Raw genomic sequence first — 134,171 nt, 5'->3', positions numbered from 1 at the left:
ACTTCCACCCGGTCTCTGCCGGGCTCCATAGCCAGCATGGAATCCCCACTTGGGAAACTCCCACTGAAACTGCATCTGCTTAGCTGGAGTCTGCAGGAAATCTGTGCCAATGACACCAGAGAAGAGTGTGCACTCTTCCCAGCCTCCAGACGCCTTGACTCCGTCTCCATCCGCCCACTCCATTTCCCCGGCACCAGCACCCCAGCCCATTGGTTCCCAGGGATGTCTGTGCCCCAGTGGCTGAGTGGGCTGAGCCTTGGAGGCACGTGGTGACCGGCTGCCCACAGGCTGGGCTGGGAGGCCATAGGGTCGACCCCTGGATTTGACGCCCTAGAGGCCTCTGGGGACGAGAGTGGCTGTGGAGGACTGGGGCAGATCTCAATGAATAACTAAGAAGAAAACAAAGTGACAGGCTTCAGATCAAGCTCCCAGGAGAGGGCTGTATCTCAGAACACAGGCAAAGCTTCCAGATTTTTGGTTAACGCCTTCCTGAGAATTCAGTAGAGGTCTTGGCTGAGCATCACAGCGCTCAGGGATCCAGCCTGGGGCAGACACAGGAGCATCAGGGCCTCAGGCAAAGGTGGGTCCAGTCAGGGTGAGCCAGGCTGCAGGAGCCTGTGCTGACCCACCAGGCCCCAGCTGGACATGGGCAGGTCCCAGAGCTTGGTTCAGGGCAAGAAGGTGGGGGGAGGGTGGCCCGGCACTTGCTCAGGAGGGCCGGGGGAGGTCCCAGGCACTGGGCTGGTCCACCCTGTGGCAACCCACTGTGGGCAGACCCAAGGTTGTACAGCATGACCAGGACCCAGGACCTCGGGCTGGGGACAGAGTGACCTTCTGGCTTGAACCGTCGTGCCCTGAGCTTGCAGTGGCCAGCAGGTGCCTGGGCCCTTGGGCCAGGCTGGGGGAGCCGGGAGGAGTGGGAGAAAAGGTAGCTGGAAGAGGGTGCAGCAGGCTCCCCGCTCTGTGCAGCACTGAATCACAGTGGTGTCACCCGCCTCGTCTGGCAGCATGGCAGGAGGGTGCGGCCTGGGCAGGGAGCACTCGGCCCTAGAATCAAGGTCCAGAGGCAAAGGCAGCAGGTGGGTCCAGGGCGCTCTAGGGACTGCAGCCCCCGCCCCCGGGCCCCCAGCCCAGCCCCTCCATCCCCGCCCGGCCCCCAGCTCCGTCCTTGCCCTGCCTCCCATTGGCCTGGAGGCTCACTGGCCTTCCCGCCGGGGTGGAAACGGGTGTCTGCTACTGGGGTTCGCGTAGAGCAGGAAGGGGGAAGGCAACGCGGTGGAAAAGCCACCGCTGGGCGCCCGAGGTGGCGGAGCTGGTGGGAGGGGCCTCCGCCGATCCTGCTGAATCTCAAACTCTAGGCCCTGGGGACGCCCCACCCTTCCCGCCGGGGAGACTGGGTTTTCCTCCCAAGGTTCTCCAAGCAAAGCCTGTCTGTGTTCCAGGGTGGTGATGACTAGAGGAGGCAAAGCGAAAATTAGCCCCAGAACCTCCTTCAATCAGTGGAGGCGCCAGCGGGCCTCCCCTCAGCCGGCCGGGGGGTCACGGGCCCCTCCCACCTCCCGGTCAAGACCCCGACATTGCGGAGGGTCAGGAGGGGTGAGCAAGGACCCTGGGCCTGGCATCCCGGGTGGGGCACCGTCCCCAGGGAGGGCTGGGCAGGCGCCCCCACCCTCCACACACCCTCCACCCACCCCGCCGGTGCGGGCGCCGCAGTGGCCAAGGATCCAGGAGCGACGCCCGCGCTGCGCGGAGAACCCGGAAGTGGAGGAGCCCGGAAGTGGAGGGGCCCGGAAGTGGAGGGGCCCGGAAGTGGAGGGGCCCGGAAGTGGAGGAGCCGCGGGCCGCCCTGATCCTGTGTCCCTTGCAGAGACGGGCCCCAGTCCTGAGTCCGAGGCTCTTGGGCCCTCCCCTTCCTCCCAGCACCGTCCCAGGGGGAAGGTAGCCCCTGGCGCAGGTGGGACCCTCCGCAGTCTGGCCCAAGAAACGGGGACCCCGTGGCTTCCTGTGGCCTCCGGTGGCTGGTGCCATCAGGAAGTAGCCCAGAGCCAGAGCACAAAAGGGCCTTTGTCCTGCCTGCCCCGCCCAGCGAGACCTTGGGCCCCGCCAGGGCTGGGGGCTGGGGGCTGGGTCCCCTCTGGCCGGCTCTGCCATCAGCCGCCAGCCTAGGGGCAGTTTCTGCTGCCCTCCTGGGTGGGGCCTCCCTGGTCCCTGGAGAGCCACACCCCCTCCCCTCCACTGTCCCCACCCAGTGCCCCCCGCCTGGCTGCCATGACAACATCCTACCCAGCAGGTGGGCCAGGCCGGAACCTTTGGCAGCCACCGGTTCCTGGTGATTCCGACCCCAAGTGCAGCCACTGTGAGGGGTCAGCTGTGGAGTGGTCCCACACTGACCAGCTCACGCCAGCTGGCAGAGCCACCGGGCCCTCTCCATGGAGGAGCAGAGAGGCCTCAGGCGCCACCCGCCGTGCCCCAGGGCCACTCACTTCCTTGGTGGGTGAGGGATGCCGGCCTGGGCCTCCCGAGACTTGAGCCCTGCCCCTGCCCTTGTCCCCAGAGAGACCTGTGCCAGCGAGCGTCACAGGCCTCCCCTCCCTGAGCCTTGCACCCAGGCGGTGCAGGGGCCCTGCTGCACCCCAGAGCGGGCATCAGCCCTCAGCCACTCCGTTAGCTGTCCCCCCCAGCTCAGGGCCTCAGAACCGGCCATCCACGGGCTCAGAGGCACCCGAGGGTCCTGGGGCCTAGGTGGGGACTGGCTGGCTCGAGGTCGTCCAGCAGCCATACCCAGGTTCATCCAGGATGAGCAGAGCAGTGTGAACCAGTGATTGGTTCAGAAGCAGGTGAGGGGCCAGGCGTGGTGGTTCATGCCTGTAATCCTAGCACTTTTGGAGGCCAAGGCAGGCGGATCACCTGAGGTCAGGAGTTCGATACTAGCCTGGCCAACACGGTAAAACTCCTGTCTCTACTAAAAATAGAAAAATTAGCCGGGCATGGTGGTGCACACCTGTAGTCCCAGCTACTCGGATGGCTGAGGCAGGAGAATTGCTTGAACCTGGGAGGTGGTGGCTGCAGTGAGCCAAGATTGCACCACTGCACTCCAGCCTGGGCGACAGAGCCAGACTCCGTCTGAAAGAAAAAGCAGGTGAGGAAGTGTGAGCAAGTCTGGCCCGTGCTGCCAAGCTCCCGCTTCTCCGAGCGGCTCCACACGAGAAGCAGCGGCAGCTCCAGTTCCACAGCCAGACACCGGTCATTTTCCCTCTACTAGGGAATTAGGCAGGATGGTGTGGGGCCTGAGTGTCACCATGAGACCAGGAAGCAGGTGTTCAGCCAGACGCAAATATTCCTCCTCAAAGCCAGGGGAGCGGCCACAGTGGATTTTATTACGGGGCTACGGGGGCACGCCCAGCGCCCCGCTGCTCTCCACGTCCACAGCAGCGAGGGTGGAGGGCCCTGTGCTGTGCAGGGCACAGCTCGGCTGCACCTGGGCCAGGACACAGCTGCCCAAGTGGGAGGAGCTGTGGACGGGGCTGGGGCCTTCCTCCTCCCAGGGCCGGTGAGTCACTCGTTCACTGTTTCACGTTCCAGGTAGAGACAGTTTATTAATCTGCAGAAAACTCTGGGGCCTTTTATCTTTGTGTTTTCTTTTTTGAGACAGGGTCTGACTCTGTGGCCCAGGCTGGAGTGCGGTGGTGCGATCAAGGTTCACTGCAGCCTCCACTTCCCAGGCCCACAAGTGTGCACCACCACAGCCGGTTAAGTTTTAAATTTTTTGCAGAGATGGGATCTCACCATGTTGCCCAGGCTGGTCTCAAACTCCTGGGCTCAAGTGATCTGCCCGCCTCAGCCTCCCAAAGTGCTGGGATTACAGGCGTGAGCCACCGCGCCTGGATGGTGTTTTACCGTTGAGGTCAGAGGGCAGACGTTGCACCAGGTGTTTCGTCTGCGCGTGGAGCTTTGGAACCGATGGAGAAGGCAGAGTCCTGATCAGAGCACGGGGACAGGGGAGATGAGCAGGGAGGAGGGAGGGGAAGGAAGGAGGCGCCAGGCTCTCCGCTCAGTGGAGGTCAGTGGAGTTTGCTTCCTGCTCACACTGGGCCTGATCAGGTCAGAGGGCACGCGGGGGCCACTGTCTGTCCTCCGTGGGGCCTTGGCCTGTGTCCGAGGGGGGCAGACGGTACAGGGACGCACGGCTCTGCGAGGTGTTCCCTGGCTTGACCTCACCCGTGTTCTCTCTCCCTGTCTCAGTCAGAGCTGCCCCCAGGCTCCTGCAAACCAAGAGGGGGTCCAGGAAGAACTGCTCCTGGGGCCTGGACAGAACGGAGGACGTGTGCATGAGGCAGCGTGGACCAGAGGGCCACCTGCTCCATCCAACCGGGCCCCAGTCCTGCCAGACTCACCTGAGGATGCCCGTGGGTCCCAGCGACACCCCTGCCCCTAATTGAGACAAGGGTGGGGGTGGGGCTGTGTGCCTGCGTCCTGGCCCTCCCAGGGCCACCCTCAGGAGTGGCTGCACAGGCTCTGGCCGGTCGGAGCAGCCCACGGAGCCAGGCCCATCCCGGGGGGCTCAGGGCTGCAGCCCATGGACTCATGAGGGGGGCTTCTGGGGTCTAAGGCCAGCGGTCCCCTTTCTTCTCGCTGAGGCACCCCACGTCAGAGGCCCCAAGCTCCCACCAGGACTCCCCAGGCAGCAGGTTTCCCTCCACAGCTGGGAAGAGCCCCACCTTCACCACCCCCCACCAGCCAATTCCAAGACCACCGAAGCCCCCAGACCCGGCCCTCGGCCCCTCCTGCCCCCCGCCTCTCCCTGCTGCTCAGAGCCTCGGCCAGCACCTAGGGACCCATGTCCACGTCCGAAGCGGCCCCTTCCCTCCACGATTCTCTGTGGCCCTTGGAGAAAAGAGCAGCCTCTCCCGAAGCTCTGCCCTCGGCCCTCCCTCCCCGGAGCCTTTGCCCAGACGTCCCGTCCCATCCTGTCCCGTCCAAGGGGCTGTCACTCTTCTGCCCACCTCTTGCCCATTCCCGGACAGCCACAGCCGTGGGAACCATGCAGCCTGTGGACACAGCCCCAGCGCAGCTCGACTCTGCCTGGTCCCCACGGCTTCCAGTGGCTCACCAGCCGCCCCGTCGCTCCATGAAATCTGACCACACCTGTCCCGACACTCGACCAGCTCCCAGGCAGGTCCCGCCGCGCAGGGGGCCAAGGGCCACGTCTGGGACCAGTGAGTGAGGCGGCGTGTGGGCAGCCGGGGTGTGAGCCCGAGACGGGGGTCCGGGCTTCTCCCACTCGGACGCCAACCGCAGACTCTGGATTTGGAGGTGTGGGCAGTGCCTCATTCTCCCCAGAAGACAAGAGCCCCCCGGCCGGGTGTGTGCTGACCCCACCCCCACCTGTCCACACAGACACCTGAGTGGGCATCAGAGTGGGCCGGGCCCTGACTGTCCGAGGAAGGGTCTGTTGGGGCGAGGGCAGTGGGTCAGAGGTCACCGGTGCCCCCGGGGCCCGCTTCCAAAGCCCTGCCAGGAAGTGGCTCAGACCCCACGCCAGGGCCAGAGGCCAGCGCCAGTGAGCCTCCGGCCGTCCCAGCCCCCGGCCCCGCCCAGGCACAGGGCAGTCGCCTGAGCTTCCCCAAGCCCCAACCCCTGGGGCAGAGTGAGAACAGTGCCAGGAGCGCCCGGCACAGGCCCTCGGTGACGAGGCTCCCAGCGGAGCTCCCAGAGCTTGTTATGGAAAATCGTGGTGTCCGCCGGGACCTCTCTGCCGGTCGGGCTAATTACGGACTGTTTGTGATTTCACTATGGGCCCTTCCACTGGGAACCACGAGAAGCAAACACGTTGCCATGGGAGGGGCGCTTCCCGGATAGGGCGGGGGCCCTGCCCTCCCCACCCCCAGACTCCTGGTCCCCCAGGCCTTCCAAGCTCCCAGAAGAAAACTTGTACCCCAGTCCAGGGGCTCCAAAGTGACCTCCAGAGCCCAAAGAGGGGTGTTCCAGGGGCTACTGGGGCTTCAGCTCTCCCTGAAGGCTCAGGAAGGCACCCACACCCCTCCCTCATTCAACCAGCTGTGGGTCTGTGGGGTCTCGGAGCCTCCTGCCCATTGGGGTGGGACTGGGAGCACATAGCTCCTGCGAGGCCCTGGCGAGGAGACGGATCTTGAGACCCACATAGGCCTGCAGGGGTCCCTTCATTGCTCCAAAATTAGGGGCTGGCTGGGGGCCTGGAGCTAAGACCAGCAGGTCTGGCCCCTGCCCTCTGTCCACGAGAGGCCTTGGCCCCATGGGACAGGGCACCAGCACTGCAGGGAGGTGGCAGGCAGGTTGGACCCACCCTGGGGCCACCCCACCCGCTTCTAAGGCAGCCTGGGAAGGAGCCCTGCGGAGCTGGGGGCGGGGAGGCGGGGGTGGAGGGGTGAGAGTTGCCCGCGGCCTCCCCTGTCCCTGCCCTGTCGCCCACGCTCCACGCAGGCCCCACAGAAGCCTTCCCATCCTGACTTTTGTTCAACCTCAGTGGGCGGCAAGGTGGGGGCAGGACGGGTGTGCGGGGCCTGGGCCTGCGTCAGCGTCACCAGCCCGCCTCCCGCCCGGCCTATGGGAGCCCAGGGGACACACCTGTCGGGGGCCAGGAGCAGAGATTGGCCAGCGGGAGCTCGCACCTGTGTGGGGCGGGGAGCAGCACTCCTTGTAAGGCGAGCCCGGCCGAGCCGGCTCTTCCCTCCCGAGGCCCCCACCTCGCCACCACCTCCCATTGTCCCGTCGCCCTCGAAACTCTCCCAGAGACGGGCGAGTTATCCAGCTGTGCAGGTCTGAACTGACTTTTCCTGTGCCAGGGCTTCGCCTGAGCAGAAGCAGGAAGCTCACCTTTGCAGGGCAGCGGGCAGGTCTCCCCGCGCCAATGGACGCCCCGTGCCGACAGACGCCCTGAGGCCTGACCCTGGCTGAGGCCAAATGCCCAGCTCTGTGGACCCGGACGGACAGGGGCTTGGGTCCCCCCCATTCCTTCCGAAGCCGGTTCACACCCACCCGGGCCTGGCACACGGGAGGCGCTGGCTGCAGGGTTGGGGCGGGAGCAGCGGTGGAACCTGTCGGGGCAGGTAAGAGTGGGGGGGCAGGTGAGGGCGGGCAGCGGGGAGGCCGAGGCGCGGGGTTGGTGGGGGAGGCCACTTCCTGCAGGGGAGGCCTCGCCAGCCCCTCCGTGGCCGACGCGGGGCAGGGGCGCAGGTGACAGATGGGCCGTCGCCAGCCCGGCCAGCATCCAGGGGAGCTCCAGTCACTGCAGACACAGGCCGGAGCGGGTCCTTCCCTCCCAGGGAAAGGTGGGCCCCGGCGCGGACGCGGCTGGGTTTCGGGTGCGGAGCCATCTTGGGCCCACAGGCTGCATCTTCCAGGCACGGGCACAGTGTGTGGGCTCCAGACATGGGGTGCCCTCAGGCCATCAGTGCCGGGGCAGGGCCTGGGCAGAGGGCAGCCTCCGAGAGGGGTCATGTTCTTGCCGCCTACCTGATAGCAGACCTTCTAGAAAGTTCTCTCCAGAAGCAACCACTGCCGTCCTGAGGCACTTTGTGCGGAGAGGGGAAGCCATCGCCTCAGAGGTGGGTGCGGAGAAGGGTTTGGCCCGGTTTGAGGATACCGGCGTCTCCCTTGGGCTCTGGAGTCTGCGTTGGGAAGGGCTCGGTCTCCGCACCCTCTGCTCAGAGGCCTGCCGAGCCCGGGGACAGTGAGGTTGGCGCCTGGGGCCATGGCTGGTCTGGTACAGGTGGGGCTCAGCCCGAAGAAGGTGGAGCGGGTTCCCAGGCCCCGCACTGTGACTGGGGCGGGGACAACGTCTCTTGTACAGGTTTTTACTTAAATGCGAAACGGCACAGTACGGTGGCTGTAGCCAGGAGCAAGGTCTGACCCGCCGGGGCCCAGCCTTGAACTTGCCGCAGGGGCACTTGAACGCGTTTAGCGGCCGGATCGTTGGTTTTCTTAAAGTTTGGGAACTGATTGATCCTGGTGGTGGGAGGGAAGGTTCATTGTCCTTGATGAACAAAATTCTCAGGGCGTGAAAAGCTGTTGCTTTAATTAACCCCCTGGGAGCGTCTCAGGCCTCGTTTAGGCTGAGTGTCTGGGGAAAGAGGTGGTTTTGTTCTGTTTTTCTAGTAACCCAGATGAAACGCTCAAAAGCGCAGTTGGCAGCACGTTGAATCTGGCAAAATTAAGGTTTGCGTTTGTGAAAACGCGGATGCAGTCTGCGGTTCATTTTCAGACATTTTGGTGATTTGCAAATATTTATTTGCGAAATGAGTTTGTCAGAACATTTTTTACCGTATTTAGGGAAAGATGAGACGGGCCGAGGTTGTGGAGCCTGGTTTGTTCTCTGTGGGGCTGGTGGACATGGCCCGGACGCGGGGGCCGTGCTCACAGCCAGCCTGAGAGGGCTGCAAATCCATGCCCGCCGTGTGGGTGAAATGGCGGCTTTGCCTCGCAGACGTGTAGCGCCAGCAACGCGGAGGGAAGAAGCTGAGTGCTGGCCAGGCTGAGCTCCGCACCCCACCCCCAGCAGCCTCTGGCTCCCGGCTCGGCTCCGCGGTTGGGGCGGGTTGGATTTCAGGCTTTGTTCTCCGAGACCTCACCATTGATTAAGCCCGTCGGGCAGGTTAACCAACAAGTTAGTTTTTCACGCTGGGATCACATTCCTCGCCGGGCGCTCCCACCCCACCCCGGCCTGTGCAGGTGGGACCCGGCCAGGCAGGCGGGCAGGGCGGCCAGGGGAGCCGAGGGGCGCCTGCCCGGGGCATGTGTTCCGCAGAGAACCCCTTGGTGGGGCGGCTCTGGGCCTCCTGACTCACTCCTCGATTTTCCCAAGCTGAGTCTGGCCCCGCGGTGATGATTAACCCAACACCTCAACCGGCACGTCGCTGGCTCCACTTCCCGGCGACGGTTGACAAGAAAGCACCGCGTGGGGCTCTCGGAAAACAGGGACCGTCCATTTTCACTTTTCATTTCTTGACCTGTGGCCACGGTAAGACTCGGCCGCCTGCCCGCTGCACTCCTTGCCCCTCACCCCTGTGCCAGGCACAGGGCCCTGCAAAGTCTTGGGTCCCCCAGTTGAGCCTGCCGGCCCGGGTGACCATCTCCCCGCCCAGCCCGGGAGCCAGGTCCGGCCTCTCCTGCTAGCTGCTCGCTGGCTTTACAGCTTCTGGGCTCAGGAGGCGCCTGGGAATCCTGCCCTGGAACTTAGGAAGGAGGCGTCTCCCACCCGCCTGCCACACAGGTCTGCCCCTGGGTACGAGCCTCTGCCGTGTGCCCCTCAGTCTCCCAGGTGAGAATGCAGTGGCTGACAAGCCTGGGCGGCCAGGCCAGCTCTGGCCCTGTGGGGTCACTGAGAAGGCTGGCCCTGGGTAGCCAAGAGCCTGGGGACACTGGCCCGGGGCCCTGAACCTGGCAGTGGGAGGCCATCCCCCGGGTGGGGGCAGTGTTTGGCCCCAGCTGCAAGGGACGAGTGCCGGGTACCTGCGGCCCCCCACGCAGCCTGGCAGCAAGGAATGGAGCTGAAATTCGACTCTGTCTGAACGGGAAATCTTCGTCTCCCTCAGCTCAGAAAACAGGTGAAATTGTGTCCCTGAAGCACTGATTTTTCTTTTTTTTTTTTGAGACAGAGTCTCGCTCTGCCGCCCAGGCTGGAGTGCAGTGGCCGGATCTCAGCTCACTGCAAGCTCCGCCTCCCGGGTTCCCGCCATTCTCCTGCCTCAGCCTCCCGTGTAGCTGGGACTACAGGCGCCCGCCACCTCGCCCGGCTAGTTTTTTGTATTTTTTTTAGTAGAGACGGGGTTTCACCGTGTTAGCCAGGATGGTCTCGATCTCCTGACCTCGTGATCCGCCCGTCTCGGCCTCCCAAAGTGCTGGGATTACAGGCTTGAGCCACCGCGCCCGGCCTGAAGCACTGATTTGATGGGATTTTATGGGATTGGTGGTGAAGGCCTGTGAGGTGATGGAAAGGGGAAGCCCGGTGCCTGGAGCCTGACAGGCTGGAGGCCTGGTGTGGGGTCTCTGGAGAGGGTCCAGGTGTGAGGGAAGCTGGGTCAGGTCCTCGGAGACGCGGCCTTTGGAGGAGGAGACTGGAACCGGGTGGACCTGGCAGCAGGCGGGGGTGGGCGGAAGCAACGTTTGTTGTGGTCGGGCAGACAGGGCCTGTGTCCCCCACAGCCTCTGTGGGTGGAAGGTGCCAGAAATCTTGAAGAGTGGCTCTGGCCAGCTCTCTGGGCCCGGTCAGCACCCGAGTGGGGGCAGAGAAGGGGCGGGAAGGAGGACAGGAAGGATGGTGTGTCCAGTGGGCAGGGAGCCTTGGTCTGGCCTGGGAGCTGAACCTGCCTCAGGCCCTGAGCAAGGAGGGGCCACAGGGCCGTCTACTTCCTCCTGCCCCCTGCAGAGGCGGCCCGGCCCCCGCAGTGTCTGAGGCTCGGCTGCCGGTGTCTGTTTGTGGCCGGTCTCCCTCTGTGCCCGGGTCAGACCCCAGACCAGCAGACACAGAAACCGCAGGGACGGCTGGGCATAGCCAGGAGCCTGCCCTGCCCCCACCCCGCCCCTGCCTCCACACCCCCACCCCTGCACCCCCACCTCCACCCCCGCCTCCACCCGCACCCCATCCCCACCCCACCCACTCCCACCTGCACCCCCCACCCCGCCCGCACTCCCGTCCCACCCCCACCCCCGCCCACACTCCCGTCCCACCCCCACCCGCAGATGCTGTGCAGTGAGCAGGGCAGCATGGGAGAGGGGTTTCCAGGTGGGAGGGACCGTTCTGTCTGAGAGCCTGGCAGACACCAGGTCTTTGAGGAGAGGAGGAGCTGGGCAGGGAAGTAGCTCCCGGAACGCCATCCTGGAGACAGAGGCCCTTGTCCCCAACCTCAGACGGGCAGCACGCGGGGCCCTGGGGGCTACGGCTGCTGTCCAGGCCTTCCGATTGGACCACCCCGAGGGAAGGTCCCCCGCAGATGGGTGGGGGCGGAGGCCGAGCGGGGCGGGCAGAGGGTCTACGTCGGCCCCACTCTGACCCGGTCCTTGACCCCCTGGCCAGGACACTTCGGTCCCCCAGGTGCCTACCCCAGGCCCCAAAGCCAGTGGCTGCTGGATTCGGCAGGGCTGGCGGGTGGGGCTCACCTCAGCCCCTTCCCTCTGGCAATGCTGCCCTCAGTGCCCCAGGAGGACGAGGCCCCCCAACTCTGAGGCCCCCAGCGAGCCCCATGCAACCCCCAGCCGGGCGGCCCCAGGCCCAGCTCGGGCAGCCGTGGCCATCTTACTGGGCAGCATTGGATGGAGTCAGGTCTCTAATACTGCCTGGTAATGATGACGGCGGGGCCCTGCACGCAGCGACCGGCCGACCCCATCCCGGCCCAGGGCCTCCCACCGAGCCCCACACTCCCCCTCCCACAGCCTGCTCACCCGACCCCACCCCATCCGGGCCAGAAGGCTCTGGGGAGAGTGATGGGAGGTTGTGACCTTGGGAAAGGGGCTGGGGCCCCCCCAACCAGCCTCTCAGAGACCCCGGAATGCAATGCTCCCTGCAGCTGCACCCAGGGTGCTACACGGCGATCTGGGGATTAGGACGCTCAGATGTCCGGGCCCTGCCCACAGCGCCCGGGCAGGTGCTGCTGCCACACCCAGCAGGTGCGGGCCGAGCAGGACCCAACAAAGGGCTCAGGAGGGCAAGGCCCAGCCGGGAGCCACGTGGAACCCAGAGGAAGCCGCCCCACCCAGCTTGGGAGCCCACCCAGCCTGGCTGCAGCCATCTTGCCTCCCGCTGGACAGGGTGGGCCAGCCACAGAGCAGACCAGCCCCCCCATGGCCCCAGGTCTGTGGCCTCAGGGTCCCCTTGCCCTGGAGGAAGCAGGGAGGGTGGCCCTGTCTGCAGTCTTAGGGCCGCCAAGCCCCTTTCTGCCAGCCCTGTCCGGTCCCGGCGCCACTCCTGGCTGCTCACCTCTCCAGGTCTTCCCTGGACTTCCACAGCAGCCCCTGCCTGCCTTGAGGGATCCCATGTCCCTCCCGGGCCCCTGTGAGCATCTTACCGGACAGTGCTGGATTTCCCAGCTTGACTCTAACACTGTCTGGTAACGATGTTCAAAGGTGACCCACCGCTCGCCGGAGACCCCACCGAGGCACGTCCGGAGCTCCTACTCCAGAGATGGGCTGGGGCCGGGGGCCAAGCGGGGCCAGCAGATGGGTGAGGGCGGAGGGCTGAGCGGGGCGGCAGAGGGCCTGTGTCAGCTCCAAAGCCCAGCCCCCAGGGGAAGGGCTGGCCTCTGCCGGGGGTGCCCCCAGGTCACTCACACCCAGGCTGGGTCTGACACCTTGAGGACCCCTCGGTGCCTCCACAGGTCGCCTGGAGGGCTTCCTGTTCCCCCTCCCGGAGGCCCTCTGCCTCACCCCCGCAACCTCCCAGGCTGGGTTTTGGGGTGACCTGGCTCCAGGAAAGGCCATAAGGCCAGGATGCCAGGGCTGGAGAGGGAAGAGGAACAGTGGCCTCCCTCAGGCGGTCCAGGCTCCATGGAGGGTCTGCTGGGGGCACGGAAAGGACAAGGTGGATTCAGATTCCTGAGCCCCACCACGCAGGGGAGCGGGGACACTCCGTGCTATGCTGGTGAGGGGCAAGGGGTCTCATTCCTTCCCCCAGTCAACAAGAACGGAAATTTTGTCCAAAACCCACCAGACCAGGATTACCCGTTGTTTAATCCTTTTGGTCTGCAACCGGGGAGCCTGGGACTGCACCCCCACGCAAAGCCCCAGCCTGGGGAGGGGGTGGCCACTGGGGAGAGGCTGCCCTTCGCTGTTACTCATTAACCTGACCCAGCGTCAGGGAGCCAGCGAGCGGCTGCAGGGAGCCTTTGCCAAGAGCAGGGCCAGGTGACCAGATGGCTCCCGGGTACCCCCACACAGCCGGGCTGGGCTAGGACCAGGTGCTGGGATGGAGGCTGCCAGGGAGGCACGTCAGGGCCTCGTTCTGCAGACCCAGGAGGGATCAGGGCAGCTGCAGGAGGTGGGGGGAGCCACCCCCAGGGCCTTCCCTTCACAGGCCCTGCAGACACCAGCCCAGGACCCGGAGGCCACGCACACCACCGCCGGCCGATGAGCGTCTTACCAGACACGGTTAGACCTGGCTCTCTGTCTAATACTGTCTGGTAAAACCGTCCATCCGCGGCCTGATCACCGTTAGAGGAGAGAGCTGCCTGCCCTGCAGCTCATCAGTGTGAAGCCGCCTCATCTAGGGCTCTCGTACCCCCTTCACTATGGCCTGTGCCCACCCGCAGCTCATCAGTGTGAAGCCGCCAGGGTCTGGGGCTCCTGTGCACCCCCCCCCCTGCCGCCATGGCCTGCGCCCACCCAGCCTCCCGGGGACCTCGAGCTGTAGTCCCTGGGCAGATGCTGTGGGCCCCATGGTATGGGCCTGGCCCCACCCCACAGCCCTCAGCCCCCTCCCCACCTGGGGAGGCCGAGACAGAAGCAGCTGCGTCCCCCAAAGTGCCTGAGCCCAGGGCAGGGAGCACATATGCCTGGCAGGGACAACATCACAGCCTCCCAGCAGCCAGGCAGCAGGGCCCAGAGACCTCTGGGAGGTTCCTGGGGCCAGCCCTGAGCCTCGTCCTCCAGGGCCCAGCCCTGAGCCTCGTCCTGCAGGGGCCAGCCAAGGACCAGCCGTGGGGTGCAGACCACACTCTCCCTCCAGGGACCATCTCTGGGGCTGAGGCGGGCGGGGCCAGTGCCCAGCTGCAAGGCCATGGGATAGGGAAGGCAGGTGCTTGGGGCCCCGCAGCCCTGCACCGGGGGCCCCTCCACTCCAGGCGACTCACGAGGTGTCATCTGGAGCTGTCCCCAAGTGGGGCTCTGCAGGTTGAGCCCCCTACGCTGGGGCCATCACCAGAGCCCCTTTCCTCTCTGGGGAGATGGGGCAGTCCCCGCAGGGCTGGCCGAAACCACCCCACAGGCTGCTGCCGCCTGAGCAATGTGTGTGCGGAAGAACTTGGAGTGCCACCCCCAGAATGTGGCCTCCGCCTCACCAGACCCCACAGGTGAGCCCTGGACTACAAGGTGCATGGAACACAAGCTTTGGATGCACCTTGAGAGCTCGGGCCAGGCAGGGCCACACCTGTGAGCCTGAGCTCGTCCAGCACCGCCCGGAGCTCGGGGACCTTCCGCATCCCAGCACCTCCTCGCCGCTGTGCCCGTCTGGCCAGTCCCTCCAAGCACCCCTCGGATGAAGACGCACCCCACACTGCAGTGGGGCTCACTCTCCACAGAGCCTGCTGCGTTGCACGGGGTGTGACAGGAAGGACCCTGCTGGGGCTGGCGGGGCGTACCCAGATCCTCCCTGCGCGCTTCCTCCTCCTCCTCTCCCCCCCCCCCCCCCCGTTAGCGCTGGGAACAAAACAGAAAAAGTCTTTGCATAGTAATAAAGCAGTTCACGCTCCTATGCTTGGACCAGCTCCTTATTTTAACCACACGAGCACGGACCCCAGCCATGCAAAGGGCCCAGCTGAGGACAGAGCCCCAGACACTGCACCTGTCCCCAGAGGCCCTTGAGGTTCCTAGGAGAGGCTCCCTCCCTTCCTTCCCTCCTCTTTCCCTCCCCCTCCTCCTCCTTCTCTCTCCCTCCTTCCCCCTCCTCCCTCCCCCTCCTTCCTCCTTCCTCCTTCCCCCTCCTTCCTCCTTCCTCTCCTCCTCCCTCCCTCCCTCCCTCCCTCCCTTCCTTCCCTCCTCTTTCCCTCTCCCTCCTCCTCCTTCTTCTCCCTCCCTCCTTCCCCCTCCTCCCTCCCCCTCCTTCCTCTCCTCCTCCCTCCGTCCCTCCCTCCCTCCGTCCCTCCCTCCCTCCCTCCGTCCCTCCTCTTTCCCTCCCCCTCCTCCTCCTTCTTCTCCCTCCCTCCTTTCCCCTCCTCCCTCCCCCTCCTTCCTCCTTCCTCCTCCTCCCTCCCCCTCCTTCCTCCTTCCTCTTCTCCTCCCTCCCTCCCTCCCTCCTTCTTTTGCTCAGGAATCTTCCCTGACTCTTCTGTGGCCAGCTCAGGTTGAGGTTCTGGGGGAAGGGGGAGCCCCTGAGTGGAGACACCTCAGCCTGTGCTGAAGGAAGCTACCGAGGGGGCAGCCGGTGGCCCTAGGGGGCCTCTCTGAGCAGGTGACCCAGAGTCACCTGAGCGTCACAGCAGGAGAGGGGCCTGGGGACAGGATGGAGGCGCCAGGGACCAGTGAGGAGGGCTTCCTGGTCCAGCCACACCTGCCCCAGTGACAGCCACAGGTTGGTGGTAAAGGGGCCACCTCCCTTCCAGTGGCAGGGCCTGGCCTGCCTGGAGACCCCACCCACTGCCCGGGAGGTGCCGGGCCTCCCCCACTCTGCCTGGCCCTGGGGGCCGCACCCACCTGGACCCACGGCCCGAGACCCCACTGCCCACCCGCCCTGCGCAGGAACCTTGCTGGGGTTACAGGTATCCGTGGCTGCCGCACCACCCAGATCTGGGGAGTAAGAGGTAGAGTTTTCAAGTTTGAATTCAGGGAAGCTGTGAGGGACGAGGTAGTGCCTGGCTGGGGAGCCTGGGGGCTTCTGAGGGCTTGTCAGCAGTGGGGAGTCCTCGGGCCTGGGCGGGGCCCCAGGGAGGGGAGGCTGCAGGGGTTGGGGGACCTGCCCGCTGCACCCCCTCTTTCCCCTGCACACGTGGAAACCCATCCCCCGAGGTGTTTGTCCAGGTCACGTCCTCCAAAGGCTGCTGCGCCACGAAGACGAACAGGCGGCTCCCCTCCCAGCCCAGGGGCCGGGGCCCTGCCGTGCTCTGTTCCCAGAAGGGTCAGCTCTGGAGAGTCCTTTCCATCCCCCATCAGCTCCCGTCGGGTCACCTGCCCTGGCCTCAGGAAGGAGGGACACACGTAGGCCCCTTCCCAGAGCCAGAGCTTCCGAACCCGGATCTGCTGCTCCCAGCCTGGAGAACCACAGGAGCCACTGAAGGGCCCTGTCACCCCCTCAGGCGGCCCCCACTCCCTGAAGGTCCAGCCACTCAGTCCAGGACCTGCCCCAGCCCCACCTGCCGCCTGACCTGAGGCTCCCAGAGGGCAGAGGGGCCTCCTGGGTCTGCTCTGCACCAGGGTCTGGAGGGACCATCCCGAAGCTCGAGCACCAGGCACAAGGTGGGAGTGTGGGGAGGGGCGAGGACACGGTTCCCAGCTGGACAGAACTGGGAAGACAGGTGGGAGATGCACCCCCCGGCCCCACCTCCGAGAGCTCCCTCTTCCTTCCAGGGGCTCCCCAGGGACAGGTGGGGCCCCTTCTTCCCCCACAGCTCAGGCTCCAGGGAGCCCCCCAGGCTGCAGCCCCGGTGTGCGTCGGGGAGGTGATTCCGGAGCAGGCATCACACTCTCGCAAGGTGCCTTCTCCTCCCAGCTGCTGAAAAACCCACGCAGGCAGGCACAACAGACGCTCATGCCCGCCTCTGGAGGCCAGAACTCCAAAGCCACGGGGCAGGCAGGGCTGTACCCCTCTGGGGATCCAGGGGAGGACCCCGTCTGCCTCCCCAGCCCCTGCCGGCTCAGGCGTTGGTGGCTGTGGCCGTGTCGCCCATCTCTGCCCCCCCGTCCCACGGCGTCTCCCCGACGTCTGCATCTCCTCTCTCCGCCTCCGTCTCAGGCAGGCAGTGGCCATTGATTCAGAGCCTGCCCAGGGAACCCTGGACTATCACACCAGAGATCCTGACGTAACCCCCTGCAAAGCCCCTTCTTCTCAGTAAGATCCCATTCGAGGTTTCAGGGCTAGGATGTGGTTGTCTGTTGGGGGCACCCCCAGCCCCCTGCAAGGGGACCCGAAGCAGAGGCCCTTCTGACAGGCAGAGCTCTGAAGGACACGGATGGGCGGGGGACACGTGGCTGGAGGCTCAGCGTTTGAGGCAGAGGGGATCAGACCATGTCAGGGGTCTTGCCAGGAGCCCAGGACTCCCAGACCTGATATCATTTGGTGTTTTAAAGAGACGGTGAGGGCAGGCGGGCTGCAGTGGTTCACGCCTGTAATCCCAGCACTTTGGGAGGCGGAGGCGGGCGGATCACCTGAGGTCAGGGGTTCAAGACCAGCCTGACCAACATGGAGAAACCCCGTCTCTAATAAAAATACAAAAATTAGCCGGGTGTGGCAGTGGGTGCCTATTGTCCCAGCTACTCGAGAGGCTGAGGCAGGAGAATGGTGTGAACCCAGGAGGCGGAGCTTGCAGTGAACCGAGATCATGCCACTGTACCAGCCTGGATAACAGAGCGAGATTCCGTCTCAAAAAAAAAAAAAAATTAGCCGGGTACTGTGGCGAGTGTCTGTAATCTCAGCTACCCGGGAGGCTGAGGCAGGAGAATCACTTGATCCTGGGAGGCGGAGGTGGCAGTGAGCTGAGACTGTGCCATTGCACTCCGGCCTGGGCAACAGAGCGAGACTCTGTATATTAAAAAAAACAGGCCGGGCGCGGTGGCTCAAGCCTGTAATCCCAGCACTTTGGGAGGCCAAGGCGGGCAGATCACGAGGTCAGGAGATCGAGACCATCCTGGCTAACACTGTGAAACCCCGTGTCTACTAAAAATACAAAAAACTAGCCGGGCGAGGTGGCGGGCGCCTGTAGTCCCAGCTACTCGGGAGGCTGAGGCAGGAGAATCACTTGATCCTGGGAGGCGGAGGTGGCAATGAGCCGAGAGATCCGGCCACTGCACTCCAGCCCGGGCAACAGAGCAAGACTCCGTCTCAAAAAAAAAAAAAAAAAACAGAGAAGGTGAGGGTTAAACAAAGACACACAAAGATAGAGAAAGGGCAGCTTTACAGCAACACAGGTACACTGCAAACACCTGCCAGGCGGGGACCAGCTTGATGCCAGAGCCCACCGCTGCCTACGGGCTGGGGTGCCTGTAGGTATGGGTGGGAGGGACCTGGGCCGTAGGGCTTCATGATGGCCCTTGTTCCCGCAGAAGGTAATCGTGATGTTCTTGGAGTTTTTCCCAGCAGAGTGTGATCACGTCAGGTCGGGTGGGCTGTCCCTCACGGCCCAAACTCCCACTGAACGCTTCACTTTCGCGAGGTCTGTGACACGGCGAGGGCTTACAGAATGGTGCAGTTTGGACGGACAGATGTGAGTTCCCCTCTGTGGGGCACTGACTTCTCTGAGCCCCCGGTTCCTGTTTGCAGAGGAGGGCACAGCAGCACCTCGTCCTGGACTGTGGAGAGAGAACAGGGACCTGACCGCCTGAAGCACAGAGAATGCTCAGGCATCGGCAGCTGGGTATTCCGCAAACATGGCCAGGGTGCACGGGAGCCTGGCCCGGGCCAGGTCCTGGAGTTCGGAGCATGGGTGGGGCCTGAGAGACGGCTCAGGGACCATCTGGGAGGGCCGGGTGGAGGGGCTCAGGCCCCGGGGCTCAGGCCCAGCGGTGACTGCCCATGAGACCCCTTCTCCAGCCTCAGCCCTCAGCCCTGCTTCCCAGGCTGGCCCCGCCCCTCAGCAGCCCCTCCCCGTCCTCGCAAACCCTTGCTCACCTCTGGGCTCCGGCTTCGTGGTTGTTGCCAGGAGACAGTTGCCACGGTGGTTGCCAGGAGATGGTTGCCAGGTCACCACTGTTGCTTCCTGGCCCAGGCTCCCAGGACATTGTGGGCTGGGCAGGTAAGGGCGCCCGTGGCCATCTGCCGGGGTCCAGTGGGCTTGGCCCCGCCCTCCTATGCCCTGCCTGCGGGTCCCCTCGGGAGGCTGCCCAGGAGAGGAGGCTGGGGAGGGGACCGGACAGGGATCGGGTAGGGTGGGGCCAGGCTGAGCCTGCTCTGCGGAGGCCACACTCGGGTCCCAAACCCAGCACCACCATGCGAGAGGCTCGGGCCCAGGCCAGGCCAGGGAACCGTGTGTGTACTGGGCTGGGTGGGAGGGCAGGGCAGCCCTGGGACGAGCTCTGTGGCCTGGGACCAGGTCTGCTTCCCCAGAGCAAGTCCTGGACAGACGACTGCTTGAGACCACAGGGCGTGCATCCCCAGACAGCGGCTCTGGCCGGGAGGCACCGGTTCTTCGAACAATGTCAGTACCTTCCTAGGGCCCCAGGTGGCCAAGCTTAGATTCTTGGGGGGAGCTCGAAGCAGGACACCAACGTGTGGTCGCTTTTTGGACGATTTCTTCAGGTTTAAAAGTCTCCTCTGTTCATCCTACCGGGGTGCAGTCTCCTGCCGGTCTTTTCATCTCACCAGGTAAAAACCTTATTTTACAATTTATCGTAAGGTCGTGAGCTGAGTTTCCATGCCGCCTTTACACCGTGTCCCCATCGAGGGGCGTCACGACCATCCTGCACCCTGGGCGCCGCCGGCTTCCCGAGTCCCACCGCCATACAGGACGCGTCGGTCAGCATCTCGGAGTGAGACACTTTCTTTCCGGATTCAGAGTCACGTCCATCAGAGACTCCAAAACGCGTTTACTAGACGGACAGGCGTGTGGAGCCAGCGGCTTCTGACGCTCGGGAGGCTGCGTCCCACCTGCGTTCTGGCCCCGGGTTCACCACACACAGTGGGCAGCCGCTTAAGAAACCTTTAATTTCAGGCCGGGGTGTCGGCTCACACCTGAAATCCCAGCACTTTGGGAGGCCGAGGTGGGCGGATCACGAGGTTAGGAGTTTGAGACCAGCCTGGCCAACATGGAGAAATCCTGTCTCTACTAAAAATAAAAAAATTAGCTGGGCGTGGTGGTGGGCGCCTGTAGTCCCAGATACTCGGGAGGCTGAGACAAGAGAATCGTTTGAACCTGGGAGGTGGAGGTTACAGTGAGCCGAGATCACGTCACTGCACTCCTTGACTTAATTTCCTTGACTTAAATCCCAACCCTGGTGTTGCATTTTTAATTCCCATCGGCTCTTTTGTATTCTCTATGCCTTTGCTTTAAAAGCATGCGGCTCTCTGAGGGGTCCTGTCTCCACCACCCCAGCCTTCTCCAGGTGGGCTTGTTTCCGTTTCTCCCCTTTCCTCTTCCTCTGTGTGTGTCTGCGTGTCTGTGTGTCCGCATGTCTGTGCGACTCTGTGTGTCAGCGTCTGTGTGTGTCTGCGTGTGTGCGTGTCTGTGTGTCTGTGTGTGTGTGTGTGTCAGCGTCTGTGTGTCTGTGTGTCTGTGTGTAGACATGTCTGTGTGTCTGCGTGTGTGTGTGTGTGTCTGCGTGTGTGTAGACATGTCTGTGTGTGTGTGTGTCTGCGTGTGTGCGTGTCTGTGTGTGTGTCTGTGTGTGTGTGTGTGTCTGCGTGTGTGTGTGTGTCTGTGTGTGTGTGTGTGTAGACATGTCTGTGTGTCTGCGTGTGTGTGTGTCTGCGTGTGTGTGTGTGTGTCTGTGTGTGTGTCTGCGTGTGTGTGTGTGTGTCTGTGTGTGTGTGTAGACATGTCTGTGTGTCTGTGTGTGTGTGTCTGCGTGTGTGTGTGTGTCTGTGTGTGTCTGTGTGTGTGTGTCTGTGTGTGTGTGTGTCTGCGTGTGTGTGTCTGTGTGTGTGTGTCTGTGTGTGTGTGTGTGTGTCTGTGTGTCTGTGTCTGTGTGTGTGTGTCTGTGTGTGTGTGTCTGTGTGTGTGTGTCTGTGTCTGTGTGTGTGTGTGTGTGTGTCTGTGTGTGCGTGTGTGTGTCTGTGTGTGTGTCTGTGTGTGTGTGTGTCTGTGTGTGTGTGTCTGTGTGTGTGTGTCTGTGTGTGTGTGTGTGTGTCTGTGTGTGTGTGTGTGTAGACATGTCTGTGTGTCTGTGTTGTGTCTGTAGGTGTGTCTCTGTGTAGGTATCTGTCTGGGTGACAGACCGAGACTCTGTTCAAAAAAAAAAAAAAAAGACCTTTAATTTCAATGAGAAAAAATAACAGCTCACAACTTATTTAGCTACTCGTGAACATAATAAGTACACAAAATTAGAAAAGCCCAAACGAGGCCTCATTTACAATGATTTACAATGAAATCAGCACCTGGCTGCCTCTTCCAGCTGCTGCTCAGACACGGAGGCAGTTTCCTGGGGGGGCGCTGGGCGCTGTGCTTCCGCTTTCCAACCGCCTGGCCGTTTCCAAACAGCACCTGACACTGCTGCTTCCGGAGTTTCCAGGGCAGAAATTCCCCACGGACAGTGAAAGGGGCTTGTCCTCCACATGCTGCCCTGTCCGTATCATCCCGCCACGAATGATGTTCGGGGCAGAGCTGCCCGGCCTCCCCGGGTGGTGCCCTTTGTTTTCCTCAGAGTTGGCGATCGCCTTGCTTTTCACACATGCTTGTGTCCCCGCCTATCCTGAGCTGCCCCTGAGCTCTGCCTCCCCTCGCCCCACAATCATCGCCACAGCCCTGTGGACCGTGCGGTGTGTGACGGGTGCTGTCCTCACGTTACGTGTGGAAACTCCACCTTCACAGCAACCCTGCGAGGCTGCTGCTCCCAGCCGCTGTGCGGGCGGAGAGGGGAGGCCACTGCGCGGAGAGGGGAGGCCGCTGCGCAGGGAGGGGAGGCCGCTGCGCGGGGAGGGGAGGCCACTGCGCGGAGAGGGGAGGCCGCTGCGCGGAGAGGGGAGGCCACTGCGCGGGCGGAGGGGGCGGAGAGGGCGGGGAGGAGAGGTCGCCGTGCAGGGAGGGGAGGCCGCTGCGTGGGCGGAAAGGGGAGGCCGCTGTGCGGGGAGGGGAGGCCGCTGCGAGGGCGGAGAGGGGAGGCTGCTGCACGGGCAGGGAGGGGAGGCCGCTGTGCGGGGAGGGGAGGCCGCTGTGTAGGCGGGGAGGGGAGGCCGCTGTGCGGGGAGGGGAGGCCGCTGCGCGGGCGGGGAGGGGAGGCCGCTGTGCGGGCGGGGAGGGGAGGCCGCTGCTCGGAGAGGGGAGGCCGCTGCGCGGGGAGGGGAGGCTGGGGCACACAGGTCAGCTGCAAGCTCCCAGCTGCTGCATCTTCTCCCAGACACCTCACACCTGTGAGTCTTCGAGGCTTCCCGGAGGGACGTCTCCCCACCTTTTCCCACCTCCACATGTGGTAGGCCAGGTATGGAATTCCTGGAATTCCCCGCTGGGAGCCTCCTGGGCTGGTTCCAGCCCTGTGTGTCCCCAGGAAGGCTGGAGGGCTGCTAGTGGCCTTGGTGGGCAGCCAGGGCTGGCCAGGACCACTGCCTCTTTCCTCCGGCTCTGGGCCTGTGTCTCCTGGGGCCTCCCCTCTCGCCTGGGGCTCCACGGTGGCCCTGCTGTGCAGCACCTCGGCTTCACACCCACAGCCCCAACCCCAGCGTTCGCTTCTGGGCAATTTCCTTGACTTAAAGCCCAACCCTGGTGTTGCATTTTTAATTCCCATCAGCTCTTTTGTATTCTCTATGCCTTTGCTTTAAAAGCATGCGGCTCTCTGAGGGGTCCTGTCTCCACCACCCCAGCCTTCTCCAGGTGGGCTTGTTTCCGTTTCTCCCCTTTCCTCTTCCTCTGTGTGTGTCTGCGTGTCTGTGCGTGTCTGTGTGTGTGTCAGCGTGTGTGTGTGGGTGCCTGTGTGTGCATGTGTGTGTAGACGTGTCTGTGTGTGTGCATGTGTGTGTAGACATGTGTGTCTGTGTGTAGGTGTGCTTGTGCACGTGTGTAGATGGGTCTGTGTGCATGTGTGTGTAGGTGTGTGTGCATCTGTGCATGTGTGTGTAGACATGTCTGTGTCTGTGTGTAGGTGTGTCTGTGTCTGTGCATGTGTGTGTAGACGTGTGTCTGTGTGTAGGTGTGTGTGTCTGTGTAGACGTGTGTGTGTAGGTGTGTGTGTCTGTGTAGACGTGTGTGTAGACATGTCTGTGTGTGTGTGTGTGCGTGTGTAGACCTGTCATTCTCGTTCACACCTGGGAGTCCCGCTGATGATGCTGTCGGGACTGGGCAGCCCTTTGGTTGTGAGTCAGAACTTTAGAGGATCCCCTTCCCCAGCAGGACTCCTGGGTGCTGAGAACCCATGAGAAGGAGCTGAGGTCTCCATTGAAGGCAGAGTATCGTACGCACGTGCCTGTTCCGTGTCAGCGCAGGGTCCAGCCTCCTCCAAAAGTCCTCCTGTTCTGAGTGGGGAGGGGTCTCAGGGCTCCCAACTTCTTCCATTCGTGCCCAGCCCACCCTAGGAAGAGGGCGTGAGGCTCTCCCGGCCACAGGTGCAGGGCCCAGCCTGTGTTCTGCTCCTCCCCCAGGACGGGCCCCAGTGGCCCCACCCAGCTGGGTCATCGTGCGAACGGCTGCCTCGGTTTACCCGCCTTCCCCTGCCCGTGGGCTTCCTCGTTGTCTCCTTCCCTCCTGTCACTCAGGTGGGGCAGGGAGGGGCAGACACAAAGGCCTCGTGCAGCCAAAAGCGATGCCACCATCTCTGCAGGTCAGGTCAGCCGCAGGGGCTGCCTTTGGAGAGCTCTGCCCCCAGCCTGGAGCCTCAGGCCTGCTCCAGCCTTCTCTAGCCTCAGAGCCTCCACTGCCGTGTGCTCCCGTCTCCTGGGCGAGTTCCTTCAAACCCTTGAAAGTCCTCACCTAAGCCACGCGCGGTGGCTCACACCTGTAGTCCCAGCACTTTTGGAGGCCGAGGCGGGTGGATCATCTGAGGTCAGAAGTTTGAGACCAGCCTGACCAACATGGAGAAACCCCGTCTCTACTAAAAATACAAAAAATTAGCCGGGCGTGGTGGCGGGCGCCTGTAGTCCCAGCAACCCGGGAGGCTGAGGCAGGAGAATCGCTTGAACCCGGGAGGAAGAGGTTGCAGTGAGCCGAGATCGCGCCATTGCACTCCAGCCTGGGAGACAGAGCGAGACTCCGCCTCAAACAAAAAAAAAGGCCTCAGCTCCCAAGCAGCCCCAAGATGGCTTTGTTTGCTGGAGACGGCGGTAGCAGGATCTGTCAAGGAACTGGCTGAAAATTCCTGAGATGTTCTTGAGTCACAACACAGGAAGGTGCTGGGGACAGTGTCCTGGGGGTCGGGCCTGGCGCCCGGGGGCGGCCGCAGAGGAACCCGGATGGCAGGTACCAGGTGGCTGCACACAGCCCACAACTGGCCTCTGGGATCAGCAGCGGAGACAGAGGAGACCCCTGCTCGGGCCAGGGAGTCCCCCCAACCTCCACTCTTCAGGCAGGTGCCTGACCCGGCAGGCCTGACGCTGTCCTTCTTTCCAGCTGGCACCCAGGCCGAGCTCGCCCACGCCCGAGGAGCAGCTCCGGCAGGGGAGGACTCGCCCGGCAGAGACAGGGTGCAGACACAGCCTCGGCCCCCCACGGCGCCAAGCCCCACGGCTGCCACGGAGGCAGGAGCCAGCTACCTACAGAGGCTCAAGTCCACAGCCCTGGGAGACGCCCTTTCCTGGGCAGGGTGGGCCTGACTGCTTGCTCCATCCAAGTGCTGGGGCCTCGGGCTGCCCGAAGTTCCCACAGGAGGGTCAAAGCAGCATCTTCCCTGCAGGGCCCTCGGCCTGGCGCCCCCCGGCCAATGGCCCACAGCTGCACCCGGTTCGTCCATCGCCGGGGACCGCCCACTCGGACCCAAGCCAGCTCCAAGAGGGGCAAGAGACCAAGGATCCAGCGGCGGCCTCGGGCTCGAGTCCCAGGTGAATAGAGCAGCCCTGAGTGGCCTCCTTCCTCTCCAAAGCCAAGGCCTCCCTGGGACAGACTTCCATCCCCAAGGAAGTCAGTCGGTCTCATGGGGCAGGGGCAGGACCCACACACGGCCACGCCCTGCTGCTCCGAGAAAAGGCCCAGCTGTGGGCGCCAGGCTCTACAGGCACAGAGGGGAGGTGCGCGCTCCGCGGCCCAGGGTTCTGCCTGGCTGGCACCACCCCCATGGGCAGCCGCTGGGCAGCATTGCCTATTCCCAGAAGGGCAGCCCCTCATCTCCCCTGCCTGACAATGGCCCCTTGGGTCACCCGTGACATCATCATGGACATTGTGACCCCTGCCCTCCTGGGACCATCCCTGTGTCACGTCTGCACCCAGCACTGGCCTCACAGCCTGGCCCCTGCCCTGCACCAGGCCACTGCCCTGTTGGTGAGGAGGGTGGGGGTCGACCTCCCTGCCCCCTGCTCCGAGCTCCCCACCCTGGCAGGAAGGCTGGCCCTGGAGGGTGGTCGCAGCCCCTCCCCAGGTGTAAACAGTCCCCAGGCCGCCTGGTTGGGTCGGAGCTCGGGCTGAACTTGAGCCCCAAATGGGCCAGGGGGGTTGTCCAGGGTCTTGGAGAAATGGGCTGGGAGCGAACTGACTGAGCCATGTCTGGGCTGAGTGGACAGCTCCCGTAGCCACCCGGGTGGGACCCCACCCCGTTCACAGGCCCAGCCCATGAGAGGCCAATGGGGAGCAGCCAGGAGGAGGGACTCCCGTGTCAGCCAAGCCAGCCAGACCACGACACAGGTGGGCACGGCGGGCCGGACCTGGAGGGGGCAGGAAGAGTCTCCACCACGCCCGGACCCCCTGGGCTCCTGACCAGCCACCCGCCTGCAGACTCGGATGACACTGATGCCACTGGGCCCCCAGCTGCCCTCTTGGAGGGGCTCCTGCTGGGGGACGGGAAGCCATCGCCCCACAGCACGAGGCCGGGACCCTTCTTCTACATCGGAGGCAACAACGGGGCTGCGATGTGAGTAGGGGCCCTGGGCGGTCCTGTCCCGCTGCATGCCCACCGCCTGCTCCCAGGGCACAGCCCGGCCTCCGCTGGCCGCCCGCCGGCCTCACCCGGGCCCCCAGGTCACCCCCACCCCGGCCCCCCTGCAGCATCAGCTCCTACTGCAAAAGCAAGGGCTGGCGGCGCATCCAGGACAGCCGCCGGGAGGACTACGTGCTGAAGTGGTGTGAGGTGAAGAGCCGAGACAGCTACGGCAGCTTCCGGGAAGGTAGCGGGAGCCGGCGCCACGGGGGGCAGCCTGCAGGGGCCTCCTGGGCCGGAGCACAGGGCAGACTGGAGGAGTGGGGACCGAGGTCCTGCACGCCCTCCACACGTGCCCTGGCCTCTGACCTCCAGGAGAGCAGCTGCTGTACCAGCTTCCCAACAACAAGCTCCTCACCACCAAGATCGGGCTGCTCAGCACCCTTCGGGGGCGGGCATGGGCCATGAGCAAGGCCAGCAAGGCGCCGGGGGGGACCCAGGCCAGGTGAGTCTGCCCCTGCCCCTGCGCCTGCCCCGTCCCTGCCCCTGCCCCTGCCCCGTCCTTGCCCCTGCCCCTGCCCCCACCCGTGCACCTGCCCCTGGTCCTGCCTCCGCCCCTGCCCGTCCCTGCCCCTGCCCGTCCCTGCCCCTGCCCGTCCCTGCCCTTGCTTCTGCACCTGCCCTTGCCCCTACCCCCGCCCCTGCCCGTCCCTGCCCCTGCCCTGTCCCTGCCCCTGCCCTGTCCCCGCCCCCGCCCCTGCCCCATCCCTGCCCCATCCCTGCCCCTGTCCCTGCCCCGCCCCCACCCCTGCCCCATCCCTGTCCCTGACCCTGCCCCTGCACCCACCCCTGCACCCGCCCTTGCCCCTGCCCCTGCCCCTGCCTACCTGGGTTCCCAGGCTGGCCCTAGCCCCCACCCATCAGCACCCTGAATCCACCTTCCACCTGTCATTTAGAGGGCCAAACGCCCATCCCATAAACCCAGCCTCTTCCCCTCGGCTAAACAGGGAAGATCCCACACGTCCCCAGCCCACTGGGCCTGACACCACCCACCCGTCCATCTCACAGACCCACCCAGCTACAACCCACCTGTCATGTGCCTTCACCCCAAACACTCGTCCATCCAAAATCCCACACCGTGCCACCGTCACCGTGGGTGCCCTGAGTGAGGCCGTCCATCGCTCACCCAAGTCTGGGCCATCCATCCCAGCGACTTCGTCCTCCTGCTCCCAGCCCCACCCACTGCCCTTCTATGGACCCACCCATCCCTCCCCACTTCATTGGCCCAGACATTTTTGCACCAAGCACCTGCCCAGCCAACCACAGCTGCCTCCATCTGCACCCCCCGCCCCCAGTTACCCATGACGCCAGCCTTACACCACATCCAGCGTCCACTTCCAGCCTAGAGCAACACAGCTGTTTCCCCTAGGCACCGCGGTCCACCCAGTCGCCTCCTTCCATCAAAACTCACGTGTCCAGCCGGGCGTGGTGGCTCACGCCTGTAATCCCAGCACTGTGGGAGGCCGAGGCAGGTGGATCATGAGGTCAGGATATCGAGACCATCCTGGCCAACATGGTGAAACCCTGTCTCTACTAAAAATACAAAAAAATTAGCCGGGTGTGGTGGCGGGCGCCTGTAGTCCCAGCTACTCGGGAGGCTGAGGCAGGAGACTGGTGTGAACCTGAGATCCGGCCACTGCACTCCAGCCTGGGCGACAGAGGCAGACTCCGTCTTAATAAAAAAAAAAAAACAAAAAACCCTCACGTGTCCACCCACTCACCACCCGTGCCCCATCCCCCAGTCCCCACCCACTCCAAGCACCATGAGCTGGCCCCTCGGCCCAGGCCCTCTGTCCCCTGGGCTGCAGGCTGGGAAAGGATGCAACAGCACCCACCCTGGAGGACCTCCCGTGGACAAGCCCAGGACACCTCAGGCCACAGAGGTAGACTCACTTAGCCCAGCTGGGAGGGGCCCTTCAGACCGAAGTTCAGACCTAAACCTGGTGTAGTCTGAAAAGGAGAAAGCGGGGAGGGGGTCCCACACAAAGGAAAACCACGAGCTAGAGTCAGAGGCTCAGCCCAGCCGGGCAGAGACCCACGCTGGCCGTCCGGTGAATGCAGAGCTGGGCGGGGCTGGGGCTCCCCCATCCCAGCCGTGAGGACGCTGCCACGAGCTGGTGTCTCATAAATGGCTGAGATGGTGCCAGCCGGGAGGGCAACCATGAGGGAAAAAGCAGCCAGCGGGAGGGTCCCAGGTGGGGGTCGGCAGCCGGAAGGACGCGGCCAGCAGCAAAGCCCGTGGGGGGGCCTGCAAAGGGGCAGGAAACGCAAAGTCCCCACAAGGAGAACGGCCACGGACGCCAGGTGCCAGTGCCTTCGCTCCCTCCCGCCGGGCCACAGACTGGGCCTCAGACCGCCCACCATCCTGGGGCGAAGGGACAGCAGCTCATCCTCCTGCCTCCCTGCCCTGCAGGGTCCTGAGAATGGAGGAGTTTTTCCCAGAGACCTACCGCCTGGACCTCAAGCACGAGAGAGAGGCTTTTTTCACCCTGTTTGACGGTGAGAGGCTGCTGGCGGGACACCAGGCTGGCCCTGGGGAGACAGGGTCAGGGCTGGACCAAAGTGGGGGCTGGTGAGGGCAGGGCTGGGTCTGGAGGGGCTGCCTGGGTCTGGAGGGGCTGCGTGGGGCTGGAGAGGCTGCGTGGGGCTGGAACCAGACGAGGCGGTCAGGAAGGGGCCAGGGCTGGGCCCGGTCCGGGTGGGGGCTGAGGTGCTGGAAAGGGGAGGGAATGGCCTTCGTGGAGGTTGGGGTATGAGGGCACTGGGGCCAGGGCTGGAGCTTGGTCCTGGTGGGCGTGGTCGAGGCACGGGCAGGAGCTGGGGCCTGGCGTGTGGTTAGCGCAGGGCCAGGGTTGGAGTCGCCGGGCCTAGGGTCGCAGCCGGGAGAAGAGGGTCCTGGCCGCGCCTTAGGAGGACTGGGAGGGGCGTGGCCGGGCTGGGGGCGGGGCTGGTGGTGGGCGGGGCTGGTGGTGGGCGGGGCCAGGGCTCAGGCGACCTTCTCTGCAGAAACCCAGATATGGATCTGCAAGCCCACGGCCTCCAACCAGGGCAAAGGCATCTTCCTGCTCCGGAACCAGGAGGAAGTTGCCGCCCTGCAGGCCAAGACCCGGAGCGCGGAGGACGACCCCATCCACCATAAGTCGCCGTTCCGGGGGCCTCAGGCGCGGGTGGTGCAGAGGTGCGGCCGCAGGTGCCCAGAGCGGGGAGGGTCTGGGGGGCTGACCCGGGCCCTACTGGTGCGGTCAGCAGGGCCGCGGAGGAGCCCTTGGCCGTGGAAGGCAGCTGCACCACCAGCCCCTGTGCAGACCGCCGCCGGGCCCCGCGTAGTCAGCAGAGGGGAGGGGTCACACCAGGCCGGGGTCACAGACACAGGATCCAGGATCGAGGGGTTGGTCAGTTTGTCCTTCAGCTGGGGCCCCCTCTGTCCCGCAGGTGGCCTGGCCTGGGTGGCCTCCCGGCTGCCAGCCCCCTACTCCCCAGCCCAGTCAGCAGCTGCAGCCTGCAGGCCTATGGCCAAGCTGACCTCTCCTTTCCGGGGTGGGGGGCTTCCTCCGGAAAGCCCTGTGGCTGCACGAGGCTCACCTCGGCCCTTGTAGAGCTTCGCTCTGGCCACAGCTGCCGTCCACTGTCCCCGGCTTCCATCGGCTCCTCCTTCACGTCCCTCCACCTGGCGTGCTCCCTCTCTCCACCTGGCGCACCCCCTCTGCCTAGCACGCCCCCCTACACACTGCCTGGGACCCCCCGGCCGCCCGCCTGGTGTGCTCCTTCCCTTCCTCTCCAAAGCTACTTCATGCCCTCCTCCTCCAGGCAGCCCTCCAGGCTCCTACTGTGGTTAAGCCCTGGGGCACCGATCAGGGTGCCAGGCCCTTCCTTCCAATTCCCCTGACATATTCCGGCCCAGAAAGGCCCCCTTTCCCTGGAGGTCACACCTGGGTCAGAGGCCGGACGCTGAGGAAATGGCCCAGGCCTGGGGTGGGGTGTGAGGGGACGCAGGCCAGGCCAGCCCCGCGGCTCAGCCCAGCAGCCCCGATGTGGTGCCCCCAGGTATATCCAGAACCCCCTGCTGCTGGATGGGAGGAAGTTTGACGTGCGCTCCTACCTGCTCATCGCCTGCACCACACCCTACATGATCTTCTTCAGCCACGGCTATGCTCGCCTCACCCTCAGCCTCTACGACCCCCATTCCAGCGACCTCAGCGGCCACCTGACCAACCAGGTAAGAGTCCGCCGTAGGTGAGGGCCCTCCCTGTGGCCTTGGGATGAGATTAGAGGGAGGTTCTCACTGCTAGGGGATGCAGAGGGGGTGCGGCTACGGATGGAGGTGGCCCAGGCCTAGAAGTAGCCTGGGCTGCCCCCCGCCGGCAGTCAGCACTGCCTCTCCCCTCCCTCGTTTGCGCACAGCAGAAGAAGGGTGTGGCAGGGACCCCGCTAGCTGGGGAAAGGGCTCAGAGCCCTGCACCCCCCAGTGCACAGCCTGGCTCCCAAGCTGCAGCTGGGGTTTCTGAGAATGGTGTCTGGGTGGGCGTGGGAACCAAGGGGATTCTGAGGCCGTCAGAGGGGCCCGTTGGGCAGAGGTCTCTGGGGAAGGGCCTTCATGGGAGAGTCCAGGTAGGGGCCTTCTGTGAGGATCTGCGGGGTCTTCACAGCTGAAGGGGGGTCTCAGCAGATGAAGGTGTTTGTGGGAGGGTCTCTGCAGGCAGGTCACGGTGGGGCTGAGGGAGGCTCTCAGGGAACCCCCAGGGAACAGGCCCTCTAGGTTAGGGGAAGTTCTCCTGGGGACCCCCATGAGGGCAGGTGCCCTGGACACTCTGGGAGCCAGTCTCCAGGCGCCGTCTGCCCCAGTTCATGCAGAAGAAGAGCCCGCTGTACGTGCTGCTGAAGGAGGACACGGTGTGGAGCATGGAGCGCCTCAACCGATACATCAACACCACGTTCTGGAAAGCCCGGGGCCTCCCCAAGGACTGGGTCTTCACCACCCTCACGGTGGGTGCACTGTGCCCTCCAGCCCGGGGTGAGACCCCTCGGGGCGGGGGGCATGGCCGGGCTGGGCACCAGGCACACAGACGTCCCTGGCGTGCATGGGCGGCTGCGCTAAAGCGTGACCTGACCGTGTGGAACCAAACCCTTCCAGCGTCTCCACTCCCTTAGCTGGTAGTGCCTGTCCCCAGCAGCCAGCAAAGGCCCAGACGGAAAGCCCAGCCGGGGGCCTGTCTGCACGGGTCCCTCTGAGCAGCCTCCCTGTAGGGTCAGGGGACAGCTCGGCTTCAGTGGCAGCCACCGTGTGAAGTCTTTGTTCCTTTCAGATCCTCCACTTGGCAGGGCAGGGCCGATAGCAGCCCCGGGGCCAGGTGTCCTGGAGCAGCAGCAGCCCTTGCAGGTTCCTTTCCGTGGGGTACCTCCGTGCAGGCTGGACTCCTAGCTAAGGGCCATGTGCCGTGGGGTGTCCTAATTTTGCAGGGTTCCTTTCCGTGGGGTACCTGTGGGGTACTTAAAACAACCCTGGCAGCAAAGGCCCTTGAGCAGCATGGTGTGAAGCTGGGATTAAAACGGGGCTTGGCCGAAGGACTCCTTATCTGTCTTGGTCACCTCGGCCAGGCCCCGGAAGCGGCAGCCAGGGACGGTCCTTCCTCACCCACAGGCGCGTGTCACTGTGGCTGGGACGGCGGCACTCAGAGGAGCCTCCAGTTACTTTCCTCACATCTCCCAAATTCTCTCTCAATTGCGATAATTCACAGAACACAAAATTCACCATTTTAAAGTATGCAGTTCAGTAGTTTTTAGTATTTCAAAAGTTGTGCAGTTACCACCACCAATTCCAGAACATTGCATCACCCCAAAAAAGAAACACTGTACTAACAAGCTATCACAGCTGCATTGCATCACCCCAAAAAAGAAACACTGTACTAACAAGCTATCACAGCTGCATTGCATCACCCCAAAAAAGAAACACTGTACTAACAAGCTATCACAGCTACATTTCATCACCCCAAAAAAGAAACACTGTACTAACAAGCTATCACAGCTACATTTCATCACCCCAAAAAAGAAACACTGTACTAACAAGCTATCACAGCTACATTGCTGGCCAGCCCCAACCGCCGCTGATGGACCTTCTCTCTCTCCTGTCTCCTTTCTCTTAGCGTGGCGCTTTCAGGGTTCATCCACACAGTCCACGTATCCTTTTCTTTCCTTTCCTTTTCTTTTCTTTTTTTTTTTTTTTTTTTTTGAGACAGTCTCACTCTGTCGCCCAGGCTGGAGTGCAGTGGCACAATCTCAGCTCACTGCAACCTCCACCTCCCGGGTCCAAGCGATTCTCCTGCCTCAGCCTCCCAAGAAGCTGGGATTACAGGCGTGTGCTACCATGCCCAGCTAATTTTTGTATTTTTAGTATAGAAGGGGTTTCACCATGCTGGCCAGGCTGGTCTCAATCTCCTGACCTCGTAATCTGCCCGCCTCAGCCTCCCAAAGTGCTAGGTGTGAGCCACTGCGCCCAGCCATGTATCCCTTTCACACAACATTCCTTCATATGGGTGGACCATATTTTGTCATCAAGCCATGTATCCCTTTCATACAACATTCCTTCATACGGATGGACCATATTTTGTCATCAGTTGGTGGACGCTGAGTTTTATTATTGATCTATTATGAAATGCTGTTTGTATGAACATATATTTTCAGTTCTCCTGGGAAAATACCCAGGAATGGAGTCGTGGGGTCACAGGGTAACACACTTGAACTTAACCATGAACCACTTTTCCAGTTTCTCCAGATCTTGCCAACACTTGTTATTTTCCTTTCTTTTTAAAAAAAATCACCGTCCAGGGCCGGGCGCGGTGGCTCACGCCTGTAATCCCAGCACTTTGGGAGGCCGAGACGGGCGGATCACGAGGTCAGGAGATCGAGACCATCCTGGCTAACACGGTGAAACCCCGTCTCTACTAAAAAATACAAAAAAAACTAGCCGGGCGAGGTGGCGGCGCCTATAGTCCCAGCTACTCGGGAGGCTGAGGCAGGAGAATGGCGGGAACCCGGGAGGTGGAGCTTGCAGTGAGCTGAGATCCGGCCACTGCACTCCAGCCTGGGCGACAGAGCGAGACTCCGTCTCAAAAAAAAAAAAAAAAAAAATCACCGTCCAGTCTGGGTGCAGGAATACCTCATTGTGGGCTTCATTTCCATTTTGCTGATGACAAATAACTTCATGTGTTCACTGGCCAGCTGTGTATATGCTTTAGAGAAATGTCTATTCAAACGCTGTGGCTGGTCTTTATTGTCCAGTTGTAAAGGTTTATTTTGTTGTTGTTGTTTTGAGGCGGAGTCTCGCTCCGTCGCCCAGGTTGGAGTGCAGTGGCCCAATCTCAGCTCACTGCAACCTCGCTTCCCAGGTTCAAGAGATTCTCCTGCCTCAGCCTCCCTAGTAGCCGGGATTACAGGCACCCACCACCACGCTTGGCTAATTTTTGTATTTTTAGCAGAGACTGGGTTTCACCATGTTGGCCAGGCTAGTCTCAAACTCCTGACCTCAGGCGATCTGCCCACTTTGGCCTCTCAAAGTGCTAGGATTACAGGTGTGAGCCACCACACCCGGCCTCATCGAAATTTTAATAGGCATTGCGTTGAATCTGTAGGTCACGTAGTAATGACAGCTTAACAATATTTAGTCTCCCGATCTATGAACATAGGAGGCCTTTCCATTTTTCTAGGTCTTCTTCCCTTTCTTTCAGCAATGTTTTGTAGTTTTCAGCGTACAAGTCTGTCACCGAGGGCAAATGTCATTCCTAGGCATTTTATTATTTTGGCACTTGTGAATAGAGTTGTTGTTTTTTTTTTTTTTTTTTTTTTTTTTTGAGACGGAGTCTCGCTCTGCCGCCCAGGCTGGAGTGCAGTGGCCAGATCTCAGCTCACTGCAAGCTCCGCCTCCCGGGTTCACGCCATTCTCCTGCCTCAGCCTCCTGAGTAGCTGGGACTACAGGCGCCCGCCACCTTGCCCAGCTAGTTTTTTGTATTTTTTTAGTAGAGACGGGGTTTCACCGTGTTAGCCAGGATGGTCTCGATCTCCTGACCTCGTGATCCACCTGTCTCGGCCTCCCAAAGTGCTGGGATTACAGGCTTGAGCCACCGTGCCCGGCCTTGAATAGAGTTATTTTTTAAATGTCCTTTTTAGATTATCCATTGCTAGTGTATCCAAATAAAACAGATTTTTGTGTGTTGATCTTGTATCCTACAACTTTGCTGAATTCACTTATTAGCTCCGTGGGTGTGTGTGTTCTTCAAGATTTTTATGTAAGGATCATGTCGTCTGGGAATAGAAACAGCTTTACCTCCTCCTTTCAAATATATATGCATTTTATTTCTTTTCTTACATATTGCCGGCTACTTCCAGAACAATTTTGAAAAGAAGTAGCAAAAGCAGTCATCCTTGTTTGTTCCTGATCTGAGGAGGTTTCTCATAAATACCCTCGTCAGGCTGAGGAAGTTGCCTTCTGTTCCCAATTGGTTAAGTGGTTTTTGTTAATATTATAGAAGGATGTTGAAATCTGTCAAATGCTTTCTCTGTATCCACTGAGATGATCATGTCTTATTCTCCCATCATTACATTAATGTGTTGTATTGCATTGATTAACTTTCATTTTTTTTTTTTTTTTTTGAGACGGAGTCTCGCTCTGTCGCCCAGGCTGGAGTGCAGTGGCCGGATCTCAGCTCACTGCAAGCTCCGCCTCCCGGGTTCCCGCCATTCTCCTGCCTCAGCCTCCCGAGTAGCTGGGACTACAGGCGCCCGCCACCTCGCCCGGCTAGTTTTTTTGTATTTTTAGTAGAGACGGGGTTTCACCGTGTTAGCCAGGATGGTCTCGATCTCCTGACCTCATGATCCGCCCGCCTCAGCCTCCCGAAGTGCTGGGATTACAGTAGTCTGGTTTGTTTTTTTTTAAGAATTTGTCCATTTCACTGGGCATGGTGGCTCACACCTGTAATCCCAACGCTTTGGGAGGCTGAGGTGGGTGGATCATGAGGTCAGGAGATCAAGACCATCCTGGCTAACACTGTGAAACCCTGTCTCTACTAAAAACTAAAAAAATTAGTGGGCATAGTGGCGGGTGCCTGTAGTCCCAGCTACTCAGGAGGCTGAGACAGGAGAATCACGTGAACCAGGGAGGCGGAGCTTGTAGTGAGCCGAGATTGTGCCACTGCATTCCAGCCTGGGCGACTGAGCCAGACTCCATCTCAAAAAAAAAAAAAAAAAAAAAAAAAGAATTTGTCCATTTCTTCTAGGTTATCTAATTTGTTTAGTGTACATAGTATTCCCTTGTCATCCTTTTAATCAATATAAAGTCTTTTTCCCCTGATTTTAGTAATTTGATTATTCTCTCCTTTTTTTTTTTCCTTTTTGGTCAGTCTGTCTAAGTCTTTATCAATTTTGTTGATCTTTTCAATGAACCAACTCCTGGTTTCACTGATTTTTTCTCTACTGTTTTCTATTCCATTTATTTCCAGTCACGTCTTTATTATTTCCTTCTTACTGCTTGCTTGGGGTTTCGTTTGCTCTCCTTTTTCTAATTTTTTTTTTTTTTTTTTTTTTTTTTTTTTTTTTGAGATGGAGTCTTGCTCTGTCATCCAGGCTGGAGTGCAGTGGCACGATTTCAGCTCATGGCAACCTCTGCCTCCCAGGTTCAAGCGATTCTCCTGCCTCCGCTTCCCGAGTCGCTGGGAGTATGGGCACGCGCCACCGCTCCCGGCTAATTTTTTTGTGTTTTTAGTGGAGACGGGGTTTCACCTTGCTGGCCAGGCTCATCTCAAACCCTCTTTTTCTAATTTCTTAAGGTCAAAACTTAGGTTATGATTTCAGTTTTTTCTTCTTGCTTAAGGTAGGTGCTTAGTGCTATGAATTTCCCCATGACCACCACTTTTGATGCATCCATAAGATTTTGTGTGTTGTGTCCAAGTATTTTTATTTTTATATTTTATTTTATTTTATTTGAGATGGAGTTTCATTCTTGTCACCCAGGCCGGAGTGTAATGGTGCAATCTCAGCTCACTGCAACCTCGCCTCCCAGGTTTAAGCGATTCTCCTGCCTCAGCCTCCCGAGTAGCTGGGATTACAGGCACGTGCCACCACGCCCGGCTAATTTTTTTTGTATTATTAGTAGAGATGGGGTTTCACCATGTTGGCCAGGCTGGTCTTGAACTGCTGACCTCAGGTGATCTGCCTGCCTTGGCCTCCCAAAGTGCTGGGATTATAGGCGTGAGCCACGACACTTAACCTCAAAGTATTTTTTTTTTTTTTGAGACGGAGTCTCGCTCTGCCGCCCAGGCTGGAGTGCAGTGGCCGGATCTCAGCTCACTGCAAGCTCCACCTCCCTGCTTCCCGCCATTCTCCTGCCTCAGCCTCCCCAGTAGCTGGGACTACAGGCGCCCGCCACCTCGCCCGGCTAGTTTTTTGTATTTTTTTAGTAGAGACGGGGTTTCACCATGTTAGCCAGGATGGGACCTCAAAGTATTTTTAAGTTTCCTTTGTGAGCTTTTCTTTGACCCATTAGTTGCTTAAGGGCATGTTATTTAATTTCCACATATTTGTGATTTTTCCAATTTTCCTTCGGTTATTGACTTCTAATTTCATTCCATTGTGTCAGACAACATACTTCATTATTTCAACCCTTTAAAAAGTATTGAAGAATTGTTGGAGCTGGTGTGGCGGCACATACCTGGGATCCCAGGTCGTTGCTTAAGCCCAGGAGTTTGAGTCCCACCTGGGCAACATAGCAAAACCCCATCTTTAAAAAAACAACAAACAAACTTACTATTCATTAAGTAAATCATTAAAAAAATCTAAAAACCACTTGAAACTTGTTTGTGGCCCAGCATATGGTTTCTCCTGGAGAATATCCATGTGCACTGGGGAAGGATGTGTGTCCTGCCTTTGGGGGGAGGGTTCTGTGGGTGTCTGTTAGGTCTGTTTGGTTTATCACGTTGTTCAAGTCTTCTATTCACTTGTTAGTCTTCTGTCTCTGTACTGAAAGTGGGATATTCAGTTGTCTGTTTCTCCCTCCAGATCTGTCAGTTTTTGGCTTTGTATGTTTTGAGGTTCTGTTGTTGGGTTCGTGTATGTTTATGATTATTAGATCTTCTTGGTTTATCATTATAAAACTTTTCTTTTACTCTGTAGTAATAATTTTTGTTGTAAAGTCTATTTTCTTTGATATTAGTAGAGCCACTCCAGTTCTACTTTGGTTACCATTTGCATGGTATATCTTTTTCCATCCCTTTACTTTCCACCTATTTTTGTCTCTGAAACTTAAGTATCTTTTGTAGATGGTATATTATGTTTTTTAATGCACCCCGTCAATGTCTATTAATCGGAAAGTTTAATTCACTTACCTTTAATATAATTACTGATAAGGTAGAATTTATATATGCTATTTTGTTATTTGTTTTCTATGTCTTACGTCTTTTTTGTTCCTCAGTTTCTCCATTACTGCCTCCTGTTGTTTTAGAGAGATATTTTCTGGTGTAACTTTTTTTTTTTTTTTTTTGAAACAGAGTTTCACTCTTGTTGCCCAGGCTGGAGTGCAATGGCGTGATCTCAGCTCACTGCAACCTCCGCCTCCCGGATTCAAGCGATTCTCCTGCCTCAGCCTCCCTAGTAGCTGGGATTTACAGGCGCCTGCCACCACGCCCAGCTAATTTTCTGTATTTTTAGTAGAGACAGAGTTTCACTATGTTGCCCAGGCTTTTCTCAAACTCCTGACCTCAGGTGATCCACCCGCTTCAGCCCCCCAGAGTGCTGGGATTACAGGCATAAGCCACCACATCCGGCTTAGTGTAGCATTTTAATTACCTTGTCATTTCTTTTACTATATGTTTTTGAGTTATTTTAGTGGTTATTCTGAGGATTGCCATTAATATCATATCTTAAATTTACTACAATTAGGGTGAGTCTGGTGGCTTATGCCTGTAATCTCAGTGCTTTGGGAGGCTGAGGCAAGAAGATCACATGAGGCCAGGAGTCTGAAAGCAGCCTAGGCAACATAGTGAGACCCCATCTCTAAAAAACAAAATTGGCGGCCGGGCGCGGTGGCCCAAGCCTGTAATCCCAGCACTTTGGGAGGCCGAGGCGGGTGGATCACGAGGTCAGGAGATCGAGACCATCCTGGCTAACACGGTGAAACCCCGTCTCTACTAAAAATACAAAAAACTAGCCGGGCGTGGTGGCGGGCGCCTGTGGTCCCAGCTACTCGGAGGCTGAGGCAGGAGAATGGCGTAAACCCGGGAGGCGGAGCTTGCAGTGAGCCGAGATTGCGCCACTGCACTCCAGCCTGGGCGACAGAGCGAGACTCCGTCTCAAAAAAAAAAAAAAAAAAAAAAAAAAAAACTGGCTCAGCATGGTGGTGTGCACCTGCAGTCCTAGCTACTCGGGGAGCTGAGATGGGAAGATCACTTGAGCCCAGGAGGTCAAGGCTGCAGGCAGCCACAGTCAAACCACTGTACCCCAGCCTAGGCGACACAGCAAGACCCTGTTTCTTTTTTTTTTTTTTTTTTTCTGAGACAGAGTCTTGCTCTGTCGCCCAGGCTGGGGTGCAGTGGCCGGATCTCAGCTCACTGCAAGCTCCGCCTCCCGGGTTTAGACCATTCTCCTGCCTCAGCCTCCCGAGTAGCTGGGACTACAGGCGCCCACCACCTCGCCTGGCTAGTTTTTTGTATTTTTTAGTAGAGACGGGGTTTCACCATGTTAGCCAGGATGGTCTCGATCTCCTGACCTCGTGATCCGCCCGTCTCGGCCTCCCAAAGTGCTGGGATTACAGGCTTGAGCCACCGCGCCCGGCCGCAAGACCCTGTTTCTAAAATAAAAAGTGTTTTAAAATAAACAATTCAGTTGTTATTAACACCAAGTTAATTTCAAAAGTATACAAAAACACTGCTTCTACACAGCCCCGCCCCTCCCTTACGCTGTTGCCAGAAATTACAGCGGGGTGTGTTTGTGTCCGTCAACATGGATTCATAATAATTGTTGTATACAGTTGTCTTTTAGGAGAAGACAATCACATACAAAAATACATTTATTCTGTCTCTTATTTAATTACACAACGACCTTTACCGGGGCTCTTTATTTCCAGCCATGAATTCAAGTTACTGTCTAGTGTCCTTTCGTTTCAGTCCGAAGGACTGTAGGGCAGGTCGGCCTCTGCTTTTGTTTATCCGGGAATGTCTTAAATTCCCCTTCATTTTTGAAGCAGCTTTTGCTAGATGTAGAATTTTTGGTCAACAGTATTTTTCCTTTCGGTAATTTGAATATGTCATCCCACCGCCTGCCCACCTCACGACCTCTGATGAGAAACTGGTCATCTTTCTGTGGATGCCTCATCCATGACAAGCTGCTTCTCTCCTGCTGATTTCGACGTTCTCTGTCTTTTGGAAGTTTGCTGATGAGGTGGTGGATCTCTGAGTTTATCCTACTTTGAGTTCATTTAGCTTCTTGAATGTGTTGATTGTTTTTCATTAAATTGGGAGGTTTTCAGCCGTTATTTTTTCAAATATTGTTTCTGCTCCTTTCTCTTCTCTCCTTCTGAGACTCTCATTATGCATATGTTAGTCCATTTGATGGTGTCCCACCCACAAGTCTCTGAGACTTTGTTTTTCTTCTCTCTCTCTTTCTTTCTTCTTTTGTTTTGAGACAGGGTCTCTGTCACCCAAGATGGAGTGCAGTGGTGCGATCTCAGCTCACTGCAGCCTCCTCCTCCTGGGCGCCAGCAATCGTCTGGCCTACCAGCCTCCCAAGTAGCTGGGACTACAGGCACGCACCACCACAGCTGGTTAATTTTTGTATTTTTAGTAGAGATGAGGTTTCACTATGTTGGCCAGGCTGGTCTCAAACTCCTGACTTCAAGCGATCCACCTGCCTTGGCCTCCCAAAGTGCTGGGATTATAGGCGTGAAGCCACTGCGCCCGGCCTCTTTCTTCTTTCTGTTCCTCAGACGAAATAATCTCAATTGGCCTATCTGCAAACAACTCAAATCTGCTGTTAAGCCCTAGTGAATTTTTTATTTGTTCTACTTTTCAACTTCAGAATTTCTATTTGATTCTCTTTTGTAATTTTTGTCTCTTCACCGATATTCTCTATTATTTGATGAGACATCATCCTCATATTTCTTTTTTTTAGACAGTCTCACTGTGTCGCCCAGGCTAGAGTGCAGTGGCACAATCTCAGCTCACCACAGCCTCTGCCTCTTGGGCTCAAGCAGTCCTCCCACCTCAGCCTCCCAAGCAGGTGGGACTACAGGCACACACCACCATGCTTAGCTAATTTTGTTAATTTTTTTGTAGAGCTAAGGTCTCGCTTTATTGCCCAGGCTGATCTCAGACTCCTGAGCTCAAGTGATCTTCCCGCCTCGGCCTCCCAAAGTGCTGGGACTACAGGTGTGAGCTATGTGCCCGGCCAATTTTTGTATTTTTAGTAGAGATGGGGTTTCACCATGTTGGCTAGGCTGGTCTCAAACTCCAGAGCTCAAGTGATCCTCCTGCCTCGGCCTCCCAAAATGCTGGGACTACAGGTGTGAGCCACACACCCGGCCCTCATACTTTCTGTTAGTCCTTTCAAGTGGGATCTTCCAAAGAACTACCAGACATAAGAAAACAAATAATTACAATTTTTTTCATAAATGAGGTCTATTTTTCTATCTCCAGTTCTGGGGATGCACGCCGTTGTTTTTTGAGGCTACAGCTGAGCTGGGGAGCAGAGGATAAAACCAGAGCACATTAAAAAACGACAAAATTCACCGTTCTTACGGTGATTCGAGATTTTATGCATCCCATTTGCTATCCGTCTCTTCTGCTATGAAAGAACTGCTCCAGGGCAGAGATTTCTTGTGAGTTTTGCTCACTCGTGTATCTCCAGGGCCTGGCACAGGGCAGGAGCTCCAGGATTTTGTTGACTGAGTTTCTGGCTGTGAGCCTGTGATGCTGAGTGCACGAACGTGTGGGCAGGTGTGGTTGTACAGGTGTGGGTTCAGATGGGAGTGCCGGTGAGGGATGTGGCTGTGGCTCTTCAGACCTGGGGTGTGATCAGGGCCTAGAGGCCACAGCCAGGATGCCTCCCTGTCTCCCTGCAGAAGCGGATGCAGCAGATCATGGCCCACTGCTTTCTGGCCGCCAAGTCCAAGCTGGAGTGCAAGCTGGGTTACTTTGACCTCATCGGCTGTGACTTCCTGATTGATGACAACTTCAAGGTGCTGTCCTGGGTGGCGGGGGCACGGGAGGCAGATGCAAGGAGGCAGGGGCCATCTGCACACACCCTAACCACACTGGCAGGCCCCAGGCAGACTCTGCAGTCAGCCCCCACCCTGCCTGCAGTCAGCCCTGGGGATGGATGTATCCACGAGGCTCACCTCCTATGCAGCTGGGACGGACCTGCACCCCCTCCTCAGGGCAGCCCCTCAGGCCAGAGCTTCAGACCCTCAGAGTTTCAGTGGACAAACAGGGGAGCAACGCTATAGAAAGGAAGCAATCTCCCAGAGCCACCTGGCTGAACGAGGACCAGGGCCTCTGCCCTGCTGGCCCAGTGGCCTCGGGGTGGGGAGGGTCTGACTGGCGTCTGGTGCAGGTATGGCTGCTGGAGATGAATTCCAACCCAGCCCTGCACACCAACTGCGAGGTCCTGAAGGAGGTCATCCCAGGTGTGGTCATCGAGACCCTGGGTGAGCCCTCCAAGCCCCCACCCCACACCCCCACAGCCTGCCCAGTCTTGAATGCCCACCCGCCCTCTTCCGAAGTTCGGACCCCCACAGATGGGGCTATTCCACCTTCTGTGTGGCAGCGCCGCCCCTGCCCCCACCTTCCCCACCCCTCACACCCTCCCCACCCTTCACACCCTCCCCGCCCCTCACACCCTCCCCGCCCCCCACACCCTCCCGCCCCTCACACCCTCCCCGCCCCTCACACCCTCCCCGCCTCCCACACCCTCCCCGCCCCTCACACCCTCCCCGCCCCTCACACCCTCCCCGCCCCCCACACCCTCCCGCCCCTCACACCTTCCCCGCCCCTCACACCCTCCCCGCCCCTCACACCCTCCCCGCCCCTCACACCCTCCCCGCCCCTCACACCCTCCCCGCCCCCCACACCCTCCCCGCCCCTCCTGCTCCTCCCAGTCCCAGCCTCTGCCCCCCATTTACCCTCTCCCCCCCACCTGCACCAGACCTGGCACTGGAGACCTTCCAGAAGAGCCTGCGCGGCCAGAAGATGCTGCCTCTGCTGTCCCAGCGTCGCTTCGTGCTCCTGCACAACGGAGAGGCCGACGTGTGGCCGCGCCTGGGGGGCTCCTGCAGCCTCCGCCGACGGCTGCCTCCGCCCACCCGCCAGGCCAAGTCCTCCGGGCCACCCACGCCGCATGCCCCAGACCAGCCGGGCACCCGCAGGCCTGTGCCACCTCCCTTGGCACGGCAGCGTCCCCAGTTGCCCGGCCCCAGTCCTGACCCAGATAGCACCCACGATGGGCAGCCCCAGGCCCCGGGCAAGGAGCAGTCGGGCACAGGTGACAGGCACCCGGAGCAAGAGCCTTCCCCGGGGACAGCCAAGGAGGAACACAAGGAGCCCGAGAACGCGAGGCCCTGGGGCGGCCACCCACGCCCCACACCCCACGCCCCAGCCACACTGCCCGCCTTCAGGGACCTATAAAGGTACTTTGTTACAAACACGGTCTCTGCAGCGGTCCTGCCACCTCAGCGCCCCGAGCCCATGCCCACTGGGGTCGCCCCCCACCACGCCAGCACTGGCCTGAAAGATGCTCCCCTGGGACTTCCCCAGCCCCCAGGCCCTGCCCCCAGGCCCCAGTAGCCCCCACTCCATGGCTGGGCCCAGTCCTGGGGGGCTGTCCTGAGGGAGGGGGGTCCCCACAGCTGGCCTATGCTCCCTTCCGGGCTGCCCCATCCTGGGCTCCCGCCCATCACCCTGAGCCCCTCGGCACCAGGACCCTCCTGCAGCCCTGTGACCCCACGGCCCCCATGGCCTGGCCTGCGATCCGCCATTGCCTTGTGTCCCCAGGAAGGGTCTGGACCCCATGGGCCCCTCTGAACCCTGCTGAAGCTCCAAAGGAGGACCCCCCTTGAGCCCAGGATGGCTGCCGTGGGCACCCACAGGGCTCGCCCTAGCCCGCCCGGCACAGAACCTTCCTGGGCCTTCAAGTCCCAGGCCTGGCGCTCCACCTCCACGCGCCCCCAACCTTCCTACAGTGGCCCCAGGACTTAGCCAGCGGTGAGGGGCACAGGGCAGCTGGCCCCGACAGGAGGGTCCCACAGAAGACTTGCTGAGCCCACACTGGCCAGGCCCCAGTCAGCCCTGTGTGGCCGCCGATGGTTCTATTCCCTGTGGGCTTGGGGGTTTGCGAGGAGAGCTCTGGCAGCCCAGGGCCTCTGAGGCGTCCACCCTACCCACCCCCTCAGCCACCTCCCACCCAGAAAGCTAAAGTATACAGGCCTCTCCCAATGGCTGGCTCAAGTCCCCTGTGCCCCCCAAGTCGAGACCTGAGGATTGGGGGTCCCTCCCCCAGGCCCACCCCCTGCATGGCCTGCCCCCAACTCCACAGGGTCACGGCCAAGTCGCCGGTTCCTCCTCCTGCTGCCAGCACAGCAGGTGGGGCACAGCCAGGGTGCCAGGGAGAGGAGAAGGCGGGACAGAGGGAACTGGGGCCCACAGAGGCCAAAGAGGCCCCAGGTCTCAGAGCCAGTGAGGAGCCACCCCAAGCCAGGGGCAGCCCCCACCAACATGGTCCTGCCGCTGGGGCCTGGAGCGGGGGTTCCCAGGTGAGAGGCTGGGCACACACCTGGCATTGTGATGGGGCCCCCAGTCTCCTCCCAGCAGGTCTGCTGGACCCTCTAGGGGACCAAGGGCAGCAGCAGCCTGCTCTGCAGCCCACCGAGGCTGGGGAGGGGTGAAGCAGGAGGGGCCCGGGAGGGGTGAAGCTTCCATGGCTGGTCAAGCACCCAGGACTTGGTAAGTCCACACCTGCTCTTAGGGGTCAGGGCCACATTGCCTGGCGGCTTCCAAGGCCACTACACGGCCACATCACTTCGGGGTCCTCCCGACGCTGCCCTCTGCTCTTGCCACCCAGATGTCCCTGGGGCCTCTGTGCCCCCGGCCTCTGCCCCCGGATCCACCCCTCATGCCTGGTGCTGTGTCGTGCCACGATCCCAGGTCAGGACCACGTCCCCTGGTGACACTGGAACTGTCCAGCTCCCCTCCCTGTGGTGGGTGGGGTTACACCCCCAGGCTCAGGGGCCCCAAGATGTCAGCAGAGGTCACCTGAGCCCGAGGGGACAACGGAGCCTTTGTCATCCCTGGGCCCTGATTGGATGTGTCACCGCCAGAACCCATGAGGAGGGTGCACGTTGGCAGTGGCCTGCCCTGTCCTGACCGAGCCCCACCCCCCGCAACCCAAGGTCCCCCAAAGGCCTAAGCTGAGGATCCAGATGCTGCTCAGGAGTCCTTGATGCCCCAAAGAGCCCGAAAGTCAATGAATAAACAAGGTTTCCAGAGAACCCAGGAGCAACGGCCACATCCCCACCACCCAGTCCATAAGTGCTCATCTTCGAAGCCACAACGGCATGGACCCCCAGGGAGGGGGGACTGTGGGTGCCTGAGTATCTGGCAGTACAAGGTGCTCCCCAATACTCAAGTGAAGTGACCAGCCAGGGGCCACAGGAAAGGCCTCAGAACCCCTCCCGGACATGAGGAGTTCAGGCAGGGCTGGGGCGCTTCCCGGAGACGACGCCAAGCTGGAGCCTGGGATCCAAGGTAGAGGCTCCTGACAGCTGACGCCCCCCACATCCCCCCTCCCCCTCTCTCTTCCACGGGTGAGTCCTGGGTCCTGCTGCCAGGTAGGGGACTCAAGGGGAAGGCATGGGGGAGTCAGCTGCCCCCATTCAGTGCCCCCAGGCACAGCCACACACCCTCCATCCCCACAGCCTCCATCGTGGGGCCTGGCCAGCACAGACCCTCACCAGCAGCCAGAGCCTGGGGTCAGCTGAGGGCCAGTGGGCCTGCGTGTGTTTCAGCTGAAGAGACCTCGGACCCTGGAGGACTTGAGGCCTGTGTGTCCATGGGCCCCTGTGCCCCCGCCCCCTCCAGCCCCTCTCCCCTGGGTGTGTCTTTAAGGCTGGGACCAGGACAACCGAATTACCAACTCCGGAAAGACCCCCAATTCCTCGAGTTTCCGGGAAGATGAGATGTGTGGGAGGCGGGGTCTGCTTCCTCCCCCACGCCAGGCGCCTCCCATGAGGGTCACTGGCCAAGAGGAGCGAGTCCTCTCCTGTGCTGTCCTCAGAGCTTCCCCAGCATCGGAGGGGACAGCGGTGACGACCCAGGTCCTGGTCAGACCACAGACCCCGGCAGCTGGGGCAGCCGGGGGCCACCTGTCCCTCAAGGACCCCCCACCTGTCCTGGGGCTGGGAAAGGCTGTGTCCAGCTCTGTCCGGGTGGGAAGGGGCTCCCGCCACAGGTGTCCCTGTCAGCTGCGGGGTTCGGCCGAGTCCCGCTCTCAGTGGAGGGTGGGGAGGGGGCTGGCTGCGGGGGAGGCTCCGCGGCGGCCGGAAGCGCTTCTGGGAACAGAGGTGGCCTCAGGCCCTTTTCTCAAAAGTCCGACGCCAGCGGGAGGCCGGGGCGGCTGCGGTTTTCCGGGCGGAGGGAGGCCGCGCTGTGCCAGTGGGTCGGGCTTCCAGGTGGAGCAGGGGCCCTCCCCTCCCCGGGGAGCCGAGATCACCGCGCCCCGAGTGGGAGGGGGCTGCTGGGGGGGGACGCTCCGCGGCGCACCCGGCCCCTTCTCCGCACCCGGCGCCGCCCGGCCCTCCGCGCCCCGGGACCCCCTCCTCGGCCTCCCCCCGAGACCCCCGGAGGCGACCCGCCCCCACGCGCGAGTCCCCCCCGCCTTCCCCGGGCTCCGCGACGCGCGCTGGGGGCCCCCCAGGCCCGGAGGTTCGCGCTCCAGGTGAAGCTCGTGGGCGGGCCCGGGAGGAGCCGGAGACCCCGGAGACCCCGCCCCGAGCCCGCCCCGAGCCCGCCCCGAGCCCGCCCCGAGCCCGCCCCGAGCCCGCCCCGAGCCCGCCCCGAGCCCGCGGAATCCCCCGCCCGCCGCTGTGCGTCAGCCCCGCCGCCCCCGCGCTGACGTTTCCGCGCCGAGGCCCACGCGAAGCCTCCCACGAGGAGTTTCCGCGCTGAGTCAGCCCCGCGGGACCCGCACTGCGCGGGCCGCCGGTGTTTTCTGGGGAAGGTGCGGGACAGCCCCGGTGTGGGGGACGCGTGAGGGGAGCCGGGGCCGGGCGGGGGGAACCCGGGCTGCAGGCAGGAGTGCGCGGGGCAGGGCCGACCGCTCAGCCGCCCCGGGGCTCGCACGGGAGGAGCGCACCGAGCCCAGTGCCCAGTACCCAGCCCCGAGCCCAGTACCCAGCCCCGAGCCCAGTACCCAGCCCCGAGCCCAGTACCCAGCCCCGAGCCCAGTACCCAGCCCCGAGCCCAGTACCCAGCCCCGAGCCCAGTACGCTACAGCGCCGAAAGGCCAGGTCCTGCTTCCAGGGCTGGGCACCTTCCCCGGTGTCCCTGTGCCCCCCTTGGGCTCTCCACACTCTGGGTCCCATGTGGGGTGGGTGCTGATGCCGCCTCTGCCCCATCCAGCTATTGTGAGCTGGGCCCGCCGCCCACTGGGAGTTGAGCTGGGGGCCAGGTGTGCGGTGCCTCCTGGATGCTGCTGAGGGGCCTGCACCGGCCTGCCCGCCACTCCCCGGTAGCAGAGCCAGCTAGTATCAGATCTCACCTGGAGCAGGAGGCTGGGCAGGCCAAGGGTGGGGTGGTGAGGAGAGAGGGCTGGCCTGGAGACGGGGCCCCCACCACTGGAAAGTGCTGGATGTGATTCTTGGGCTCTGGGCACCCAGGGGCCGGCAGGCTGTGTGGCCAGAAACCAGAGATCCAGGGGCGCCAGAGAAGAGCCCCCTGACTGGGGAAGCCGCTGAGCCTGTATCCCTGAGGATCACTGGGCCTAGGACTGGAATGGCCCCTCCTCGGGCCCCACCCCCACCCGGCCAGGAGTTCCCGGAATGGGCCCTGGCTGCCCTCCCCTTTGCCCCCTGTGGAGGGGACCACAGCCAGGCATGGGCACGGTGCCCCAAAGCCCAGCCCCGGCGCCCCGTCCGCCCCCAGCACCCAGCATGCGTCCACTCAGGTCACTGGACAAGTGTTTATTGAAGGCCCCAAGCAGCCGGGTCCCGTCCTGGGCACTGCACACCCGCGGGCACAGCCTCCCGTCCTAAGACCCCACCCCAGCAGTGCCGTAAGGGAGGAAGGGGACCATGGCTGTGTCTCTCTCTCACTCCTGCAGGGCCCAGCTGTGGCCGCCGACCTGCATGGTCCAGGGCGCTGCTCACTGCCACCTTCCTGCACCCACTTCTGCTGCCAGGGGAGCCGGGCCCGGCCCAGAGCAGAATTCGGAGCCCGGGGAGCTCCTAGGGAGGGGCTGGCTGCAGTCGGTGGCCCAGGAGGATGGCCAGGCTCACACCCACAGGTCTCCCAGCCGCCCTTTCTCCTCTGCCAGCCGCTCGCCCCGCTCCTCCTCAGGGAACTGGCAGCTGCTGGCGTCTTCGGTCGACGGTGGCACCTCCAGCAGTAGCTGGGTCTCTGCAGAGGGGCCACGGTCAGCGGGCAGCCAGGCCCCCACCTCCCCCCACCAGGCTGTGACTGACCTCGGGGCCCCGTGGGCTGACTCCTCAGCTGCCAGATGTGCAGTCCAAGCTGGGCCGAGGTCAGGAGGAGGACGCAGGCGGCCACGGCCAGGAGGACGATGGTCAGCCACGCAGGCGGCTCTGCCGGCGGGGACCCTGGGACGCACACGGCGTTGTGGGTCTTGTTTCCAGGGAACACGGTGAGAAACCCAAACTGGGTGCAGCTGGAATACACGGACACAGCCCCCAGTCAGCCCCCGGCTGCTGTCCTCGGCGCTGTCTGGGGCTCACCACAGTGCAAGGGACAGGAGAGGACCCTTCCTTAGAGCGAGCCTGGACCACCCAGCCGCCGGCAGGGCCTACCCAGGACTCACTCTGTCCAAGGTTTGCAGTGGCCGTCGTGGCCCCTGGAGAAGGTCCCCAAGGCACAGTCGACACACCTGAAGCCAAAACTGAATTTCCCTGGTGCGGGGTCGGGGGATTGGGGAGGGAAGGAGGGAGGGAAGCTGCTGGAGTTGCTGGGATGGATGAGGATGGAGTCAGGCCAGAGCAGGGGTCCATCTGGGGTCTGGCTGCTGAGTCGAATGCCCCCCCACATCATCCATTCAACAGAGTCCTTGATGGCCCAGGACTGGGGCCCTGGATGTCAGTGCCCGCGTCTGCCCATCCCAGATGGGGCATCTGGGGTGGGACCTGGGGAGGGCACCTGGGGGAGGAGCGCAGAGTGCACTGGGCCTGCCCATTGGGGGCTGAGGGCGGGCAGAGGCCAGGCAGGACTCAGTAGAACAGAGGGTCCCAGAAAGAGTGAGGCTGGGTCCCAGCTGACCCCAGACCCTGCCCTGTCTAACCTCACACAACCTCCCCAGTTCTACCTTCTCACAGCCCCCATGTGCCCAGCCTGGCCCCTCCCGTCAGGTAAACAAGCGGTCAAGAGGACCTGAGCTGCTTGTTCCAGGAGGAGGTGTAGCCCCAGGGCCCAGACAGGACTAGGGGGGCACAGGGCAGGCTCGGGGCCCAGACAGGACTCGGGGGGCACAGGGCAGGCTCGCTCGGTATTCGCTGAGGACAGACAGGATGGGTGTCCCAGGCTTGAGAGCCAGACAGCTCCCCCCCCCCACAGGGGTCTCTCAGTCCTCGTGCTGGATGGAAAAGCCCAGGCCGAGAAAGGGGGGACGGGACACTCCTGGAGTTGCGTGGCCCGTGGTGCCCGAGCATGGCCTGGGCTGCCCGGCCTCACAGGACCCAGGACCCCACACACCACACATGCCGGACACCTGCGCCCACGAGCTCTGCCTCGGGCCCTAGTGGACCCCCTGGCCTGTGTGGACGCTCACAGGCACCTCCAGGACTTACCCTGGGGCTGCACCCCCTGGCCTGAGGGGCAAGGGTGGTGCTGGCAGGTCGTGCAGCAAGGGTTTCCGCAGTGGAATTCAGGCTGGACACACACGCAGTCCCACTCGGAGCAGCACTCCTCGCCTGGGCAGGAGACAAGCCAGGCCCCCAGCAGCTGGGCTGAGGCCCCTCCTCGGCCCTCCAGGGGAGCGGGGTTGTCCGTTCCCCACCCACAGTCGGCTCCAGGGAGCCGAGGGCTCCTGGCCGGGAGTCCGGACGCTGGGTTTGTCCAGGTGTCTCTCTCTCCTGGGACCGTGTGGACTGGGGCTGCTCTGCCTTTGTGCCCCACAGCTGCCTCTGCCCAGGCGCTGACTGCACATGCCACCAGGGGCTGCCCCTGCGGGACCCAGGGATGGCCCCCAACAGTGCAAAGCCCCCTGGAGGCCCGTGGACACCTCAGAGGCTGCCTGCCTGGTCTCCAGGCGCCGCTGTCCCCACCGGCCACACTGGGCCTCCGGACAGAGCCTCCCTTTCCAACCCTGGAGGAAGAAACTCTGAGGTGACTTCCTGCCAGATTCCTCTCCAGGCCGGCCGTGTCAGCTGAACCCTTACCCCCAGGTGCAGGTCAGAGGCAGGCAGCAGGCCAGACGGCGGTGCAGGGGGAGCTGGGCGATGGCCGAGGGTTCAGGACCCACCCAGCAGGACCTGGAACAGCCCTCCTCCACCTTGAGACCCCAGACCCCCCTTGAGGGTGCTCCCACCCGGCTCGCCCCTGCTCCTCGCCGCGGGGACCACTGGCTGGAGCTGGCACGCCTCCACCTCTCTCTGGGATCCTGCCTCCCTCCGAAAGGCTCTGGCCGCTGGCGGCCCTGTGCCCACCCTCCTTAGACCTCAGCGGCGCCGGTCTGAGCACGGGAAGGGGGCGCCCGCCCATCCCGGCTCCCGCACCGCGCCTTGGCCGGTCCGTGTTAAGTAAACACGGTTTACTTACCCTGGTAATCGCGGCAGCAGCGCGTCGGGTGAACGCGGCAGCAGCGTGCGTCCTTTCCCGTCCCAAGCAGGAGGCGCCCAGGGCCGCACCCGGGACCCCCGGTGGGGCGCTGACCCAGGCTGGCTGCACACAGCAGCGCCAGGCAGCACAGGGTCCCGCACGCACACATCGCCCCGTGCCGTGCCACGCTTGGGTTTCAGGAGGCCACGGCAAGTTGGACTCGCCCCGTCCCCGTCCCCGTCCCCGTCCTCGTCCTCACCGCCCTGCCCGGAGGTGACTGGGACTGTTCCTGACCCGAGAGTTCCGCCCGGCGAGATGCGTGTGAGGAGGGGGTGTGGACGCTGCAGACACAGCCCGATCGCAGCAAGTCGCCGGCAGGGGCGGGGAAACCGGGCTGGCGGGGATCAAAAAGGTTTTCTGTGCAAAGTCTGCGGCCACCGCGGGCCCCAGTGCGGGGAGCGGGGGCGGCGTTCCACAGCTTGTCTGTGGGGGCTACCGGGAGAGTGGGACTCAGCCACACCCTCTGCATCCCACTGCCTCTGGGTGGTGTCTGTGAGACCCCGAGAGGTCTCTGCAAACCCTGGCCACCCCCAGAGAGCCTCAGCCATGGAGCCCAGCGCTGGGGAACCCCACAGAATGGGGACGGGGCCCCTCAGCTTAGCGCGCCCCACCTGGCCAGCTCTGGGTGTGAAACTCACCATGGGCTGCAGGCCTGTGGGCTCCCTCCCTCCCCCTTGCTTACAGCTCCCCAGGACCCCCTCAGCTGCCAACCCAGGAAGCTCCCCAGGGCTTGGGAGGGGGCACCAGGAGGAGCTGGTGGGGAGACGAGAGGGTGCGTGGTGCCTCCTCGGGTCAGTGTCAGCCGCCCCCAAGGGTACCCAAGGCCCAGGGCAGAGCGACCTGCCGGGTCTGCCGTGTCTCAGGCAGGTTCCCATTCAGATCTCTCTGGAGCCATCTTCATCCATTGCACCAGACAGATCCGGGTCCTGCAGGGCGTTGAGGGGGAGCCCCTCGCAGAGCTCTTGGGAGGCCGTCCTATGTCTCTCTGAGCCTCAGTTTCCCCTGTGGGCACTGCAGGGTTCTGGGACCCTGCCTCCACCAGGAAGCCTCCCTGGATTGCCCAGCCCTGCTTCGGTGCCGTGCAGCACAGTGGAGACCCCAGGAATGCTGGAGGCGGGGGCTCGGGAACTGGAGCGTCGCTGTGCCCACAGCTGGATGTGGTTAGACACCTCTTTGAGACCTGCAGCCACCACCTCACCCCATAAGGCGGTTCCTCCTTTCCCAGGGTAAATGACGGGAATTAGCTGTTTGTGACACCCCGGAGTTCTCAGATCCAAGATGGAGGAGCCTGCCTTGGAGAGGCCGTCTTCAGACATTGCAGAAAAGGAAGGGGTCTCCGCGGCTCCAGGCTGCCCGGACACTCAGATGGAGGGGGTGGGGCCATCTGGGCCTGGGGGCCTTTGAGGGGCCTGGAGATCTTCATTCCGCCCCTAGCCTGGGAGGGGCTCTGGGCCCCTGGATAGAAAGAGGTGCCGTCAGACCCGGACGCCAGGCAAAGGTGCTCAGGGAGGAGACCCCGGGCAGGCTGGGCTGCGCCCCTGCCCATTTCAAAACCCCGGGAGTTCTGCACCAGCTTGGGCTCACCCCCAATCCTGGCGAGTGCCGGTAGATGGCAGCCCGAGAAGACACAATGCGTCTCCTGTAAATAACGCTCATCAGTCCCAAAAAATTAAATAAATGTTCATCAACCACACGGTGCGAGTCCTGCTTCCAGAGGCAGGGACAGAGTTAGGAGGGTAAGCAGTTTATGGGCCAAGTGGGAGGCGGCCAGCGGGCAGAGGACCCCCCGCCCCGTGGCGCAGCCCGAGCAGCTCCCCACACAGAGTCCCCGGAGGGGCTGCCGGGGGTGTGACGTCCACCTCCCGTCCCTCTCGCTGCGGAAGGCCCCTCACTGGCTCCCCATGACTTCTGTCCTTGGGCTGCGAGGCTGGAGGTGATTTTGTTCATCTTATTTTCTGGTATTTTGTGAGCACCTCGCCAGTGACACAAACGACGGGGCATTCACGCAGGAGAGCAGCCCACAGGGTGGCCGGGCGAGGGCGGCTGCCGGGCGAGGGGCAGCCCTTGCGTGCATCCAGAAGGGCAACTGTGGGGCCCCGGGGGGGGTGCAGATGGGCACCGGGCCAGAGCTCAGGCAGAGCCTGGGGCACAGATGGCGCAGGAGTTGCCAACAGAGATGGTGTCAGGTGAGGGGGTCGGGGGGTGAGCACAGAGACCAAGAGCAGGTGGCCTCTTGTCCATCTGGGGGTGCAGCAGGGGGTCCTGGCTGGGGAATAAGTCCCACAGGGCCTGGGGGGTGCTGTGCCCAGAGGAGAGGAAACAGGAAGCGATGGGTGTGGGTGCCAGGTTTGGGGAAGAGGCCCTTTTCCCACAGCCTCCGACCTGCCAGCCCCATGGGATCTGGCCGGCCGCTCCAGTCCTGGCCACCGGCCCCCTTCCCCCACCCACCCGCCATCCTGCCTGCAGGCCTGGCCTCGCCTGCCCCACGGGGCGGGGGCCTGGGGGCTCTCAGAGGCACGGCCCCAACCCTGTGCAGGGCCTGCAGGTTGAACCCTGTGCAGGAACCCGGGGAACTCGGTGAAGGTGCTGGGTGGGGGACAGGATGACCTCTGACTTCCCTGTGCAGCAGGCGGAGGCTTGTGGTTGGCAGAGAGTGGGTGGAAGACGCAGGTTTGAGGAGAGAGAGAAACCGGGGAGAAAACCAGCCGCAGACGCAGGAGGGGTCTGGGGCAGCCCAAGGCCAGAGAGGGGCGTCTTCCTTACAGCCCGCTGTGGTCCCGGCACCTTGGGCTGCTGTGAGTGGTGCGTGGCGCTCCCATTGTGCGCCCCCGAGGCGGTTCCCCACTTCCACAACATCGGCGGAGAGGGGAGCCGTCCGCCAGGCACAGGGGCCTGGACAGCCGTGGGCAGTGCGTGCTGATGGAGGACGCAGAGGCTGGCCCGGGGACGCTGTGTGCAGCAGTAGGTGCAGCTGCAGGGCTGGACCACACCAGCCACGGCGGCCGGAGCGTCCAGGCTGTGCCAGGCCCTCAGCAAAACCTTCCATGAGGCTTCATGTGTTTCTTCTTAATTAATTTTTTAAATTTCATTTTATTATTTGTTCAGTCACATCTCACTACAGCCTCGACCTCTTGGGCTCAAGTGATCCTCCCAGCTTGGCCTCCCAAGTAGCCGGGACCACAGGCATGGTCCACCTGGCTGATTTCTTCTGTTTTTCATAGAGAAAGGGTCTTGCCATGTTACCCAGGCAGGTCTCAGACTCTTGAGCCTCTTGCGTCAGCCTCCCAAAGTGCTGGGATTCTAGGCCTGAGCCACCGTGCCCGGGCTCGGCCGTGTTTCTCATTCGTGAGTGCAGTGAGGGCCGGGCGTGGTGGCTCACACCTGGAATCCCAGCACTCTAGGGGGCTGAGGCAGGTGTATCACCTGAGGTCAGGAGTTCAAGACCAGCTTAGCCAACATGGTGAAACCCTGTCTCTAATAAAATACAAACATCAGCCGGCGTGGTGGCGGCGCCTGTAGTCCCAGCTACTCAGAAGGCTGAGGCAGGAGAATGGCGTGAACTCGGGAGGCGGAGCTTGCAGTGAGCCGAGATTGCGCCACTGCACTCCAGCCTGGAGACAGAGTGAGACTCTGGCAAAAAAAAATGTGGAGTGAGACCGCTTAGCCCTTGGGAGGATTTCACTCACTCCTGCCCCTGACCGCCATTCCGCACAACGGAGGCAAACAGGCACCTCCACCTCCCGAGGGACACAGACGTCGCTCGGACACCCGGGGTGTCTTCTGTGTGGGAGGCCTGCAGGGCTGCTCCTGCCTTGTTCCCGAGCTGTGGCCTCAGGGGAGCAGCCTCTGTGCTGCTTGAAGGACACCCCACTCCCAGACACCGGCTCAGAGGACACCCCACTCCCATGTGCTGCTCGGAGGACACCCCACTCCCATGTGCTGCTCGGAGGACACCCCACTCCCAGACACCGGCTCAGAGGACACCCCACTCCCAGACACCGGCTGGGAGGATTCCCATGTGGCCAGGGATGGCTCCGGGTCCTCGGGACCTTCTTTGGACACCTGTGGTGTGGGCCGGGGAGCTGGGAGCTCATCTGAACACGCCAGCACTCATGCATCCACGCTGCTGGCGGACGCCTGGGTTTCTCCACTGTGGGGCCACGTTACGTGAGGTCGCTGTGGACATTCTCGTGCAGATCCCAGGCCTCTTGGTGGTGGGTAAGTGCACAGGAGTGGCATAGCCGGGCCTCAGGGTGGACAGAAGTTTGGCTCAAGCAGAAACCGTGGTTTCCAAGGTGATTGTCCCCCTGGACACCCATGGCAGGGACGTAGGGGCCCTTGCATGGACTCCTCTGGGTGTTCAGGGGCCCTGGGACCACCTCCAGCTGCAGCAGGGGGTGGGTGCAGGTGTGGAGGGGAAGAGGGGCGGTCTCTACACTCTTCCTTCAAGGACACAGAGGCCCAGGGGTCAGCCGCTCCCAAGCTCCTTGGGTGACCCTGGGCTCAGGGCGACCCTTGTCAGCGGCTGGCCAGCAACCCCCACGCCAGGCGGCCCTGGACCTGAGCCTTCCCAATCACTCCCCCGGCTCCCCACTCAATCTAGAACTTGCACTCAGGGACCAACCTCCAGGGTCCCACTTGACCCCACTACCTGCTACCTCCACCCTGGCCCAAGACCCTTCTCCAGCCAGAGGTGGGCACGGCCCAGGCCTCCCTGCTACAGGTGCGCAGCCCACAGTGCCAGTTGGAGACTCCCGTCTGCCAAGGTTTTATTGTGGCCCGGCGAGGCAGGAGGTATGCATGGCATACGTAAGCAGAGAGCCAGAGGCAGCCAGCAGCACCTAGAACGGCGCAGAGTGGCCCAGGAGCGTGGCGGGGCGGGCGGCCAGCGCCTGCCCTGCTCGCCCAGCAGACCTCCGGGCTCCAGCCTGGCGGGGCCCAGCGTCCACCTTGGTGGGCCCAGGTCAGATCTTGGCCAGGGCGGAGTGCGCGTCAGCCTGCTCCTCTTGGATGGGGGTCCGGAAACTGCCTCCCCCTGGGGAGAGAAAAGGAGAGATTGGTGGGTGGGCCTCACGCGTGGGGGCAGTGGGGCAGGGCCACGAGGCACTCACCAGGGGCTTTGGGGGCATCGGGGGGCAGCCTCTGGTCCCTCCGGAGCAGGAGCAGGGCCAGCAGCATGGCCAGGGGGCCCAGCAGCCCCAGCGCCAGGCCCAGGCCCAGGATGGCAGCAACCGCAGGGCCTGCGGGAAGGGGTCTGCTGGGTGGAGTCCACAGGAGGGGCCCCCATGCCGCCCTCCCCTCCTCCTATTTGGGTTGGGGGCCCTGCTGGGCTGGGCCAGGCGCCCTTACCCCTGGGGACCTCCACGGGCCGGGTGGAGGGTCTCTGTGAGGTTCTGGGCCAGGCTTCAGTGGGCTGGACAGTGGTGGGCCTGGCCGGGGGGCCCTGCGTCTCCTGGGGCTGTGTGGGTGGGGGGTCCCTGTCCTCACAGATGGCGTCCGAGCTATTGCTGGCTGGCTGCAGGGTGTGCTTCCCGGCCAAGGTGCAGCTGTGGGGAGCAGCGGGTGTTGCTCAGGCCAGAAACACCCTGGGACCCGGGAGATGCAGTGGGGATGACAGGGTCCGCGCTGGCCAGCCTCAGGCAGAGTCTACCACAGACACCAGGCCAGTAGCAGCCAAGGGCCCTGCCCAGCCCCACATGCCCTCCACAGGGGCCTCCAAGGCCACACACCCTTCTCCCACATCTACACCCCCCACTGGCACTTCCCTGTCCTGTGCCCCCAGGGCCTCCCAGCTGCAGAGGGTGAGGGTCCCACACACCCAGCTCCACCCATGGGGAGAGGCTGCCCCCAGGCAGCAGCTTCCTGCTCCCCAACTAGGTCCAGCCACACAGCCAGGCCCCCAGGGCCACCAGCACCTCCCCTTCCTCTCCCCACCTGCCCCCCGCCTCTCCCAGCCCCCCAGCCCCTCCCAGCCTCCCAGCCCCTGGCCAGGCTCCTCTGCCCTCCTAACCCCCCAATCCCTCCCAGACCCCCAGCCCCTCTGCCTTCCTAAAAACTCAGCCCCGCCCAGGTCCCCCCAGCCCCTCCCAGCCCCTGTCCAGGCCCCTCCTCCGTCCTAACTACCCACTGCCCCGGCCCCCTTCCAGCCCCCCCACCTCCCCAAGCCCCCCAGCCCCCACTGCAACCACCCTTGGTCCCCCCAGCCCCCCCACCCCTCCCAGCCCCTCCAACCCCTGAGCCCCCCCGCCCCCCAGGACCCCCAGCACCCCCAGCCCCTCACTTGGTCCAGGGCTTGCAGGCCTGGTTGTCGCCCGGGGAGAAGTGCCCTGGAGGGCAGGGGGCACAGTCTGCAACAAAGATAGGGTGGTCAGGGGCTGCCCACAGGCCCTGGGTGCTGGGGACATGGGGCAGAGCCTGTGGGTTGCTACTCGCCCCCCACGGCCGGGTGGTGGGTTTGGCCTCTGGAAGCCCTCCCTGCCCACATCCCACCCGTGGGCCCTGACCTGGGAGCCCCGTCTTGAGGATGCCAGAGGAGGCACCAGTGGGGCCGGTTCCCTGCGGCCCACGGCCCATCTGCGTCACAGACAGCCGCTAGGACACCCCCAACTGCCGGCCACAGCCACTGAGCTCACCAACTCCAGGCTTGTAGCTGTCCAGGGGCTGGGTGCCCGCCCGGCAGCGGCAGACTGTGTCCTGTGTGGCCGTGCACGGCTGTTTCCGCTCACTCCCACTTCCTGAGCAGGGGCCGGAGGGGGTTATCAGGTGGGGGCTGTGGACAGGGTCCCCAAGAAGGACAGGTTGGCCTCCCCACCACACAGAGGGCCACGGGCGGGGGTCTGCAGCCTCCCCCAAAGTGTGGAGCCCCTGCAGCCCCCGAGGCCCTCCCTTCCTGGCCACAACCTGGGGCTGGTTCTGTGGCAGCCCCAGCCACCCTTCCCTACCCCTCCACCACCTCCAGCCGCCAGCACTGCCTGAGGCAGGGTCTCCATGGCCCAGGCCCCCAGCCTCACTGCTCGGGCCAGCAGGGCCAGGCCACATGGCCAGAGGGGTCTCCCCGACTCCACGTGGCCTGGGCCGAGTCTGGGCCCGGAAGGAGTGGGGGTGCCCCGGGAGATGCCTCAGCTCCTCAAAGGACCCTGTGGCGGAGCAGACCCCACTGTGGTTTGAGGTTCGTTTCTGTGGCTGTGGGGGCCCCGTGCTGCTGCGTGGGAATGTGGCTGCCAGGCTGCCGCCCCCTGTGCCGGGTGGGGCTGTGGGGCCAGGTGGGAGCTCACTGAGGTTGCACCATGTGCAGGCCTTGCAGGGCTTGGCGCTGACCACGTCGTTGTAGAAGCCGGGCCCGCACGGACGGCACACCGTGTTCTGGGAGCGGTTGCAGCGGCTCACCATCCCGTTGCCTGCAGCAGAGGCCGGCGTCAGGCAGCGGTCAGGCCCCGGGCTTGCACCCGTGGACTCCCCACACAGCTCCTCTGCCAGGCTTGGCGGGCCCCTTGCCTGCCCCCTCCCCAGGACCAGCCTCCTGGCTGGCCCATCCCTGCCCCAGCCCCCAGTCCCTGGAGTGCCTCGTGCGTGGCAGACCCTCCTGAAGCTGGGCCTCACCTGGCCTGCACTCCTGACAGCACCGGTCGTTGCTGGGGTAGGTGTCCCCGACACAGTGGAGCTTCGCCGTGGTGCTCAGCCCCAGGCCCAGGAGGAGCAGAGCCGCACACGGCCCCCGGCCCAGCCGCCGAGCCCCCACACACATCCTCGTCTCCGCTGTCGCCAGAGTCTGGGTTTTCCTTGCGGGGTGTGGCTATAAGGACTGTGGAGGAGGGGAGGAGAGGGGAGGGGAGAGGGGAGGAGGGCAGAGGAGGCGGGAGGAGGAAGGTGGCAGGCTGGGGACCCTGGCTGTGGGCTGGGCACAAAGGCGGGGTCTGGACACCCCCAGCATTGGCTTATTCTGCCTTCTGCCCTCTTCGGCCCAAGACCACCATGTTCAGACCCCAGGGCACAGGAGGGCCTGGCCTGCGACTCAACCCTCAGCAAAAAGGTTCATGGAGCACGTGGGTAAACTGAGGCAGCACTGAGTCAGGAGCGGCAACTGTTCAGTCTGGACCTTCGGAGCTGTGACACTGCTGGACCATGGTCCCCCTTGAGTGCCCAAGACTAGCTCTGAGCAGCAGTGCCCACAGCCATGGTAAGACAGACACCCACGGCCAGGCGCTGTGGCTCATGCCTGTAATCCCAGCACTTTGGGAGGCCAAGGCAGGTGGATCACCTGACGTCAGGAATTCGAGACCAGTCTGGCCAACATGGCGAAATCCCGTCTCTACTGAATACAAAAATTATTTGGGCGTGGTGGTGGGTGCTTGTAATTCCAGCTACTCGGGAGGCTGAGGCAGCAGAATCGCGTGAACCTGGGAGACAGAGGTTGCAAAGCTGAGATCGTGCCACTGCACTCCAGCCTGGGCGACAGAGCGAGGCTCCGTGACCCGGGCCCACACTGAGTGTGCCTGAGCAGGGCAGGTGTCTACGGCTGAACTGTGCCCCTTAAATTCCTGCGTGGAAGCCCTAACCCCCATGTGGCGGTGTTTGGAGACAGGCCTCCGAGGAGGTCGTGAGGGTGGGTCCTGGATGACCTGGCACACGTGGACACGCAGGCAGGTTTCTCCCTCGATGCAGACAGCTCTCAGGTTCCACGGGTTGCCCAGAGAACAGGAACTGCCTGGAGAGCCGGGGAGCAGGTGCGGGGCCAGAGGCTCCCTGGGTCCCTTCTGTACCTTTCAAGTAACTGTGACCAGCCTGTGATTATCCAAAAGTTCATTTTTAAAGTTGCCAAGTGGAGAGGGGCCTCTAGGGGAACAGAGCAGCGGGGAAGGGCCTGGAAATCCCCTCCTCCCAGAAGCACAGGAAACAGCTGCCTGCCCTCTGCCCACCCGCGGGAAATTCCCAGCCATGGAGGCCGCTGGGCCTGGAGGGGGAAGGAGTGGAGGGAGAGGCCACTCACCCTTGTACTGAGGGTCCCTAACTTGGTCACCCTCCCCATAACCCCACAAGTAGAGAGGATCCTGGAAGGGCTCAGAGCATCCCAGACAGTGCGTGTGCGTGCATGTGCACACCCCAACCCAGGTGGGCAGAAGAGGAAAGTTCTGGAATTTTCTGGAAGTTTCCACCCAGCGTTCACATGGGTTTCCCACCGACAGTGAGAAAAAGCTTGTATTTGCAATTGGTTTCTTGGAGGTTCAGGTGAGCTGGGGGTCTTGATGGGCAACACTGCTCTCCTGGGGCCTAAGTGGCCGCGTCTGCCCACAAGTGCAGTGAGTGGGGCCCATGCACCACGGAGAGGGCACCCCCAGCACGTTGCTGGCACCTGCAGTGGCCCCAGGGTAGGGCATGGCCCCTCCTGCTTGAAGCTGCCCAGGAAGCTCAGGTCTCCTTGTCCTGGGCTGAAGCTCACAGGTCCGAGAAAGCCCCGCTGTGTCCACGGAACCGGATGTGGAGTGGCCACAGGAGACTGGACACCGACCCAGAGCTGAGGACACCCGAGGTCTGCAAGGCAGCCTGCAGCTCAAACCGCATCCCCAGGGGCTGGGCTCTCCACTCTGCACAGTGGTGTCGCGGGCGGCCCAGGGCAGCCCGTGGGTGGCCACTGCTCCTCCAGTACCAGACTGGAGGTGGCCGGGGCCTCGGAAGGGTCAGGTGCCGCCACACACCCAGCTGTCCCCCCGCCCTCATGTCCAGTCCAGCATGGCCTCAGCTCACACCTCCCACTTCTGGGTGAACGGCCCTCAGCTGCTGAGGCTGTGATGGTCCCTGGCTCTGGCCTGGGGCCATGGATGGGGAAGGGCAAAGTCCAGGCCACCGAAGGTTGGCTCCAGGGAATTACAGCCCCTTCCAGTAGGGCACGGGACCTTCCTCCCAACACCTGCCTGGCCATGGCTCTGTGAATCCTGTTTGCCTGGGAACCAGCCCAGGTGCCAACCTGCCCTCTCGGCCCCGTAGGGGCCCCTGGGCAGGTGGGCTCCGGGCAGAGGCCAGTCACACGGGCACTGCAGGGCAGACTGAGGAGGGGGCACTCCTGGCTTCCTTGAGCTCCCGCCGGGAAAGCCAGGAAAGAGCCTGGGCCCCCACACGCCACAGGGCGGGACCCCCACCAGCCGTCCTCACACCCCCCCTTCTCTGCCCCTCCCGCGGCTGGGCCCGCCCCTCTGCACCCGAAGGCCTTGCCATCCTCCACCCAAAACTCCCCTAGGTGGCTCTGGCTCCTGCCTTAAATGTCCAAACCCCAAACTCAAGGGACACTTCTGCTGCCCCCAGGACCCCTGCTCACACACACAGCGCTGCCCTCCGTCCTCCCAGAGCCCCTGCCGTCCCTGCAGGCCAGGAGAATCACCTCCGACGGGCCACGACCTCCACCTGACCCAGCATCTGCCTCCAGCGGAAACTCTGACCACAGACGTGCCACGCTGGTGTTGTGTTTTGTTTCACACCCAAAGAATGAAGCTGACCAAAAAGGCAACTATGTTTACAGTAAATTAATGTGATTCTTGTCACAACAAATATTCGCATTTTCTCGGCGGCAGCTGTGGGACCTGGGTGGCTCCAACCTGCCAGGCCCGGGAAGGACCAGGCGCCCTCCCCTGAACTTCGTGGCTACTCATTTCCAGCGAAGTTTCATCTATTTTTAATAATCGTTCAGTTTTCAAGGAAACGGAGAAGCTGTTATTTCCCACGGAGCGGTGGCCCTGGGAGGGGCCGGGCCCAGAGGTTCCGGCCGCGATGCGGTCAGCGCCGTCGGCAGAGTGCCTGAAGCGAGATTTCGTTCTCAGAAGTGAGATGCAGCGATTTCGAGGGACCAGGGAGGAGGAGGCGCCGCGGAGCCGCAGCCCAGCCCCGCACCCCGGCCGCATCACAGCAGAAGCCTCGCCGGGGTGCGCGCCGCGGTGGGGACGCCTCGCTGAGCCTCGCGGGGGTGCGCGCTGTGGGGGGACTCGTCGCTGATCAACTGGGGCGGCCACGGTCGGCCGGTGGTGGGTGGCAGGGAGGGGCTGGGGTCCGGGACAGCCACGGAGCCTGGAGTCACCCGCGGGGCCGCTCTGGTGGTGCGCGGGGCGCGCTGGGCGCTCAGAACTCCTCGTGCACGCTGCGCGCGTAGTCCACCAGCTTGCTGCCGGTGAAGAACTCGCTGTACTTGAGCACCTCCTCGGGCTCCAGGTGGTGGTTCTGGTTCTCGTCCGCGACCGCGATCATCTGCTTGGCCTCGTTCAGGGCGTTGTACTCGTTCATGGGGTCCATGTAGCTCTGCGGGCGAGCGGGGCACAGGTCAGCATCCGCCTTTCCCCCTCCCAGTGCCAGCCACCCGGGAGGCCCTCCCGGCTCCGCTCGGGGGAGGAACAGCTGGGCCCGAGCTCCGCGGTCAGCCACACGAAGTGGCTATTTAAGGTGCCTGCTGGCTGCAGCGGGAGTGTGGGCATGTTCTGGAAGGTTCCCGAAGGGAGGCGGCACAAATGAGAAGGGCACAGGGCAGGGAGAAGCCGGGGGCCCTGGAAGGCCTGCCCATGGCCGGCAGGGGTCACGGGGTACAGGGGCTACCCCGGCCTGAACCCCAGTTCTGAAGGATCCCTAACCTGGGCCGGGCTCACTGGCTGTCGCCAGGGATCACAGGATTCTACATAAAAACAAGGTGACTCATTCAGCAGTGGAGACAAACAAGCCTACACATGATACCAGTGAAAACGCTTCAAAGGAAGGTGGTAAATTCCAGCCATGTGGCACAGGCCGCCCCGCCCACCTGCACCTGCCTCCAAGTTGGGCCCAGCAGGAGCTTCCCCTTGTGGTCCCGTTAAAAAGGGGCCGTGAGAACCTGAGGATGGAGCCCGGCCAGGCTCGCCTGTCTCTGATCCATTTGAACCTAAACGCCAACCATGGCCACGCGGTCTGGTGGACGCCGCTGAGCAAACGCCCCAGTGACCGGCCCAGGGGGAGTTTCAGGCTGGACACCAGCATGGCTTCCTGTCTCAGGCCCAGATCCGCCGGCCCCTCCGCACACAGTGCCTCGCAGGGCTGGCTCCGGGACGCGGCTGCACCAGGGCTCACCTCCAGCTCCTCTGCCGTCACGATGCCGTCGTGGTTGGAGTCAATGAGCTCCTCAAACTCCTTTTTTCTGTCTTTCACCCAGTTGTCGTCAATGTCCTGGCCCTGCTGGTTCTCCACGGTGCCCACGGGCAGGGAGACGAACTCCGGCAGGGACAGCTGCTTGTCCCCGTCCTGGTCTGTGAGACGGGAACGGATCAGCCCACACCCAGGCTGGGGCTCCCTCAGGACCTTACCCGACTTCCCGGCGATGCCCGGCCCCTGCTGTTGGTCCCCGGGCCCTGGCGCGCCAGCCAGGCTGGACCCAGCCTCACCCAGGTCCCGGACGATCTCCTTCACCATGAACCTGAGCATCCCCCGGCTGTGCTCGGGGTGGAGGAACGACAGGAACTCCTCCTCCGTCAGGAGCAGGTCCGCGGGGGGGCTGTCTGCCTGGTACCAGCGGTCCCTCAGGTTCTCCAGGACTTCCTGTGCTGAGAGGGGCGCAGCCTGTGGGCATCGAGGCAGACAGACGCGGCACGCAAAGCCAGAAAGCTCCGAGAGGGGCTGCCTGAACTTGAGGGACATAGCCGCCCTCGAGACCGGGGCCCCACCCTCCAGGATTCACAGGTCCCCCGGACATGGCCCAGACGACCAAGACACAGCCTGGACCCCCTGCCAGGACATAACCCAGAGCCCCCCACAGGCCTGATCCCCAAAGACAAAGCTTGGACCCCCCAAGATCCCCCAAGATATGACCCAGGCCCCCCCAAACACAGCCTGGACCCCCCACACAGCCCAGATACCCCAAGACAGCCTGGACCCCCTACCCTGGACCCCCGATACATGGATGGCCATGACTCCCCACGGACACAGCCCAGACTCCCAAGTCAGAATCTGGACCCCACACAGCCTGGACCCCCAAGACATGGCCTGGACCTCCCACACAGCCCAGACACCCAAAGACATGATCCAGAACCTTCCCATGGCCCAGAATCCCCAGGACATAGCTCAGACCCCTTCATGCCCGGGACCCCTCAGGATGGGCCTGGGCCCCCCCACACACCCGCATCTGCCCCTCCGGAGGAGCCAATCACCCACACGCAGGACCGCCCTGGCGCCGCAGGGCAAAGGACTCACTGCCCTTTCCGTTTCCGTCATGTGTGACGTCACAGGGAGGAAAACACAGTTTCTAGAAATGACTGAGACAGGGGCTGAGCAGAGCCTCCCGGCTGGGACACGGTACTGCCTCTGGGTGTGTGGCCCCCGCGCTCCCGCTGTGCCCTCCCGGCCCTGACGACCCCTCACCCCGAGGTCCCCACGCATCCCAAGGGCCCCATGCCACCCTCAGCCCGGGCCTGTCTCGGTCTCCAGGGCAGAACCACAACCTCCTGCCCCATCTTGGGGCTCGCTGTGGTCAGTGGCCAAGTCCAGTGTTGAGGCTCAGCCCCTGCAAGTGAGGCCCGACTCTGCCCTGGCCGCAGCCCCTGCCACAAACGCAGCAGCCTCTGGGTCACAGTCACTGCAGGAGGATGAGGCCTAGTTGCCGTCTCCTCATCCCTTTCTGAACAACCTCCTCCTACACGACCAGTTCACTTAAAGGAAGACAGGAGTGACGGGGCTGCGGGTCCTGGGGCACCCCTCCCTGTCTGGCTCCACTGCAGCTCCTGGGAGGGATGGACGGGGCTGAACTGAGACTCACTCAGGACAGGCACAGATGCCCCAGACAGGCCGGCTGAGAGCTGCCTTCTCCAGCACAGGATTCTCACAGCCGCCGCCCAGCCCCAACCTCAGACCCAGAGAGATGTAGCAACGGAGGCAGGGGACAGGGGCGATGCCCGCCTGCCATGCCTTCACCGCAGTCCCCAGAATCAGGTCTGCAGCACGAGAACAGCAGCCCCAGGACTCATGCCATGGCCCTCACAGGAGCCATGCAGGGAGGGGTCGGAGGTCGCTGGAGCAACGCCTACCAGTGCTTCCCAGGCCCTCCCTCCAGGACCTGGCCACTGCTCTTCCCGAGCCAGAAACCAAATACCCGAAGGGGTGGGGGGTCCTAGGCACCCCGAGGTCGGGGGGACCAAGACGGATCGGACACGGCTGGGCAGGGAACGGCACCTCAGCACGCACGGGGACCTCCAGAACGCAGAGTGAATTCTACATACACCTCTGCTGAGCCCCAAAGGTAGACGAAGGCTTCACAGGGATGTCACAGAGCTCTAGGTCCAGGTGGGACATGTCCTGGGCAGAAAATGGCACCAAGGACAGACAGACACAATCGGAGTTGGGGCGCGGGCAAACACAAGGGCCTCCCACCACAGCACATCGCCAGCAGGCTGGACTTGCTGCACAAAAGCTCACCAACGGGACGAAGGTTAAAGGCACCGGCAGGACAGCAGGGAACGCGGGACCCGGGGTGGAGGCACAAACCATGTGCGGTGAGGAAAACGTAAACCACTCTTTCAGAAAGGAAATAATAACATCCAATTTGGCCAGGTACTGGGATTTGTGCCTGTAATCCCAGCACACTGAGAGGCTGAGGCCGGAGTTCGAGACCAGCCTGGGCAACACAGGGAGATCCTCTTATTTTGAGTTTAGTTTTTTTTTTTTTTTGAGACGGAGTCTCGCTCTGTCGCCCAGGCTGGAGTGCAGTGGCCGGATCTCAGCTCACTGCAAGCTCCGCCTCCCGGGTTCACACCATTCTCCTGCCTCAGCCTCCCGAGTAGCTGGGACTACAGGCGCCCGCCACGACGCCTGGCTAATTTTTTGTATTTTTTAGTAGAGACGGGTCTTCACCGTGTTAGCCAGGATGGTCTCCATCTCCTGACCTCGTGATCCGCCCGCCTCGACCTCCCAAAGTGCTGGGATTATAGGCGTGTGCCAATGCGCCCGGCCTTTTTTAGTTTTTTTAACATCCAATTGGTAAAATTTAGAAGGGACACGACCAAACTCCAGAGGAGAGTACATGAACTGGGAGAAGGGCAGGCAGAGCCAACAGGCTCAAAAGTCTCCACATCATTCTAGAAGGTCAAGGCCAGGCACAGGAGCTCACGCCTGCAACTCCAGGACGGGGGGAGGCCGAGGCAGGCGGGTCACTTGAACCCTCTCAAACCCCAAGAGTTTGACACCTGCCTAAGGCAACATGAGGAGATCTTGTGTCTACAAAATATATATTTTTGCATCAGTGGGGCATGGTGGCACGCACTGGTGGTCCCAGTTACTCAGGAGGCCGCCCCGCCATGGGGGCTGGTCACATGATACGGGCCGTTCCTGGCAGGAACGTATCTTACACCTTTACTTTTTTTATTCTCCGAGGAGGACAGATTGAGCCCAGAATGTGGAGGCTGCAGAGAGCCGAGATTGCACCAGTGCACTCCAGCCTGGGCAACAGTGAGACCCTCACTCTCAAACAATAAAAAATTAAAAATTAAAAAAAGAGAGGTTAAGAGCAGGTGCAGTGGCTCACGCCGATCACTCTGGGAGGCTGCGGTGGGCGGATCACTTGAGTCCAGGAGTTTCAAGCCAACCTGGCCAACAGAACAAAATCTGTCCATAGAAAAAATACAAAAATTAGCCTGGCATGGTGACAGTGACTGAGGTCCCGGCCACCTGGGAGGCTGAGGTGGGAGGATTGCCTTGCGCCCGGGAAGGTACAGGGTAGGCAGCAGAGTGAGACCGTCTCATGAAAAAAGAAATAAATTAAGAGGAGGCTTGCCTTCAGACTCTGGTGAGGAAATGTGTGTTACTGATAGGTTGAGCAGGCACAACAAATAAAGGTGTAAGATACACCCAGCCTGCCAGGAGCGGCCCCGTCTATCACGTGACCAGCCCCGTAAACAACATGGCTCCCTGCAGGGCAGCAGAGACGCCACCCCAGGAAGCCGAGACGCGATGGAACCGGCGTCGCTGCACATTCTCCACAAAGCCCAAACCAGACAACGGGCACAACCGGGAAGGGCACGCAGAGCCCCAGGGTGGCAGCAACGCCACAGTACCCGCTCAGCTGTGCCTCACGACTGAGCCAGCAGGGGCTTCTGCCCAGACAGCGCTCCCAGACCTGCCCCGTGCAGGGTGGCCTGGCTCTCCCCTCGCCTGGCCTTAGCCCGGGTGCCGGGCCCCACCTGGCCCCACCCTCTTCACACAGAGGCACCAGCTCAGACCCGCCCAGGGCTGAGGTTGCCCTGCTGGCCAACGGCCACACCCCAGACCCAAGGAAGAGCCTCCCCCTGGGACCTGACCACTCTCTGGTGACCACCTGACGGCCACACAGATATCTCCAGCAGACCCAAACCACAGGGCCAAGCCCTCGGGCACAGGCTGTGCCCTCTCCCTGGGAAACTCTGCCTCAGGTGGCCTTCAGAGTATGGGGCAGGTCCCACCCCAGATGCACAGCCTCAGATTCTCTGCAGGACCCAACTGAGTAACGGCCGTGAAGGTGCCGTCACCAGCAGAGTTGAGAGCCGCCTGGGCACAGCTCACACACTCCCCACCAAACCCCTGGGTGGTGCCTGAGTTGGCAATGGCCTCACCCACTTCCCTCCTGACAGCCACCACCACCCAGGTTGGGCCATACAGTTAGGATGAACACGTGTGCACGAGCACATACAATGGGCGTGAGGGCGCACTCACCTGCATGTACTCACGAGCACACACGAACGGCCACCCGGATGTACTCACAAGCACACCCACACATGCACGGCGCACTCGTACACACGACACGCACACACTCCGCATGTACTCACGAGCACACATGGCGCACTCGTACACACGACACACACGTACTCACGACACACACGTACTCACGAGCACACACGTACTCACGAGCACACATGCACGGCGCACTCGTACACACGACACGCACACATGCACGCATGGGAGGCCTGAGACCTGCGGCAGGAGCCTGGCTGAGCACTCACTTTCCTCATCCACTTTGAGCTCCTCGTTGAGCCTGATGGCGTCAGCAACCTCCTTCTCGCTATGGCCTTTACTCGCCAAAAACTTCACCTTATACTCGTCCCATGACACATGGCCTGGAAGAGCAGGTCACACCTGTCAGGATGTCTGACACTGAGCCGAACTTCTTCTTCCATTGAGATGAGGTATTGCTCTGTTGCCCGGGCTGGAGGCGGCAGGATGCCAGTGTCTGGAGCCCCAGGGCCCCGGCCAGCACCCCGCACCCGCCTCCTCACCTGTGAGGCCAGCTGGGAATGTCTGTGCCTCGGCACCACCAGGTGAAGGCCCCAAAGTCCTAAGAGGCGCCTTCCATGGGCCACGCCCAGTGCTTGGCACACACGCCTTTGTCACCAAGATTCTGGCATCACGAACCCAGCTTTCAGCGCCCACCACACCTCAGGGTCTCCGGCTGATGCCTCCCCACCGCCCATCCCTCAGAACTGGCCTGTCTGCCCTCCAGGCACCAGGCAAGGCCCATGGCCCTGCCCGCCGCCCCCACCCCGGCCCGGCCGCAATACCGTCCCCATCGGGGTCCACGGCACGGAAGTGTGTCTTGCTCTCCTCCATGGCCTCCTGGAAGTGCTCGGCCGTCTTCTCCATGATCCAGCGCTGCATCTCCTTGGCACTGATCTTCCGGTCGGTGTTCACGTCCACCCTGCAGGACAGCAGATGGGCAGGCGGCCATCAGACTGGGCCCCCAGACCCTGAACAGCCAGATGGACGCCGCCGGCCCAGTACTCCATGGCAGTGTGAACCTGCCACCGACGGTGACAGGCTCCACCGGACGACACAAGAAACATCTGGGACGTGGGGGCCGGGATGGGGGGGCCACGCCAGAGACACTGGGGAAGGTGGATGCCACGGTCCCCTCCCCAGGGGGATGCATGGACCCTCCCCCTCCGTCACACAGAATCACCACCAGACTCCCCTCTCCAACCACAGCTTCCGAAAGTCACACTCTTCACGTTTTATTTTTGAGACGGAGTCGCACTCTGTCGCCCAGGCTGGAGTGCAATGGCACAATCTCGGCTCACTCCAAGTTCTACCTCCCGAGTTCAAGTGATCCTCCTGCCTCAGCCTCCCAAGTAACTAGGATTACAGGGGCCCACCACCATGCTCGGCTAATTTTTGTATTTTTAGTAGAAATAGGGTTTCATCATGCTGGCCAGGCTGGTCTCAAACTCCTGACCTCAAATGATCCACCCACCTCAGCCTCCCAATGTGCTAAGATTCCAGGTGTGGCCACCAGGCCCAGCCCATGTTTTATTTTAGATGCTTCACGTGTGGCTACAGAAAAACCTTCATACAGGCCGGACACAGTGGCCACACCTAGAATCCCAGCACGCTGGGAGGCTGAGATGGGTGGATCACTTGAGCCCAGGAGTTCAAGACCAGCCTGGGCAACATAGGGAGACCCCACCTCTACAAAAAACAATTACAAAAATCTGACAGGTGCGATGGCGTGCACCTGTGGTCTCAGCTACTCAAGAGGCTGGGGCGGGAGGACTGCCTGAACCTGGGGCATGGAGGTTGCAGCGAACTGTGATACCACCACTGCACTCCAGCCTGGGCGGCACAGCAAGACCCCGACTCGAAACAAGACAAAACAAAACCCTTCATATAAACGTCAAGTGATAAGATTGAGAAAAAGAGCCTGTGGTGACTTAACATTGTGTCCAAAGACTTGGGAGACAGGGACACAGATTGAGGACACAGCATCAGCACAGGCCAGGTCAGGAGGCCAAGGCCCCAGGACAAGTCACTTCCATCCCAGCTTCACAGAGCTCGGCTTTACCATCATGTCCTCGTGGAAGCCACAAGCACCTGCCCCTGCTGAGGCTGCACGTGTCCTGAGCTCACCTGTTGGAAACCTAACCCCAGGGCAACAGCGCTGGGAGGCAGGGCTTCCAGAGGTGCAAGGTCTCGAGACCCCGGCTGGTGCATTTGCTGGAGGCGTCCCTGAGAGTAGGGTGCCCTGGCCCCTTGCCCCTATGCTCCACTCAGGGGCAGCCGCGGCCACGTTACGAGGTGGCAAGCAGGCCCTCGTCAGGTGGGTGTGGCCTCTCGGACCTGGGCCAGGCCAGCTTCCATGGTGCACACACGGCAGGCATGGCTCAGAGGCACTGGGCAGAGATTCCCACAGAAGGAGGCCAGGCCACCGCTCACACACGCCCCTCCCTCAGCAGCCACGGCAGCCCAGAGGTGGATGGGCCTGGGAGGCACCCTCAGCTCCACAGTCCCCACAGTACACCGGCCGGGGAGGGCGCCGCCTGGATGGCCGTGTGGCAGGTGGGGCACCTGGGGAGTCTCGCGTGGACAGCAGCATCCCCGACTGCTCTGGCCACGCTCCACACGCGCCACAGATATGGACCACAAGCTCCACACATGCCACACGTGCCACAGACACAGGCCACATGCTCCACACAGCGCACATGCACCACAGACACGGGTCACACATGCCACACGTTCCACACACACCACAGACACGGGCCACATGCTCTACGTGCTCCACACACGCCACAGACACCACATGCTCCACATGCGCCACAGACATGGGTGCACACGAGCAGAACAAAAAGGTGGAAAGAACCACGTGGCGCAGGATTCCAGTCAAGACGTCGGCGAGGAGTCGCTCATCCAAACTCAGGTGCCTGAAGACACGGCTGCAGGGCGGTGCAGGTACATGGACTGGCATGCACACATGCAGGTACACAGGCCAGACCCGCGTGTACACAGCACACACACACGAACAGGGTTGGCAGCACGCAGATGTGACTGGGCTGGTGCACACGCATGTTATCGACCTCTGACTCCTGAGAGGACAAGGGCAAGATGCCCCGTGCCCAGACCCTGGCTTCCAGCTCCAGCCACAGGAGCCAGGGGTCCCTGGAAAGGCAGCAGCTATTGCACTGGGGCAGGCGGCACAGAGGCAAGCCTAGAGCACCTCACAGTGCCAGGAAGCGGGAAGTAAAGCCTGGAGCATCTCATGGTGCTGGGAAGCGGGAAGGAAAGTGAAGCTCAAAAGCCCCTAGGACAGGGCACCTCCCCTCTGGGTGTTCTTTCCAAAAACCCTCAACCCTGCACAGTCAGGAGGAAACACATCCCACTGAGGGACACGTCCCACTGAGGGACACGTCCCACTGAGGGACACGCCCCACTGAGGGACACGCCCCACTGAGGGACACGCCCCACTGAGGGACACGCCCCACTGAGGGACATTCTAAAACCTCCTGTTCAGTCCTCCTCAGAACTGTTACGTCCACAAAAAAACCGGAGTCTGAGATGCCGTCCCAGCCCAGAGGAGGCAGAGGAGACAGGACAGCTGAGTGAACATAGGTCCTGGAGGGACAGGGCCCTGCGCAGAAGGGGGGTGAGAAGGGACCCGCATGCTGGGGAGGGAAGTCTGAACACCCACGGCGGCCGCTGTCGCCGCTCGGCGCTGGTGTCGGGGACCCGGAGACCTGCTGCTACGTCCCACTCTCCACACCCCCCGCCTCCTCAAATGAGACCCCGCCTCCTCCTCAAACGAGATGGCTCGAGGTTTCGTTACAGGCACCAAAAAGAAACCCCGGTCCAGCCGGAGATGCGCCGAGCAGACGCCTCAACTCCCCTCGCCCAGGCATGCAGCCCACCCTCAGCACTGGCCGAGCAGGGACGGGGACCCTCCCCTGTGACGCCGTGAGCCAGGCCTGCGTGAGCTCAAGGTAGTGAACCTGACAGGCCCCAGGGAGCACCAGCAGCCTCTTCATGGTTGGTCAGGTCACCACCAAGTGAACTCAGGCTGCGAAAGGATCCCTGAACCATGCCATCTGGGGAGAGGTGCAAAGGGACGCCACACCTGGCGCCCAGGTCCTCCAGCTGGCACCGTGCCTCTGTCCCACCAGCTCACCTGTGCTCTGCCCAAAAACCTGGATCCTCAGGGCCCTCCTGCCTGGCCTTCAGCCCAGGGCCCTGGCACAGCCAGGCCAGTCCTCACACCTTCCCTACCTGTACCTGCACCCCTGGGCCCCAGCCCTGCCCAACCCCCTTGCTCACCAGCTCTGCCACCTGCCCCTCTGCACTGGCCCTGGAGCACCAGGCCCTGCAGGAAGGTGAGCCTGTGGCCACGCCCTGTGGCAGGGGCTGCCTCCGTATGCCCGGGTCCCACAGGTCCCAGGAGGCCCAGAGTGTTCTCTCACCTGCACCCTGGCTCCCTGCCCAGCACCCCGGCTGGCCTGAAGGACTCATGGGCATGTCCTGACCCTGCTCTGCCTCCAGGAGTGAGGCCAGCGCTGAGTGCACATGGGCTCCAGGGCCACACCGCAGGGCACCCCGGCCGTGCCACAAGGAGTAAGGCTCCCGTGCAGCACCTGGCTCCTTGTGGGTGAGTGGTCAGGTTGACTCATATCTGTTACACAAGGTTCCCGAGACTCGAGGATGGGGTCGGGGGAGAAAGCTCGGCACTAGGCACAGAGGCAGCGAGAGAGCCTCGGGGACGTGGCAGGGCGGGGGCAGTGATGGCCAAGGATGGGCCACTGACAGCACAGCTCTGCTCTCGAACAGGCCAGCAAAACAAGCCAACCCCACACACCCCCAGCCCGCGTACGACACACTGCCCACCCGTGTGTGACACACTGCCCACCAGGCCTCGTCCAACTGGTGCTGCAGCCTGCAGAGGCTGCCCGTGGCCGGCATCTGCCCCTCAGCATGGAGGACACTGACCACCGCAGTGCCGGGAGGGCTCCTCCTCCAGACTGTCCTAGGCACAGCCACGCAGCCCACTCTGGCCCTCTGAGCCCTCATGGACCCAGGGCCTTCAAGAAGCCGCTCCAGGTTGCCAGCACAGGCCTCAGTGCAAACACAGCAGGCTGGAAGTGGCGCTGATCACCGGCACGCCCTCCCAGCCCGGCAGGTCCTGACGCAGGATGTGGCGCCCCCGCTGCGCAAAGCCAGGCCAGGAACACACGGGCGAGCGTACGCAGCGGCCCCCAGCCTGGGCACACGCGGCACCTACTTGGAGAAGATGACCATCAGCTTCCTCCGGCTCCGCCGCGGCTCCACGTCCTCCTCAAAGCCCCCCAGGTCCTTGCCTAGGAAGACCTCCTGGTGGAAGCCCCGATTGAGGTGCCCGTCCATCTCCAGCTTCACCCCGTTCAGGTGGTCCGGGGGCAGGATCTCGTTCTCCTCCCTGTTGGCCGCTCTCTCTCGAGTGGACGAGTGGTTGGCAGGCCGTGCTGACGCATCCATCAGGAGTACCGCCCCCAGGAGCCAGAGGCAGCGCGGAGCCAGGCCGACGAGGGGACCCCACCTGGACGCCATCGCCACCCAGGACCAGACCATGGGGTGGGCTGCTGGGTGTGGGCCAGGTGCTGGGAGGGGCAGGGGCAGGGGCAGAGGAGGAAGTGAGGTCCTGGCTCCAATCCAAGCCCCAGGCACCACGGAGGGCTCTGTGTCCCCAGGACGGCTACAGGCTGGGACGAGCGGCTCACGGGCTGCAGAGACACAGACACGTCATTAGTGAGACTAGCAAAGACTTCCCCAAGCACGTCTATCCTGCAACATGAAACACATCCTCAATTCACAGGATCCAGACCACACGTGGCATTGTTTTCCCCAGATCACACGTGGTGTTTTTTCTTTATTTTTAGAAACAGGGTCTTGCTCTGTCACCCAGGCTGGAGTGCAGTGGCGACCACGGCTCACTGCAATCACGAACTCCTGGGCTCAGGGGATGCTCTCGCCTCAGCCACGCGAGCAGCTGCAACCATAGGCGCGCACCACCATGCCGGGCTAATTTATTTTTATTTTATCTTTTGCAGAGACAGGTCTTGCTGTATTGCCCAGGCTGGTCTCAAACTCCTGGCTTCAAGCGATCCTTTTGCCTCAGTCTCCCAAGGTGCTGGGATTACAGACATGAGTCACTGTGCCTAGTCTTTTTTCCCTATTTTACAGACACTGAGTTTTCAGCCCTGTCTCTCCATCTTTCCAGCTCTCTCCTGAACCGTCAACACCTCCAGGGGCTAACCTGTCCCCGCCGCCCAACACCTACAGCACAGCCTTCCTGTGGGGCCTGGCTCTGTCCCTCCTGGCATCATGCCACTGGCCCATGGGGTTATGGTCACTCTCCAGACCCTGACTTGAACATTCTTGAGATCTATGACCTTGGCTAAGTCATGTGGTCTCCCAGGCCTCAGCTTCTCACTAAGAAACAGGAGGCTCTCCCTGCCCCCCCACCACCAGGCTTTGCGAAGACAGCCAACCCTAAGGGCAGAGGGTGTCAGGGCCTGGTCCCAGCAAACACAGCCCCCACACACAGAGGTGCGCACACACACATCCACACTCATGCATGCACATATTACACACACGTGCCCTTGCCCACACTCGTAAGCGAATGCCAAGGCTGGGGAGCCCAGAAGCCTGTCTTGGTGTCCAAGGCATGGCCAGTCCTGGTGGGAAGCAGGGGCTCACAGGGCCTCATGCCTCACGTATCCCAAAGGAAACTCGGGGTCCTTCCCACCCACGAGCTTGCTACTTTCACAGTCGGCTCCTCCGGCAAACACCTGCGGGTCCTTCCCGGTGCCGCTGAGGCCCCCCTGACCCGTGTTGCAGCTGTTCCCTGAACACACATGGACTGAGGCTCCTGTGGCTATCTTACTCAGCTTCACTGTCCTGGCACCTGCCACTCTGCACACAGTAGGCGCTCAATGAATGCTACCTTGTGTAATATTAGACAGAGAAATGCTGCCTCCAGGCACCGAGAAACGCCAGTGGGGCCGCCATGAAAGCGGCCTTGAAGTCAGTGCAGTCTCTGCCACAAACCAACAGGGGTACAAGCCTGGGGTCACCCAAGGAAGGAAGCCCCGGGTGAGGGGTCATGTCTGGTTTTTTTTTTTTTTTTTTTTGAGAGAGAGTCTCACTCTGTCGCCCAGGCTGGAGTGCAGTGGTGCAGTCTCGGCTCACTGCAACCTCCGCCTCCCAGGTTCAAGTGATTCGCCTGCCTCGGCCTCCCAGTTAGCTGGGATTACAGGCGCCTGCCACCACGCTCCATTAATTTCTGTATTTTTAGTAGAGATAGGGTTTCACCATGTTGGCCAGGCTGGCCTCGAACTCCTGACCTCAAGTGATTCTCCTGCCTTGGCCTCCCAAAGTGTTGGGACTACAGGCGTGAGCCACGCACCCGGCCTGATCTTCTGAACGTGGCTGAGAGCTTTTCCCTTCCCTAGTGGTGGCATAATTCTGTTCCTGTTGTCCCAGCTCGCCTGACCAGGGGAGTGTCCTGGTTAAGAACCAAGACACCTCCTCCTGGTGCTGACTCCACTAACTACAGTCGTAAAACACATTCTGTGGCAAGCAAAGAGAGTGTACTTTGTTCCTAGAGAGGACAAGGCTAGTTCTTGATTCTACTTATCTTGATGAGTTACACGGTATACTTGAGGCAGGAGGACGGTGAGACCAGCCTGGGCAACGCAGTGAGACCGTGTCTCTTTAAAACACAAAAACAAGGCCGGGCGCGGTGGCTCACGCCTGTAATCCCAGCACTTTGGGAGGCCGAGGCGGGCGGATCATGAGGTCAGGAGATCGAGACCATCCTGGCTAACACAGTGAAACCCCGTCTCTACTAAAAATACAAAAAATCAGCCGGGCGTGGTGGCGGCGCCTGTAGTCCCAGCTACTCAGGAGGCTGAGGCAGGAGAATGGCGTGAACCCGGGGGGCGGAGCTTGCAGTGAGCCGAGATTGCGCCACTGCACTCCAGCCTGGGGGACAGAGCCAGACTCCGTCTCAAAAAAAAAAAAAAAAAAAAGAAACCTGTCTCGAAAAAGGGGGAAAAAAAAAGTAACCCCAAAATAACTATAAATATCAGGAGTCCATCAAGTGGCGCTTCCTCCCCTGGCTTCAGAGTCTCTCTCCATCACGGTGAGCGAGGCTCGCAGCACAGCGGCGCGGGCCTGTCCCACCGGAATGGGGTTTCCACTTCGCCATCCCCCAGCAGCTCAGTTCCCAGCGTGGACTCAGCACACCCTTGCGAAGCGGACGTGGTCAACAGCTTAGACAGAGACGCTATGTCTCCGCCATCCCCGGGCTTCAGCTCGGGCGGAACGCGGCTATTTCCGGCGGCGAACACACACGGTTGGATTCTAAAAGCTCGGCAGGGTTCATGACACCGCCTCTGAGCCAGACACCAAGCGCTCCACGCAGCCGACTTCACCTCTCCAGACCCTACAAACTGGGGAGGGGGGTCCGCGAGTTCAGAAGCGGAGGCGCAGGGAAGCGGGACAGCTCGTCCAAGGTCGCCTCGCCGATAAACGCGAGTCCAACCAGACTCCCTCGGCCTCCGTTTCGCGGTGGCACTCGTAGGTTTTGGCCAATAGAAGACCAGACGTGCCGGCGGCCGGAGAGGCCCGCGTCGTCGGCCCGTCCTTGCCCCCCGGAGTCCCGGAAGCCCCGGTGGCGGCGAAGTCTCGCCAGGGCTCGAGGCCGAGCGGACGGACGATGCCCCAGCCCAGGGCGGGAGACGGCGGCGGCCTCCAGACCCGCCCTCGCCGTCCGGCCGGCGTGGACACTTGGCCTAGCGGCCTGCAACGGCCGCCCCGGGACCCTCACTCACCGGCCTGCCTCCCCGCGCCCTGGATCCGAGGACCGGAGCGAAGCGCCCGTGACGCCGTCAACGGGCCCGGATCAGGCCGCTGCCATCTTTCTTGCGGGCGGAGGCGGTGCGAACGCGCGCGACCTCACTGAGGGGACGCCGGCGCCACCATCTCTCCTTCGGGCGGAAGCGGTCGCGGGGCCGCTCCGCGGTTGACCAATGAGAGGGGTGCCCGAGGCCACGTGACAGCCGCTCCTGGTGCTGCCGACCTCCGAGCGCCCCCGAGCTCGGCGTCCGCGGAAGGCCCAGGCGCGCTCCCGGGAGCACCGTGCGCACGCGCACCGCCCCGAGCCGGCGGCGCTTGCGCACTCGCTCGTCCGGCCTGGGCCGCCGGCCCGGCGCGGGCGCCATGAAGCTGCTGCGGCGCGCGTGGCGGCGGCGGGCGGCGCTAGGCCTGGGCGCGCTGGCGCTGTGCGGGGCGGCGCTGCTGTACCTGGCGCGCTGCGCGGGCGAGCCCGGGGGCCCCAGGACGGCGTCGGGCCGCAGCCCCCCGCCCCCCGCGCCCGCGCGCGCCGCCGCCTTTCTGGCCGTGCTGGTGGCCAGCGCGCCCCGCGCCGCCGAGCGCCGCAGCGTGATCCGCAGCACGTGGCTGGCGCGGCGCGGGGCCCCGGGCGACGTGTGGGCGCGCTTCGCCGTGGGCACGGCCGGCCTGGGCACCGAGGAGCGGCGCGCCCTGGAGCGGGAGCAGGCGCGGCACGGGGACCTGCTGCTGCTGCCCGCGCTGCGCGACGCCTACGAAAACCTCACGGCCAAGGTGCTGGCCATGCTGGCCTGGCTGGACGAGCACGTGGCCTTCGAGTTCGTGCTCAAGGCGGACGACGACTCCTTCGCGCGGCTGGACGCGCTGCTGGCGGAGCTGCGCGCCCGCGACCCCGCGCGCCGCCGCCGCCTCTACTGGGGCTTCTTCTCGGGCCGCGGCCGCGTCAAGCCCGGGGGTCGCTGGCGCGAGGCCGCCTGGCAGCTCTGCGACTACTACCTGCCCTACGCGCTGGGCGGCGGCTACGTGCTCTCGGCAGACCTGGTGCGCTACCTGCGCCTCAGCCGCGACTACCTGCGCGCCTGGCACAGCGAGGACGTGTCTCTGGGCGCCTGGCTGGCGCCGGTGGACGTGCAGCGCGAGCACGACCCGCGCTTCGACACCGAGTACCGGTCCCGCGGCTGCAGCAACCAGTACCTGGTGACGCACAAGCAGAGCCTGGAGGACATGCTGGAGAAGCACGCGACGCTGGCGCGCGAGGGCCGCCTGTGCAAGCGCGAGGTGCAGCTGCGCCTGTCCTACGTGTACGACTGGTCCGCGCCGCCCTCGCAGTGCTGCCAGAGAAGGGAGGGCATCCCCTGAGCCGCCGCGGCCCGGCCCTCCGGGGCACCCGCTTCACCCAGCGGCGCCTTGGGGCAGATGCCGAGCGCGCGCCATGCCCGGGCCCCAGGGCTCCCGTCCCGCGGCCACGCCGGTGGTCGCTGCCTCCCCGGCCTGCGTTTGGGAGACCCCTGGGGGTTGCCGGGACAGCGCGCCGTGTCCAGGTGGAGGTGCCGGTTCCTGGACCTTAGCGAGCCTAAGCGGGGCCCGGCCGCACGCTGACCCCCGTGCTGTCCGCAGCCGGCTCATGGGGCTGGGCCCCGATCTTCCGTGTCTCTTATCAGTGGCGTTTTTCATGTACGTGTCTCAGATCTAACGTGATTTCACATCAGTCCGATTTCATGGGATTTTGGTCTCTGTCCAGTGACTTCGTGGTAAATATAACTCAGTGTTTGCTTGTAACTTATTTATAAATATTGTAAGTTTGTGTCGATGTGAGTGTAAGTTGGCAATGTGAAGGTCTCGGGTTTTTTACATGGTTTCAGGAAACACTTCTATGTCAGAACTTGGTGCCTGTACCGTCGGCCCCGCTGCTGCGTGTGTTTAAAGGCAGGAGAACTTTAAAACTGGCCATTTATCTTTTCAGTGTACACGTCATTGGACTCATTGTTTCTTTCTGAAGAGATTTTCCTTTTAAGGCTTCCCGTGGGTGCGTGGCGCTGCTTTATTTCAGACTCCACCCCAGGTTCCAGGAATCCGAACCCCGGAGTGCTGATGCGGTTCCAATTCCGCCTTAAGAAAACAGGACCAGCGGGCACCCGGCTTGCCTCTCACCTACCTTAACACATCCTTGGAATCCCCTCATTTAACGAGAAGAGTGAACACTGCGGTCCTTGCCAAAATAAAATAAAGCTGCCCCAGGACAAGGGGTGACCATGAGCCCCCTGAAGTCCAACACGGGTTTTCTGTCTGGGGACCTGGGTGGTCCCCGCTGTGATCTTTGTTGTCCCACTTTGGAGCCGGGGCCGGTCTGGGGTCCAGTCTCGAGCATCAGGGTCAGGCTCCGCTGAGGGTTGGATTAGGCTCTGGGTCAGCCTTGTTGTGGGTTTAGGAGCAGGTTTGGGTTATTTCTGTTCGAAGGCAGCAGTGGTCTCAGGATGAAACAGCTGGGGTGGAGGGGAGTGATGATCTGTGGTCAGTGGGTCAGCGACCTGCACAGTGATTCTCCCACCTCCAACAGGAAAGGGTGGGACTGGAGGCGTCCCTAGGTCAGGCAGATGAGTTCGAGCTCCGATGGGCCACCTTGAATACAAGACTGCCTCCCTTTGTGCACAGTTTGTTCTTGGACACGGACTCGTGAGGATCCAGGGCTGGGGACCCCGGTGTGAGCAGGATGGGGCCCTGCCCTCCCATGGGGTTGCAGACTCGAGCCCAGGGGCTGCCCATCACAGCGGTGTCCCAGGTCCCTGCCATTCGATTTTACCTGGGATGCCTTCTCTGAAGTTCGGAATTACTTGAGGAACCCTGTGTGTGCTTGGAGAGGCCAGAGGGCTTGCTGAGGATCCCATGGACAGTGGAGAGCGGGATTCGAACCAAGGGCTGGACACCCACACCTCTGGCCTGCACTGCCGAGTTCTTCGTGGCTCCAAAGAGTTGACCCCTGTGGAAAACAGTGCAAATGTCCAAGACTCCCAAGGAAGTCTAAAAATCCAGTTTGCAACCACTTCTGACCTACAAAAAAATGGAAATTTGGTGTTTTTCAGCCTAAGACATTAAATTTCATGTCAGAACAAAGCCTGCCCTGGGCGGACCCTCCCCAGCCGTGCCGTGGTGAACGGGTTCAGAGGACATGTGGGCTGAAGGCTGGGCCTCGGGAGGGCTGGGGGCTTCCCAGAGCCGGGGCAGCTACAGCTCTTTCTGGTCTCACCTCGAACTTGCCCTGTAGATCCTCCCTGCTCCCTGGTGTCTCCCTGCCCCGCGACTCCGCTCAACCGTGGACGTGCTGTGGCATCCCCTCCCCCAGGCGTCCCTCCCTGGTCTTAGCTTGTACAGCTCCCCACACACCCAGGTACTCAGTTCCCGGAGACCAGGGCCAAACCAGGAGGCCCTCGGGTGATGGGGAGTCACCGAGTTCATTTCCATGTGGGAACCTGGGATACAAAACAACCGACTCTTCTCAGCCACACGGATGTTTCTCCTCTGGCGGCCCCGAGAGCCCACCATGGAGGGGACGGTGTCAGGGCTGGGCAGGCACGGCGCAGACGCACGCACACAGCCCCCAGGAGGCACATGGCCGGCAGGGAATGCAGGTCAAGCCAAGAGGGTGGGCTTTGGTCCCTTCAGGATCCCCCAAGAGGAGAGCACCCCCCTCTGCCCTCCTGGGGACCCTGGTCCTGCCCCTCTGCCCCCTATGACTGGTACGCAGGCACCTGACGTTGGCTCCAGCTCTCTGGGCCAGCCCTGGGTAACCACAGGGCCTGTGGCCTGGGTGGTCGCCCCCAAAATGCAAAGCGCTACCTGCGTCTGGAGGTGCCCCCACCCGAGGCTTCCAGGTTTCCACCTGCCCACCTGTGCCTGGCTGGGATCGTGGCGGTCAAGGCTCCTGTTAAGGGACTGAATTGTGCCCCCTAAAAGATACACAAACTGACCTTGTCTGGAAGTCAGGTCGCTGCAGGTGGAATCGCATTAAGACGAGGTCCTGAGGTGGCCTTACTCCGACGGAACTGGTGTCCTTATCAGAATAGGCCCGGAAAAAGCCGCTGTGTGGCCACAGAGACTGATATCCAGGCGACGCCTCTGCAGGCCCAGGATTGAGGGCCCCCCAGCACCCCACCAGGCGAGAAAGGGCTCTACCCAGAGTCAGGAGCATGGCCTCCAGGGCTGCGAGGGAAGACACCCTGTCCAGCAGCCCCAGGGTGCCAGCCCAGTTGCCTGTGCCTGGCACTCTTCGGTGCAGACGCGGGCAGGGGCTCCTGCAACCTTGCGGTGTCACAGACGCCCAGCACTGACTGGGCCCAGATCTTCTCCTGGGGCTCAGCACACACCCTGTTCCCGGAAGGCGTTCATCAGTCCAGCCTGCAGCAGGGCTGCCCCTGCGGCCTGGGTCACCCCAGACTCTTCTGCCCTCTCCCTGGCCACCTGTCCCAGCTCCGAGTCCTCAGGTCTGAGAGGGGCACGGCCCTCCTGTGGCCCCACCTGCCCAGGCTCCCCAGCTGTGGCACCGTGAGACCGGCTGACAGTGCGGGAATGGAAGCCCCAGCTGCCCAGATGGCTTGCGGAATCCTGGGGAGCTAGTGGCCAGAGACAGCCACACGCCCAGCCCTCCGCACCCAGAGCGGGGCCCAGAGAAGAGAGGAGGCCCCTTGTTCACGTCAGGCCCTGCTTCCTGGGCCCACCGACAGCCAGTGAAAGAGGAGTTTCCAGCTCCACGGGGGCTGCTCCCTGGTGTCAGGGGCCTGGGAAGGGCTTGGCTCTTTTTCCTGGTTTCCTACTCTGGAGTGCGCTGGGGTCTCCCTCTCCCACTGTGGGCTGAGGGGAAGTGTCCATCCCACAGGCCCGGCCAATCTCAGGGTCCATCCCACGGGCCCGGCCAATCTCAGGGTCCATCCCACGGGCCTGGCCAATCTCAGGGTCCATCCCACGGGCCTGGCCAATCTCAGGGTCCATCCCACGGGCCTGACCAATCTCAGGGTCCTCAAGAGGCTTTTGAGGGGCACAGCCCAAACCCCTGGGCCTCCCCTTGAGGTCTCCTCCCAGCCCCCACCCAGAGGACCTTCCCACAGCCTTGGGAGCTGAAGCCCAGGCCACCCCATCAAGGTGGGCTCTGTGGGTGTCCACACTCCTTTCCCTCAGGGCCAGGGTGGGTCCCCGCCCCCAGCACTCACAGCCCCTCCCTCTCTGGCCTCCCTGCTCTCCGCACCCTTCCTACCAGAGACTGGTGCCACCAACCCTGCCCCGATGGCCACATGTACCGCACCGGCTAGGTCAGAACCACCCAAGGAGAAGAACCAAGATCTGGCCCCACCCCGTCCCAGGCTGCGCGCTCCTCCTCGGAAGGCCTCTCTGAGACCCATCCCTGCCTCCCTCCCCAAGGGTCTGAGCCTCCCTCACCGGGGTTCCCAGCGGAGGTGGACAGTGGATGAGTGGTCCGAGGAGGGGCGACTGCAGCCGAGGGGCTGAAGGGAGGTGGAGGCGGGAGGGGCAGGAAGGGGGATCTGGAAGGCCCCAGGTGCTCCCCACCCATCCAGCCTCGGCCTCTGCTCTGGTCGCGTTGCCCAGCGAGGCCTCTCCTTGGACTGGGGCTCAGGCAGTCTGCCCTGGTCGGGGCCACGGATGCCGCAAAGACCCCTCAACTCAGCTAGCCAGGGTGCAAGACTGCACCCACAGCTGAGAAGCCAGGGGTTACGAGTGTGGCCCTGCCGGGACCTCCTCAGCTGCATCCCCCAGAGTAAACACCACAGATCTTCCAGGGCCAGCCGGGCAGGCAGGACAGGAGCCCAGGAAGGCCGCAGTCCAGCTCCCCTCCCCGCTGACCGGGGCCTGACCCAGCCCGGTGACCCGAGCAGAAGGAAACCCAAGCCCTGGCCCCTCCCTCCGGTGGCGTCTGAAGGTCTCAGCGGCCGCAGCCTCCCCAGGGGCCCTGCACCCACGGCCGCCCACCTCAGACCGGAGAGAGAGTGAGGGATGAGCAGACCCAGGCCCAAGTCCCCACCGGGGTGACAGGGTCACGGTGCCTCACCCTCGACCGCCTCTGCAGACCAGCCCCACCCAGACTTTCCGACCCAGGACAGTTGAACTCAGCCTAAAAAGCACCCGTCCAGAGGGCCCGAGTCCGGCCGTGGTGCCTCCTGCTGTGGAGAGGTGTCCTGCACACCCGTGTGGCAGGGAGAGGCCTGGGCATGTGGGCTGGGGGCCTGAGGGGTCTGGAGATGCTTCCCTGTGGAGACAGGGTTTGCCCAGCCCTCACCTGTCACGCTTCTCGTCACCCCCTCGTGAGGGCCGTGGGCGTGGGGTGGGCAGGAGGCCCTGCTGGGCTGGGTCACACGCATGACACACGGCTGTCATCACACCGAGGCACCCGTGAGTCACTGCCCCAGAGCAGGGGCTGCCCCCGGCCTCCCAAACAAAGACCCTTTGTCCCCAGGCCTCTGGTGCCAGGCCCACCTGTGCAGCAGTCAGATGCTCAGGCAGACAGACACGCCGGTGGCTCAGCAGGCACAGGCAGGGCCAGGGCGTGTTCCCACACCCAGACACGCAGCCATTCCAGGGTCAGGCTGAGGGAGAGCCCTGGGGGACAGGCCCTGAGGTCACCACAGCTCAGAGTGGCCTGAACTAGGAGTCCAAGGGCAGACTGGCCAAGCCCAGCCCGTGAGCGACGGCCCCAGGACACAGCGCCAAGCTCTGCCCCCAGCAGCCTCCAAGCACAGCAGATCCCAGGGCAGCGCTGTGCAGGCAGGAAAGAGCTCCCCCTCAGGACAGTGTGCTGAGCAGCCCCCAGCTGGGTGTGGGAGCCCCCTCCCTGGACCCTTTCACGCAGTTTGGGGAGCCCCAAATGCCGAAGCAGCCGTCACAGCTCCGTGGGTCCCTGTGTTGTCCCTGGTGGGACCAAGACTATGTGGTCTCCTGGACCCCAGGGACCCCGGCCACGCCTGCTGCAGGCACTGAGTGGCCGGCCAAGGGCTCGGGCCCTGGGGCTCTGGACGGCCGCCCTGCGTTTGCTCCCACGGGGCCGTGCTGCTGGCTCTGCAGAGTCCCAGTCCCAGGGCAGAGACCCACACGGACGTGCAGACATGTGGGCACGCACACACCAGCCACAGGGACACACAGCTGTCAACCCGGGGCCAACACAGGGCACCTGGCACATAGATTTTTAAAAAGGAGGCCAGGCAGGTCTGTTTGGATCCCACACGCCCCCCAGATGCCCCCAACATGCCCCCAGGCCACGCTTGTTCCAAGGCCTAGATGACAGTGGTCACGTGTGGTGTGGTCTGTGGCCTGGGACAGGCCCCAGGAACGCCCTGAGCTTACTCCAGAGAGGCTGGAAGGCAGCCCAGGGGGCCCTGGGAGCAGACACCCTCCCAGCTGCAGGGCAGCAGGGGCAGCAGGAGCAGCAGAGGCACAGAGAGGGAGGTGAAGTCAGATGCCAAAGCTGGGCCTCCAGTGCCTGCCTGCCCTGGCTGCAGCCCCAGAGTCCACACCCAGGTGCCGCCAGGGGCCAGGCTAGGGCAGCCACATCTCCCACATACCCCAAGAGTGGGGCCCTCGAGGCACTGGGGACAGATGGGCAGTGGTGTCCACACCTGACAGGCAGGGCCGGGGCTGGGCCCAGCCTCCTCCTCACAGCCAGGAGCCCCCAGCCCTGCCTCCCCGGCTCTTGCTGCCCCTCGGGGTGGCCGCCACACCTGGCCCCAAGAGGATTTTCTGGCTGCCCTGAGCTCCCGTCCGCATTTCTGTCCGTTCAAGACCAGGCCAGCACCAGAGCTGGGAATACTGGCTCCGACCCAGCCCAGGCAGCCCTGGGCAGGGTGGGCCTGGCAGGTCCAGCTGGGGCTCTAGGGAAGGGCCGGTCCTGTGAGTACAGGAGCTGGAGGGTTGGTGGGGGGAGTGTCCCCACACCGGGCACGGCCCCTCCCAGGATGGCAGGGAGCCCACAGCAGCAGCTTCCAACGCCCCCAGAGCCGGCCAAGCATCAGGTCGGACTGCAGTTCTGGAAAGTCAGCCCCGGTGGAGGTCACGGAGGAGCCGGCAGCTCCCCGCCGCTCAGGGCATGGGGTCAGGGGTCAGGCTGAGGCCTTCCAGCACTGAGCTGGCTGCCTTGGCTCTGCTCCTGCCAGGGTCCGGGAAGCCGCCAGACGCTTGGGACACTCAGTACCCCCGCTCCCAAACCAGGGGGCACAGGCCTGAAGAGGTCCATTTCCCTGGGCTCCCCGGGTCCCCCAGCCAGCCCAGGCCCTGAGCAACTGCAGCTCTGGCAGGCCTGTGCCTGCCCCGGGGACCCCACGCTCAGGCTGGGTGAGTGACAGGCATCTCCCACCCCATCAAGAGTCCAGGGTCCCCTCTATGGCAAACACTGCAGTGTGGGTCCAGCCCAGGAGGCGAGGCTGAGAGAGAATGAAGGGGTGCAGCTGGGCTGGGCCGGAGGACAGAGCCTGGGCTGGGTGGGCTGGGGGCCTGGACCCTCCTGTGAGGCCGCCCACCCCACCCCAACCTGTCCATTCTTCTGCTCCTGGGTGCCCAGTCACAGGGGCTGGAGACAGCACATTCCAGGGGAATTGCGGCTAAGTGGTGGATCACCTCCAACTGGGGCAGAAACCAGGTGGCAGAGGAGGCAGAGGCCAGAGAGGTGGTGCCGGCGCCAGGACGTCCCCCCCCATTCACCCTAGCCCCGGCCCCCCTTCATCCTCGCCCACATCCCAGCCCCCAGCCTCCCCCACCAGCCCCCAGCCCCTCCCTCATTCACCCGGGCCCCGGCCCCCACCCCGCCCCCTCCTCCACGTCTCTGTCTCGTCTCTGTCTGGCTCCACGCGGCCCTGGGTCCCATTTCTGGCGTCTCCGTCTGTCATCGCAGCCCCCACCTCCGGGGCTGGGGACTGGCTGCTGCTGAAGAACCTAAAGGGCCCCCATTCCCGGATACTGAGGCCCCAGGAGGTGCTCAGAAGGGCCTGGCTGGGTGCTGCCTGATCCTGGGTGCCCATTCTTGCCCAGGGTTGGCCCGCCAGGTGGGGGAGGAGCCACTGAAACTGGAAGCAAACGGGGGAGTCCGTGGCCCAGGGCTCACGCCAACCGGGAAGGTGCAGGCCACACTCCTGCCCCTGCCTCCTCGGGGTCCCCACACGGCTGTCCCGCTGACCCAGCTCCAGGAGGGCCCGGCACAGCCTCCGTTCGCCGTGTGGATGGGCATCCGCCCGACTCTCTGGAAGGGAGCACTGCCAAGTGCTGTGGCCAAGCAGGGCAGGGGCTGAAGGGAGACCCCCATTCTGGATCCAGGCCCTGGGGCAGGCCGTGCTCACAGGCGGGGAGCAGAGAGCAGAGAGGAGCCCCAAGCCGGGGCTCTTGCATCTGGCCTGGTATCCCGCAGCCCCACATCAGGGCCTCAGGACTTGGAAGGTGGTGTGGGAGCTGTTGGGGGCCGCAGGATGGTGCCCCACACCGGCCCTTGCCCGGCTGGACATCCCCAGGTGGTGACCACAGCCTTGGCAAGTGAAGCAGAGACCCTTCCAGACAGCCCCAGCCCCTGACACCACCCTGGGGGGCCCAGGGAGAGAGGTGGGGGTGGGTCAGCAGCCAAGTCCACCTCGTGCTGATTGGCGCCTGCCCACACACCTCGTCGCCAGGCTGGGCCATCCTGCCTCACTGCCCAGCAGGCCTTGGGGAGGGCCCCTTCTCTGCCAGCCCCAGGCAGGTTCAGGTCCCAGGGGAGGGGTAACAGCCGTGGGCTCCGGCCTCTTCCAACTTCCCAGACCCCACCAGCCACCAAGGGCCCTGGATGCCAACCAGAGACGGCATCTCCGCAGCGCTGCAGAGGCCCAGACGTTCTGAGGCCGATTTGCACTCTTCGGTCTGGGTTTGCCAGAGCCAAAATGGGGTGGGGGTGGGGCCCAAATCCACAGGACCTGCCAGGGGGCAGCAGCATGGGGATAGCATATGGGACCCATCCCACCCTCCAAGAGGCAATTCTGGCCCCTGAAGCCCCCCAGGGGCCCTGGTCGTTAGGGTGCGGCTGTCCCTAGGGCAGGCGAGGAGAAGCCTACTGGTCCCAGCCCTGCTCTACCTGGGTGCCCCAGGCACGGCACTGTCTGGGTGCACCTGAGCCCGCAGGGGTGCCTTTCAGCTTCACACGCCGGCGGCGGCCAGGGCACACAAGCACGCAGTCCCGTGTGTGGCCTGCACGTCCTCTTGCACAGAACCCCCCACAGGACGCAGGCCTCCCGAGGGCCCAGAACTGTGCTGCTCCCCAACCTCTGGTGCTTCCAGTGCCCCACGACCTGCTGCCCTCCCCAAAGGCTGGACAGGCTGTGGGCAGAGCTGAGTGGTGCTGGCATGGACAGTGGTCCCTGTCCTCAGGCTTGATGTTGCCCCTGCAGGGGCTGCCAGGGCAGAGCCCAGCCTCTGGCCATCACCATAACCCCAGGCCAGACAAGTTGGGCCCGAGGGAGGCTCCGCAGCCCGTACTCCAGACTACCAGGCTCTCATGTGAACAGCACCCTTCTGCCCGCACCCATCCTCTGCCAACCTTGGCAGCCTGGCCTCCACCCCCAGTGAAACATCCAGGCAACACCGAGGGCGGCGCGCTCTTTATTGTGGTGACCGCAGGCATCAGTGGGAGGGTCCCCAGGATCCGGCGGCAGCTCCTCGCCCAGCCCCCCTCGGCGCCCTCACGTGCCCAGGAGCAGCCCGGAGAAGCTGGAGCCCGCCTGGATGGTGAGGACGGCCCCGGAGCCATTGTCCACAAACACAGAAGCGTACTGTCCAGCCTGTAAGAAGCATGGGGACGTCACAACCGCGGCCACAGCCCAGCCACCCGGCAGCCGCGCTAGGAGGTGCTGAGGCCCCAGAGGTCTGCACCCTGAGTGCAACCCAGCCCTCCTGCTCACACCAGGCCCGGCCTCACCTGCAGCTGCAGCAGCCCCTGCACCTGTGCCGTGAAGACCCTGCTGTTGCTCTCCAGGCCTGAGACGGCCTCCAGGGACCTGAACACAGCCCCACAGGGCAAGGGGGAGGCGTTGCAGGTCCAGGGGGCCAAGACCTCCCCGGGGCCCAGAGACTTGTGTGGCCCGTGAGCCCCGCCCAAGGGTGGTCCGGGGACTGCCGCCTGAAGCGGGGGTTGAGGTCACTCACATGTGGCGCTGGCACAACGACTCGATGCAGATGAGAACACGCACCACGTCCCGGGCCCGCAGCCGGGCCTTGCCCTGCAGCTCACTGTGGTCTGCGGAGACAGCCCTGGGGAGGGTGGTGCATGGGGGGCGGGGTGGGGGCCAGTGGGGAGGGGCTTCAGGGCACACCGCCCAGGACAGGCCCAGGAGTGGCTGCTGGGGCTGGGGGAGGGGAGGCCTGAGGCCGGGTGTGCAGCAGGGACCCCATGCCCAGTCCAAGGCCCCCATGGGGCAGGGGGCAGATCTCTAATGGGACCCGTGCCCGGGGCTGGCGATGCCAGGCGCCCCCCAGAAAGCTCAGCCCCAGCCCCGTCACAGCACACGGCACAGCCAGCCCCATCCGGCTCACCCACGTGCAGACTGGCAGAGAACTGGAAGATGCCGGACGCGGGGGCTGTGAACCGACCTGAGGCCAGGCTCAGACCGGAGCCTCGCAGGAAGGCGCCTTGGGCAGCAGGCTGTGAGGGGCAGTGGGTGAGCGGCCAGTGAAGGGCCTGGCCCCCACCCCACAGACCCCGCCTGGGGAAGGTGCTTGCAACCAACAGCCCCTCACTTGGAGCAGGACTCCCCAGGACCCTCACTCACCACGGGCACCGACAGGACTGACCCTCGAGTCCACACCCAGGAGGGTCTCCCTGCCTCCCGGCCACCGGGGACCCATCCTCGGTCTGGGCATAAGGTGTGGTCTGGGACCCCAGGGCCTCCCAACCCTCACCCGAGGCAGCCCCTCGCCCTCCGAGCCCCTCCCAACTCCCAACTCACGTGGGTGTCCCGTGAGTGTCAGACAGTGTGTGTGGTCCCGTCTTGCCTGTGGGGCCCCACCCAGTGCCCCCCTCTGGGCTCCTGGCCCCACTCACAGCCTGGAAACCATGCAGCTCCACCAGTGTCCGCTTGTCCACCCGGCGGGGGCCCTGCAGCCGGCAATGAAAGGCCTCTCCCACCAGCCACAGGCCCACCCCCTGGGGCAGCAGTGGGTCCAGGAGCCCTGAGAACCGGTGCTCCGTGGCCTCTGTGGGGAGGAGGGCACAGGCCGCCAACAGGGTCAGCGTGGGGCCCAGGCACGTCGGGACTCTGGGCAGTGCGGGGCGGCTGACCTTTCAGCAGCTCCTGAAACTCGCGAAGCAGAGTCTCCGGGGTAACTTCTGCACCTGGAGGTCCTGGGGGGCCGGGGGGGCCCAGGAGGTCCTGGGGGACCCAAGAGGTCCCGCTGGGGGAAGACAGAAGAAAGAGGTAAGTGTCCCAGTGGGACCCTGTCCCAGGCTCAGACCCTGCGGCAGCCCGGGCGGGGCTCACCTGCTTCTTGTCCCTGCTTCCGCACCGCTTCCTCAAGGCGCTGTCGTCCGGCCGCCGGACAAAGTTCAGCCATGTCATGTGGGCGTCGGAGAGCTCAGGTCCTGAGGCCTGGGATGGCTGAAGAGGCGGGACGGGGCTAGCACACTGAGGCTGCGCCCTGCAGAGAGCTGGGAACCCAGGGCAGCGGGGGCCACTCAGGGCAGACCCAGGGAAGGCATCACCAGCCACAAGAAAGACCCATGGCCACCCTTGGGGGACTCAGAACCTGGACGTTCCAATGCCGGGGCACCAGCAGTGCACACACGCAGGGCTTCTGTGGACGCAGCCACAGCCTGATGCCCTGAGCCCGACAGGGGCCTGGTCCTGGCTGAGGCACGGACACGGACGGGACGATGTGGGGAGGACAGGAGGGGGTTTTCCACCGGCCTGAGAGTCCCAGAGACGCCAAGAGTGGCTGCTGACAGGGGAGCAGCGGGCACGGACCTTCCCGCCAAGGACCCTCTGCCTTCCAGTTCACCCCAGTCCTCAGGTTCAGGTCCAGGCAGCTGGGGCCAGCCCACCCAGTTCAAGCAAGGGTCAGACAGGGCCTGCCACCCTCTCCAGCCCTCCAATCACCCTCTCTTAAGCCACCCCAGCCCCCATAGTCAGAGGAGATGTGCTAAGGAGGTTTGGGCTGGGGACAGCCTGGCCTGCAGGTGGAAGCGATAGGAAGTGCGCAGCCTGGCCGGGAGAGAGCCCCTTCCCAGAGCAGGGTGAGCCGAGGGACCCTGGCCCGGGACAGAGTCCCGTCCTGAGCTTGGCCTAGCCCGACACAGCGAGGCTGGGTTCTGAGGACAGCCTCAGCCTCCTGACCAGACATGGCAGGTGGGTCCTCCCAGTGGACCAGACAGGCCTCTGCCATGGGGGGTGGAGGACAGGCAGGGTGGGCGTGAACCCATCCCAGACCTGGGCCCACCCAGGGAAAAAACAATCCAAGAGCATTCAAATTCACCTTTACTCCTCCCCCGACTCCTTATCCCCTTCCTCCCCACTGCTCCCCCCTCCTCCCCCCACTGCTCCCCCCACTCTCCCCCCTCCTACCCCCACTCTTCCCCCGACTCCTTATCTCCCTCCTCCCCCGACTCCTTATCCCCTTCCTCCCCACTGCTCCCCCCTCCTCCCCCCACTGCTCCCCCCTCCTCCCCCCACTCTCCCCCCTCCTACTCCCACTCTTCCCCCAACTCCTTATCTCCCTCCTCCTCCGACTCCTTATCCCGTTCCTCCCCACTGCTCCCCCTCCTCCCCCCACTCTCCCCCCTCCTCCCCCCACTCTCCCCCTGCCTCCCCCCACTCTCCCCCGCGACTCCTTATCTCCCTCCTTCCCCCACTCCTCTCCCCTGCTCCCCCTACTCTTCTCCCCACTCCTCCCCAGCCAACTCCACCCCTACTCCTCCGGCATCCACTATCTGCTTGCTCTCCTGGCATCACCCCCGCAGTGTGATGGAGGGACCTGGCGCCCTGGAGGGGCCTGTGCATCAACCCGTCTGGGGACAGAGGGCCAGAGGCAGCAGAGAGCAGACTGCAGGAGAACCGCCCAACCCTGGAAGCCTGGAGGGCCAGCCTGAGCACACACCTTACAGCCCTCCAGCCGGCACCCTTCGAGGGAGGCTGCCACCCTGCAGGTTCTCTGGAGCAGTGGCCCTGGGCAGTGGGGTGCCCCCTCCCTTCCCCGGTGACTGGCCGGGACTGCTAAAGACCCCCCCACTGCTCCAGCCCTGCCAGCACTGCCAGGCTGGCCCTGGCGCCGGGGACGAGCCCACTCTTCCTGAGCTGGTAGAGCCGGGCCTCAACCCTCCTCAGCCTGCCCATCTGGGAAACGGGGCCTTGGGCTCCAGGGGGACCGCGTGGGCTGAGAGGCAGCCGGGCTGGCTGCGGCAGAGCCGGCCTTGGGAGGAGGGAGGCCAGCATCAAAGGTGTGAGGGCTGGGGGTGGGGGCTGCTCCGGCAACTGCGGGTCCCCTCCCAGTCCCGGGGCCCCCGACGGCAGCGGCAAGGGCTGCCCTCCAAGACCCCTGGAGAGACCCTGAGCAGGAGAGAGGAAGCCCCGGGGTTGAGGTGAGCTCGGGACCTTCTGTCTTTGTGAGGACGCCTGGCCAGGCTGGGGCCTGAGGACTTAACCTGCAAGGGGGGGTGCTGGCTACACAGGACCCCTAGAAAGCACAAGGGACGGGCTCACCATGGCGTCTCCAGCCGCGGGAGTCATGGGGCGCTGGGCTCCCCGGGGGTCTGGTAAACCATCCAGCAAGCTGCCGGAGCCCCTCCCCACCCCCAAATCAGCAATTAACTTAATAGCAACAGGTTCCTCAGGGCGTGGCAGGCCCAGGCTTCAAAGGGTTAACTGTAGCCCCCAACCCCTGCAGGAAGCCCCCCTTCACCCACCCACCCCAGGCCAGCTGGGGGCCAGGTCCGGGCTGCAAAGGAGGAGAGGGCTTCCCAGAGGCCGGCCCGGCTGGGCTGCAGCAGATTCCCAAGGCAGGACCGTGGCCGAGGCCTCAAAAAGGGCAACCCCGAGGCAGAGCAGGCGGGGACAGAGCCTGCTGGGGGATGACGCCCCAGGACCCGAGCTCCGAAGTCGCCCCACAAGGGACTACGTGCGTCCCGGCCGCGTACCTTGGGGGCCTTGGGCAGCCCCTCGCGGGAGGACGCGCTGGCGGTGGCGTTGGGGGGATCCGCGCGCTGGCCAGGCTGCTGCGTCCTCTGCGCCTCCGGCCGGGCCCCAAGGCCCCCGAGGAGGACCGCGACCACGGCCCAGGCCCAGCGCCGCATGGCTCCGTCCCGAGGCGGCTCAGCGCGGCGAGTCCCGGCGCCAGGGCGCAGTCATGGGGGCGGCCGGCGCTCAGAGCCCCCGCGCGGGGGCGAGGCCCAGGGGCGCGCCCGGTCTCCGCCGCTGCATGTCTGCGCGGACCTGCCCGGAACGGCGGCGCGACGGCGCTCAGGTCCCGCTGGGGTCCCGCTCTGGTCCCCGCTCCCAGCCAGTCCTCTCTGGCCTTCTCACTCCGCCGCCCAGTAAATCCTCCCCTGGCCTCCTCCTCCCCAGACCTCGCGGGCTTCAAGGGGGGCTCACACTTGGATGATCCGCCAGCCCCCGGGCGCCCCGACGGCCAGGGGCGGAGACGGGGCGGAGACCCCCACTGACCCCTGCCTCTGCTCCTTGCCTCCCCTCCCCAGAACCCGCCCTGCCCCCACTGCCTCCCCAAAGGTCCACCTCATCCTGGGAACCGTGAAGACAGCTGCCTGCCTCCTCGCCCTCCCTCCCAGCTGAGCTCAGCCCGGCTCCCCTCACACCAGCCTCTGCAGCCAGCCACCAGGAGGGCAGCTACCAGCCAGCCAAAGCCCCCCCACGACCTCCTCACCCAGGCCCTCTCGGGTGCCCTGCCCTGACTCACCGCCCCAGCCCAGGGTCCTGGGGGTGCTGGCGGGCCTGGCTGGGGCCCCACTCCGGGGAAAGGTGAGGCCAGATCATGGCGACAGACCCCTCGGGCTCACTGGCCAGAGGAAGGGGGTGGCCAGGTGGGGCTGGAAGACCCTCCAGCCGCTGGTCCTGGCGGAGGCTAACAGTGGCCCCAAAAGAAACAGGAAGGTCAACATGCCGGCCCGGATGCACAGCTCGGAACGCTCCAGACCCTCCCCTCTTGCCAGACACGAGGGCAGCCACACCGAGACCCCAGCCCCAGGCCACACCCACAGACAGAGCCACCGGAGACAAGGCTGGGATGGGGATGACGCTTGGGAACCCACCAGGGACCCCGGCTGCCCCCGAACCCTCTGGGCTCTCAGACACTGCCTGACTGGCATCTCCAGAGCGCACTGTGGAAGCTTCCCAGCCCCGTGTCCGCTGGTGAAGGTGGTGGAGGACTCTGGGGACATGGCACAGCACCCACACAGTACCAGCCCTGCCGGACGCCCACAGGTGAGCCCTAGATGTGACCTGCATCCAGCATGGGTTGGGAAAGGCAGCCCCAACACCCCTCAATCCAGGCTTGGGGCAAAGGGGAGGGGTGGGCAGGTGCCTTGGCCAAGGAGACCCCTGCCCAGGGCTACCAGACCCCTCCTCACAGGCAGGGCATCCAAATTTTCTGTGTCACCCACTAGCAACGTGCTCCCCTGTGACTCCAGACAGGACAGGCTGGACCTCCAACTCTGCCCTACAGGCAGGAAAGCAGGCAGCCCTGGGAGGCTGGACAGAGTGCAACTGGGCCTAACTGGGAAGGATGTGGCTTCTTGTTCCCATCCCCAGGCACCTTTAAAATGAGCTTAGCCTAGCACCCAGGCAGGAACACTCAGTCCCCACACTCCCTCTAGAAAACGACCAAGAGGACCCCACCCTCTGGGTCACCCACCAAGGCCCTGGGGTACCCTGGGCCACAGCCATGAGCTGCCCCCACAGGGAGGCTCAGGTGCAGCTGCTGGCTCTGCTCACCCCCTGCACCCCCCAACCCAGACACCCTGACACCCCCAGGCCGTGGGAAAATGGCAAAGGACCACAGTGCCCTGGCCGCCCGCCTGCTGCAGGGAGAGCGGCTCCCTCAGACCCAGAGCGCTCTCGCTCAGGCCGGCGTGGGCATGCGCTCACAGAGAAGCTCAAGGCTGCCAGCGCACACAGGAAACGCCTTCTTCCGAGCCCATGTGCTGCACGTGTCTGCAGAATATTAACCTTTCAGGGGCTTTTCTCTCCTCATTAAAAGACTCCACAGTGTGGTCTGCATGGTGAGGGGACACACCGTGCTCCCAGGGGCAGGTCAAGGACGGCCCCCACTGGTGACACCACAAGAACAGAGGGGCCCACAATTCCTCTACGGGAAACAGGGACAGAGGGCCAGACATGCCCGGCCCAACAGGTCAAACATCATCTCTTATTTTGGGCCAGTGCAGACAACACGCCACGGGCACCGCCTTCACTGCTTGATCAAGGGTCGCTAAAAGTTGAGATTTCAGTCGGGCGCCGTGGCTCACACCTGTAATCCCAGCACTTTGTAATCCCAGCACTTTGGGAGGCCGAGGCGGACAGATCACAAGGTCAGGAGTTTGAGACCAGCCTGGCCAATATGGTGAAACCCCGTCTCTACTTAAAATGCAAAAATTAGCTGGGTGTGGTGGTGGGCACCTGTAATTCCAGCTACTTGGGAGGCTGAGGCAGGAGAATCACTTGAATCCGGGAGGCAGAGGTTGCAGTGAGCCGAGATCACACCACTATACTCCAGCCGGTGTGACAGAGCAAGACTCTGTCTCAAAAAAAAAAAAAAAAGTTGAGATTTTAGTCAGGCACGGTGGCTCACGCCCATGATCCTAACGCTTTGGGAGGCCGAGGCAGGTGGATCCCTTGAGCTCAGGAGTTCAAGACCAGCCTGCACAACATGATGAAACTCCATCTCTACAAAAAATACAAAAATTAGCCAGGCGTGGTGGCACACACTTGTGGTCCCAGCTACGTAGGGGGCTGAGTTTGGAGGATCCCTTGAGCCCAGGAGGTCAAGGCAAGCCACACAGGTGCCAAGGCAAGAGACCAAGGGCACAAGCTGTTCCGGTATAATAAAGAAAATATACACAATAAGAATATATGAGAAATAGATTATAGATATGATTACATATACTATTAATCACAGTTGTAGCATGACTCTTTATTCCAATATTATAATAATCTTTGCTCTACAACTATAACCCAGGAAAAACCAGGTCACACAGAGACAGGAGCTGAAGGGACAGTGAGAAGTGACCAGCAGACAAGTGTGAGCCCTGTCACGCCCGGACAGGGCCACTAGAGGGCTCCCCGGTCCAGCGGTAATGCCAGCGCCTGGGAAGATGCCCGCTACTTAGCGAACCTCGGTCTAGCGCTGGTGCCAGTGCCTAGAAAAGGCGCCCGTTACTCAGCAGACCAGGAGGGAGTCTCCCTTTCCCCGGGGGAGCTAGAGAAGACTCTGGTCCACCACCTCTTGCGGAAGACCTGCCATCAGTCAGGCCCGCCCGCAGCCATCCGGAGGCCTGACCGTCTCCCTGTGACGCTGCGCTTCCGCGGTGACGCTGCGCTTCCGCGGTGACGCTGCGCTTCCGCGGTGACGCTGCGCTTCCGCCGTGACGCTGCGCTTCCGCCGTGACGCTGCGCTTCCGCGGTGACGCTGCGCTTCCGTGACGCTGTGCTTCCGCGGTGACGCTGTGCTTCCGCGGTGACGCTGTGCTTCCGCGGTGACGCTGCGCTTCCGTGACGCTGTGCTTCCGCGGTGACGCTGCGCTTCCGCGGTGACGCTGCGCTTCCGCGGTGACGCTGCGCTTCCGTGACGCTGCGCTTCCGCGGTGACGCTGTGCTTCCGTGACGCTGTGCTTCTGCGGTGACGCTGTGCTTCCGTGACGCTGTGCTTCCGCGGTGATGCTGTGCTTCCGTGACGCTGTGCTTCCGCGGTGACGCTGTGCTTCCGCGGTGATGCTGTGCTTCCGTGACGCTGTGCTTCCGCGGTGACGCTGTGCTTCCGCGGTGACGCTGTGCTTCCGTGACGCTGTGCTTCCGCGGTGACGCTGTGCTTCCGTGACGCTGTGCTTCCATGACGCTGTGCTTCCGCGGTGACGCTGTGCTTCCGTGACGCTGTGCTTCCGCGGTGACGCTGTGCTTCCGCGGTGACGCTGTGCTTCCGTGACGCTGTGCTTCCGCGGTGACGCTGTGCTTCCGCGGTGACGCTGTGCTTCCGTGACGCTGTGCTTCCGCGGTGACGCTGTGCTTCCGCGGTGACGCTGTGCTTCCGCGGTGACGCTGTGCTTCCGTGAGGCTGTGCTTCCGCGGTGACGCTGTGCTTCCGCGGTGACGCTGTGCTTCCGCGGTGACGCTGTGCTTCCGCGGTGACGCTGTGCTTCCATGACGCTGTGCTTCCGCGGTGACGCTGTGCTTCCGTGATGCTGTGCTTCCGCGGTGACGCTCCTGGTCTGCTTTCACGCTCTGCCCTGTACAGCTGGCTCCGCCTTCTAGATAGCAGTAGCAGAATTAGTGAAAGTACTAAACTCTTTGAAATGCATAGAATAACGACATAAGCTGTCCTCTCGTTCTGCCTCGGCTGCCGAACAGGGAAGGGCCTCCTGTCCGGTGGACACGTGACTCGCGTGACCTTACCTATCATTGGAGATGGCTGACGCTCCATACCCTGCCCCCTTGTCTTGTATCCAATACATAACAGCGCAGCCAGGCATTCGGGACCACTACCGGTCTCCGCGTCTAGGTGGTAGTGGTCCCCCCCGGGCCCAGCTGTCTTTTCTTCTATCTCTTTGTCTTGTGTCTTTATTTCTACCATCTCTCATCTCCACACACAAGGCAAAAAATCCACACGCCCAGTAGGGCTGGACCCTACAGTTACAGTGAGCCATGATGGCACCATTGCACTCCACACTGGGCAACAGAGCAAGATTCTGTCTCCATTAAAAAAAAAAAAAAAGTTGAGATTTCACATATAGAAAACATTTGAGACAGGATCTGGCTCCCTTGCCCAGGCTGGAGTGTGGTGGCTCCATCATGGCTCACTGTAGCCTCCACCTGCCGGGCTCAGGCAATCCTCCCACCTCAGCCTCCTGAGTAGCTGGGACCAAAGGTGTGCATCACCACACCAGGTAGTGTTTTGTATTTTTTGTGAGATGGGGTCTCACTATGTTGCCCAGGCTGGGCTCAAGAGATCCACCCCTCAGCCTCCCAAAGTGCTGGGATTGTAGGCGGAAGCCGCCGCACCCGGCAGTAACATGTGTTAAGTAAACCTGTTCGTTAGCATTCCACCTCCCGTGAGCCTCGGGAAACACCAGGCTTCGGAAGGGATGCAGGCAGTCATGGAAACGCTGGGCATCAGGGCACGGTTGGCATCCAGCACGGGATGGGGACAGAGTCCTGCAGAGGGCTTCACACCCGGCCCCAGCGACGCGATTCCCTACTGGGACCCACCTGCCCTGCAGCTGCCACCCCAGCCAGCAGCTGTGACCCCTGGTCACGGGCCACCCAGCCCAGAGCACAGAGACGGACACACGTCCCGCCCACAGAGACACCAGCAGCACGAAATTCAGAAATAAAGATATAATGAAAGACTTTTTGTTTTCCACAATAGGTTAAATACATACAATTGGTAAATTATAGAGCAATTCTGAATAAACCGATGGAAAAACAAACAAAGAGGAGCGCGCGCGGGCTGGGCTTGTCTGCCGCCCGCCTCTGGACACGGTGGGTTTCTTGCCGGCGGCCGCGACCCACCTCGACGCGATGCACCTGCGGCACATCCCACCCGGGCGAAGTCAAGGAACCGACGGAGAAGAGGGGAGACGGCCGGACCCGGGGAGCCCCTGCCGGCTCAGGCGTCGTTCCCGGGCCGGGGTCCCCCTCTGCCATCTTCCGCGGAGAGCGAACTCCGGGCCGGCGCCGTTACCTACGGTGAAGACCGGCGCAGGGGGCGCGGGATGGGATGTGAGCGGGGCCCCGAGCGCACGGGGCCAGCCTGCCGGTCGTGGCGGCCTCCCGCAGGGACTCCGGTCCTCCGCCTTCCGCCAGCACAGGACGGGCTCTGGGCCACCGGACTTAAGGAATTCGGGGGAGCGGCTCTGCGGGTACCCGAGGCCCCCGCGCCTGCAGCCCCGAGGGGCGCCCAGGAGGCCCCGCCCCGCCCTCCCCCCTGCGGCCGCCGCAGTCAAGGGCGACACCTTGTGGTCGGAGCGGGCAGGTCCTGGCTCCACGACCGCCGAAGGCCCCGCGCACTTTCTAGAAGGAGCGCGTTTCACCCTGACTGTAAACACGTTCGCAAATGCTGGGACCGAAGCCCATCGCCCTGGATGCTGAGCCACGGCTGTCGCTGGCCCCGCTAAGCCCCGTCACCGCACGGCCAGGCCGGCCAGCTCCACGCGCCCGCCTCCCCCGCCGGGGCCCGCAGCCCCAGGAGCGCACGCGCAGCCGCGTCGGCAGCGAGTCTGTTCCTAAGTGACCACATCTAACAGAATGAAAAACGGGTTTACTGAAACAGCTCCAAAGACAACACGGAAGAGAAGCTACAAACCCAGCGCACCAGCGGCCCATCCACGCCGGCCCCAGCGGCGCGAGGCCGGGGCAGGCCTGAGTCTCGGGTCTCCTCCAAAGCCCAGTCACACATTTTGGTTTTCGCTTCCCCTTTCAGGCTTTTAAACGCTCAACCCAGGAGCCTGGTGGGTCCGCGGTGCCGGGCAGTGTGTCCAGCCTGCCCAGGTCACGCTCTGGCGCGCGGTGCCCCCGCTGGCGCCTTGGGTCTGGGCGCCCGGGCCTCACTCCTGCGCGATGCTCCTCAGCACGTACTTGACCGTGTAGGCAAAGGCTGCAAACCCAACTATAACAAACAAGTTCGCCAGGGCGCCGCCCAGGAGTCCGTGGTGCCGGTTGGCCTGCTGGAGCCCCGCGAGGTTCGGGACGGCCCCCGGCGCATGCCCGTTGAGAAGCTGAATCCCATTCTGTGCGAGGTGCGTCTCCCCGTCTGGAACCACGTCTGGCAAGGGAAGAGTCTGGGGTTTGCTACTGAGTTCGTCTTGTGCTTTCTGTTTTTGTTTAATTTCCTAAGAGAGAAACAGCGAGAAATGCAGCTGGTCTCCAACCAGCGCCTCAGGACCAGCACTCCGGTCCTCAGGAGCTCACAGTCCACCACCAAGAACCCAGCCCTAGGCCGTGTCACATCCCGACCCCATCTCACAGGTGGGGGCCCGAGCGTGGCTGGCCTCACCGGCCCTGTGCCTCTTGGCCCCTGCACTCAGGCAGACCAGAGTAAGGCTGAGCCACAGGGGCCAAGACCAGGGAGCACTCCAGTCCCACACGGCAGCTGCTGTGCCTCCCAGCCATCCCCCGACCACCCGGGTGGCCGCTCAGGCCCACGAGTGGAAAAGGCCCAGCTCCCCGCCCACCAGCACAGCTGTCCACAGGCCACCCCCCAGGGCCCAGGCCTTCTGCCTCCCCCGCCTCGGGGCTCCTGGGGGAGAGGAGCCATACCCTGAGGAGGTCTGCAGCTTCAGGACCCAGATTTTACTCTTTGGAAAGAGGTGAAACTGAAGTGTTTTAACACAGGGGAAGGCGAAACCCATTTCCGACTTTCTCTTTCTTACCTCCACAACTTCAGGAAATAATTCACAAAAGACTTTATCTTTCAAATTGAACGCTAAACTCTGCGCTGCCAGTTGTCTTTTCTAGGAAGGAAGAGAATGGAATCAGCCAGAAAACTAATTTCAATTCTTTCAAAATTATAAAAGCAGATGATTTCAAAGTCAAAGGTTGCAGTCTTCATGCTGCAGAAAGCACTTAATAAGCACACTCGGCCGGGCGCGGTGGCTCCAGCCTGTAATCCCAGCACTTTGGGAGGCCGAGACGGGCGGATCACGAGGTCAGGAGATCGAGACCATCCTGGCGAACACGGTGAAACCCCGTCTCTACTAAAAAATACAAAAAACTAGCCGGGCGAGGTGGCGGGCGCCTGTACTCCCAGCTACTCGGGAGGCTGAGGCAGGAGAATGGCGTGAACCCGGGAGGCGGAGCTTGCAGTGAGCTGAGATCCGGCCACTGCACTCCAGCCTGGGCGACAGAGCGAGACTCCGTCTCAAAAAAAAAAAAAAAAAAAAAAAAAAAAAAAAAAAATAAGCACACTCTTCACAGCAAACTCAGTCTTATAAAGGCTTCTTAATCTTCTCATCAATTAATGATATCACACTCGATTCCTATTAAAAATAGAAAACTAAACACCAGCTAACAAAAGCACTGTGCTCCCGGCTGAAAAGGCCCCCGCCGTCTGTGCGACTGGCACTGCCTCGGCCCACCCCAAGATCCCGAGGAGGAGCCACTGGCGGGTGTGGATGAGGCTGGAGGTGAAGAAAAGCAAGACCGAGAGACAGCGGGGAACACGAGGCCACAAAGCGGAGCAGTCTCCACCACGGTGCCTGGGACAAGGGGTGCCTGGGACAAGGTGGGAACTCCACCCAGCCCCGCCTGCTGAGAAGAAAGGCAGCTGCAACTCAGGAACAGAACACAGCCCCAGACACAAGGCTGATGGCCCACAAGGGAGAGGCGCTCGAAAGCTCACCGTGAAGTCCGACGTCTCTATACTGCCCAGGGTGGGGCCCTTCTCCACCATGAAGCTCAGGAGCCCCGTCAGGATGGTGGAGACAGACCAGGCTGGGTTCCACGTGTCCGGGTGGAAATCCGTGATAGAAAGACACAGCCTGTGAAACAGGGGCCCTGTCAGTGCACACTCCCCACTGCGGCCAGAAAGCTTCCACGGCACCCTCCAGGCACCTTACCTGGTGTTGCACTTAAATCTTCCATTAGGAGTTATCATATAAATACTAGGAGGTTTGAAAGGAAATTCTCTGGGAAAAATTAGTTTTCCATGATAATAGCCACCTACATGGAAACAAAACAAAGAGCCTTGTCGTCCTCCACAGCAGGGGCTCCTGGAGACCTTGTCCCCATCCCCACACCACCGCACCCCCCAGCTCAGCTCCTGAGTCCTCACTGCCCTTCCGTGCTGAGCCGGCTCCCAGACTCAGTCCCCCACTGACCTTACTCTCCAGTGCCACTCCTGTCATGACCCACCCACCGTCATGACCACCCAGACCCAATGCCCCTCCCCACCCATCCTACCCGTACCCACATGACTGGACCCAGACCCCCCACTTCCCCCGGGAGCTCAAGACCCCCACAGCTACCGCACACCTCTCCCCCTGGAGCGTCCACACACCCACACCAAGAGCAGAGGGTCGGGAGAGGCAGGCAGGCCTCCTTGCAACACCCTCAGCACATCAGGAGCTCCAGGCCCAGCTGAGGCCGCCCCTCCCAGGACTCAGGTCCAGACCCAGCGACTCTCCAGCATTGTTCGCTTCCCCGACCAACCGCACCCAAAGGCCAGCAAAACCCACCTCAAACACACCACTCTCCACCACACCCCCCTCCAAGTTCTGCCAAATGCCCCCGCCCTGACCTGAACCCCTGGATTCGGGCCTCATCCATGGCTGTTCCCACGTCCTCCCCTCCCAAGCTCTCGAATCCACCCGACCAGGCTTTCTCCCTGGCCTACCAAACCTGACCTGAAGGTCGACCTCAGGGTCACCCACACGTACCCACTGGTGGTGTGTTTTTTTTTTTGTTTTTTTTTTTTTGAGACAGAGTCTCGCTCTGTCACCCAGGCTGGGGTGCAGGGGCGTAACCTCTGCCTCCCGGGTTCAAGCGATTATCCTGCCTCAGCCGCCTGAGTAGCTGGAACTTGAGTAGCTGGAACTACAGGCGCCTGCCACCACACCTGGCTAATTTTTTTTAAATTTTAGTAGAAATGGGGTTTTACCGTGTTAGCCAGGATGGTCTCTATCTCCTGACCTCATGATCCGCCCGCCTCGACCTCCCAAAGTGCTGGGATTACAAGCGTGAGCCATCTCGCCCGGCCCTCCCACTGGTTTCTGACCACCCAACGGCATAGCCTTATCAGGGGCCACTCCTGGCTCTGCCTCTCCAAAGCCCCAACCTGGTCTAGCTCCTCCCTCCCCACCCCCTCTTCCCACTCCAGCCAGCCCCTCTTCACCCACCCAAGCACAGGGCGCTCTCCCCTTAGTCCTGGCATCTTCCTGGAGTCGCCCCAGTTTCACGGCCTCCCATCAGAAGTCCTGGAATGGCTGCTCAGCCACTGCCCCCACGGTGCACCCACAGGCCCCCTGCACACTCCAGGCCACTACACTGACCGTCCACAGCACAGCGCCCAGACGCCCCCATCCAGGACAGAATTCTGGCCACTTCCACCAAATGGCAACTTGGAAACTCCATCCTCCTGGTACCACACCCACGCAATGAGCAAATCCTGTTGGCTCCACCTTCAAATCAATCTAGATCCGCACACCCTGCATGGCCTCCCCCGGCCCTGCTCCCGGACCCTCCACAAGCTGCCTTGTGGCAGCCCCGCCCCAGCCCGAGGCCCACACCCTGGCTGCCCAGGCTGCACCTGGAGTTGGTTGGAAATTCAGAGCTTGGGGCCAACCCCAACCAGAGCACAAGTGCATGAGCCAGGACTCCCCGGCCACACCTGCAAGCGTGTGCGCATGTCTATGCGTGTGCATGCCGTCAGGACGCGCGTGCGTGCATGTGTGTTGCATGTGCGTGTGTGTGCATGCCATCAGGACACATGCATGTATGTCTATGTGTGTGCATGTGCACTGGCCTCTGTCCTCCCTCTGGGCTCCCTGTGCACAATCCTGCCCCAATGCGAGTTCCCAAATCGTCGCGGGCTCTTCTACTCCAGAGCCAGCCTGTGTAGGATGCAGCACCCCTGCCCCTAGGGCGCTTCACGTCTTGCAGGGAACTCTCATCGTTTTAGGCCACCTCGGGATCCACTCTGAATCTAGGCTGGACTTTATCTGACCAGAAGCGGGGCTGTCACCCAGGACAATTTTCAGTTCACATCCCCCTTCCTCGAGCTGACCCACGCAGACGCCCATGCTACGCACTGTACCCTGGTGACCCCCCCGTGTCCCCACAGGCCCCACGCCCCACATGGACTGTGCAGCCACAAAGCAAGAGTCCCCCACAGTCACAGTGTGGCCACACGGCAGCCATACCACAGAGACCCCCCCAGTCACAGCGTGACCACACCGCAGATTCCACTTTATTCTTTTTTTTTTTGAGACGGAGTCTCGCTGAGTCGCCCAGGCTGGGGTGCAGTGGCCAGATCTCAGCTCACTGCAAGCTCCGCCTCCCAGGTTCACGCCATTCTCCTGTCTCAGCCTCCCGTGTAGCTGGGACTACAGGCGCCGCCACCGCCCCCGGCTAAGTTTTGTATTTTTAGTAGGGATGGGGTTTCATCGTGTTAGTCAGGATGGTCTCGATCTCCTGACCTCGTGATCCGCCCATCTCGGCCTCCCAAAGTGCTGGGATTACAGGCGTGAGCCACCGCGCCCGGCCCACTTTATTATTTTTTTTTTTTTTTTTTTTTTTTTTGAGACAGAGTCTGGCTCTGCCGCCCAGGCTGGAGTGCAATGGCCGGATCTCAGCTCACTGCAAGCTCCGCCTCCCGGGTTCACGCCATTCTCCTGCCTCAGCCTCCCGAGTAGCTGGGAGTACAGGCGCCCGCCACCTCGCCCGGCTAATTTTTTTTGTATTTTAGTAGAGACGGGGTTTCACCGTGTTAGCCAGGATGGTCTCGATCTCCTGACCTCGTGATCCGCCCGTCTCGGCCTCCCAAAGTGCTGGGATTACAGGCGTGAGCCACCGCGCCCGGCCCACTTCTTTTTTTTTTTGAGACGGAGTCTGGCTCTGCCGCCCAGGCTGGAGTGCAATGGCCGGATCTCAGCTCACTGCAAGCTCCGCCCCCCGGGTTCACGCCATTCTCCTGCCTCAGCCTCCCGAGTAGCTGGGAGTACAGGCGCCCGCCACCTCGCCCGGCTAATTTTTTTTGTATTTTAGTAGAGACGGGGTTTCACCGTGTTAGCCAGGATGGTCTTGATCTCCTGAACTCGTGATCCGCCCGTCTCGGCCTCCCAAACTGCTGGGATTACAGGCTTGAGCCACCGCGCCCGGCCTACCACTTTATTCTTTAGAAAAATTGTTTTAACTGTTCCAGGTCCTTTGCCTTTTCATATAAATTTTAGAATAAGCCTGTGTAGTACAGAAACTGAGATTTTGTAAGGACTGTGTGAAATCTACAGATTAACTCAAGGGGAATTATTTAACAACATTTGCAGGAAGCCAGCTCTGAACTGTCAGAGTGGGCATGCCTGGGCAGAACAGCCACGGAGCCCAGTGCACGGAGGGGACACAGCTAACGCACGCCAGGCCAGAATGACATGGACCTGGCACAGAAGCCACCAAGAAGGCAGGAAGAGGGGTCAGAAATCCCCAAGTCAGGAAGCCATCGTCAGCAGCATCAGATACCAGAGGCCAAGAAACTGAGGACTGAGAACAGCCCCTTGGCAAGTGGCAGTTCAGAGGGGTTCCCTGGAGACTGAAGGAGAGCAGAGGGCAGGGCTGCAAACAGCAGAAGGCATCCCCCAGCGAGGGGGAGGGCCGCAGGGATGGGAGCAGCAGTGCCACAGAGGGGAAAAGGGAGGGGCAGTAGGAACACACCTGCCTCTGAAGTGAGGCTTTCCTGAGACCCAGGACCAGCACAGAGCCACACAACAGAAGGGATGGGAAGGGACCAGGATAAGTGCACAAGCGACAGGGTTGGGGCCGGCAACGGCCCCACCACACGCAGGGGCTGCCCCCTCTTCTCCCAACTGTGTCCAGCCCTGTCGGGGGAGCAGCTTATCTCCACCAGCAACTGACCTGGCTGGTGATGCTGAGGGAGGCGGGGTGTAGATACAGAACTAATATTCATCATTTATTTCAAAAAAACTAAAATCACAAAACAAAAGTAAAGCTGGCATAATTTTGCTTGTCAAAGACCACCACTCATTTTGTTTTTGTTTTTTTTTGAGACAGAGTTTCGATCTTGTCACCCAGGCTGGAGTGCAGTGGCGCGATCTCGGCTCACTGCAAGCTCTGCCTCCTGGGTTCAAGCGATTCTCCTGCCTCAGCCTCCCGAGTAGCTGGGACTACAGGCGCCCGCCACCTCGCCCGGCTAATTTTTTGTATTTTTTTAGTAGAGACGAGGTTTCACCATATTAGCCAAGACAGTCTCAATCTCCTGATGAGTTCTGCTCTTGTCACCCAGGCTGGACTGCAACAGCATGACCTCGGCTCACTGCAACCTCTGCCTCCAGGGTTCAAGTGATTCTCCTGCCTCAGCCTCCCGAGTAGCTGGGACTACAGGCATGAGCCACCATGCCCGGCTAATTTTGTATTTTTAGTAGAGATGGAGTTTCTCCATGTTGGTCAGGCTGGTATCGAACTCCTGACCTCAGGTGATCCGCCCGGTTCAGCCTCCCAAAGTGCTGGAATTACAGGCGTGAGCCACTGCGCCCAGCAGTGGTTGATTCTTCAAATCAGCTGAAGGCACACAGACTCATCGTAACAAGTAACACGCCCTGGACACTGCTCCCGGGCCTTATCTCGCCATGGCCTGCTGGCATCCCCAGCGCTGTCACGGTCCATGGCGCTAGGATCAAGTGCCTGCCCTACAGATGGGCTCCTGCCCTCCGGCTGCCCTGGTTGCAGATGAACCCAGAACTGGGATTCCTGGGCCAAAGGAGAGTCCACGGGTGTGGCTGTGAGAACTCGGCCAAAGTGCCTTCAGGAGAGCCTTTTTCTTTTTTTTTTTTGAGACGGAGTCTGGCTCTGTCGCCCGGGCTGGAGTGCACTGGCTGGATCTCACTCACTGCAAGCTCCGCCTCCCGGGTTCCCGCCATTCTCCTGCCTCAGCCTCCCGAATAGCTGGGACTACAGGCGCCGCCACCTCGCCCGGCTAGTTTTTTGTATTTTTAGTAGAGACGGGGTTTCACCGTGGTAGCCAGGATGGTCTCGATCTCCTGACCTCGTGATCCGCCGTCTCGGCCTCCCAAAGTGCTGGGATTACAGGCGTGAGCCACCGCGCCCGGCCAGGAGAGCCTTTTTCATTCTTACCCACCCACAACCCTCCCGACAGTCCAAAGCAGGGGTTTGCAAACCACCTTCTAGCAGCAGCACTTTCCTCTAGTGAAATCTCACCCAAAGCCTCCACACACAGGCAAACAGAGCCTGCTGCTCCAGCCACCTGAAGCCGGGGACCTGCGGCTGGACAGCCAACTGCTGACCTGGCCCTGCTGTGCCTTGCACTTGCCGGTGGGACAGTATCCATGGGCACGCTGACTCCTGACCTGGCCCAGACCAAGGCTGGCGCCCGCCTCCACCAAAGGCCCCAGAAACTTGCTGACAGCTCCAGCATCTACTCTGTAAATGACACCCAGGACTCTAGGTGGTGTCTGCTGACCTAGAGGGGTCAGGCTGCTGGATCGGCCTTGGTAGCTAATGAAGGACTGAGGTGCTGGGCAGGTCCTGCAGCCTCCCAAAGCCCCAGATGCCACCACACAGGGGTACTTCCGCTTAGCTCAGAGACCGTCCTGGGGATCGCGAGACCCTGGGGGCGCCCAGCACAGAGGGCATATTGAATACATATGTCTCTCCTTTGATGATATGCACCAGGTCTTAAGAAACAGTAGAACAGGCCAGCTTCAGTGTTTACCCCAGTCTGGTTTTCTCGGCTGTGGCCCTATGGTGTCAGAGGCTGGTGAACACAGACGCTACAGGCGGCCCCGTGGGCTGAGACACATCAGCAGAGCAAACACTTCCAGCGCATGAAAAAGCAGACAAGGATGAGTTCCAACTAAGCCAATTCAACTAGCGCACATCCAAAGTAGAAAGGCTGCTGTTTGCAAATAAAAGATGTTGAACAGGCAAGGTTGATCCAGAATATAAAAACGGCCTGGTGTTCTTCTACCTAAGTACAGAATCCTTACCTTCGTAAGGGGTCATCTCTGGGCCTCGGACGACATAGTGCCTAAGGGAGAGAAGAAAATTACTTGGGATTTGGGGACAGCAAATTCTCCAAAACCTGAAGCATTCCAAGCCTGGGGTTTATAGGACCCAGTCAAAATTACATTCACATTCAGGCAGTGAACAGATGCAGGTAAAATGTCACACAGCCACACAGCTTCAAAGTTCCCAGTCTCTTCTACTGTGGGTGCTTTCAGTCTCTTTGTAACAGGATCTTAAAGACTATACTTTATATGTTTATCATAAAATACCTTTGTTTCTACAATATAGTTAATCCTAATTATTAATAACTGAAATCTTAAATAAATTTTAATTTCACAGTACGTTACTAAGATGTACTTGAAGACGGTAATCCCAGCACTTTGGAAGGGCATGGTGGGAAGATCACTTGAGCCCAGGAGTTTGACACCAGCCTAGGCAACACAGCAAGACCTCACCTTTATTTAAAAAAAAAACAGCCAGGCGTGGTAGTGCATGCCTGTGGTCGCGGCTACTCATGAGGCTGAGGTGGGAGGATGCCTGAGCCAGGAGTTTCAGGCTGCAGTGAGCTATGGCTGCTGCCACATCCCATCTGCACAACAGAGTGAGACCCTATCTCCAAGGAAAAAACGATGTACTTTAAAATGTATATTTTTTTTTTTTTTTTTTTTTTTTTGAGACGGAGTCTCGCTCTGTCGCCCAGGCTGGAGTGCAGTGGCCGGATCTCAGCTCACTGCAAGCTCCGCCTCCCGGGTTCACGCCATTCTCCTGCCTCAGCCTCCCGAGTAGCTGGGACTACAGGCACTGCCAACGCCCAGCTAGTTTTTTTGTATTTTTTAGTAGAGACGGGGTTTCACCATGTTAGCCAGGATGGTCTCGATCTCCTGACCTCGTGATCCGCCCGTCTTGGCCTCCCAAAGTGCTGGGATTACAGGCTTGAGCCACCGCGCCCGGCTAAAATGTATATTCTGAAATGTATTTATACATAATGTGTTTTCTGGTATCACACACACAGGCTAAACAGAACACAGCCAGTGATGTGGGGCCGGCTCTGTGCCCCAGCCGTTTTTCATGCTCCTGGAAAAACCATGAGTGACTTAAGCAGCTGTCCTGGAGAAGGAACAGGAACTGCCGTGATTGTCCCCAAAACCACAGTCCCCACACGGAGCTCACCCTCAGACCAGGGGCAGCAGCAAACCGACTAACCCCTCCTCCACACAAATAAACAAGGCTTCTGCTTCACGGAAAGAGGTGTCTGGGCTTTACAGATTCCCAAACCAAACAGAAGCACACAGAGATGGAAAGTAAAGCCAGCTAGAAATGCCAGAAACCAGACACGGCTGCAACTGCCAACACCAGCCAACACCAGCCAGCATCTTTCCCCTTGCTCTCCCCCAGGACATGTGTGACATCAGTTTAAAACTAACGGGCCCAGGCTTAGTGGCTCACATCTGTAATCCCAGCGCTCCGGGAGGCCGAGGTGGGTGGATCACCTGAAGTCAGGAGTTCGAGACTAGCCTGGTCAACATGGCGAAACTCCGTCTCTACTAAAAATACAAAAATTAGGCTGGGCGCGGTGGCTCACACCTGCAATCCCAGCACTTTGGGAGGCCGAGGCAGGTGGACTGCCTGAGGTCAGGAGTTCGAGACCAGCCTGGGCAATACGGTGAAACTCCATCTCTACTAAAAATACAAAAATTAGCTGGTCATGGTGGCGCACACCTGTAATCCCAGCTCGGGAGGCTGAGGCAGGAGAATTGCTCGAATCTGGAAGACGGAGGTTGCAGTGAGCCGAGATGGCGCCGCTGCACTCCAGCCTGAGGGACAAAAATACTCAAAAGAAAATACTAATGGGATGATGTGATGCGTGCTATCTGCCAGCTGATATGTTTTCTTCAAAAAATGCCATTATCATGTGTCAGTGGCCCAGGAACCCAGTGACTCCGAGCTCAGCACACGATGCACCCAGGAGTGTGGCCTTAAGTTGTTCCTGTACCCAATTCCTGTGCCCAAGCTGCGAACACTGGGAAGAAATAAAGAAGTCGCTCTCTTCCTGAGACAGAGCCCAGCAGCCTTGGGGCGGCCGAGACAAGATGGGATCCATGTGGCCCACAGCGCACCCCACAGGCCTTTCCTGGGAAAGCACGCTTCTCTCAGGGAGGGGAGAGACCTGTGGAGGCCCTGCCAGGGGCTCCCGCAGCACAGGCCTGACACTGACATTGTCCTCCCGGGTCAGGTGCCACCACCTGACAACCGGGGCTTACTGCCTCAACAGTACACGCAACGTGGTCTACGCTGAGCCCCTGCTCTCCTGGAAGTCCGGTATTTTGGTATTTTGGCAGGTGCCAGGCAGAGGATGCCTAGGACCAGCCCCATAAAGTTCCTGGGCCTTCCCCTAAAACGTTTCGGTTTCCAATGAGCTTCTCTGGTCAACATTCCACACGCGCCGTCCAAACCCAAGCCTGCTGCTGGGAATGGAGCACAGAGACTTTGCCCCACGTGCCTCTTCCACTGCTGTTTTCTCTCCATAATTTGTGTGTGTGCGTGCGTGTGTGCGTGCACACGCGCGCGCGTGTGTGTGTGTGTGTGGCGGAGTCTCGCTCTCTCCAGGCTGGAGTACACTGGCGCGATCTCAGCTTATCGCAACCTCCACCTCCCGGGTTCAAGCAATTCTCCTGCCTCAGCCTCCCAAGTAGCAAGTAGCTGAGATGACAGGCACACGTCACCATGCCCAGCTAATTTTTGTATTTTTAGTAGAGAACGGGTTCCACCATGTTGGCCAGGCTGGTCTCGATCTCCTGACCTCGTGATCCACCGGCCTCGACCTCCCACAGTGCTGGGATTACAGGCTGAGCCCCCGCGTCCAGCCTCTCTCCGTAATATTAATGGTGAGTATTTCTTTGTGACTCATCCAACCTGCACAGGGTCTTGGGGATGCCTGACCCACAGACTTGTGGGAAACGATTCCCCACACGATGAAGGCGTCCTCGCAACCGTGGTAGCGGCAGCTACCGTGGAACTTGTCCCTCGCACCTGCCAGCAATGTCCTGGGGGGCCACATCTGATTTTCAGCACTGGGGGCAGAGAGCACTCTGGTGGCCAAGGGGCTCTGCCTCACCCTGGGTATCCTCCACCTGCCTGGGCTGGGCCTCCTCTGTGAGCCAGGGAAGGTGGACCCCTGACCAAGCAGAAACACACTTCCTTTCAACTCACTGAAGTATCTTTTCTCTGGAATTTAAAAAATTAGGCCAGGCATGGTGGCTCATGCCTGTAATCCAGCACCTTAGGAGGCTGAGGCAGGCAGATCACCTGGGATAAGGAGTTTGAGACCAGCCTGACCAATGTGGTGAAACCGCATCTCTACTAAGACAGGAGAATTGCTTGAACCTGGGAGGCAGAGATCACAGTAAGCTGAGATCATGCCATTGCACTCCAGCCTGGGCAACAGAGCAAGACTGTGTCTCAAAAAAATAAATAAGGCTGGGCCGGGCGCGGTGGCTCAAGCCTGTAATCCCAGCACTTTGGGAGGCCGAGACGGGCGGATCACGAGGTCAGGAGATCGAGACCATCCTGGCTACCACGGTGAAACCCCGTCTCTACTAAAAAATACAAAAAAACTAGCCGGGCGAGGTGGTGGGCACCTGTAGTCCCAGCTACTCGGGAGGCTGAGGCAGGAGAATGGCGTAAACCTGGGAGGCGGAGCTTGCAGTGAGCTGAGATCCGGCCACTGCACCCCAGCCTGGGCGGCAGAGCAAGACTCCGTCTCAAAAAAAAATAAATAAATAAATAAATAAATAAGGCTGGACGCAGTGGCTCACGCCTATAATCCCAGAACTTTGGGAGGTCGAGGCGGGCGGATCACGAGGTCAGGAGATTAAGACCATCCTGGCTAACACAGTGAAACCCCATCTCTACTAAAAATACAAAAACAAAAAACTAGCCGGGCATGGTGGCGGGCACCTGTAGTCCCAGCTACTCATGAGACTCAGGCCAGAGAATGGCGTGAACCCAGGAGGCAGAGCTTGCAGTGAGCCGAGATCGCACCACTGCACTCCAGCCTGGGCGATAGTGGTAGACTCTGTCTCAAAAAAATAAATAATTAAAAAATAAATAAATAACTTTTTTTTTTTCTTGAGACGGAATCTCGCTCTGTCCCCCAGGCTGGAGTGCAGTGGTATGATCTCGGCTCACTGCAAGCTCCGCCTCCCAGGTTCATGCCATTCTCCCGCCTCAGCCTCCCAAGCAGCTGGGACTACAGGCACCCGCCAACACGCCAGACTAATTTTTTGTACTTTTAATAGAGACGGGATCTCACCATGTTAGCCAGGATGGTCTCAATCTCCTGACCTCGTGATCCGCCCGCTTCGGCCTCCCAAAGTGCTGGGACTACAGGTGTGAGCCACCACGCCCGGCCATGACTTTTTTTTTTTAAAGATCAAAATATAAAACATCCTCATATTTTCCTTCCTTTTTTTTTTTTCTTTTTTTTTGAGACAGAGTTTCACTCTTGTTGCCCAGGCTGGAGTGCAGTGGCGTGATCTCGGCTCACTGCAACCTCTGCCTCCCAGGTTCAAGAGATTCTCCCATCTCAGTCTCCCGAGTAGCTGGGATTACAGGCGCATGCCATCATGCCCAGCTAATTTTTGTATTTTTGGTAGAGACGGGGTTTCACCATGTTGACCAGGCTGGTCTCAAACTCCTGACCTCAGGTGATCTGCCCGCCTCAGCCTCCCAAAGTGCTGGGATTACAGGCGTGAGCCACCATGCCCGGGCTCTCTCACGCTTTATTTCTTACCAAATTACTAGCAGACCTGTCATGGCGGTGTTTCTACAGAGCGGTATGCACTCTCACACTCTATGCTTCAAAGGGGGAGAGTCACCATGAGGTGAACGGTTATGAGGCACAAGTCCTCTCGTTGTCAGCCTGAGGGTCGGGGCACCTGGCCCAAGCCAGTGCCAGGGACAGGAGTATCGGATCCTAGTCCAAGCCAAAACAGGCTGATTCCCGTATCCAGAAGCAAAGACCAGAGTCTAGAAAGGCAGTTTCTCCTCTAAGTGCCTGGAGCACACATCAGCAGCAGCTGTGAGCCCTGCATACCTGGACCCCTCCCCCAAGGACCCCACACCAGAGATTCTCTCCAGCCCCAGCCTGAGGCAACCTGGACCCCTCCCCCAAGGACCCCACACCAGAGATTCTCTCCAGCCCCAGACTGAATCAAGCAGGGTTCTGTGACATCCCCCAGCATGTGTCCATTGGGAAAAGACCGGAGAGTGTCCACCGGCCTCTGGGCACCCACTCACCCCTGGGGAGGGTGCAGGAGCACCTTGCCAATGCCATGACTGGGGCACCAGGCTCACCCAGCCAGGCCAGCAGAGGCCTGCGTGGCAGCGAGAGTCAGTGCAAGGTGATCGGTGGCGCAGCCTTACCACTCCAGAATGTTCGAGGGGAGGGGCTCGGCACAGATGTAGGGCACTGGGTCTTTCTTAATGCGAAGGTAGTCCTGCTTCAGCCTCTGGGTTGCTGTGGTTGGAGCCCTCTTATTGCTGGTGCTGCTCATCTGTTAAAAACAATGTCTACACTGACAAAGAAAAGTGGTGCTGGCCACAGCTCTCCCCCCAACGCGGCTCCACTCCCGTTTCTGCAGCCCACCACTCATTCAGGGCCCAGCTGTAAGGTACACACCTCAGCCCAGTCACCGAGAGTCACAGCTCACAGGTCACCCTGACTTGCCACCCGCCCAGATACCCAGAGGCCCTGCGGCTTCTCTTTTCCCATCTGTCCCGCCACCGCCTTCATTGACACAACGTACAGCTCAAGTACAAAGATGAGGAGAAACCCAAAGCCGGGCTCCCGTCCTCAAAGAACTCACACAGGGATACACTTACAGGGCCTGAGGTGGTGCTAAGGCCACAGCCTCAGACCAGCTCCTGAGGGCAGCTACTCGCACCTTCCAACTCTGAGCTCACTGACGGAGAATCCACACCATGGAAACGGGCAGGCACCACCGCCAGCCCCTCCACTGCACCCAGAAGCTGCCCACCCTTTACCACTGGCCACAAGCAAAAGGAGCCGCAGAATGGGGAAGCCTCTGCGGCTGGAGTGACGAAGACGCTGGAGACTCCGAGGCACTCGCTGGGCAGAGGAGCAGCTGTCTTCCTGGTAGAAGGGGCCACAGGTGAACAGGCCACACCTGAGAAAGTCCAGTGTGCAGGGGCCCAAGCACAGTGAGGGCACGGATAAGACTGGCCAGGGAGCCGGGCGCGGTGGCTCATGCCTGTAATCCCAGCACTTTGGGAGGCCGAGGCGGGCGGATCACAAGGTCAGGAGATGGAGACCACGGTGAAACCCCGTCTCTACTAAAAATACAAAAAATTAGCCGGGCGCGGTTGTGGGCGCCTGTAGTCCCAGCTACTCGGGAGGCTGAGGCAGGAGAATGGCGTGAACCCGGGAGGCGGAGCTTGCAGTGAGCCGAGATCGCGCCACTGCACTCCAGCCTGGGCGACAGAGCGAGACTCCGTCTCAAAAAAAAAAAAAAAAAAAGACTGGACAGGGAGGCAGAGCCAGGGCATAAGGGTTTCTTATTTTTTGTGAGACAAGGTCTTGCTCTGTCGCCCAGGCTGGAGTCACTGCAGCCTTGACCGCCTTGGCTCAAGCAATCCTACCACCCCAGCCTCCTGAGTAGCTGAGACTACAGACGCGTGCCACCACGCCTAGCTAATTTTTTATTTTTTGTAGAGATGGGATCTCACTGTGTTGTCCAAGCTGGTCTCAAACTCCTGGCCTCAAGTGATTCTCACGCCTCAGCCTCCCGAAGTGCTAGAATTACAGGCATGAGCCACTGCAACCTGGGCCCCACAGGGGTTTTGAGTCCAAGCCTTAAGGCAGATCGTATCTTCTGTTAGGAAGGTCACTCTGGTGGCTCCAGGTGGGACATTTAAGACAGCACTGCAGGCCGGGTGCGGTGGCTCAAGCCTGTAATCCCAGCACTTTGGGAGGCCGAGACGGGCGGATCACGAGGTCAGGAGATCGAGACCATCCTGGCTACCACGGTGAAACCCCTCTCTACTAAAAAATACAAAAAAAGTAGCCGGGTGAGGTGGCGGGCGCCTGTAGTCCCAGCTACTCGGGAGGCTGAGGCAGGAGAATGGCGTAAACCCGGGGGGCGGAGCTTGCAGTGAGCTGAGATCCGGCCACTGCACTCCAGCCTGGGCGACACAGCGAGACTCCGTCTCAAAAAAAAAAAAAAAAAGACAGCACTGCAGGGCCGAGCACGGAGCGTGAGGCACCATCACGCAAGAGAAGAGACTGGATCAGGGACCCCAAGGCCCCTCAGCCATGCCTGAGGCTGGGGAGAGGGGTGGTGATAAAAACAGGACTCCCCGATGCATCAGACTAGCTCCAACTCAAACCTCTTTTATTTATATTTATTTTTTTTAAGACAGAATCTTCACTGTTCACTGCCCAGGCTGGAGTGCAGTGGCGTGATCTCCGCTCACTGCAACCTCTGCCTCCCAGGTTCAAGCGATTCTCCTGCCTCAGTCACCCAAGCAGCTGGGATTACAGGCACTTGCCACCACACTAGGCAATTTTTTTTTGTATTTTTAGTAGAGACGGAATTTCACCATGTTGGTCAGGCTGGTCTCGAACTCCTGACCTCAGGTAATCTGCCCACCTCAGCCTCCCAAAGTGCTGGGATTACAGGCGTGAGCCCCCCGTGCCCAGCCATGGCCACACGCTTTAATAAGGTCCCTGGACATCAGTGGTGATCAATAATGGCCAGTGACCAGTGATCTTCATCCTGACCTCCCAGTTTCCGCACAAACCTGAAGCCGACTCCATCAGCTTCCCTACTGATATGCTTTGGCTGTGTCCCCATCCAATCTGATCTTGAATTGTATTCCCGTAATCTCCCATGTCGAGGGAGGGACCTGGTGGGAATTTATCTTGAACTGTAATCCCCATAATCTCCCATGTTGAGGGAGGGACCTGGTGGGAGGTGATTGGATCGTGGAAGTGGTTTGCCCCAAGCCGTTCTCAGGAGAGCTGACGGTTTACAAGGCAGTGTTCGCTGCTCTTGCCCGCTGCCATTTAAAACATGCCTCTTTCCCTTCCGCCATGGTTGTAAGTTTCCTGAGGCCTCCCTGGCCGTGCGGAACTGTGAGTCCATTAAACCCCTTTTCTTTATAAATTACTTTAATTTATTTATTTTTTTATTTTTTGAGACAGAGTCTTGCTCTGTCGCCCAGGCTGGAGTGCAGTGGCCGGATCTCGGCTCACTGCAAGCTCCGCCTCCCGGGTTCCACGCCAGTCTCCTGCCTCAGCCTCCCGAGTAGCTGGGACTACAGGCACCCGCCACCTCGCCCGGCTAGTTTTTTGTATTTTTTAGTAGAGACGGGTTTCAACCGTGTTAGCCAGGATGGTCTCGATCTCCTGACCTCGTGATCCGCCCGTCTCGGCCCTCCCAAAGTGCTGGGATTACAGGCTTGAGCCACCGCACCCGGCCTTCCTTTATAAATTACTGAGTCTCGGGTACATCTTTATAGCAGCATGAGAACCAACTCACACACCTGCAGACAGCCACACACTCTACCGCCCTTCAGTCTCCGCCTGCAAGAGATCTCCAGACTTGGACTCTCTGACTGGTTTATTCCTTCTCAGAGAATCATCACCAGTGCCTGTTCAGTGTCTGTTCCCAAACTGAGGATGGCGATGGCCAGGGCTTGGCTGCTCACCCCACACACCCAGGGCCTGGAGTGCAGAGCTCAGCCAGGGCACCCACAGCGTGCTCCCAAATGTGTAGCCGAGGCACCACCCCCGACCCTGCATCTTGTTCTGGGGTCCCTGACTCTTGCAATCCTTGTTCACCACATCCTTCCCACTCCCATTGTCCTCTCTAATGCAGAATGGTGTCACTTCTTCCATCAGCACCACAGCAGCCTCCCAACTCCCTCCATGAGTCCAGAAGGTCTGAGCTTCTAGGTCTCTTCCCATCTCAAGGCCCTCTTGTACCCCTAGTCCTCCCATCTCAAGGCCCTCTTGTACCCCTAAGTCCACACACTGTTCTGATCACCCACTCCCCCAACCACCCTTCAGGATGCTCCACAGTCAAGCAAAGAAAAATCAACACCTCCTCCTGCCTGACAGCCCCTTGACAGAGCGGCCCCAGTCAGCCCTCCCCGTTTCCAACTCCCAGGACCCAGCACAGCCCGGGCCCCACTCCAAACCCCTGACCGACACACTCCTTCTCACAGCTGCTTCCCAGCCTAGACTCTACTGGAAACTCACCCTAGCCCTTCCGGGCCACCGCCTTCAGAGGCCTCCCTGATTTCCCTGCCAAATGCCTCCCACTCTGTCATACATCACTGGCCTCCATGTGACCCCACACACCACGCAGGGCCCTTTCGGGCCCCAGCAGAGGCAAGGGCGGGCTCCTCTGCCTAAGGAGTGCCTCCCCAGGAGGGCCCTCACCAGGAACGGGGTTCTAGTCCTGCCCGGGAAGGAAGTGCTCCACACAGTGGCATCCCCCAGCTCCTGGCTCAAGAAGCCAATGGGCCAGGGATCTCCCCTCAGGCCAACACCTGGTGATGGACACAGCGATGACCCAAGCAGCACTCTACACAAGCCGTCCTTTCAAACGCTCACACCTGAAGCTAACACTCTGTCATATACAAAATAATTCACTGGACAATTCAAGTACAGGTGTGTCTGGGCTTAGCTAAGTGGCCAGGCTGCGGGTTTAACGAAAGGTCATGGACAGCCACGCAAAAATAAAATAGATTCCATCAAGTCAGTCACAAGCAAGCTTCCTCCCATACTTGCTTGGAGAGGCTTTTAAAATCATGTTCACGATTCAACTGCTGTTTCCCCAGACACCCTTCCTGAGCTTCACACAGAACAGCGTTCTCACGTCCCCCAAGGCACCAGGGGCGACTTCCCCCAATTCATCTCATCCCAATATGACAGCAGGAAGGACAAGGAAAATAAAAATCCACAAAGGGGCTGGGGCATGGTAGCTCACACCTGTAATCCCAGCACTTTGGGAGGCCGAGGTGGGCGGATCACCTGAGGTCGGGAGTTCGAGACCAGCCTGACCAACATGGTAAAACCCTGTCTCTACTAAAAATACAAATTAGTCAGGTGTGCTGGCAAATGCCTATAATCCCAGGTACTCGGGTGGCTGAGACAGGAGTATCGCTTGAATCCAGGAGGTGGAGGTTGTGGTGAGCTGAGATCACGCCATTGCACTCCAGCCCGGGCAACAAGAGCGAAACTCCATCTCAAAAAAAAAAAAAAAAAATCAGCCAGGTGTGGTGGTGGGCACCTGTAATCCCAGCTACTCTGGAGGCTGAGGTGGGAGAATTACTTGAACTCCGGAGCCGGACACTGCAGTGAACTGAGATCATGCCACTGCATCTAGCCAGGGAAACAGAGACCCTGTTCCAAAAAAAAAAAAAAAATCCACAAAGGAAGCAAACTGTGAGAACAGAGTTTGAAGCATATGTGCCTCGGTTTTCCCTTCAAACATCCCCACAAGACAAAGGGACACCAAGCACATCATCCTGCTGAGAGAAAGAGTTGGCGATTTTAAACAAAAAGGTACAGAAAAAAAACGTTTACACGGAAACTGCATAAAAGCAGCGTGAATCACTGAGGGCAGCTGTGCCCAGGCGCTGAGACAGTGCTGCCCAGCATCTCTCACCCATCCCTCTTTGTCTGGACAGCTCTTTCCTGCTTAGGGATGTGGCAGGAAACCTTGGCCTGACCCATCTGCCCAGGCGCGTGCACGGCCCAGGTCCAGGACTGCCACGGAAGTCTCTGCCTTCTCCACCAGACTGCTCCGAAGGCTGGATGGAAGCCCGGGCCGATGGAGGTGGGACACTCACCTGTAACGCACACATGCACCTGCCTGGCTCACCTGCCTGTCACTCACACATGTACCTGCCTAGAGCGGAGCTGCTAAGGAGGTCAGCGGTGCCAGGACGAGCAGATGACGGACTGTGAGTTCCGGGCACCCAGACCCAACCACGCCCTAGGCTCAGGTGCTGGACTTTTGGATTAAGCGAGATACTCACTTCTTCGGAAGCCAGATTACACCGTCTGTTTCCCCTGGGGCAGGACGCGGGGCCACCGACCTGCCCCAGCCAAGCCTGCTGTACGCTCCTCGCTGCCCTCCCACCGGGCTGAGGCCCGACCTTTCAGCCGCTTCCTATCTGGGTCTGGCAAGAGGGTGGCAACCGGACTTGAGTTAAATACACACGCACTAAGTGGCAAGCATTGAAAAGGAGGCCAGGAGGTGACACCTGGCCAGGGGCTGACACCTGGCCAGGGACTGAGAGGGTGCAGGAATTGGGCAGGTGTGGACGGCGAGGCCCGGCGCAGCTCTGGGACTTGTTCCGGGCTCGTGTCTTACTCCCGCCGGCCGGCGGTGGTGCAAGACCTCCGGTCTCCCACTGTCACCGCCCGGGTTTCCCAGAAACGCTGGCCCCGAGCAACCGTCCCGGGCACGCTCGTTTCTCTCGTGCCTCTCGGGGCAGTGCGGGGTCTAACAGTTCAGGGCGAGGCGGCGGCGGGCTCAACGGCAGCCCTCCCCCGACACAGACTCCCGGGATCCATTGACCAAACCAGGATCGAGGCTGCCCGTCCTGGGCAGCCGCAAGTGTCCCAACGGACGAGAGACCCCGCCTAGTGGTCAAGTCCCCGACCTGACCCTGACCCGGAGCTCCGGGAGCCCGCCGTAACCGACCTCGGGTTCCGCGCAGGCTCGGGCCAGGGCCCCGCGGGCGGCGGGCGCGAACGGAGAAGGGTCGCGCAGGGTCCCCCGCAGCCCCGGGGCCGCCGCTGTGGCCGGCTCCGGCGGGGCGGTCGAGCGGGCCCGAGGACCCGGCGCAGGCCTGCGAGCGCGCTCACCTCTCCCTGTCGCTGCGCGTGGGGCCGCCGCCGCGCTCAGGCTCGCCGTGGTCGAGGCCGGAGCAGGGTGCGGAAAAGCGGGGCCCGCGCCCGAAACAGCCACACCGCGTCGGGACTGGGCCCACCGAACCCGTCGCAGGGCCGCCGCCGCCTCAACCTCCAAGATGGCCGCTCGCGGGGCGGAACCAGCCTAGTTTCTGCTTCCGGTGCGGGTTCCCTGGGGGGGCGGGGGGCGCCGCTCTAGGCAGCCTGGAGGACCGCGCCCACGACTCTCTGTCGCCCCCGGCGCCGGGCGGGGAGGGGCGGGGCGGTCGGCGCGTGCGCACTGGCGGGCGGCTGCGGGCACCGTTAGTGGGGCGCGAAAGCCCGGACCCCGAAGCCGCGCGCTTACGTCCCCACGTGCCACGGCCCAGGGCGGCAGGCCCGGCTGAGGGCGACCCCGGTGGAGAAAGGGACCCCGACCCTCCCGCCTTGTCCTCCGCTCCCCACACCCTGCCCGGCCCTTAGGGGAGGCCGCGGCGCGGCCCCGGCGTGGAGCGTCCCGGCGCCTGGAGGCCTGGCTCGTTCAGGGACCCGAGAGTGACACGCGTGGATCGCTTTGCAACCCACGTCCGCACCCCAGCACCCCTCTCCTGCGGGAGCGTTCCCAGCCCCGGACGCCCCCGCCCCAGCACCCTCCCCCTGCAGGTGCCTGGCCCAGTCCCGGGACGCCCCGACCTCCCTCTGGACAGACTTTAGAAAGCGCGGGGCGCTGCGTCCTTTCCACCTCTCTCTGACCCCAGACACATTGGGAGGGAGCTGTAGGTGGCCGGGCGCTGGGGGTGGGACGCTAAGGTCAGGCACACAGCCCACCGCCTCCCCGAGAGGCAGCTAAGGACAGCGGGGAGCTGAGGGTGGTCCCCTGGTGGGGGATTGGGAGGTGGACCTCGCCACCTGGCTGCCTGTGGCCCTGTCCTTTGCCCCAACCCTGATGGCCTCTCAGAGACAACCACAGGTCAGCAAGGTGGCTGAACACTGAGGGTGGGTCCCGCTGTGGCTACGGGCAGAGGGCAGTCTGTGTCCATGCTCAGCCTGACTCTGCCCCTCCGAGACACCTTGGTGGGGGTCTGAGACGCTGCTGCAGGTCCTGGGGCAGAAGCCAGGAGGAATGTCCACACAGCCTCAGCCCGTGGGAATCCAGCCTGCCTCCATTCCTGACGTCACAGGCACCACTTTGGAAAACAGCTCAGCATCCAGCCTCCTTCCTCTGCTCCTCTCAGGCCTCTGCCGTTCCCAGGCAGGGCGGGCCGAGCTGGTTTTACAGCATGGAAAGTTATGTAAGGGAAGCCACACCGGCCGCAGATACAGCACCAGCACGTCCACGTCGCTTGCCACGCTCACGCTGTGGCCCATGGCAGATGGAGGCCCGCCCTGCCTTGTTTGTCCTTCAGTAGTGTGTGGTGAGAGCGCACCTTTGGGGACTCTGCAGGTGGGAAGGCGGCAGCGAGGGTCAGCTCAGAGGATCCTGCTCAGGAGCATGGCTGAGTCACACCCCAGGGAGAAGGTGCCCGGGACAGGTGTGGCCAGCATGCCTTGCTAACCCCCCACCATGGCCCTTACCCCACCCACCTGCATTTGTGGCCTTCTGGTAAGCAGGACACAGGCTGCCCAGGCCTTAGCCAGTGGGATCGGCACAAGCAGCTAGGTTGGTGGCGGATGGTGGCTGTAACCTTCTCAACCCTGAGATTGCCCTCCGAGGGCAGGAGCAGCCCTTCTGCTGTGGGCCGGCCCTCAGGAGGGACTTCCTCTGGCTTCTTCAGGAATAGGACAACAGGGACCACCCTCAGCATCTTGGGCAGTGGGGGGCACCCTCTGCTTTGGGGACCCAATGAAACATCCCCCAACCCAGTTGCCACCTCCTGCCCCCACCTCCTCCAGCCCCCAGGGTCAGACCAGAAAGCCTTGGCTGCCTCTGAACAGCAGGGACTGTCTGGCCGGCGGGGGCTTGAGGGACAGAGAATCCCAACCTGGAGGGTGCAAACCCAAAAGCATCTGAGGAAGGTCTCAGTCCCTTTAGAAAATTCCTTTTGCCAAGGTTAAGAACACACCCATGACAGCCTCAGGAGGTGCCCAAGGTGCTTGTGGCACAGCTTGCTTTTATACATTTTAGGGAGACATGATTTATTTACACGGGTTCAATCGGAAAGGGCAGGATAAGTTGGGGTGGTGTGGGGAGACTTCTAGGTTATAGGTAGGTTCAAAATGATTCTGATTGACAGTTGGTTGAAAGAGTTATTCTCAACAGAAAGGAATGTCTGGGTTTCAGTAAAGGGGTTGTGGTTTTCCATGCAGCTGAAGCCTCGGGTCTCCAGCTTCAGAGAGAATACCTTGTAAATGTTTCCTATCAGACTTAAGGCCTGTGTTGATGTCAATGCTGGTCGGCTTTTCCTGAATTCCAAAAGGGAGGAGGCATGACCTACAACCCCTTCCCACCATGGCCTGAGCAAGTTTCCAGGTTAACACTGGAATGTCCTTGGCTGAGAGGAGGGCTCCATGCGGATGGTTGGGGGGCCTTAGGGTTTAATTTTTGGTTTGCATTCACCCCTTCTGGCCAAGATTTGCCAGAGGCAACATCAATGGCTACCAAATCTTTATTGTGTCTCATAGCATTGCTGGGCTGGTATGGCTGCCTACCCTGGGTCAATCCTGCCCCTCAGTAGGACTCCCTACGACCCAGGGACTTAAGAGTTAAAAGATTTACAGCCCATTAAAATTTCTAGGCCAGATAGGAATGGACATGGACCAGCGTTCATTACCCCTTAAAACAATTTTTTTGTTGTTGTTAGATGGAGTCTCGCTCTGTCCCCCAGGCTGGAGTGCAGTGGCCTGATCTCGGCTCGCTGCAGCCTCTGCCTCCCAGGTTCCACTGAGTCTCCTGCCTCAGCCTCCTGAGCAGCTGGAACTATAGGCGTGCACCACCACACCTGGCTAATTTTGGGATTACAGGCATGAGCCACCATGCCCGACCTATCATGTAACATTTTTATAAATTCCTTTTTTACTAAATGTATTGCAGCTTACACAGACCATTCACAACCTGTGGACTTTCTAGATTGTCCTGAACATCCCTTTTTTAAAACAACCAGTCATTTATTTAAGGACATTTACCATACAAGATTATTTTTCATATAAAATTATTTTTCTTTTAACCTTACTTAACAAAAAGATCTCTTTATAACTTCCCTCAGTCTCCCTTATTTTCTTGTTCTTTTTACTTCATTTTATACATAAACTTTAAATAAGCTTCGAATTAGACAAAATTATTTACCTTTTAATAAGAAATTTTGTAGAAAGAACGTTTTCCTATAATTTTTTTTTTTTTAGATGCAGTCTCACTCTGTTGCCCACGCTGGAGTGCAATGGCTCGATCTCAGCTCACTGCAACCTCCCCTTTCCAGGTTCAAGTGATTCTCCTGCCTCAGCTTCCTGAGTAGCTGGGAGTACAGGCATGCGCTACCACACCTGGCTAATTTTTGTATTTTTCAGTAGAGATGGGGTTTTGCCATGTTGGCCAGACTGGTCTCAAATTCCTGATCTCAGGTGATCTATCTGCCTCGGCCTCCCGAAGTTCTGGGATTACAGGCGTGAGCCACCATGCGTGGCATTCAGCTGGGTTTAGAGTTTTGTAATGCTTATGCCAAGTTTTGACCCCTTATAAATCAATAAATGCAAACAAAAATGTATGCTGACAGTTTTAAAGACACTTTTTGTATTACTTTACCAATACTTTTGGCTGGGCACAGTGACTCATGCTTGTAATCTCAGCACTCTGGGAGGCCGAGGCGGGCGGATCATGAGGTCAGGAGATCAAGACTGTCTTGGCTAACACGGTGAAACCCCGTCTCTACTAAAATATACAAAAAATTAGCCAGGCGTGGTGTCAGGCGCCTGTAGTCCCAGCTACTCAGGAGGCTGAGGCAGGATAATGGCCTGAACCCAAAAGGTAAAGCTTGCAGTGAGCCGAGATCACGCCACTGCACTCCAGACTGGGGGCAGAGCGAGAGTCCATCTCAAAAAAAAAAAAAAAAAGATTTTACTTAAGTCACGTGCAATTTGTTATTATGTACTAAATGTATGGGTACTCCTTAACTTAAGCCAATTTGGTACCTTATGGCCACAAAACATATAACAGGATCCACATACGTACACATAAACACATCTGAACATGCATGCACGCTCATACAAAAACCCTACAGCTTTTGCTTTACACCTCTAACCATGACATATCAACACAAAGTCACTGGTCAGAAAAGCAATAACAGAAAGAAACATCTAGATGCAAACTGTGGATGTCATCTCAGTAGAAAAGTAACAGCTGGTCGGGCACAGTGGCTCACACCTGTCATCCTGGCATTTTGGTAGGCCAAGGCGAGCGGATTGCCTGAGGCCAGGAGTTCAAGACCAGCTTAGCCAACACGGTGAAACCACGTCTCTACTAAATTTACAAAAATTAGCCAGGCATGGTGGCGCACACTTGTAATCCCAGCTACGGCTACTTGGGAGTCTGAGGCAGGAGAATCGCTTGAACCCGGGAGGCAGAGGTTGCAGTGAGCCGAGATCACACCACTGCACTCCATCCTGGGCGACACGGTGAGACTCTGTCTGAAAAAAGAAAAAAGTAACAGCAACTTTAAAGCAGGCAGCAAAGGAAACAGAGAGGTAGAGAACTTAGGAACTCTACAGTTCGTTTTTTTTCTTTTTCTTTTTTTTTTTTTTGAAATAGAGTTTTGCTCTTGTGGCCTTGGCTGGGGTGCAATGGCATGATCTCGGCTCCCTGGAACCTCCGCCTTCCAGATTCAAGCTATTCTCCTGCCTAAGCTTCCTAGGTAGCTGGGATTACAGGTGGATGCCACCACGCCTGGCTCATTTTTGTATTTTTAGTAGAGATGGGGTTTCACCCTGTCGGCCAGGCTGGTCTCGAACTCCTGACCTCAGGTAATCCGCCCACTTTGGCCTCCCAAAGTGCTAGGATTACAGGGTAAGCCACCGCACCTGGCCAGGAACTCTGTAGTTCTATAGTTGCAGGCCGACCTTTGGGCTCTGAATTTTTCCTGGATGGAATTTGCCCATCAGTTTAAAATGTGCCCCAAAAGACCATAATATGAAGCCAGCTGGGGCACTAGGAAACCCAGCACGCCCTTGACATTTTCAGTTTTACATCAACACTTGCAAGTAGAGGCGCCGTAAGACCAGCGGGTGCCTGGAAGGAGGTAGTTCCCTGTCTTTCCTGAGTCTTACATTATTTATTTCCCACTTTTTTTTTTTTCTTGAAAGGAGGAACTGGGCTGTGGCCCGGGCTTCCGTGGAGCGGGTTGAGTGTGCCGGTTGTGGACGGGTCGTGGGCAGGACTCCACAGTGTGTCACCACTGAGGCATCTCCGCCCTCTTACGTGTCTCCGTTTCTCTCTCTAGAAGTCCAACACCTCTGAGAGGACTCAGAACACGGAGTGAGCAGCTCCTGCCTGCATCTCCTGGACAAGCCTTTAAACTGATTGTGTTGGGGGTCCCTGGGGAGCTGCTGCATGTTGGGGGGGATCATCCCACAAGATACACCCGCTTGGCTCACAGTCACCCAGGGGCCCCTTTCAGCTGGGAGGAGCAAAATGCCTTTCTTTCTGGAGCTGAGAAAACTCAGTCTCTCATTTGTCTATACAAACAACAATTCAGTTCCTCATACAAACGCCCGCACAAGCCAGTTGGGCTTAATTTTGGGAGAAAAAGCAACAGAGAAGACCCCAGGAGTGCATGTCTGAGCTAGAAAAAAATGGGGTCGTTCTCCTTGTCTTAAGAAAAAGGTGGCCGGTTGGTGTGGCTGACACCTGTAATCTCAGCACTGTGGGAGGCCAAGGTGGGCGGATCACGAGGTCAGGAGATTGAGACCATCCTGGCTAACACGGTGAAACCCCGTCTCTACTACAAATACAAATATTAGCCGGGCGAGGTGGCGGGCGCCTGTAGTCCCAGCTACTCGGGAGGCTGAGACAGGAGAATCACTTGAACTCGGGAGGTGGAGGTTGCAGTGAGACGAAATCACGCCACAGCACTCCAGCCTGGGCGACAGAGCAAGACTCCATCTGAAAAAAAAAAAAGACCAGCTGGTTGTCAATTTTAGTCATTAAGGAGGATTTCCAAGACAAAAACCCCAATTCCGCTATTTCCCTAGGAATGGGGCCCCGTTCAAGACTGCTGTCTACCCTCCTGAAAACAGGAACTAAAATTCGAACTCCCCTTCCCTGTTGGATGTGAGCTCGGACTCCAGAAGTTACCAGCCTTCCATTGTCATGGAGGCAAGTAAAACTCCAGAAAATGATTCACACAGCAAAATAAACTTCAGATCTCAACCAAATTCTGAGAGGTCAGGAATTGTGTGGGGAGCTCTGAGGCCTCCGTAAATTGTCCTATTGGTCTGAGCCATAAGGAGAGCTTTAGCTGGTACCAGGCACCAATAGGAAATCTGTCAAAGGTGAGGGGCACCGCCATTCAGAAGCCCTTCATGGTTACCAAGGTGCGAATCCAGAAGTATCTGAGACACGTCTCAACCAATTTAGAAGGTTTATTTTGCCAAGGTTAAGGCCGTGCCCGGGACAGGGCCTCGGAGGTCCTGACGACACGTGCCCGAGGTGGTGTGGGTACAGCTTGCTTTCGTACTTTTTTTTTTTTTTTGAGACGGAGGCTCGCTGTGTCGCCCAGGCTGGAGTCCAGTGGTGTGATCTCCATTCACTACAAGCTCCACCTCCCGGGTTCACACCATTCTCCTGCCTCAGCCTCCCAAGTAGCTGGGACTACCATGCCCAGCTAATTTTTGTATTTTTAGTAAAGATAGGATTTCACTGTGTTGGCCAGGATGGTCTTGATCTCTTGACCTTGTGATCCTCCTGCGTTGGCCTCCCAAAGTGCTGGGATTACAGGGGTGAGCCACCGCGCCCTGCCTTACACTTTAGGGATATGAGACATCAATCAATACATGTAAGATTTACATTGGTTCCATCTGGAAGGGTGGAACAACTCGAACGGGGGCTTCCAGGTCATGGGTAGATTTAAAATTTTTCTGGGCCAGGTGCAGCGTCTCACTCCTGTAATCCCAGCACTTTGGGAGGCTGAGGTAGGCAGATCACTTGAGCCCAGGAGTTCAAGATCAGCCTGGGCAACATAAGACCCTATCTCTACAAAAAATACAAAAATTATCAGGGTGTGGTGGCACGTGCCTGTGACCCCAGCTACTGGAGAGGCTGAGGCAGAAGAATCGTTTGAACCTAGAAGGCAGAGGCTGCAGTGAGCCGAGGTCACACCACTGCACTCCAGCCTGGGCAACAGAGCAAAACTCTGTCTCGAAAAAAAAAAAAAAATCTGATTGGCAATTGGTGGAAAGAGTTATTATCAGTAGAAGGGAATGTCTGATTACAATATGGGGTTATGGAGATGAAGGTTTTATCACAGATGAAGGCACCAGGTCACAGGCCTCAGAGAGAAGCAACTATAAATGCTTCTCGTCCGACTCAAGGTCTGAGGTGATGCTGATGCTGGTCAGCTGTGCCTGAATTCCAACAGGGAGGACGCACGAGGCGCGTCCTACCCCCTTCCCATCATGGCTGAGCTAGTTTTTCAGGTTAACTTTGGAATGCCCGTGGCTGAGACCAGGGGTCCATTCAGACAGTTCAGGGCTTATAATTTTATTTTTGGTTTATGAGGGAACCTAGAAGGCAGCCCACACACACCTCACTCCTCCCAGTGGGGGACACCGGCCAGACCCCAGGCTCCACCTTCCCACCCTCAGCACCCACCCAGGCTAGCAGCTGGGGGCACCTTAGTGCCTGTTCTGTGGGGGCTCCACCAGACAGTGCAACTGATGCCCAGGGCTGAGGGGCCTCTGCCTGGGAGGCTCTTCACCTGCCTGGGTACAGGACCCCAGAAGGACCCCAGGCCACTCCTGGCCTGCCCACGCCCACAGGAATCCTGACCTTGGGCTGCATGTCTGTTGCACCAGAACCCTCCCAGGGCTGACTCAGAGTGACCCTGAGTGGGGGAGGCTCACCCCAGGGGAAGAAACTGGGCTCTGGGGTAGGAGGTCCTGGCTGGGGTCCCACAGATGCCAGGCGCCTGCCATCTCCAGGGCGGCGCTGGCATGGGAGACAACACCGCTCCCTCATTACCTGTGGCCTGGCTACCTTAGTGGCCCAAAGGGGTGAGCTCCCAGCCTTGCTCGGTAAATGGGGCCTGCCCATCCTTCCTGGGAAAGGGCAGAGGCATGGGGCCAAAGGGAGCCAGGGATGCCTGCCCGTCCCTTCTCTCATTCAGGCTCACGTGATCATGGTGCAGTGACCACAGGACCCCCACATGCCAGGAACTGGGTTCGCTTCACCCCACCCCCTGCACCGGGCCAGCGAGGGGATGACCCAGAAGGGGGGAGGACCATTTGGCTTCACCAGCACTGGACATGTGCTCTGTGGCCACCCCTTCTGCCTCCTCTCTGGCCCGATACAGGGGTGTGGGACGGGTGACTGAACCTCAGCCCTTCAAGGCCTTCTCCAGGGCGATGGGAGGAGAGTGTCGCCGGGAGCTGCGAGATCCAGCTGAGATGTGCTTGGACTCAGGCCCTGCAGGGCTTGGGTCATTGAAGGTGTGCCCTGCCCCCCGCCATGGCTCCCCCTCCCACAGGAAGCCGGGGGCTGTGCTCCCTGTAAGCTGCCCTTTGGCTGGACCAGGCCCCTCCGGCCGGACTTGGGCTCTCTCCCTCTCTGCACCAAGGCTGGGCTCTCTGCCAGGCCGGGCTCTCTGCCAGGCCACTCCCAGGGACACAGGGAGGCGCAGGCCTGCTTCCAGCCACAATCGCTAACATAACAAGCACCTAGGACCTTGCCCCTGGCTGCCAAGTAGCCCCCGGGCCATGTGTGCCCTGTCTCCTCGGCAGGTGCGCCCACAAAGCCGCCCAGATGTGGTGGGGGAGATGCCCCGGGCCTGTGCTGTGTCCGGGGGCCCTGCCGCTGGCCTGTGGGGTCTCCGTGACATCAGCTCCCCCTGCCACGAGCTTGCAGAGGCGCCCCAGCTCCATGTAGCACTCGAGGAAATCAGCGCAGAGAGGTTGAGTAACTCGGGAAGGCCACACAACCAGTGACGAAGCTATGATTCTCACGGGCCTGGGTGACTCCAGCACGACTTCCCTCTCCGGGACGTCACTGGTGGCAGCTGCTTCCTTCCAGAGCCTGCAGGAGGTGACCTCATCCTCCTCAGAGCCATGGCTCTGCTGCTGGACCCTGTGGGGCTGGGCTCCCCCAGCCAAGCCAGGGACCACTTGGGGCAGGATGTCAGGAACACGGAGCCCACCCTTCCAACCTGGGCCCGGCTGCGTCTGGTCATCTGGGATGGTGAGGCCACCTGGATATCTAGGGTCCCACAGTAGACAGGGGTGGGGTGGTCCGGGGGGACGGGGACACCTGCTTTCCACACACAACCACACTGGGGCTGAAGATGCCAGCCTGGGAGACTGTGATTTGGACCCTGACAGTAGCATGTGGTCTTAGCATGTGTGTGGTTTTAGCGTGTGTGAGGTCTTAGCATGTGTGTGGTTTTAGCATGTGTGAGGTCTTAGCGTGTGCACAGTCTTAGCATGTGTGTGGTCTTAGCATGTGTGAGGTCTTAGCATGTGCATGGTCTTAGCATGTGTGAGGTCTTAGCATGTGTGAGGTCTTAGCATGTGTGTGGTCTTAGCATGTGTGAGGTCTTAGCGTGTGCATGGTCTTAGCATGTGTGAGGTCTTAGCGTGTGTGTGGTCTTGGTGTGTGTGAGGTCTTAGCATGTGTGTGGTCTTAGCATGTGTGAGGTCTTAGCGTGTGCGTGGTCTTAGCATGTGTGAGGTCTTAGCATGTGTGAGGTCTTAGCATGTGTGAGGTCTTAGCGTGTGCGTGGTCTTAGCATGTGTGAGGTCTTAGCATGTGTGAGGTCTTAGCGTGTGCATGGTCTTAGCATGTGTGAGGTCTTAGCATGTGTGCGGTCTTAGCATGTGTGTGGTCTTAGTGTGTCGTGAGTCACTTTCTTTCTTTTTTTTGAGACGGAGTCTCACTCTGCCATTCTCCCGCCTCAGCCTCCCGAGTAGCTGGGACTACAGGCGCTGCCATCACGCCCGGCTCATTTTTTGTATTTTTAGTAGAGATGGGGTTTCACCGTGTTAGCCGGGATGGTCTCGACCTCCTGACCTCATGATCCACCCTCCTCGGCCTCCCAAAGTGCTGGGATTACAGGCGTGAGCCACCGCGCCTGGCCGTCGTGAGTCACTTTCATGTGTGCCAGCATCTTGGTGTGTGTGGTGTGAGTGTGGACTGAAAACATGCTGTGCCCTTAGCATGTGACACGTCATATTAGCGTGTGATGCATCATCTTAGTGTGTGGTGTGGTTGGTGGCGGCTGTAGTGTCCAGCAGGGAGGGTGAGCCCCTGTGCCCACTCAGGGGAGCAGGTGCCGTCTCCACACCGGGCCCTTGGTGGTTCCCACATTAGCACCTGTCCCAGTGGCTGGGCCTCTGGTCCCGAGAGACACTGGATCTGGGAGCCGAGGTCCCCACCCAGTGTCTGTCAGCCACACACTCTTGTGGTCAGAGCTGCAGGGAAGGGAGAGAGTGCTGGGAGCCCACAACAGCCCCGGATCTGAGTTCCAGGAGCCGGCAGAGAAAGATGAGGCTTCCGGGCCCGGCGCGGTGGCTCAAGCCTATAATCCCAGCACTTTGGGAGGCTGAGGTGAGCGGATCACCTGAGGTTGGGGGGTTCAAGACCAGCCTGACCAGCATGGATAAACCCCATGTCTACTAAAAATACAAAATTAGCCGGGCATGGTGGCACATGCCTATAATCCCAGCTACTGAGCAGGCTGGAGCAGGAGAATTGCTTGAACCCGGGAGGCGGAGGTTGCAATGAGTCGAGATCGCACCACTGCACTCTAGCCTGGGCAACAAGAGCGAGACTCCATCTCAAAAAAAAGAGAGAAAGAGAGAGAGAGAGAGAGAGAGAGAGAGGGAGAGGGAGGGGGAGGGAGGGAGGGGGGAGGGAGGGAGGGAGGGGGGAGAGAGAGAGAGAGACAGAGAGAAAGAGAGAAAGAAAGAAAGAAAAGAAAGAAGGAAAAAGAAAGAAAGAGAGAGAGAGACAGAGAAAGAAAGAAAAAGAAAGAAAAGAAGGAAAAAGAAAGAAAGAGAGAGAGAGAGAGGGAGAGGGGGAGGGAGGGAGGGAGAGAGAGAGAGACAGAAAGAGAGAAAGAAAGAGAAAGAAAAGAAGGAAAAAGAAAGAGAGAGAGACAGAGAAAGAGAAAGAAAAAAGAAAGAAAGAAAAGAAAGAGAAAGAAAGAAAGAAAAGAAAGAAGGAAAAAGAAAGAAGAGAGAAAGAGAGAGAGAGGGAGGGGGGGAGGGGAGGGAGGGAGAGAGAGAGGGAGAGGGGGAGGGAGGGAGGGAGAGAGAGAGACAGAAAGAGAGAAAGAAAGAGAAAGAAAGAAAAGAAAGAAGGAGAAAGAAAGAAAAAAAGAGAGAGAGAAAGAAAGAAAGGCTTCCAAGGGGGTCTCAGCCCAACACTGCCCTCCCCCTCCCTACAGAGGCTACAGCCCCTCACGCTCAGCCGGGATCAGGACCTCGGTCCTCCCCTGCAGGGCTCGGGATGGGAAAGGCCTGCAGAGGGACGGGCATCTCTGTCCCCCAGGAATTCCCCTTCTGGGTCCGGGGCAGGTGTGACCACCCTGGCTGGGCCCTCCCTCGCCTGCAGCACGGCCCCACGCCCAGCCGGCCTGTTTTAAATAGGAGGCCACAGGCTCCATCCTGCTTCAGAGCTGCCAGCTGCTCCCGCGACGGCTGAGCGCCTGAGCGTGAACGGGAGAATGGAAGCAGCCACACAGGGGGGGTCCCACCTCCAGGTACGGTGGGGCGTTGGGGTGAGGGGGGTTGTGGTGGGGGGCTGGGGTGAGGGGGCCCTGCCTCGAGGTACCGTGGGGGGGTTGGGGTGGGTGTGGGGGGCTCCCACAAGGTACCAGGGGCTGGGTTGGGGGGTCTCCTTCCGACGCCTGGCCCTGTGTGCCATCAGGAACGGTGTTGCATCGTGGCGATGGGGCAGGTCATCCCTGAGTGCCTCCTTACCCTGGAAAGGGCTGTGTCCCATTGGGGGTACATAGTGTGTGCTGGAGAGACCCTGGGAGAACACTGCAGACACTGCGCGTCCAGGCGCCGCGCACCCCATGGGTTGCCCACACGTGAACACATGTGTTGCCCACGTGACACGGCACAGAGGCAGGTGGGATGGAGGGGCCAGCGTCGTCCTGTCTCACACACACACGCACGCACGTGCACATGCAGGGTGGGGTCTGGCTCCTCTCTGACTGGGGGTCCAGGCCCTGCCTCATCTGAGAAGCCCTGGGGGCCCTGACTGGCCCTCCAGACCCAGTCCAGAGCTGCTCCCGCTTCTCCTGGCCTGGCAGCCCCCGCTATGGGGGATGGCCCTGCCCTGTCTATGCGCCAGGTGGAGATGAGGAGTGGGGACTGGAGTCAGACTTTCCGAGCCTCTTAGCCTCCCTGCTCAGAACGGCCGGGGGGACGCAGAGTGAGCAGAGCCATGTGCCCGCTGGTGGAGCTCCTGGCCAGGCTGCCTGGAGGCCTGTAGGGGCCACACACCCGAGGGCAGCCACCTCCACCCAGTGTCCGCAGGCCCCGAAGCTTCTGGCTCGTTCTAGCACCTCCCCAGAGTACTCAGTGCAGGCCTGGGCAGTGGGACAGGGCTGAAGCCTCACAGACCCAGACCAAGACGGACAGTGTGAACATCCTGAAGGAGTCGTCGTGGTGTGAATCCGCACATCTGCGGCCCCTCCAAGCTGGCTGCGGGAGCTGGGCCTATCCCAGGACCCCAGAGCCTCCAGCACAGGACTGGGCAGGCAGTGGCTGGGTTTCCTGGGGCCCTTGTGTCTCCACAGCCCGCCTCGGCATTCAGCTCAGTGGGGCCACCCTGGGCCACAGTGCCGAGCAGTGTCCAGGCCAGACGCTTCCCGGACTTGGCTGGACGGGCCTGGCATGGTCAGTCCTCAGCAGGCCACACTGGGGGCTGGGGCAGGTGCAGCCATCAGGGGCAAGAAGGGCAAGTCTTCCCCAGGGCACCAGCCCCCCATGCTGGGCCCATGGACACGCTACAGTCCTCGCCTTTTGGGTGCATCACCTGGGCCTGTGGCTCCCCAGAGGCCACCTGTAGGTACGGCAGCGCAGACCCACTCAGCGCAGCCCTGCCTGCAAACAGGGCCAGGCAGGGCCTGGACACTCTGTTCTCTGAGTCCTGCTGCCCCAGCAGCTCAAACTCAAACTTAGCTCCTACACTAACACGTGCCAGGGCGGGTGTATCCGGGCAGAAGGGCGCAGCGTGGGAGCACCCTGCGAGGGGCTTGTCCGAGCAACCAAGCAGGCAGGGCGGGGCACGGGTGGCTGAGGGACACGACAGGCCAGGGTGGGGAGGCCTGAGTGGCTGCAGGCTGGGCCCTGCTGAGGCCGCTTTTTACACGCAGGGTGCAGCCCAGACGCCCCCCAGGCTGGGGCCACCATCAGCACCACCGCTGCCGCCCAAGGAGGGGCACCAGGAGGGGCTGGTGGAGCTGCCCGCCTCGTTCCGGGAGCTGCTCACCTTCTTCTGCACCAACGCCACCATCCACGGTACCATCCGCCTGGTCTGCTCCAGCAGGAACCGCCTCAAGACGACGTCCTGGGGGCTGCTGTTCCTGGGAGCCCTGGTCACACTCTGCTGGCAGCTGGGGCACCTCTTGGAGCATCACTGGCACCGCCCGGTCCTCATGGCCGTCTCTGTACACTCAGAGCGCAAGCTGCTCCCGCTGGTCACCCTGTGTGACGGGAACCCACGCCGGTGAGGGCTGTCGTGGGGCTGTCGGCGGGAGGGGTGGCCGCCCCAGCTCCTCGCCCCTGTGACCGTCCCTGACCAAAGCCCCACTGGCCCCTGTAGCCGAGGAGGGGGCTCGGTGTGGTCAGTGCCACCCTGGAGGGACACCGGGCCTCGGGAGCCTGGGAGGAGAGGTGGGGGAGTGTGGAGCGTTCCAGAAGGAGGGAAGATGGGAGGGGCTGTGAGCAGGCCGGACTCTGGGGCCGACCTCCAATTCCAGCTCCGGGTCCAGCTCACCCCGCTGGGCATCCTGAGTGGGGGAGGCACTGCTGTCCCGACAGCATACACTGGGATGCTGGAGCCAATGTGGGGCCCCGGGCCGGTGACTCTGACTCCAGGGCCCTGCTTCCCAGGCCGAGGCTGGTCCTCCGCCATCTGGAGCTGCTGGACGAGTTTGCCAGGGAGAACATCGACTCCCTGTACAAGGTCAACTTCAGTAAAGGCAGAGATGCGCTCTCCGCCGCCGTCCCCCGCCGCGAGCCGCGCTTCCACCTGGACCGGGAGATCCGTCTACAGAGGCTGAGCCACTCGGGCAGCCGGGGCAGAGTGGGGTTCAGACTGGTGAGTGTCCCAGCCAGGGCCTGTGGCCATCAGGGCCTCGAGTGGGGAGCGGGGCCCGGACTGCTGCTGGCCACAGAGCTGACCCTCCCTCCCCTCCCCCAGTGCAACAGCACGGGCGGCGACTGCTTCTACCGCAGCTACGCATCCGGTGTGGCGGCCGTGCAGGACTGGTACCGCTTCCACTATGTGGACATCCTAGCCCTGTTGCCCGAGGTGTGGGAGGACAGCCACAGGCGCCAGGACGGCCACTTCGTCCTCTCCTGCAGTTACGACGGCATGGACTGCCAGGCCCGGTGAGTGCGGCGGGCGGGGGCCACTCCCTCTGTCCCGCCCCCCAGAGCATGGCCACACCCCTGGGGTTCCTCGGGCTGAACGCTGGGAGCCCCCCAAGGCTGGCCACGGCCCCTCAGACCAGCGTGATGGATGCAGGTGGCCAACATTCAGGGTCTGAGCTCGGCGTCTCATACCAGGCAGTTCCGGACCTTCCATCACCCCACCTATGGCAGCTGCTATACGGTTGACGGTGTCTGGACAGCTCAGCGCCCTGGCATCACCCACGGTGAGTGCCAGCCCCTGGCCGGTGTGGGGGCAGCGGTGTAGGTCAGGTGGCCTCACACCAGCTCTCGGCCTCCCAGGAGTCGGCCTCGTCCTCAGGGTTGAGCAGCAGCCTCACCTCCCTCTGCTGTCCACGAGGGCCGGCGTCAAGGTCATGGTTCACGGCCGTAACCACACGCCCTTCCTGGGGTACCACAGCTTCAGCGTCCGGCCAGGGACGGAGGCCACCATCAGCATCCGAGAGGTGAGCTGGTCTCTGCAGCCCACCTCCGGCCGGGGCCTCCTGCCCAACCTGGGCTTTGGGGGGTGGGGGCAGGGCCCCTGGAACTGAAGCGTCCCCTCCCAGGATGAGGTGCACCGGCTCGGGAGGCCCTACAGCCACTGCACGTCAGGTGGGGAGGGCGTGGAGGTGGAGCTGCTACACAACACCTCCTACACCAGGCAGGTGAGGCTGGGCTGGGGGGCGCGAGGGGGGTGAGGCTGGGCTGACGGGGGGCACGGGGAGACTGGGGGAGGGGTCTGGGAGGGTACCGGAGGGCCTGGGAAAGGGGCAGTCCCCATGGAGGCCCCCACTCCGTCCCCTGTGTACCTACTCCATCCCCCATGTCCCCGCTCTGTCCCTCTGTCCCTCGTGTCCCAGCTCCGTCCCGCGTATACCCACTTGGTCCCCCATCCCCCATGTCCCCACTCCATTCCCCGTGTCCCAGCTCTGTCCCCCGTGTCCCCACTCCATCCCCTGTATCCCCACTCTGTCCCCCGTGTCTCCATCCCCCATGTCCCCACTCCGTCCCCTGTGTCCCCACTCTGTCCCCCGTGTCTCCATCCCCCATGTCCCCACTCCAACTCCCATCCCCCGTGTCCCCGCTCCGTTCCCCGTGTCCCAGCTCCGTCCCCCGTGTCCCCGCTCCGTCCCCCGTGTCCCCATTCCATCCCCCGTGTCCCCAGACCTGCCTGGTGTCCTGCTTCCAGCAGCTGATGGTGGAGACCTGCTCCTGTGGCTACTACCTCTACCCGCTGCCGACAGGGGCTGAGCACTGCAGCTCTGCCCGGCACCCTGCCTGGGGTGAGTCCTGCCCACTGCCTCCCGCTCTGCCAGCCATGAGCCGGGGGTCATGGCAAGCCTCACACATGCCCCTGACCCCTCCCCCAGGACACTGCTTCTACCGCCTCTACCAGGACCTGGAGACCCACCGGCTCCCCTGTACCTCCCGCTGCCCCAGGCCCTGCAGGTGAGACGGGGTGCTGGGGTCAGGGCCAGGGGTCATTGCCCGGAGCAGCTGGCAGGTGACGCCCCGGCTGTCTCTTCCAGGGAGTCTGCATTCAAGCTCTCCTCTGGGACCTCCAGGTGGCCTTCCTCCAAGTCGGCTGTGAGTCCCCAAAGGGGTGGGGTGGGGGTGTGGACAGTCAGGCAGACCCCACAGGACCCACGGAGCCCACCCAAGACAAGGGCAGGGCCGGGGCTGACCTAGCCTGTGCCCTGTGGTCTCTGCCCCCACACCCACCCATGGTACCCGGGATGGCTGGGGGCATGGGGGAGCCGTGGCCACAGCAAACCTTCCCGGCTCCCAGCAGGGCTGGACTCTGGCTGCGCTTGGTGAACAGGGGCTGCCACGTCAGAGCCACAGACAGAGGTGAGTGCACCCTCACCCTCCAGAGGGGCATCCCAGCCCCTCTCCCCTTACAGCCCCCCTCCCCATCATGAAGGTCTCGGCCAGCACCCTCATGCCTCTATCCTGCCCCAGGAGCAACCTGGCCAAAATCAACATTGTCTACCAGGAGCTCAACTACCGCTCGGTGGAGGAGGCGCCCGTGTACTCGGTGAGCTTCGGCCCCCAGCCTGGGCTAGGGTGGGGGCGGGGCCAGTGGCTGGCCCCGCACAGAAGGGGCACGGGGCCCAGGCCCGCCCCTCATACCCCACCCCACCCTCAGGTGCCGCAGCTGCTCTCAGCCATGGGCAGCCTCTGCAGCCTGTGGTTTGGGGCCTCCGTCCTCTCCCTCCTGGAGCTCCTGGAGCTGCTGCTTGACGCTTTGGCCCTCA

The 134,171-nt window shown here is 61.2% G+C and overlaps 9 protein-coding genes across 20 annotated transcripts in view; 3 read left to right on the top strand and 6 right to left on the bottom strand.

The window, feature by feature from the left end:
• The window catches only part of LOC139356203 (uncharacterized protein CXorf49-like), a 5,344-nt gene extending 3,066 nt beyond the window's left edge, over window positions 1-2,278 (bottom strand). Inside the window, exons 1-2 of the mRNA XM_071069259.1 lie at window positions 1,692-2,278; window positions 1-1,047 (exon numbers count right to left, since the gene is read on the bottom strand). The exon at window positions 1-1,047 is cut by the window's left edge and continues 45 nt beyond it. Coding sequence (XP_070925360.1) covers window positions 669-1,047; window positions 1,692-2,278 — 966 coding nt within the window. The 3' untranslated portion in view covers window positions 1-668. The remainder of the gene's footprint in view (window positions 1,048-1,691) is intronic.
• A 16,645-nt stretch (window positions 2,279-18,923) lies between these two features.
• LOC105498302 (tubulin tyrosine ligase like 10) lies at window positions 18,924-42,272 on the top strand. 6 transcript variants are annotated; one of them, XM_071068183.1, is made up of 15 exons: window positions 18,924-19,028; window positions 19,130-19,195; window positions 24,081-24,273; window positions 24,364-24,508; window positions 25,224-25,530; window positions 25,665-25,783; window positions 25,912-26,041; window positions 27,405-27,479; window positions 28,010-28,095; window positions 28,603-28,786; window positions 29,641-29,812; window positions 30,439-30,579; window positions 40,695-40,811; window positions 41,186-41,279; window positions 41,777-42,272. In XM_071068183.1, coding segments are annotated over exons 1-15 (2,310 nt in total). In that variant the 5' UTR covers window positions 18,924-19,026; the 3' UTR covers window positions 42,256-42,272. The 6 variants fall into 6 exon arrangements, with proteins under 6 accessions (XP_070924284.1, XP_011768623.2, XP_070924282.1 ...); XM_011770321.3 differs by having other exon boundaries at window positions 24,081-24,508; window positions 25,224-25,304; window positions 25,395-25,530; window positions 28,603-28,774; XM_071068181.1 differs by having other exon boundaries at window positions 24,081-24,508; window positions 25,224-25,304; window positions 25,395-25,530.
• Window positions 42,273-46,787: 4,515 nt separating this feature from the next.
• On the bottom strand, window positions 46,788-49,786 carry LOC105498303 (TNF receptor superfamily member 18). Its single transcript, XM_011770324.3, has 5 exons — window positions 49,606-49,786; window positions 48,636-48,758; window positions 47,657-47,744; window positions 47,304-47,506; window positions 46,788-47,238 (listed from the first exon to the last, which is right to left on the bottom strand). The coding sequence occupies exons 1-5, from the start codon at window positions 49,772-49,774 to the stop codon at window positions 47,114-47,116; spliced, it is 708 nt and encodes a 235-aa protein (XP_011768626.2). The 5' UTR covers window positions 49,775-49,786; the 3' UTR covers window positions 46,788-47,113.
• Window positions 49,787-54,578: 4,792 nt separating this feature from the next.
• Window positions 54,579-57,510, bottom strand: LOC105498304 (TNF receptor superfamily member 4). The gene is made up of 7 exons (XM_011770325.2): window positions 57,265-57,510; window positions 56,940-57,062; window positions 56,298-56,399; window positions 55,946-56,012; window positions 55,015-55,211; window positions 54,777-54,905; window positions 54,579-54,700 (listed from the first exon to the last, which is right to left on the bottom strand). The coding sequence occupies exons 1-7, from the start codon at window positions 57,407-57,409 to the stop codon at window positions 54,630-54,632; spliced, it is 834 nt and encodes a 277-aa protein (XP_011768627.1). The 5' UTR covers window positions 57,410-57,510; the 3' UTR covers window positions 54,579-54,629.
• A 2,654-nt stretch (window positions 57,511-60,164) lies between these two features.
• On the bottom strand, window positions 60,165-75,334 carry LOC105498305 (stromal cell derived factor 4). Of its 2 annotated transcripts, none has more exons than XM_011770327.3 (6): window positions 75,252-75,334; window positions 71,660-72,137; window positions 67,185-67,321; window positions 66,630-66,743; window positions 61,741-62,210; window positions 60,165-60,945 (listed from the first exon to the last, which is right to left on the bottom strand). In XM_011770327.3, the coding sequence occupies exons 2-6, from the start codon at window positions 71,983-71,985 to the stop codon at window positions 60,769-60,771; spliced, it is 1,224 nt and encodes a 407-aa protein (XP_011768629.1). In that variant the 5' UTR covers window positions 71,986-72,137; window positions 75,252-75,334; the 3' UTR covers window positions 60,165-60,768. The 2 variants fall into 2 exon arrangements, with proteins under 2 accessions (XP_011768629.1, XP_070924229.1); XM_071068128.1 differs by lacking the exon at window positions 75,252-75,334 and having other exon boundaries at window positions 61,741-61,916; window positions 62,052-62,210.
• Window positions 75,335-75,509: 175 nt separating this feature from the next.
• Window positions 75,510-77,526, top strand: LOC105498306 (beta-1,3-galactosyltransferase 6). The gene has a single exon (XM_011770329.2). The coding sequence runs from the start codon at window positions 75,640-75,642 to the stop codon at window positions 76,627-76,629; it is 990 nt and encodes a 329-aa protein (XP_011768631.2). The 5' UTR covers window positions 75,510-75,639; the 3' UTR covers window positions 76,630-77,526.
• Window positions 77,527-85,871: 8,345 nt separating this feature from the next.
• On the bottom strand, window positions 85,872-90,825 carry C1QTNF12 (C1q and TNF related 12). Of its 2 annotated transcripts, none has more exons than XM_071068154.1 (8): window positions 90,404-90,825; window positions 87,756-87,872; window positions 87,557-87,647; window positions 87,320-87,471; window positions 86,812-86,920; window positions 86,425-86,515; window positions 86,198-86,276; window positions 85,872-86,060 (listed from the first exon to the last, which is right to left on the bottom strand). In XM_071068154.1, exons 1-8 carry the CDS (start codon window positions 90,557-90,559, stop codon window positions 85,962-85,964), a joined length of 894 nt encoding a protein of 297 aa, XP_070924255.1. In that variant the 5' UTR covers window positions 90,560-90,825; the 3' UTR covers window positions 85,872-85,961. The 2 variants fall into 2 exon arrangements, with proteins under 2 accessions (XP_070924255.1, XP_024653888.2); XM_024798120.2 differs by having other exon boundaries at window positions 86,425-86,529; window positions 87,557-87,669; window positions 90,404-90,823.
• A 5,905-nt stretch (window positions 90,826-96,730) lies between these two features.
• On the bottom strand, window positions 96,731-117,272 carry LOC105498307 (ubiquitin conjugating enzyme E2 J2). 4 transcript variants are annotated; one of them, XM_011770330.2, is made up of 7 exons: window positions 117,085-117,272; window positions 110,604-110,734; window positions 105,161-105,201; window positions 99,047-99,149; window positions 98,830-98,968; window positions 97,862-97,942; window positions 96,731-97,321 (listed from the first exon to the last, which is right to left on the bottom strand). In XM_011770330.2, exons 2-7 carry the CDS (start codon window positions 110,732-110,734, stop codon window positions 97,037-97,039), a joined length of 780 nt encoding a protein of 259 aa, XP_011768632.1. In that variant the 5' UTR covers window positions 117,085-117,272; the 3' UTR covers window positions 96,731-97,036. The 4 variants fall into 4 exon arrangements, with proteins under 4 accessions (XP_011768632.1, XP_011768634.1, XP_011768633.1 ...); XM_011770332.3 differs by lacking the exon at window positions 117,085-117,272 and adding an exon at window positions 116,921-117,073; XM_011770331.3 differs by lacking the exon at window positions 117,085-117,272 and adding an exon at window positions 116,250-116,898.
• A 12,886-nt stretch (window positions 117,273-130,158) lies between these two features.
• LOC105498313 (sodium channel epithelial 1 subunit delta) overlaps window positions 130,159-134,171 on the top strand; it is a 4,501-nt gene continuing 488 nt past the window's right edge. The window contains exons 1-12 of one of the 2 annotated variants that reach the window (XM_071068092.1): window positions 130,159-130,984; window positions 131,371-131,578; window positions 131,681-131,871; window positions 132,049-132,137; window positions 132,214-132,377; window positions 132,480-132,578; window positions 133,103-133,196; window positions 133,284-133,362; window positions 133,443-133,500; window positions 133,706-133,764; window positions 133,876-133,951; window positions 134,063-134,171. The exon at window positions 134,063-134,171 is cut by the window's right edge and continues 488 nt beyond it. In XM_071068092.1, the coding sequence (XP_070924193.1) occupies window positions 130,254-130,984; window positions 131,371-131,578; window positions 131,681-131,871; window positions 132,049-132,137; window positions 132,214-132,377; window positions 132,480-132,578; window positions 133,103-133,196; window positions 133,284-133,362; window positions 133,443-133,500; window positions 133,706-133,764; window positions 133,876-133,951; window positions 134,063-134,171 (1,957 nt within the window). In that variant the 5' untranslated portion in view covers window positions 130,159-130,253. Of the gene's footprint in view, window positions 130,985-131,370; window positions 131,579-131,680; window positions 131,872-132,048; window positions 132,138-132,213; window positions 132,378-132,479; window positions 132,579-133,078; window positions 133,197-133,283; window positions 133,363-133,442; window positions 133,501-133,705; window positions 133,765-133,875; window positions 133,952-134,062 lie in introns of both variants that reach the window. The other variant, XM_011770345.3, reaches the window with a different exon arrangement.

Source organism: Macaca nemestrina, chromosome 1 (assembly GCF_043159975.1).
Source record: "Macaca nemestrina isolate mMacNem1 chromosome 1, mMacNem.hap1, whole genome shotgun sequence".
Lineage (NCBI taxonomy): Eukaryota > Metazoa > Chordata > Mammalia > Primates > Cercopithecidae > Macaca > Macaca nemestrina.
Note: the sequence above shows the minus strand (reverse complement) of the source record. Positions and strands in the feature narration are given on the sequence as shown.

Bases quoted from the DNA above. Each gene is read 5' to 3' on its own strand.
- C1QTNF12 (XM_024798120.2), bottom strand. From the start codon at position 90,559: ATGCGGCGCTGGGCCTGGGCCGTGGTCGCGGTCCTCCTCGGGGGCCTT. The intron at 87,873-90,403 runs GTACGCGGCCGG...CCGCCTCTTCAG, and splicing joins GGCTGCCCAAGGCCCCCAAG to CCATCCCAGGCCTCAGGACC. The intron at 87,670-87,755 runs GTGAGCCCCGCC...GTCTTCCCCCAG, and splicing joins GAAGCAGGGACAAGAAGCAG to CGGGACCTCTTGGGTCCCCC.
- LOC105498305 (XM_011770327.3), bottom strand. From the start codon at position 71,985: ATGGTCTGGTCCTGGGTGGCGATGGCGTCCAGGTGGGGTCCCCTCGTC. The intron at 66,744-67,184 runs GTATTGCGGCCG...CTGCTCTTCCAG, and splicing joins CGTGGACCCCGATGGGGACG to GCCATGTGTCATGGGACGAG. The intron at 60,946-61,740 runs GTGAGCCCTGGT...GCTCGCCCGCAG, and splicing joins TGACGGCAGAGGAGCTGGAG to AGCTACATGGACCCCATGAA.
- LOC105498302 (XM_071068174.1), top strand. The intron at 24,509-25,223 runs GTGAATAGAGCA...CCCCGTTCACAG, and splicing joins GCCTCGGGCTCGAGTCCCAG to GCCCAGCCCATGAGAGGCCA. The intron at 25,784-25,911 runs GTAGCGGGAGCC...TCTGACCTCCAG, and splicing joins CTACGGCAGCTTCCGGGAAG to GAGAGCAGCTGCTGTACCAG.
- LOC105498307 (XM_011770330.2), bottom strand. From the start codon at position 110,734: ATGAGCAGCACCAGCAATAAGAGGGCTCCAACCACAGCAACCCAGAGG. The intron at 105,202-110,603 runs GTAAGGCTGCGC...TCTCTCCCTTAG, and splicing joins CCCTCGAACATTCTGGAGTG to GCACTATGTCGTCCGAGGCC. The intron at 99,150-105,160 runs GTAAGGATTCTG...GTTTCCATGTAG, and splicing joins AGAGATGACCCCTTACGAAG to GTGGCTATTATCATGGAAAA.
- LOC105498304 (XM_011770325.2), bottom strand. From the start codon at position 57,409: ATGTGTGTGGGGGCTCGGCGGCTGGGCCGGGGGCCGTGTGCGGCTCTG. The intron at 55,212-55,945 runs GTGAGGGGCTGG...TGCTCCCCACAG, and splicing joins GCCTGCAAGCCCTGGACCAA to CTGCACCTTGGCCGGGAAGC. The intron at 54,701-54,776 runs GTGAGTGCCTCG...TTCTCTCCCCAG, and splicing joins CGATGCCCCCAAAGCCCCTG to GGGGAGGCAGTTTCCGGACC.
- LOC105498303 (XM_011770324.3), bottom strand. From the start codon at position 49,774: ATGTGTGCGTGCGGGACCCTGTGCTGCCTGGCGCTGCTGTGTGCAGCC. The intron at 47,745-48,635 runs GTAAGTCCTGGA...ACCCCGCACCAG, and splicing joins CCAGGGGGTGCAGCCCCAGG to GGAAATTCAGTTTTGGCTTC. The intron at 47,507-47,656 runs GTGAGTCCTGGG...CGTGTATTCCAG, and splicing joins CACTGCAAACCTTGGACAGA to CTGCACCCAGTTTGGGTTTC.
- LOC105498306 (XM_011770329.2), top strand. From the start codon at position 75,640: ATGAAGCTGCTGCGGCGCGCGTGGCGGCGGCGGGCGGCGCTAGGCCTG.